Genomic DNA, 109,640 nt, shown 5'->3' on the forward strand with positions numbered 1-109,640 from the left:
TCAATTCTTTTTCCCATACATCCACTGAATGAATGATTATGAAGCCCTATTAAATGCGCACAGACACTGTAAAGCCCCGATGAACAGATTAAAGAGCTTCCCTCTGCCAGTCACATACACATGCTTATGTTTCTAAACAGATGCACGTCTCAAATTTAGTTTGTTCATTTATCCATTTTTATTTTTAATATAATTTCGAAACTTGGGCAACTTTGAAACATCTAAGATGAGCAAAACAAAATTGTGTAAAATATGCAGCATGCAACAGGTCAAATATTACGAAATTCTGGTATTATGTCATTCATTGTGGACTTTCACCACGTTTCATTGTATTAATTCCAGTCCTGTATCACTATAATATTCCTATAATTGTCCTATAGGAAATTATATTTGTCATGTTATTTCTTTTTACATGTATCCATTCAAGGCGCATTAAAGGATTATATAATTCACATCACAGTTGTTTGAGAACTTTAAAATGTCTGTGCAATACTTAATGATTGTGCTACAAGCCCACATATTTTGTATTATGAATGGCACATTCTGTGCGCACATGCTGCCAGTCAAGAGATGTCCATTGTTGGGGTGAAAGTGGTCATTTTCACATCATTGTAACGCTCTCAGACACGTTAAAGCGATGGACTGCAGTGTCCCGGCCGCCCTGAGGGGACCACCCACTTGGCAGAGTTTGGTCACTTTTGGTCAACATCTCTTCATCCTTCTGAAGCGATTCAGTCTCACTTGGGTTTGGTTGGATGCTACGGAATATCAGTAGAAACCATTTCCTGAGCTGCGTTTCACTGAATCGGTCTGTACTGTACTGTATGTACTGAAAGACAGGACGGCTATTCCAGTCCTCCCTGTTTAAACCAGCTTTGGGCTGACGATATTATCGGACATGGTGACGCACAGTGTTGCTACAGTCAGATGGGCAGATGGGAACTTGAGTGCCCCCTACAGTATTTAATGGTTACATACAGTCTATGGACATAAATCATAATAAACAAACACACACACATCTTCCTCTCTGCTTTCCCTTCAGAAATTCATCAAGTACAATATACAGTCAGGAGCGCAATAGAAATAAGTATGATGTGTGTGTTAACTTTCAGTGTTGTGTATGTAAAATTTCAGTTTTATAAATAAAATCTTGATTTTCTTTCATCCATTTTGTACCTCTACTCTGTTAAACCTGTGTTCTTTGTATTATGTATATATGTAAAAACAAATCAACCAGCTTTTAAAAAGTTAAGATTAATTTGAATATTTTGTCTGTGCAATTTGCAATCTTGTTGAACATAGCTGTAACCTATACTATCCAGTCAGTTTTATCTTTTTACATGCATCCAACTAATTATTCAGTTTTACAGAAACTGAGCCAGACCAGACAATCATTCATTACATGTTAAATGGACTGTAACAAAACATGACAAAATACTTATGAGAATAAGCTTCACAACGGACCAAAGCACAAGCTTGAACTTGCATCTGTGGAAACGTTTCCCCTTATTTTCAGCACTCTTGCCCTTTCTTGTTGAGTTTCTGGGTGTAGTGCTGGTTAAGGCTTAAATGTCATTAAGCTCACCATTGTATGGTATAATGACTCTGAACATTTATGGTAGTAGGCAAAAGGGAGATAACCTGCAGTAGAGTATTCTGAGTAACAGTTTAGTCAACGATGTGCAGATAGTTTCCACAGATGAACTCTTAGTGTACATAATTTTACTGTTTTATTTATGTGCGCATGTGCATTCAGATTTATTCACTCGCAGATGCAAGTGAAGTTGAAGGAATTAATAAACAGGATGTTTTTTACTTTAATATTGTTCTTTTATATAAATACAGTACACAGAATTGAAACTGAAACACCTTCCTTTTCATTGACTGAAATTCAGTTGATGAAAAGAAAGGTAGGGCCTGGTCATTTGATTGGACTGGCTGTTTTTACTGGACACATTTTTTATCCAGCAACACTTAAATAAGTTAAATATCAGAAATGACCTATCCAGATAAAGTATCAGTTTTTTTCCTCTCTAATCACCTTATGCCCATTGGTTTAGAAGTGACATCGATATCCCTCCTCAAATAACCACAGTGGACATCTTTTGTCCTTTATATTAGAGAATCTCTTTGCACACAACTCGCCAAAGGACTTCTGCTGCTACAGGCATCATCATACACCAAAGCTGAGCATATTTTCTCTCTTTGTGTCTGTTCTCAGTTTTAGTGTAAGATAGCAAGGAGATGATGCATGACTCTACATGGCAGTGAGACACCACAGTCACATTATTGTTTACACCCCTTTGTTCAAACACTCAAGAATGTATGCATGCATAGAACCAGAAACCTGCAGTTAAACCAAAAAAAAAAAGTTCCATCACAGATAGGAGCCTGACTCTTCAAATGAGCTTGGGCTTCCTCCACCTCTTGGAGCAAGTCCTAGCAGGCTGACTGAGGGGCAAAACCAGACATGCTGGTGTAGGAGGGGCAACTGAACTGACATCAATAATGCCTGCATCATTTTTTTCCTTGATTCACCTATTTCTTGGCAAGGGAGATAGATAAACATTTAATAAATAAATAATAAATTAACAATAACTAAAATCAAATAAAAATAGGCTTTAGTCTACTGATGTTACTCTAATTTAAGGACATTATTAAATGAAATAGGACCTAAAGCAAGAGTAAAGTACAGGGTAGATGCAATTGCAACAGAAGGCTGAAAGCCCTCTGGCAGAGGCTCACCTTGTAGAGCCAGTAGGTTGAGTCTACTGCACAAGACATAATCATCCTTTCTAAAGCCATCAAAGAAAGACAAACACACCTTCAACGTTGCGATTCTCTACAAACCATTTCCGGTCCTCAGTCCATTTATTGACTGTGTTATGCATCGTTGAGGAAATACTAACACTGCCAAACACACTGCACCCAGTGAGTTTATCAGTGTGTTGACAGCAAGCTTTATTCAGTTCACCGCCAATATGGTCCCAAAATAGTTTCCATCAAATTATAGTTTTACTATATAAAATAAATACAGAATGAGACAGCTTTGAAAATAAAAACTAATCTTATACACAGTGTATATTTTGCAGTTGTTTCTGGTCATGTGTCCATTATAAGAAGGGCTGTTTTTCATTTGTGAAATAAAAACAAATAGAAGTCAGTATCAATTTCATAGGCACTTAGAATTTGATTGCTTAATAGCAAGTGGCTCAACAAAAGCTAAAATAAGTTTTTTGTGACAATGTGTTCTTGTCCAAGCAGATGGCGAAAATACAAAACTAATTTCAACTCACCAACTTAAAAATTCAGTTTGGTCTAATTGTCTCCACAGTCCATTGCTGTTGATCTCTTAGATCTTGGAGTTACTCCAGTGGGCTTATTTAGTTTTAAAGGAGATTAAACCCATTTTACAGGGTAATAAAGTGATTGATTATACAGTATGACGCAGGACAGGGATAATGCACTGATGGGAGAGAAGACCACTGTGGACCACACATGCTTCAGTCAGAATTTCTTCTGGTATCGAGAGGGGTTGTTAGCTGAGGATGCACGGTGCTTGTGATGGTTCGAGACTTTCACTTCACTTGTCTGAAAACAGTGGAAGAAGGTAAGTAATAAAACATGTTTCACAAAGTCACCTTATCTGTTGAGGCAAGCAATGAATCCCGTAGAAATTCATACTTACAGAGGGTGCATCACTAAGTACGAGGCCACGTGTGCCAGTATAACCCCTCACATGTTCCCGCACACCTACAAATAGTAACAGGCAGGATTGGTTATCCTGCATTGAAATTACAACCTATTAATACTTTCCTGTTATATGCAGATCACAACAATCTAGTCGATCAGTTCTGGCCTAATGCAAGCAGCCTTTTGTTTGTGGAAAAGTGCTCACAGTACAGCTGGTGGTTGAGTCTGTCCAGAGAGAGGAGGATTTTCTGCTCTTCCAAGGAAATGGTAGTGAGTCCCTGCTGTTGGCTGCGCTGCTGCACCGTTCCAGACCTCTGTGTTTGGGCTGTTTCCATGGCAGCCACAATATTCCTTTCTTCCAGTAGGCCTTCAGCATGTTCTTCAGCCTGGTGTAACTGTGCCGTACTCTCCAAACCTGAGAGCACAGGCAAAGTCACATCAAAGGCATGCATTCTCACCTGCTCGCACTTTAGTTGTTTTTTATGCATTTATGTGTAAAATACAGCTGTGCTGTTGTCTGTCAAAATTCATGATGTTGTACTGCTAAAATTATTGAGAACGGTATTACTCCTAAGAACGTTTTAGTTCTTTTTGGTTATACATTAAATAATATAGATGCAGGAGAGAAGTCTTATGAAATGTTTGACTTGATAGAAGACAAACATTTTTGTAATACTGCTGATTATAGAAGTTAAAAGTTTGTTTTGTCTTATAGAAACCTAAACACAGACACAAAGTAAACACAATACCTTCATAGGGTCTGACTGGCTCTGTGGTCTTTTTGGTTGGCTATACAAAACAAAAAAAAACACATGTTAAGTCACTTAAGTCTTAGATTAACCTTAAATAATATTTATGTAGCCAACAGTACACTGCAAAAATAGTAGGTGATAGGCATAAAGCACAATAACAGGTAGAACAAGTTGTAAACAAAAACATTATGCATCAATGCTTATTTTTTGCCAAACACTGACAACTCAAGTCCATCCGGAAAGTCTCGCCTTGAGAAGCATAAATCGTGGCGTCAAGTCAGTTTTACCAACACTAAGGACATCCTGAAAGGGACTTCAAAACTGATTCAACAAGTTTAAACACACACCCATTTACTGATCTTTAGCAATTATTCTCACTCTTCCTCCCCACAGGGCAGCTGCATGCATGTACCTGAGAGGGCTGAGGAAACCTTCTGTTCCCTGAGCCAGGAGGCTGTCTGCTCTGCTCCACGCAGGGTTTCCTCACAACACGCCTACTCTCCAGGGCCTGTCTTCTAAGCATGTTTTTTGCTGAAAGAAGATGTATTAGCTGAAATCAGTAAAATAACATAAAAAACATAACTACATTAACATAAATGATAATGTTAACTAGTATGTGGTGAGCCCAGGCCCCTGTGGTCCTCTAAAGAGGATATATAACAAAATAGTTTCCATCTTTTGCCTGCAATAAAGATGACTGAAAATCACAACAGATAATGTTAAGCTTATGAATAATAAATGCATATGTGTAGCATTTTTCCAAAGTGTTATAGAATAAATGGAGCAAAACAAACACATTAAAAGATGGCTGTAATATTGATGAGACACACTGCTGATGAGGTTAGTGAAATTGAGAAAGCAGACTTGAAAGTTGTGAAAACAAGGTAGATTAGTTTGTGACCTAATCTAATATTCATGCAAATAATGAAAAATAGCTTGTCGTCTCTTGGAAATCTTATACAACTTTGCAAGTTGGCAGCACACAAACATCATGCAGCTCATTCACTGCATTTTCATTTCAATGTGATTAAATGTGAGGACAGTTACAGATACTGTAAAAGGACAGATTCAAAGAGTCACTTGTAATTGTGTGTTAAGGATAACGCATAAAAGGGCTCAGTATACAGTACTGCAGCCAGAACTCCCATTCTTTACTTGAAATTTGAAGTTTGATAGCAAATGGGCTTGAGAGAAACTGCATGGAAATCTAAATGACACATCTCTGCACACGCAAACCAAGCCAAAAATATACATTACCATCCTTGGTGGCTAAGGCACTGCGGACACCATGCCAGAGCTGTGAGATCTCCTGATCTGTGGGAGTGCAATCTAAACAGAGGCCTTTTTCATTGTACACCATCCCTCTTCTTCTACTGCAGCCCTGAGTTTCCTGATGACCTGAGCTGGGCGTGCCATTCGTGTTGCCCTCAGACACGGGGCAGGTATACGAGGGTGGCAGTGGTGTGTACATAACAGAACCATCTGTTCTGATTACATGATGTGTGTAAGGTGAGAAAAAGCCTTCTGAGTTGTCCTTGTGCAGGGCCTGCTCTACAGCCAGAGCTTGTTTACAGGTGACACTTGCATGATCCGCGCTATATGGAGTCTTAGTGATGTACGGCGTCTTTTCTTCTGATTCCATCCTAGGAGGTGGGCGGGGCACCATGATCTTCCCTTGAGCTTTGGCAATCTGACTCACCTCGATGGCAGATTGAGGTCGTATGACAGTGCCCTTTCTAGTCCGCGAGGAAACAGGACCTGCTTCAGCTCTGGTAGAGCGCTCTCTCCAAGGGACCTTGGGGCCACCGGTCCTAGTGCTGCTCCACGGCACCTTGACCTCATCTGTTCTTTCCTGGGGCAAGCTGACTTGAACCCCAACATCTGCCCACGCTTGCTTTGTAAAGTGATAACCAGTGGAGGCTGGAGGGGTCATGCTGGGTCCAGGCTTGGAAGCCCCTGAGACTGTAGTGAGACTTAGCTGGTGGTCCTCTGAGTTGTAATTTGACTGAGAAATATTGGAAGATTTGCTTTTCATCTGTTTCATTATGTTTTGTTCTTTGTACTCTTTTTCCACATGTACCTCATCAAACCAACGCAGCTTCTTTTTGACGGTGTTGTTGCCCTCCACATCCTTAGTTTTTGCCCTAGTCAGTTCAACACTATCTCTGATCGCTAAAGCTACTTGTTTTGCAAAAACCCAATGTCCTGAGCCATACACACATGTGGTATCTCCTGACATATATTTGGACTGCTTTTTAAGGATTCCTTTAATGAATCTGACTTCACATACTGAATGAGATGTCCCCACTGAAACAGGCAATTTGTGTACTTCCTCCTCAGGACACTTAAGGCACTTAAGAGTGTCTGATTGAATGTTAGACAAGCATGCGTGTTGCAGCAATGCTGTATTAATGGGCTTCTCAGTTTTGGGCTCTGAGTTTGAAACCTTATCGAGGTTGTTTATGGAAGCACTAGGCTCTTTCTGGGATGACAGATAGTGGTTTTCTTTTCCTGTTTGCTGAAGAGTTCCTTCTTGGGAGGCATTATCTGTTGTGCTATCGTTCAAGAAAATATTTGACTTTGGGGGAGCCCCAAACAAAATATCTTTGCTGTTGCCATTTTTGTCAGGAAAAAGAATTTCTGTAGCTGATGGATGTTTTAATTGTCTGTCATTATGGACCCTCTGTTGCCTGAGATCCAACAGAGCCTCTTGTTTAGGACATGAAGACTGAAGTGCTGTGTTGCCGGGAGCAACTCTATTTGTAACAATGATGTTATGATTGGGACTGTTTTGTGGGGTGTGTACCTCAAAGTGCTCTGGGTCTGCACTAATAATTTCACAAAGAGTTAATCGGTTGCAGTTGTGCAGATCAGGCTGGGTCTCTGTTTTAGGCATTTGCTCAACAGATGTGATCCCCCAAGAAGCTTTAGAAACATGCATCTTATTGTTAGGCACTTCAGAGTCCTCTTGTTTTTTCTGCTTAAGTTCAAGCAGTTTTTTTGACTGGGGTAAGTTATCACCATGAAACATCATCGCTGAGAAAGAAGTTAGGTCTGATGTCGGACACAAATCATTTTGATTTCTCAGGTCTGGATGGGGCTTCTCTGAGTCAAGCAAGAATGATGAATAGGAACACTGTAGATTTTTTGTGCTGTGGTTGGGGTCCTCGTTCTCCAAACTGTCCTTACTTGAAAGGCTTTCAGAATTACAGCAATCAGACAGGTAGCTGTCCTGAAATATGGAAGAAAAAGAGATGTGATAAATAGAAAATAATAATATGATTTACATTTTCCATATACAGTATATCTAAAGGTGGAACACAGATCTAAAATAAAAGTTGTTTGTGTCTAAGGGAGAGAGCGGAAAAGAGAAACTGAGGGCTAGAAAGTGAACTTGTTTGCTCTGGTGATGCTAAGGTACATCTTAGTAATTCTCAGAAATACTCCTCGTATTTCTGCGCAAAAAAAATAAAAAAGAATTTTCATTGATGGTAAGCACACCTAAACTGTGCAACATCATTTAAGCTCATGATGAAAATCTTATCATCTGAAACAAAAAAGCGATTAAAAGTGATTATGTAGGTGTTTTGTACATTTCCTGGGCTGTATTTCATGTGTAAACAAATTGTTGTTGTAAAACCTAGGTAAATAGACCTGGAAAACCACTCCGGTCAATTGCAAGGTTCAGATTCTGGACTACTTGGTGGCCATGACATCCCACTTCACTTTCTTGGGTCATTTTAAATTAGGTGTCTGACACAAAAGGTGCACTTTATGCAAGAGTTTGTTAAAAAAGCTGAGATAGTACAGCAGTGACAAGAGAGTAGTTTTACTGTAAAAAGTAACACCTTGTTTGCATGTTGAACATGAAATGTAAACATATCTGCTTTTGCTAACATAAAAAACAGCCCACAGTGAATGATAAATAAGGCAGTACAATTGCATAAATTGGACATATCTGTAAACAAGATTTGGTGTGAATTTCCTCCACTTAAGAGTGGTAGTGGATCAGTATGCGTGTAATATGCACAGGTCAGGTGTGAGAGGGGCATTATACCAATATTCCAATAAGAAATTTGATATTTCATGCAGATATCAGTACTTTTTTTGAGAGAATAGACTAGATAAGTCCCACACAATCAAGCATCTGCCCTGTGCTGTCTCTGTCGTTGATGGAGGCAGACATTTTTCACAAAAGCAAATCAAGAATCTCTGTTACAAATAACTTTTATAAAATAAAATAAATATTTTTTTAATCAACTATTCGCACACATTTCACCAGAGGGTGCTGAGGCTTGTGGCAGCCAAGAAGGGTATTCCTGGTACAGGAAAGGGCTCATGTCACACTGCTGCCTCCTAGGGGTCTACTTGTGTAGGATGCGATACAAAAACAGGCATTTGAACTGCCTAATATCTTAATCACTATAGGAAATAAACTAGTTATGCTAATATGATTTTATATTTAATTGATTATGCTAATCAATGCACTCATTCTATTAACATACTTTTCCTCACACACCATATTGGAGGTATTAATATTTGAACCCCAGTTTTTAAGTGTCCTGGTTATGATCTGGTTTTTGGAGTATCCCGTGTGTATGTGTTGCACATAAACACCACATCCTTCTGAAAAACCTGGATATGCAACCTGGAATACTTCAATATAAACCAGGATACTGTGGCATGTAAACACCTTATCCAGGTTTCTGAACATTCTCTGCAGTTACAGAACATATTGACTAGTGAGAATTGTGAGAAATCAAGACACAACTGCACACAGATTATCAGAAATGTTCCATGTAAACATCATATCCTGAATATGATCAAAACCAGGATACTAGTGCACATGTGAACGCACTCACTGTTTAGCTGTCCGGCCTGCAACTTTACTGTTTAGGTTCACTCTCATCCCTCTCATTGCTCATTTTCAGCCACAGCAGGCAACTGTTTTCATAAGAAAAGCTCCAAAAACCTACTGTACACTACCTGCTCAGCACCAAACGGCAGACAGACACAGTTAGCAACTAGCTGGTGAACATAGTGCAGCATTTAGCAACTAAAGAGCCACACATTTCCCTCAGGAGTTGGTAGAGGCCAATAACAGAGCTAAAAGAGGGTGAATATTGGACTTACATTTGCCCGGAGGCCAGAAACATGACTCAAAATGAATGATAATGTTGCTCCACAACTGCTGGATGTGTGAATAATCAACTTAAAAGGCTGAAGGATGACTTCAAAACTTCTTTCCGCTGCCCCCAAGTGGCCCAAAAAATCAGTTATTTATCAGTTATATAGTAAATTGCAGGTTTAAACTTGGGTGTGGAGAGGTTTTTAGAAGTATTATTATTTGACTGTGCATATTACACATGCAGAAGTAAGATTACATATTGAAATCTTTTCAAGTAAAGCTTTCAAAATAGGTAATTAAATTTCAGCTGATGCTTGATTATGCAATACTCTGCATCACTGATGCAGTTCATTTTTGATCAGCAGATGCATTTTTGATTAGTTAATTAGAGTGAAAGTGAAATTTCTCACTGTAGAGTATTTCACATGGTACGTGGCACAAGTACATGAAAAGCTAATCAAAAACAGAAACAAGAGTACTAGTAGTTAGTGTGACAGTGTGTCTACATGCTACAAACAGACACGACTGACTGATCACAAAAATACGGCTTGCTTAAAATTTCAAATAACAGAAAATTAAGTGCCAGCCCGAGATTGCATTTCAGCTACTTCTTCAACTTGCCATCTATGTCAGTTCAGATAAACTGCTGTCTCTCATCTGACCATGTTCATGGTTATTTTAAGACAGGAACAGTCAGACTTCTCTTCAAAAAGCTCCAAGTAGACTCACTCTGCTCTCATCCTTAAAAACTTTTGGTCAATTTATAAACTTCTAAACTTTAAGAAGATGGTAGCCAAGCTAGCACTTAACATCATCAATAATAAAACCTGCTTGATAAATTGCAGTCTTGTTTTAGAACAGGTCATAGCACAGAGACTCTTCTAAATAATCTTTTAGCAGCAGTCTGCAATGGTCACTCCATTTACATACAGTATTAGTGGGGTTTGTATATATGTGTGTGTGAGAGACAAAGCAGCATCTTACAACATAAAGCACCCCTATACAACAATGGGGAGGGATGAAATTACATAAATAACATTTTATGAAATACAAATTGTAATACCTTAAAAAACTAACCAGGGGTGAAATAACACCTCTTTGTGAGAATACCAGCAAAACTTTTAGTTTCCTGCACATTCAAATGTCATAACCAATATACCTGTGGATTGTGATATTGTTGCTTCTCTTGTGTTTTTTCAGTTTGTTGACTGTTCTTGAAGCAAGTCATGCTCTGCTCCTGAAGCAGTTTAGTGTAGGCCTCTACAGCAGAGAGTGCTTGGCGGTGGGAGGTTTTAGAAACTGTGGGAGGCTTAGGAGAGGGAGTGCAGCTTCTTTAAGAGAAGAAACAGAAAATATAAATAAAATGTATCACTTCTCCAGCCATTAAAAAAAGATTATGCATAAAATATATTACAAATCAAAATTTATGAACATAAATATCACCAAATTCTGAGTAACAGTATGAGGTTTTAATTCAACAGCAGTAACAGGGCTATTTTTAGTATGTAGGACACATGAGCATGATATAATTATTATTCAGAATTTTTTACCTGCTAACATTAGAGTTTCTGGACAAGAAAGAGGACTGCCGCGTGTGTGAACTTAAGGTGCCTTGAATTTGATTGAGTGCATCTTCAATATTTGGGACATTTCTTCTAAAACCTAAAACACCAAGAAAACGTACAACAAACTGAAATGTGTCAAGACTGTTGTGTGTTATTTTTCAGTTCTAAAAGGTATATATGTAAGATACATCACTAACATTGTCTGCGTCTCTGAGAAGAAGGTAAATGGGCTCTTTGGAAGCGCTCAGTTGCATTCTGTACTCGCTGCCTGCGTTGCTGTAGGATGTTCTCTCTCAGCCGTTGCTCCTGCACGTCCCACTGCTTCCGTCTTTCCTCCAGAGCCCTGGGCCATGAAAAGAGCAGAGCATGAACCTGAGGCACATTTTAACTGATTAAATGTAGACTGGCCATGTTTTAGATACAGAAACCTGAGTCCGTTCCTCGAGATATGTTTTCAACACAGTCATTAATAAATTAAAGCTACCACTTACTTACAGAGGAAGCCAATAATAACATCAACAGGTCAATCAAGTTCAGCATTAATGTTTTTCTTAATAAGTTAAAATTGTATAGGAACCAATGTCAACAAGAGCAGTGTACATTCATTTTTTAACAGTGTTTACAGCGACACAGGCTACAAAAGCAGGAGAACATCCATCATGTGTGAGGCCACTTTACCAGATGAGCTAAACACATTTTATGCTTGTTTTGATATCCCCAACAAAGAATCAGCTGTAAAGCCTCCAGAAGACCGGCCACTGTCAGTATCCACAGCGGATGTGAGAAGAATCCTGCTGAGAGTGAATATGAGTAAAGCTGCTGGGCCTGATAACATCCCTGGCCATGTACTAAGAACATGTGCCAATCAGCTAGTTGATGTTATTACTGACATTTTTAAACTATCACTGTCACAGGAGATCCTGTTCCCACCTGCTTCAAGACAACCACCATCGTCCCTGTACCTAAAAAGTCTACAGTGTCTAGTCTAAGTGACTACCGCCCTGTGGCTCTCACCCCCATTCTGATGAAGTGCTTTGAGAAACTGGTTCTCCAGCACATAAAGAACAACATCCCAGCCAGCCTGGACCCTCACCAGTTTACTTTCAGAACCAACAGAACCGCAAAGGATGCCTTCTCCACTGCCCTCCACTCAGTCTTCACACCTTGAGAACAACAACACCTACATCCAAATGTTGTTTGTTGATTTCAGCTCAGCATTCAACACAATCTCCCCCATGAAACTGATTGGAAAACTCTGGGCTTGAGTACCACACTCTGTAATTGGATATTGGACTTCCTTATAAACAGACCCCAGACACTTCGGATTGGCGGTCACACCTCCTCCACTCTAGTGCTCAACACTGGAGCCCCCCAGGGCTGTGTGCTCAGCCCCCTCCTGTTTATGGTGTACACCCATGATTGCAGCCCCCTACATGGAGACAACTCTCATCTCCCGGATTACAAACAACGATGAGACTTCATATCGGGAGGAAATCAACCATCTCGCAGAGTGATGCACAGAGAACAACCTACTGCTCAACGTCAGCAAAACCAAGGAGCTGATCGTTTATTAATCTAATCTTATTATTCTAATCTTAATCTGGATTATTAGAGTGGTGTGTGTCTTTGCCTCGTTTTTCCTAAATTAAACGATTATTAAAACTGACTTCCTGCGTCGGTTGGTTTCCAGGGAGAACTTGCGAGCTCGGACTCTGCATAACTTCTGCTCTTCAACCAAAAGTTGTCTCTCATCTTCGAGGCGTCCACCAGCTCCCAACCTCGAATTTCTGGAAGTGGACTGTTAAGGAGAATAGTTTTATGACAGTGTGTAAGTTAAAAAAAAAAGTCATTTAAATGTAACCTTTGACTTCAGTGAATAAAAAATGACTAACGCTATTATACAGGGTGGTTATATACAGGTTTTGTCATTATAGTGATTCACAGTGCCAATGGTTAATTGAACATTTAGCCTACTTTAACGGAAGTGTAGACGTGTAATACACATTTCTATAATAATTACAGGATAAATATATGTAAGCTATACATATATCCTATATATGTATAGGATACGAGTGGTAAAAGAAGTTGTCCTGAAGAACTTGCATGCTCCGAGGCTGCGGATCCTTGCTGACACCGGGCAGACATTCAGGTTCAGCTCCCAGCAAAGCTGCTAGCTGCTAACGTGGCTGGTTGGGTCCTTTTTAGCTAACGTCAGCCGTACTCGGTTCTAAGTCATTCAACCATTTTCAGGGCGAAGATAAACTTGCAAAGGAAATGTTCGAATCCACATCGCAGCAAACTCTTTGGTCGTTTAAGAAAGTAAGAAATAATCCGGATCTCTTTTCTAGGTGAGTTTGTCTGTGTACAGTCCCTCCATGCTAGCAACCGAGGACGCAGTTCCTTGACAACGGGGACCGTGGTGGTGATACCCGCCATGTCCAGCAGAGGGCGCAGAGCTCAATACATGCATGAAGCCTTCAAGTACACCTGGAAGTATCGTAATATATAATTATCAAGAACACTGTATTTGGTTAGATGAAAACAAAGAGCTAAATAAAACACAACGAAAACAAAAATAAATTGATTAAGTGAAAGAACTAAGAGGATAGATACAAAGAGTAATAATATTAGGTTCAGACGATGTATGATATAGTTTTAATTTTACGGTTAAAGTAAAGATTAGGAAAAGGCTGCTTGTGTGAAAGCACCTTTTAACCCAACATTGTTTTCAGTCGTATAGAGAGATAATAATCATTCGTCAGTGTATGAATTTCTTATTTGGTTGGTGACCAATGACGAACATGATTAAAACAGTTATCTGTCCTCTTACATGTAAATCGGCATATAAAGACATCAAATCTACTGTAAATATAAAGATATACAATATATAAAAATAAACCTAAGGAAAATTATATATAAATCAAACCTGGAAGACTTAGGCTTCAGCTTAAACATATTTCCAGACATGAGCTACATGTACCATATAGTGCGTATCAATGAAATTTTAAATATATATTACATATATTATATTACTATATCTACACCTTCATTTTAAACAGATTGCATAGCTTATATCTGCTCGGGGATGACGCCTCTCATAAAATATAAAGGTGTGTTGTTATTATCACATTGTCACATTTGATGGCACCGTAAGTTAAGAGGATTTAGGAAAATCGGCTTTTTCCAGATTGTTTATGCTCTCCTATGGACAGGGGCCACTGCATCAAATAATCTATTTTCAGTATGTCAAACATCATACAGAGTATTTGTGGTGCTATTGCCTGTAGCCTGCACACGGACAATAAACCCTCAGCCTTCTGCGTCAGTTTATGGCACAACCAGGTCAGTGCAGTTATGCTGTGCTTACATCCTCTATTAGTGTGACAAAGTGCTTTAATAACTTGCTTTTGGGGCTTACCAGTCACAGTTAGGGAAAATCAAGGAAATTAAATTGAGATATAAACAGTTAAAACAGGACCCAAATGTATTCATCAAATGCCAGTATCCTGTTATAAAACACACCTTTTCTAAAAGCTGCTCTAAAACCGCCCACTGGGCGTGCAGAGGCAGCACCGTCAGCATCAAGACCCAAGGTGGCACGCAGGGTGAGAGTCAGTCTGACAGGTGGTCAAGAGGCTGACATGAGTCGGGTATACATGAGTTGCAGCTGGTCGCCTTTGGACGAAGTTTTGAGTCGTAGCGACTAGTGAAGTTGTTTGGGACATCAATCATCTGTGAGGTGAGTGGACCATCCTGTTAGACTTTTTAATATTGCTGTGAAAATATTTAAGATATACAGGCTATTGAAGAATAATGACATTACGTGCCTTATTTCCAAAAAACAATTGAAAAATGTCGGTGTTTGGTAAGGCTTCTAAGGAAAAAGGCCCATAATATTCCTAAAAGAAGCAACAGTATGAGACTAGTAGCTAATCAGTGATCTCATCCTGCAGTATCCCGTTTTACGAATCTCCTATTGTGCCTCTCCTTTCTATGTACACTGATGTCTTCTACTCTGCACGGAGAACATGTTTTTTTCATATTATTGACATGCACACAGCTCATCTAATGACGTTAATTGCAAAATAATCTTATCTATCATACAGTGCATCATTAAAGTAGTGATGTTACTGCCAGTTTTGTAATATATCATGCCACAGCAATGTTATTATTATTATTATTTTTTTTTTTGCTTTATCATCTCCTATAAGAACAGTTGCCTGTAATGATGAAGAAGAGCAGCAAAACCAAAACAACAAGTTATTCTCAGAAATCCAGGCAGGTACATCCACATGGAGCAGCTGTCTATGCCATTTTAAAGACAAAATAGCTAATTCAGTTTTTTTTTATTCATATTCATGATCATACCAATTCCATTTTAGCTGGGATTTTCGCACCTTCCCTGGCTAAACAGCATGACACCATTTTCATTTTATCTTGTCCCAGCTGATATAGACTAGATGCTAAAGATGAATAATTTGGCAGTCTGTATTACAACAAATTCTGTATATACTGCATATGCTCATCAGATTGTTCAGTTATGTAAAATCTTATTAACACTAATTATGATCGAATGAAGGGAAGTTGTCATCATCTATCATCATCGGTGCTGAAGCAATTACCTCCTGAGATAACCATGTTATTCAAATGAAATTACTGAACAGAAAGTAGATTTACTCGTTTGACAATGACACAAAATACAATATGGTATGGTAATATGGTAGTATGGTCATAGTCTAATGAATGGAGTTAACATCATGCTTGAATCAGTAAATAAAAGTTTACCACTGGAAACACTTGATGACATTGTTGTATGATATTCCAGAAATGTTTAATACATTCAACCAACTATCAGGCAGAGGCTGAGTGGATGGACAGTGCCAGGCCATGAAATGACGGAGAGCAGATGATGAGTCTGTGGGTGGTGTCACACATGTAGTGCCAGTTATAATTCAGCTGAGACCAGCTGTCCATTGCACACTGTTGTCCATTCATTTCTTAGGTCATTGCTGTCTCATTCCCAAGGCCTTTTTTAGAAAAATAGATGGAGTTGATGTTCATTTACCTAAACCAGTAGACTAATTAAAGTACTGTGTTTGCTTAGTAAGAAATTAACAATAAATCTTACTTATCCTGACATTTGTGTGATTTGGATTTGAGAGTGAAATTTGAGTATTTTGGCATAAAATAATACATTTAGACAGATAAGATCTTCAGCCATATGATAATTATATTATTCAAAATATGTTTACCTGTGTTTAGGTGGAGCAATGAAGGGAGAACCATGATGCTGCGGCAGGTCGTGGCCAAACCCCGGAGACAAGCTTTACGGGGAGCTGGTTATCTGTGTCATGCTCAATCCTCCTCCTGCCTTTCCATGACAGAGGAACTTTTCTTAGGTGCTGCAGAATATGGCAACATTCCTGAAGTGAGGCGGATGCTAGAGGAGCTGCCAGACCTCAACGTCAACTGTGTGAACTACATGGGCCAGAATGCATTGCAGCTGGCAGTTGCCAATGAGCATTTAGAGGTGACTAAGCTCCTACTTAGGAAGAAAGACCTCGCTAGAAAAGGAGATGCTTTGTTGTTAGCTATCAGTAAAGGCTACACCCGTATAGTGGAGGCCATACTGAGCCATGAGGCCTTTGCAGATGGCCAGAGGCTGACTAACAGTCCCAGCCAGGCGGAGACACATGATGACTTCTTTGCTTATGACGAGGATGGGACACGTTTCTCTCACGACATCACTCCCATCATCCTAGCTTCCCAGTGCCATGAGTATGAAATTGTGCATATACTTCTTACGAAGGGGGCCCGTATAGAGCGGCCCCATGACTACTTCTGCCAGTGCAGGATCTGCAGCGAGCAGCAGAGGCATGACTCGTTTAGTCATTCACAATCCCGCATCAATGCATATAAAGGTCTGGCCAGTCCAGCGTATCTGTCCCTCTCCAATGAAGACCCTGTGATGGCAGCTCTGGAGCTGGGCAATGAGCTTGCAGTTCTAGCCAACATTGAGAAGGAGTTCAAGGTATTTAAGTTAAATGTACCTGATTTTTTACTAAAATTTCACAGACAATAGCTGTACATCATGTTGATTAAAAGATTGCAGACTACAAATAGGTTTGTTTTTGTGCTATTAGTGACTCATAAAAGTATAGGAATAAAGCGCTATAGATGTTGCCTTTGTCTGTTACAGAATGATTACAAGAAACTGTCCATGCAGTGTAAAGACTTTGTGGTGGGACTCCTGGATTTGTGTCGAAACACAGAGGAAGTGAAGGCCATCTTAAATGGGGACAGTAAATCATGTCAAAGCTCTGAAACCTTTGGCAGACAAAACCTTATCAGGTTAAAACTTGCAATAAAATACGAAGTTAAAAAGGTAAGCACTTTAATGTTTAGGATTAGAATTGATGCACTTGTTTTCATATTCAACTTTGTCTTTTTCTTGCACTGTTGTTTCCCCTAATAATTCTTCTCCCTTACTCTCCCTCTCTCTCACACACGCCTCCAATGGAGCAGTTTGTGGCACATCCAAACTGCCAACAGCAACTCCTCTCCATCTGGTACGAGAACATGTCTGGACTACGTCAGCAAACTACAGCAGTTAAAATCCTTCTTGTCCTTGGTGTAGCTGTTGGGTTACCTGTCCTGGCCTTTACGTACTGGATAGCACCATCAAGTAAGGTTAGTTACAAAAAAGTCATACATTGTTTTAACTTAATAATTAGATTGTACATTCATTGTCTTGATTTTCTTTTAGGAAACATTTTAAACACTTTTAACAAAGCTAAAAGGAGAGTGAACGTTGCACTTACATATGACATGACTCCAATGTTGCTCCATGTCTGCTGGACATTTAAATAGGCCAATGTTGCTAACACACTGCTGCCTACTGCTATATAGAAGACAGTTTAGTGTTTTGGTATTAAGTTTTGATTATTCTGTTACTGTGTGCAAAGATGATATTTTGTAACAAGTTGTACCCATAATATTTCTGAGATTAATTTGGGAAGCCTGGTGCAGCTCAAAATAATGTTTAACTTTGTTCTGTTTGCCATTCCCTGACTTGTGTCAGTTAGGGAAACTCATGTGTGGACCTTTCCTGAAGTTTGTGGCCCATGCAGCTTCCTTTATGATATTTCTTTGCCTACTGGTCCTGAACGCGGCAGACCGATTTGATGGAACATCGCTGCTGCCTAACATGACCACCCACGATCACCCCTCACAACTGTTTCGTATGAAAACCACCCCCTTCACCTGGATGGAGATTCTCATCATATCCTGGGTCATAGGTAATGAGTGTATACAGTCACAACTAGCTGTCAAATCTTCTTCTATTACGTTATTATATCTTTTCATTATGTTAATTTATTCCTCTCCCATCTTTCTGACTCATTCTTGTCTACTTCTCATAGTTTAAGTCAAGCTCGCACACTTTTACAATTACATCACTCTGCTGTGCATGCAGGGTCAAGGATATTACAAGTCATTCAGGAGTTATAAATCCCCAAACATCTATCATGCTAGGAAGTTGCCCACATAGGTAATTATGTATTCTTACCTCATGTACCATAATAAATCAGACTGGTAATGACTTTCCAAAGACAGAAAAGGCAAGGTGACACTTTCACTTAGCTCTACAGACGAGACTTTAGCCATATCACGCATGCTATGTGATTTTACTATCATTTCAAGACTTATTTATCATATTTATACATGTTCAAATCATATCAGCCATTATTTCATTTTAGAGAGAAACGGTGTGACTGTCAAAGAAATATGTGATTTTTTTTTCTACAGGGAAGATCTGGGAAGAATGTAAAAATATCTGGTCACAGGACATCCGGGAATACATTTCAGAACCCTGGAACCTCCTTGACTTCAGTATTTTGGCCATTTTTATGACCTCTTTCATTGCCAGATTAATGGCTTTCTGGCATGCATATTCTGCCCAGTGTTATGTTGACAAGCACTATACTGACCTGTCCAACATGACCTTGCCCTTTGAGATACAGTATTTCCAGCTGGGTAAGTGTGGACCAATGAATTCAAGCATTATAAGTAATGATTTAATAAATAGTTTTTTTATACATGTAAAATTAACCTAATATTGTTATTAAAGAGGATTGCCTGGTTCAGACTTAAAGTTTAGGTCGCATTAGTGTCACACTGGATATATATTTTAAAGAAAATATTGATCTGATAGGTGTTTATTTAAAGATAATTTTTTCTCCTTGATAAATTGGAGACTCAGAACAGGAAATCCATGAAAATAAAGGGATATTTTTTCCTTGTATGAGTTCTATACACAGGCAGTCATCTAAATGGAATTCAAGTTTACTGAATTCAGCATTTGTTTGCTTTCAGCTCGAATCAACTGGATGCCCTCAGACCCACAGCTTATTTCTGAAGGCCTCTATGCAATTGCAGTTGTTCTGAGTTTCTCTCGCATTGCATACATCCTGCCAGCCAACGAGAGCTTTGGGCCTTTGCAGATCTCTCTGGGAAGAACAGTAAAAGACATCTTTAAGTTCATGGTGATTTTCATAACAGTTTTTGTGGCTTTCATGGTGGGAATGTTCAATCTGTACTCATACTACCTCGGAGCCAAGCACAACGATGCCTTTACAACGTGAGTGGTGACTATTACTGTTGCAATAACGCAGTTTGCCTGAAAAAGCTTGGACAATGCCTTAATATTGTCCAACTGTGCCTTTGGATACAATCTGTGTTGAATTAATATGATGTAAGACTAACACATTGGTTGCACTACACTAATTTAATTCCCATCTCCATTCCTGCAGGCTCGAAGAGAGTTTTAAAACGTTATTTTGGGCCATCTTTGGCTTGTCAGAGGTGAAATCAGTGGTCATTAACATCAACCATAAGTTCATTGAGAATACTGGCTATGTTCTGTACGGGGTATACAACATCATCATGGTGATTGTCTTGCTGAATATGCTCATTGCCATGTTCAACAGCTCCTTCCAAGAAATTGAGGTACGTCTTAACCATCCACATTTCTAAATTAGTATTCCCTTTTGTATCTCGTATACTATCAGTAATGATAATGACCATTTTGTTGTAAGATGATAATTGTTTTGGAATAATTTAATTTGACAAAAATTTCAATAGAGGTTATGATTTACTGCTGATTTATGCCAAAGTTGACAAGTTTCAGTCCAGTTTTGTATACCTGCTGTATATTTGGTATAATACTGCAGATTTATTGAAGAAATGTAGATAAGTAGGTGGGAGTTACAAATTAGAAATGCAGATTAACCAACTAAATATTCACCTGTTGCTCTTACCCCTTCTTACCGTTTCTTTTCTGTTGGTGCAGGATGATGCTGACGTTGAGTGGAAGTTTGCCAGAACTAAGCTCTGGTTCTCGTACTTTGAGCATGGTGGCACACTTCCTGTGCCCTTCAACCTCATACCCAGCCCCATGTCTGTTGTTTCCATCTTGCTTTGGATAAGGGAATTTCTCTGGGCTGTATCTCAAGGCAAAAACAAAGAAAATTCAAATGATGAGATGGGGCATAACAAGGTCAGGCATCAGCTGCTGACACAAATGATATTTCAAGCAAGCAAATGACCAGATTTATTTGCTGAATGTAAATTAATGGCTAGACAGATTTATAATACTTCTGGTGAAGTTTACCTATATTCTTTGATACAGGTCTACAGGGCCCTCTTGTGTCACATTTATAAGTTGCAGGAGTAAGTGTCCCTTAAAGGCACGTTTTAGAATAAGTATTAACAGTGCTTCTCCTCTTTTTTGTTGTTGTTTCTAATCGTAGTTGAGGCAACAGGAAGATCTGAGTGTGGAAGCATCGCTTTGTCCAACCCGTCACCAAGTAAAGCTGTTTTCATTTCCTAATTCTGATTAACTTGTTAATAACTGAGCTGTTGACAGGAATTTGTCTTTCCTGAGTAAAGTTGTATACACATAGACATGTGAACACAAATAATGCAATGTTTGTAACTTATTCTAGTACCACACATTAAGGTACTCAAAAGGATACTTGCTGTATATACATGTAAGCGCCAATTTAATGTGTCAGTCAAAACCAGAGACTGTAAAATTAAACATGCTCACTGAAACAAGTTGGCAGCTGCTCTTCTTTTTCCTTAACTAACTCTGAATTTTTAGGAACAATTAGCTGATCAGTTTCAGACTCAAATCTTCTATTCTTTATTACAGAAGACAATGAATCGCCTCATCAAAAGATACATCTTAAAAGCACAAAGAGATAAAGACAATGATGAAGTGAATGAAGGTGAGTTCAGCAGGTTTTCTGGATACAGTGTTTTTCATGTCTGGATCACTGAATTACGAAACATAATTTGATGTTGTTTCACTTACTGTCTCATAGGTGAACTGAAAGAGATCAAACAGGACATCTCCAGTCTCCGCTATGAGCTGCTGGAAAGGGGGAACCACGACATGGAGACACTAGCAAAGCTCATCAAGCAACTGGGAGAAGTCATGCATGTTCAGCAGAAAGAAGAGCAGAAGAACAAGCAGGCTATACTTTCTTCAAAAATGTAAATAGGGATGTATTTACTGGACACACTACACTCTTCTCATTAATGAGGCATTCAGTCAGGGTCAAAGGGCCCTTAGGATGTAAAACACATTTTTGGACAAAAACTTGACTGAAAATATTTACATATTTTGTATTAATAAATATAAAAAATGGTTAACATTTTTGATTTTTTTTTAAGTGTAAATGTAAAAAATAAGCAGTTTTTTGGATGTATCACTGGCAGGTTCATAAGTCAGACATAACATAAAAATAAATGAAAACTTGTTGGTAATAACTGCCCTCATGGCTTTCTGTGAATCCGGTTTAAATTTTCATACAAAACATTAACTTTTTCATTTTGTTATGTTGTGTTTTATTAAAATGTTGATCACTTAAGCATAATGTTTAATGAATATAATTAAAATCAATGTTGATTATCTTTACCTCATGGACTTCAGAGGGTTTATGGGTTTTTAAAATTGCTGCAGCAGATGCTGTTGTGCTCTCTGAAGCTTGCTGTGAAGCAGGACAAATGTCTGAGAACAGTCTGACCTGTCAGGTAGACAAAGAGCTCACCTCCATCTACAGTCAGGCCAGCAGAGTAAATGCTACCACCAGACTTTAGCTGTCAAGTCCCTGAACAGAGCTACTGTGAAGCATTTATATCAAGGAAAACCAATGGACGGACATTGCAGTTATTACAAAAAATAACCACAATAAATGTTACGAAAAAGATGAACATCAAAGGCCCAGTGAAATATTGTGTCTACAATATTAGACATTTGATTTAAAAAGTACCAGAAGATGGGATTACACAAGAATTGAAGGCTGTTGGTGGTCACCATGAAACATTAGTGTCACATTTACAGATTACAGCCTTGTCTGAAAACTAGGTCATTACACCATTTGAAAAACACATCATGTAGATATGAATGTTTAACTGTTATCTGAGAATTATGTAGGCCACAGCATGAGAATCCCCTCTGATATCAAACAGATGACGCAGGAGACAGGGCCAAGGCCTGTGTGTGCATCATAACTCCTCAACAACCAGACTCGACTGATTAACTTGAATAGTAAAATCCTTTCTGTTATCTAACTAGCGTAACAGAAATGTAAATTAGAGTACAAAGGAGGTGAGGGTGCTGTCATGACGCAATGTCCTTAAGAAATATAGTGAACCACCATACAGAAGATGCATAGATAAATATTCTTGACTTTAACAAAGGCTGTTCATGTGCATTTGGTCAAATATAGCAAAAACATGTTTCAGTTGAGCTTGAACTTTAGTTTTTAACAGCCTTAAATATATGCAAATGTGCAAAAATGGAGAAGATCTGAAAATGAAACAAACAAACATTAAGAATTTGCAGAAAACAAAACAAAAAGAAAAATGTATAACTACTTTGATTTAATTACAGCTCACTGCCACTTAGATTGGATGATGTGTAAAGTGCTAAAAGTTCAAAGCACAAAAAGTGATTTTGTCCTCTGACTCTCCCGCATGTCCCCTGGTTACAAACACCATGCAACCCTGTTCTCATGGCTGAAAGAGATACAACTCATTCATAATTAATATATATATAAATAATGACAACATAATATTGGGTCTTGACCTTCTGTTGAACTCAGCAGGGCTGGTAAAGATGACTATGGATGGGTTTTGGGATAATTATTCACTTAGTAAAAGCATTGTAGTATTTTTGTCTCATCTTCCAAAGGGACCTAGTTTCCAATATTTTTTCATTTGGCCAAAGCTGTCGCCATGTTGTACCTCACTCATGGACAGTATAGGGTGGAGACTAATGGCACTTGACATTGAAGTGATCCATCGTCGATTCTCCTCATTGGCTGGCTATTTTGCTGTCTGCTGTAAATGTAGTGGTACTCCATACATTTCTCTAGCGTGGCTCTGCATTGATTCTTCCCCTGCATCCTTTGGAAGACTGGCCATTTAGTCTGAATGAGGAAAGCTATTAGAAATCTGTGAAAAAGGAAAATATCTTCAGCGTTGAAACATGACACCCACAGCCAGAACAAGCAACTATACTTGTACTTTACTTAAATATGCCAGGTTTATTTTCTGAAATAGCTCATAATTGCGCACTAGTAATACCTCATCATCAACAAAACAAAAAATGGTTTTCTTTTCTAAACAGCTGTTATATTGTATGGAATAGACTCTTATGTGAAAGAAAGGCGAAGTCACAGCCTTCCTCGACGGGGAGGAGGATTACAGGAAAGTCTCTGAGTTATCACACACCGCCCAGCTTCCAGGCGCACTCCAGTCTCTGCTGTGCGCTTCGCGGTTCAGAAAATGGAAAATAAAATAAACGGAAGGATGAGCACCATCAGTACTTCGATCGCTGATTCCGCCGATACAACAGTAAGTGACTTGATTGAAGCTGGGTACAGTAATACCAAAATATCTAACGAACAGTCTCTAACTTGCATGTCCTCCTCCGTGCGTAATTTTGGAATCGCAGGCACACTGATCCACGTTCCAAATTCAAGCGGCGACGGCGCAGCTTTCAAAGACTGTAACATACTCGATGGTTCACTTACTGCAAAACATTTTTATGACCGTGGCAGTGAATATCTGAAATGTGACAGTGTGCCGTGGGACGAATTTGTGAATGTTCAGAGGACGAATGTGGCTTCATCCGAAAGTTTGCCAGGCGCAAGTTTAAGCCTCTCCTCGACAACCGGTGCGTGTAAATTCATCAAAGATGAAAAGGAACCATCCGTGATTATGGACACCCCTTGTCCCAACTTTGATCCATCATCGGAGATACCTGCGCTTGACACCTGCTGTGACACCGACAGGAAGCAGCGGCTGGGGCTTATTGACGGGGAGTCGACAAGCTTCACGCCGGCCGCGGCGGGTCCTCGACCGGGGCTAGAGGGACCTCCGAACTTTCTGATCGACCTGAACCAGTCAGAGCATCTACCGGCACTGAGCCAAGTGAGGGCAGACTCCAGGTGTGGTGTGTCCGGGAAGGCTGTCATCAACTTTGATGTCAACAGGCAACTGACGATGTACAAGAACGAGGTTCCCCGTTGGCAGATTCAGACGTCTCCGGCTGAGCCTCAGTACTGGTGCCAGTCCGCCGGGGTGACCGAGGACCCGTTCACACACAGCGGCTATGATGGGATCCAGAACCAGGCCCTGTCTCAGAGGAACCCATCACCTTTCTCCGCATTCCCTGGGTAATTAGACAATAAGGAGTCACTTCCGCTCACTGCTCTTGTCATCTGTCTCTCATGGAAACGTTATGAAACAATTACGTTCATTTGTATTAGAAACAAGTACGAGTGTGAGAACATCTTATCCCATTTGGTCTGGTTTTGTCACTTTGGGGAAAGCCGCTAAAATGTTGTAACCATCTCTTTCTCGACGTAGGCCTACATCTTAATATGAACTCGGGGTCTTTCAGTCTTATCTTACCTTGCGAAAATAGAAGATGCCTCTTAAATAAGCTCTTACATTCACTCAAGGTTTAAACAAGCAAATCATTAATGTAAGAGCAGACTGCTTAATTAAAGCAATATTTAGTTCTTGCCTTTGGTCGATACCTCTTAATGTTTTAAGTAGCCTATATTTCATGGACTGTACATTTCACACGTGTAAACCTGTCTGCGTTTTTATATGAATTTAGTTTCATAGATGAGTTCATCAATGTATATTTTTTCTTTACTCAGTATGCCACCTCAGAGAATGTGTGTGATCTGTGGTGATGAGGCATCTGGTTGCCACTATGGAGTCTTAACCTGCGGGAGCTGTAAAGTCTTTTTTAAAAGAGCAGTTGAAGGTGAGCAAAGAAATCATTTTACCTACTTCTGGAAATATTTAGGATAACACTTTATTTGGAGAGTCCTCATACAGATAGTTTGTAACATTTCAACTGTTTTGCTTTGTCTGTAGATGTTTAACATATTATCAATAGAGTATATGTGACAATTCATGAACACACCCTAACCAAGATGTTTTTGTGCCTAAACCTGAATAATGACAAATAAACCAAAAGATGAAAAATGTGATAAAAAACACTAAAGTTACAGGCTGTAACCAAATATGAATCTCTAATATCAGCTCACAGGTTTACAATGAATGCTGTGGTACATTGAAGGGGAGTTACTACATCAAATTTGACCTTCTATGGTAGTTGTTAAAGGTATCGGTAAGGAAGGTAACAGTATCACATTGACCGCTGTTCACCATGTTCTTCTTCTTGGACTTGTTTTTCTTGTTATCTTGCAACGCAAGATATATAAGAGCCACTATGTCTCACCATGGCCGTGTCACTCTGTCCTCAGCCTTGCCTCTGTCTAATTTTCTTCTTTAGATCTCTCCTCAGAACGCTGTCTCAGTGTGGATGGAGTAGACACGTTAATAGTCAAGAGCCCTTCAACACCTTTTCTCCTCATTATGTGCCTCTCCTCTTCCCTACATATTTGAAAATCAAGCGCTGTTAAAATTGTGTGCATTGTCTGTACCCTTTCACTGAACAGGCCATCATAGCTATCTCTGTGCTGGGCGAAATGACTGCATTGTGGACAAAATCCGGAGGAAAAATTGCCCTGCATGTCGCCTCCGAAAGTGCTATCAAGCGGGAATGATGCTCGGAGGTACCAATTGGTTGGAATTTTTTTTTGCACAGAGCTAATACACCCATATGAAAACTGATTGGTTATATAGCAACAAGTCACACTTTGAAATCATGATTAGCATAGCTCAGATCAAAAAGACAATAATGAATTCAAATTTAACAGGATCCTTTTGCAAGCAGAGGTATTGAACTCCTTTTTCAAATGTAGATTTTAGCAATTTCACCACTCAAATTGTGAATTTACTAGACATAGAAAGAAAAACACTGAAGCTCTGTGATGTGTTATGGGCACAAATTGTGCTTTTTGTCATCAAATCTAACCAGGCCTTGTATTCATGTCACAGGCAGGAAGCTGAAGCGTTTTGGGGCCTTGAAAGCTTTGGGTTTGGCCCCGTCCTTGATGTTCCAGTCCCACTTGGCCATGTCCAGTGACAATCCGGCCTTGACCTCCATGTCTTGCATACCAGGCATCCGTGAGGTGCAACTCTCCCAACAGATCATCAATATCCTGGAAAACATCGAACCAGAGGTCATGTACTCTGGTTATGACAACACCCAGACCGATGTTGCCCATCTTCTGCTCAACAGTCTCAACCGGCTGTGTGAGAAACAGCTGCTGTGGATCGTCAAGTGGTCCAAGTCTCTGCCAGGTAACGGCTCTCTGCAGCTCAGGGTCACCACCGTTGTCACCATGGGGATCCAATGGCAGGCCTCACCGAAGGTCTCAGCCTGAGAAACACTGATTGAGATAGAAGGCTTTGTAATGTCACGGATATTGGATATGAGAGAAGTTGAAATTATTTGAAAGAGGATTTTGTAAAATCAGCTGTAAGCTGAGCCAAAATATCACTGGAAAACGAATGTGCTGCACGACTGGGTATGATGGTATATTAGTGAACAGCTGTGGTGACACAGGTTGCATCTACTATGAAAAAGAACACAAGAGAGCAAGAAGCTGACAAATGAGATGTTCTCTAATATAGGATTTTATTTTCTTTCTAAGGGTTTCGTAATCTTCAGATCACTGATCAGATGACCCTCATTCAGTACTCGTGGATGAACCTCATGGTGTTCTCTCTTGGGTGGCGCTCCTTTCAGAATGTCACCAGTGAATATTTGTACTTTGCACCTGATCTGGTTCTTAGTCAGTAAGTAACCATCATCACGCAGGCAATTTGAGTTAGCTTTTGATTCACGATGATTTATAATTAAGAGTTATAGACATGACATTGATGCATTTATTCACAAGGCAATGATTTTGGAAGAAAAAGAGGCTCTCAATTGTTCAGAAACATTAACCATTTTATGTTTTTGTCTGTCAGGGAGCAAATGAGGAGATCTCCAATTTATGACCTCTGCCTGGCGATACAGTTCATCCCTCAGGAGTTTGCAAATCTTCAAGTTACCCGCGAGGAGTTTCTCTGCATGAAAGCCATAATATTACTCAACACAGGTAAAAGACAGAAGATTTCCTGAATCACTTTTTACCTTATGCTGACCTTCTTATTTGAATTAACCGCACTCAGTATACAGTGTTGCAAACAGAGACGTGAAGCTTTGATGATCATCTACTGTAGAGCCAAACAATAAAGGGAGTGTTGTATCGGGTGACTGGACCTTGACAAGATTTATGTAGCAGCTGCTATCAAGTCCTAGTTTTATACTAACTGAAAAATGTTGTTTTTAATAGCAGTTACTTTGAAAACAACCATTGTTGACTGGCAATTCTGGCAATTTCCTTAGAGTTTGTTTAGCTTTTAATTATTTGTCTACATTTAAAAGTGTACAATGTTCAGAATTTTATATTTTTAAGTGTCATGTCTTCTCTCAGTGCCTCTTGAGGGACTCAAAAGTCAGGCAGTATTTGAAGAGATGAGACAAAACTACATCCGGGAGCTGACCAAGGCTATCCACATGAGGGAAAAGGGCTTGGTGGCCAGCTCACAGCGATTCTACCACCTCACCAAACTGATGGACGCCATGCATGATGTAGGCTCCCTCTTAGATCTGAGTACAACAGCATTAATTCTGTTCATCTAGCTGCTACTTTAATGAGCACCAAGACAAACATGAATGTCTCTTTTGTGACAGATAGTGAAGAAGGTCAACCTGTTCTGCCTGAGCACCTTCATCCAGGCAGACGCCATGAAAGTGGAGTTTCCAGAGATGATGACAGAGGTCATTGCCTCCCAGCTTCCCAAGGTCCTGGCAGGCATGGTGAGGCCCCTCTTATTCCACACCAAGTGATGTGCAGATATCACAACTCTGCAGAAACATCTTGTGACTGGATTATTGACCCTTCAATTACTGGATTCTTTATAGCCTTCACTATTGTAGTCAGTTATCTATACTTTGCCAAATTGCCTCTAATGGTCTTTAGCCCTTTTACTTTATGAGGTGAAACAGAATGAACATGTTCCTTCAAAATATGTTTTTTTTTTATTACTACACAACTGTCTTGAATATTATGAATTCAGAGGCATCAATCAATGAAGCTTCTCTATATAATTCTGGTGTATCCACCCTTTCCCATCCTACAAATTGTGTACAGATGGTATTTACTAGCTGATATACACTGAGTTTTGAGAACCACCAGAGATACTAATATTTTTGTACCGAAGCTGCAAACAAGAAAATATACAAACAGAAATTCACAGTGTTTCTCACCAACATTTTATTCTTAGTAGAGGAGAAATGCAGGAGACACTTAAACCTGCCACTTAAACTAATGAAATTCTTTTAGGGTTAGCAGCAGAGTGACTCACTGCACCTACTTCAGGGAGGAGACAGTGGAAAGATAACTATCTTTAAAATATTTGGGCCAAGGCCGCACATGTGTTATTTTCATAATAGAACATATTTCTAAAAATCTGCAAAATGGATCTGCATCAAAATACACACAATGACAGACTTTAATGGGATGCATGTGACAGGTTTAATGAGTGCAGTAGTATAAAAAAATAGAAAATCTTTTCAAAAAAGCTCAACTTCACAATGTACAGAAATCCTTTAAAATTGCTGGATCAGCATACAGATCTGTAAAACCAATTAATCCCTTTCTCCTTGATACATGGTCTAACTCTACATCAAATTGAACTGAAATCTGTTACTATGTTTTTGAGCTGGACAGTTAACAACCAAAGAAATCTGACAAAAATATAACTTCCCTGGCAGAGGTAATAAAAACGTGCAATAACAACACATTATCATTTTAGCTATGGCTAGGAAGGAACCTACATCATACTAGAAGACTATATTATTTGTCTGTCAGTCTAATCGTAGCTTTTTTGAGTGAAAAACACAACCGTGTCTAAGAGACAACTGTATTTTACTCTCCATACATTTACAATACATTCTCACTATTCAGCCTGTTTTACATGTTGAATTTAGAGTTTCTCGCTGCAGTGAGCACAAGTTAAACTCACTAACTGTGACAAAGAATTTGGACCACATGTGTAATAAATCACCGTGTTTATTTATAGACATGTTATGCACCTTTAAGACACAGTAGATGATTGCAAGGAAACAAGCTTGCCAAATAAAAAAAAGGATGTCAAATGTTACATATTCAGGATATGGATATCATTTCCGTGATATGCCCCTACAAATTCAGACTGTAAGGGAGTATTATTCTAGAATCAGTGTTCAAGGGCACCATGCATTCTTAAAGATGTAAATGGAAAAGAACATCCTGATCTTGGCAAGTGCAAATCTCAAATACCTTCCCAAATACATTTTCGGACACCAGAGAAAGTCTTACTTTAGAGTGATTTTTCAGTTTGTAATAACTGAAGAGCAAAAGAGTTGTTGATTGTTTTCTTTCTTCTATCTTTCTCTGATATAGTATCACTGAAGTTTACTTTTTAGATAATTATGGACTTTGTACTTTATTATTTTTAATTATGTACTTTGGAAATGTTGTAACAGTAATAAAAATTTAAATATTAAATGAAATCTTTCACATAACATAATCTAATACATGTCTAGTTGTCATTCCTAGTACACCAGTGTACCAGTGAATACAGTACCACAACAGGCATTAAGAGTGAAGGCTCCATCTCATGAACATAGCATTCATGACATTATAAAAAACACATTTTACATACGGCATATATTTGATGTGATAATTTATCGTAATAAACAGTTACAAGAAGTAAATATTTTTGATTAGCAACTACAGAAGAAGTCATGAGCATTAATGTACAGTACAGTACCGTGTAGCTAACCAGAAAGTGCACTGCAGCAGTGAGCAGGTTCAGTGGATGAACAATGATCACAGGCCATAAACATGAAAGTTAAGGTGCAAACCCATTATGGTTTTTCTATTAGATTCTAATAGATTAGATTATTATCCATATTTTTAATCAGTTTGTTCAATTACAGTTAATACAAAATGTTTATGAAACTACAGATTTCCATGAACAACTTGATGAATGTGTTATGTTGATATAATGGGAAGTTAAAAGATAATATATTTCTGAAAATAAATCTTGTTAAATGGGATGTGATGTGTTTTGCGATTCTGCTAATACTGGGACTAAAAACATCAGTGCAGTCGATGGGTAATATATTTACATCTAACAATAATGTCATACCTATATCTTTTTAATTTCTGAATCTCTGCAGGTTCCCCAAATATTTCACAGTGAAGTCATTACAGAAAGGGTGGTACATTTTTGGACTTCAAACTTCTAGAACTGTTAAAGCAATTACTGCCCTGCTTGATATCTGCTAAGACTGCATATAAAATGCAGAAATGTTAGTTACCAGCAATAATAGGAACTCCTTGCAACAATCAACCATAGTTTTTTTCCTTTTCCATGGATACCATGAAAAAGATGCAATGTTTACCAGATTGTTAGAGGAAGACAACATAATTTTCAGGGATTAAACCTGTTTTTCCCTCATATGTTGCTTGCAGCCAGCCTGGTTCAACAGAGGGGTAGACTACAGGACAAAAAGAGAGAAACAAATACTTAAGTCAAAGAGAAGAAAGAAGCAGACTCTAGTGTAACCTGATTAGAATCACTGAGCCTGTATTTGGTTACATTATTTCTCAGACTGGGAAATAATGTAATAATAAATTCAGTCCCTATGGAGTATTTTAGCAGGCTTGGATTATCTTGCTTAATCACACACAGTATAAACCAGAAAAACAAGGTTATTCATTGCCGAGATTAACCAAAATTAGGAGGAACAGGTTAAAAATGATCAGTTAAAGCAATGATCCTCATCCAGATATGCTGGATAAAAAATAGAAAAAATGGCCTGTTAATATAGAGAGCAATAAAAGTACTCTGGTACTGCTGGTAAATGGTAGGGAGAGTTTGTTGATGTTTTTGCATTTGGCTGCTGGCTTTGCTGGCTGTGTTAACAGGGAACAGGCGCTGGTGCCTTCCATCACTAGGTTAAAGTGACCTGCCTGTACTGGTTGTGGGCCAAGTCATCTCTTCATGGAAAAGGCAAAAGGCAATAAAAAAATCCTGGGGCTGTTTGGATTTTAGCAATGCACATGGGGGTGTCACACTAAGAGCAAAGTTATTTCATGTCTCCACATTATACTGAGAATTAGCAAAGTCCTTGCTGTGTGCTGCCAGTACACAACAGACTGTCTGTGTACACTGTTCAAATGTCCAATCAGTCTACGCGAGGAGTCATGTGTGCTATTGTGAGCACTTCTGCAGCAAAGTAACTGTCAGCTGAAGCTTACAATGTTTGCCTTGTATTGGCTCTGCTCACCGTTTGAGAAGTGCGCCCCCTGGGGGAAGCTGAGCTCGTGGCTGTGCTCTGCCTCACAGGAATACATTGCCTTGGCATCTCTATAAAGACAATAAAAAGAGGCAATGTCATGGTAGATTTGAGGAGATGAGAGTGTGATTAATTAGGTAAAAGTGTTGTAGATGGTGTCATGTTTTTACAGCACCTTCCGACTGGAACAGACTGTGACAAAGAGGCATTTTCAAAAAGCAGTGCTCTGGCAGCGACCCTGAAACAATATGAAAGACATTATAGTTTACTTCACTTGACTGTATAAAGGACAAAATAAACAGCTGAAAGTGTTTGGTAGATGATGTCATCCAAAGAAAAATATGTCCTTTGATCAGATGATCAGAGTAATTAAAATACTATTTGTATACTATATTTTAATACTAATACTATTTTGATATCATTGTCTATAAAATCAACAGTGCTGCCTCAGGACAAATTCAAACCTAATCCAAAACAAGTCTGTCCCCTTTCTCTTGGCTCTGCCACTGTTCCTCATTGTTTAGAACGAGGTGAAAGGCGTAACAACACAATAAGGGAGGTTTCCTTCCTCCAGGGCGGACTCAGCATCAGCACAGTGCTGAATTGAGTTAAACTATATAACAAGGCTGTACTTGACCCTGTGTCCAACAACCTCGGAGTAAAGGGGACAACAGAGCCTAGGGCAAGCTGGGTGGGTGCTATACAAGGGAACTACTTGAGAGACCGTGTGACTGGCTTCTCAGACATGACTCGAGAGAACGAGTGCAGACTGCTACTGGGTCACATCAACCCCAGAGCAGGCAGAGCGTAATTAAAGCCATCTCTCCCACCAGAGAGGAAAAGACATAAATCTCCTAACACATACTCATCTTATCTTAGAGACCACAATAGACGAAGGAGGAGGCTGACGACTCAGAGGGGAGAGACAGAGAGAGGGAGAAAGACAATAAAATGTTGCTGAACTACTGTGCCCAAGTCTTATTGACTTGTAGTTATTTTGTGGGGACACATGAAACTGCACATATACATATATATATAGACATATACATATATATGTGTGTATATATATAGACATATACATATATGTGTGTGTATACATACATATGTACACACACATATATGTATAGAATATGTATATATGTATAATATATATATACACACACACGTATATATATATATATATATATATATATATATATATATATATATATATATATATATATATATATATATTTACAACGATATAAACAAACCAGTAAATCCTCAGATTTGACAGCTTGGGACCTTTAAATGGAATTTCTTCTTTATAGATACATACTATTAATGAATTATTAGCACTGGGTTTTAGGTGAGTAATAATGAATAAATTGGCATTACACTGCAGCTGATATCGTCATAAGTATTAGAAGTGGTAGGTTATAATTAGCGAAATTATTAGCTTTTTAAAACTCATTACACTGAGCCAGGTCTTTGGTAGCCGTTGCTGACTGAGGTGTCCATCCTGCGGCGGATCACTTGTTTTGGTGGAAGGTCTGGGTGCTCTTTGGGCTCCAGTGTTGACAGACTTTGGACAGATCCAGAGCAGCTCCTGCGGCCTTGAGGGAGACATACAAGACACAGAATTTTGATACTAAAACAGCTCCCACTCTGTACCAAGTAACTCAGGAAATGAGCTATGTAAATCATATTTTAACACTGTCTTTCGAAGTATCAAGTCCTGGAAGACTACGTTATGACAATAAAAATCATAAATTCTGTCCTGATGATTATCCTACCTTCAGATATATGCAGTGATTTCAGAGAGGGAGCAGCTGAGCGGTTCAACAGTGCTGGCCTGAGGTCAATGCGGCAGTGGGGGGCTTTTTTGGGGGCAGGAGACAGCCTGGGTGCGGTGCTGACTGAGGACAGGCTGAGAGCATCCTCTGACTCTCCATCTGTATGCCCTGCATCCTCCCTGAAGCTGGACTCTGGGCTGCTGACACATACAGCACTCCTGGGGCCATTAGAAAGCTGTGATGGTGTTCGGCGGAGGTCCAGGAGTGACTTGTCCTTGACCTGTGCAGAGGAAGCTGTTTTGAAGGAGCTATTCTGCTCAGAGGAGTGGGAGGACAAAGACTCCATGCTGCCCATGGGGGTGCTGCTTGGACTGCTGCTGAAAGTGTCACCTATACAGGGACCAAAGAAGAGGCATACAAGGCCCTCATTAAAACCTGCTGAGCGAGGAAGTGATTGTGGTTACTTTATGGCTTGAAGAAAAGACTTTTCTCTTTAGAGATAATATTCATTTGGAGGTTATACTGGCTTACCATTTAAAAACACTTGAAAGAAACAGCTAATATGAGGTTGAATCTTTTGGAAATGTAGTGACACAGTGCGTGTAGATGTCTGATATTAAAGGCCACTGACTTGTTTTGGGAATTGTGGTGTGATGACCTGTGGTGGTAACTACTACTTTGATACTCACTTTCTGCATCTGCCAGGCACAGTGTTGGGGTGTAGAGGCTGCGTGGCTTCCTGGGCCCAGTGGACAGACAGATGGCCCTGCTCCTGCGAGAGCCAGGCCGGCTCTGGGGTTGGGGCAGGGGGACATTGGGGTCTGGAGGCTGGTGAAAGATCTGGAGGTCCAGAGAGGAACACTGATTACTCAACACAACTACACAATCTGTGTATTCCTTACCGATACAGACAGATATTTAAATGGGTTTTTGAAGTTTGTTACCAATATTTTAAGACTCTCGCTTCCCAGTGTAGAGATGAAATGGCGATCTATACCGCGAGACTCAAGAATTTTGTCAACCATCAGAGATTTAGCCAAACATTTTATATTTTTATTTTACTTTGTATTTCTGGTTGCATTAAACCCACTGCAAGGTATAATACCACCACAGGTATCTACATTCAAACTGGATTATTTGATCTATAAATCTATATAAGCATACTGTACGTACAAAGCCAAATAATGACTTACCTTGATGAAGTTCTCGATAAGTATTTCCACCACAATGTTCTGGAACTTGATGTTCATCATGGCGGCCACAGTTTCCTCTTGTGACCGCATTAGGGTGGGCCCAAAGATGACACCCAGGTTGGACACCGTCATCAGGTTGAACTGGCTTTGTGTGGAAACTCTGCAAGTAGAGGACATGGACGATACAGAAGTGTAAGATGTTGTTCTCTGCTGATACACCCATAATGCAAACTCTTAACCATGTGGTGACAGTTTTGTTCTTTACCAGATACCGACAGTTTTAGAACCTACAAATGCATTAAAATTTCCACGAACTGTGAAGACAATTTAATCAGTCTAAATAATTTGTATGTCCTCTCAAGAGGGTTGTTCTTCTTTTAGGACTGCAGTGTAACTGATTCATTACAGGAACACATACGTGACAAGGTGTTTTATTAGTAGCTCCAGCATTTCCTTGTTCTTCTCGGGCAGCTTATGAACCAAAGCATGGACAGCACACACCCTATAGTTCTGGTCATCTGACTCTGAAGAAAGGCAAATTGATATAAAATTATCAAGAGTATCATTCAGAATGGTAATATTTTAGTTCTGTCCAAGTATTACAGTGACTGTGATCAGAGTAACAGAAAATTCTATTGCAATTACTATATTGACATGGTAATGTATGACTAATATGAATGCAGTTATACATCAACTTTTAACATTAGATTAGATAGATGTGAAATTCAGTTCCTCAAATTCCAATTCAACTTGAGACACTATATCCCGAGGTGTAGAAATAAGCAAATAAACCAATTTAACTTAACAATTTGAAATGACATGAGAGCTATGGGATACACATGGCATGTATGCATTTTCTGAGATGGAAACTGTTTAACATTTAACTTTCCCACTGTCAGGGCCTGGATGTAGTGCCCACAAAGCTATCTCATTTTAAATGAATACATTTGAAATGCAGTTCAGTTCAAACTCAATTAAAAATTAACTCAAAAGGTTAGATACAAATTCACATGTTTCATGTTAGATAAATTGTATATTTAAAAATATACAATGTTCACATTCAAATGTGCTATCTTAAAAATACAATTTACCCATAGACATTCTTGATTAAAAACAACATTTTCTACAGTAAACAGATGGCATGCTTCATTAGTGGTGTATGTTTTGAATTTGACCATGCTCTGCCAACTTAAGAATCTCTCTTTCATGTATAATAATAAAAGGAAATAGAGCAGTAGGGAAATATCTATTATATTATAGGTGTTAGTAACTTTTCATAACTTACTGACAGCCATGATAAAATCTTTATGGAGCTTGAAAGTCATTAGAGGCTCAGAGAGACACCTGGTGAATAAAGAGAACAATTAGTCATTTATTTCTTGAGTGACGTGGGTCTTCTGAATGCACCCACCTTCCTTTGTGAGTCATTGGCAGTGCTGAATGCATGACTAACACCAGAGAGGTTTCAAAGAGGCATTATGGAGGTAATGATGATTTTTGACAGCTAAGGACAGCTGGTGGGGCGAGCTGACCTGAGATAATTCTTCAGACCGCTGGTAATAGTTTTGTTGTCCCACGTCTCCGGATCCAGGTCCATATCCACAGGTGCCTTGGATGCTATTGGGAACACATTATATTTTTATACCACAACAAGCTCTAAACTGTTTGAAGAAACCAATACAACCTGACACGACCTGACACGACCTGACAGGATGCTTAAATGAGCATTAGAAATACAGATTGTTTTCTTGTGTACAAAGACTCAAGAGAAGAATCTGAAATAAATGTAAGTGCACAAGAGTACATGTATGGTGCTTCACAGAGATGGTGATCAGGCTTTAGAGAGACTATAATAAACCATTTAGACATTTCCTGTTCAAATGTATGAAATGTATGCAAACAGGATTTCCCTGGGTCATCTAATACGGTAATGACAAAGTAATATGAGGCCAGATGCCTGTTACACGGTCACACCACAAGGAGGACCTCTTTCCTCACTCTACAGGGTCACATTAAGTCTGCTAAAGCAATAGATTCAACTTGAGATGGTTGTCAAAATGAGCTGTTCATACGCTAGAGCTCTAAAAAGCTATAAAAAGATAAAATGCTCATTCAGGCATTTGGAAATTACAGAATTATCTGTTTATGTTTGCTACATGGCATGTGAGAATGTCATTAAATATTGTTTATACAGTACAAAGAAAATACTAAAGGACAGAAAAAAGCATTATAATTCCAAGCTTGATAAACATTGATAATACTTTCTTTTTTTAAATACATTTTGGCACCAGTCCATTTGTACACAGATCCCATTAGTAGTTTCTATTCTACTGAGCTATGAGCGGGAAAATATATATTATCTGTTTCTGATTTTAAGAATACTTACAAAAGACTGTGTTCATCAGCTTCTGCACTTTGGAGTTGACCCCTCCAATTCTGTACAGTCCCATTGTATTTATGCCTGCATGGCAATGAAAAAGGAAATTAAAGAACTGGAACAAGGAACAAAGATTTTCTGTTCAGTTGAGACTTATGCCAATGCAATGTGTTGTCATGTCCACTAATGAATGTAGCACATTGTTATTCACAATCACAGCCAGGCTGCACTCAAGTCATTTGACAGATGAAAGAAGAGAGATTTAAATGCCTCACCTCTCACCTCCACCAGGTCAATGCATCTCCTTACAAAGTTAAAGCCTGCCTCGTTAAGAAATGCTGTAATACAACATGAGAATAGGGTTGACATGTCAATTACTGTTTGGGTTAACCACGCGTCATGCAGGAATAATAAGCTCTCCCCTATGCTTGTGCTCCAATTAATTAGATACAAACCCTGTGCTGGAAGGCTCCACTATGTTAGCTGAGTGGGTGTATGTCAAGTAATTGTGTTCATGAACAGAGATAGCTACAAGTAACAAAGTGTTTAATATGTGTGCGTCAGGGATTTTATTTCAAATTTTAGAAAACTGAATTTATGTATTACAATGATGAAAGGGGTTTGGAAAGATTAAAAAAACACACTTACTCTCTTCCTTTTTGCTTAATATGGCTGGCAGGTTGTAAATCTAGAGAAAGTTTACAAAAATCATCATTAAGTTTAGGAACCCTTTGGTTAAAATTGAACAAAATAACAGAAAGAAGAGAATTATGTCACACATTATGTTTTTCCCAGAGTTCCTATGCTTTAAGATGACTGTCCTATTATTTGCACAAGTGGATGGTGAGGTCATGGTTTTAAAAAAAAAGACTTAACTTGAACCCACCAGAAGAGGGTGCCAGTGACAAATAATTCAGTGTTGGTAATGTTTTGTTGTCAAACAAACAACTAAGAAACATTCTGGCCAAACAGCAGCCAGCACAAAATGAATATTTCAAGACAAACAGAGTTCCTCACCGGCTCCTTGCCATCCATGGCCTCTAGCCACAGTCTTCTGTTGGACTCTGACAGTGCCTGCAGTGTCATAACGCCATGCCTGGAAAGATTTCAGAGAAAAGCTGGTCTCAGTCTGATTTCATTGCCTTGGGGCCCTGGACAGACCTTGTTTACACTGGCTGAGATAACTATAAAAGGACTAGTGTGACTAAAATAGCTCATGTGCAAATGCTTGACTTTAAACTGTGCCCTCGGTTGGCTTGGTGCTTCACATTCCACTCCCAATTAAATGCTACATGTGCTTAATATTAGAGTGAATAATTTTTTTGCACCCAACATGCATACACCTTCATCATCAGTGTTCTACAGCACAGAAGTTCCGCATGTCTCACGTCGCACCTCGCTGTGTGCTTGAAACTGGTCTGAGCATTATCTGCAGTTGATACACAGGATATAGTAACCTAATGATAACATTATGAGATGATACTGGCAAACAAAAACAAACCCCACCCAGTAGTGATAGTTAGTACTAGCATGGAGCCACGTCAAGTTGCATGTGTTGCGATTAAGAGCTAATATCACCCAAATTACAAAAAACAATTTTTTAATGTTACCTCTGGGGATATGTCGCCACATAGATAATTTTGGATTTATTTGGACAGGTTTTGAGATACCGGTCTCTGATTAATGCCTCCACCCCAATACAGTGGAGGTAGAAGGAATTTCATTAGTGATGCTCACAACATTGAAAACATTTTAAAGATTCAACAGCAACATTTCTGTCCAGAAACAGTGAACCTGTTACTCTACTCCACAGACACACCATTGTCAGTTTTCTTTGGAAGTCCCGATGAAAACTGTTGACACTGAGGTCTGTGGATTATCCAGAGTACCAAGAACACTCTTTCAAGAAAAACATGTTGCTATATAACATTTTTCATTGCTTTGAGCACCACAAATTAAATTCTATTCATGATATCTCAAAATCTGGGCAAATAAAATAAAGCTATTTGCATGGCTGAATACCCCTTTAGTAATTAGGGTGAACCAACCCTTTAAAATTGAGGTTCTGAGATGGTTGCCCAGGTTCTGGCTGGGCTATAGATGTAACAGCATGTTTATTATAATGAGGATGAATGGATGAGCTTGAAGCTGACTGGAGCTTGGCCCACATTGTCCTTGTGGTTGGAACAAGCACCTTGGGGCATTGGCGTTTATGATAAATGAGTTGTCCTGCAAATAAACTGCAGTTATTGTCCATGCTCAGCAACACTCACCAAGGGTGAGCAGTGCTGGCCCTGCTGGTGCTGTGCAACAATAATGCACAGTGATGAGCTAACTCTATATTCTGATATACACATCACAGTAACGAGCACATATCAAGCTCTCCTAACGTACGCCTTGATCAATTCAGCCACTGGGCAGCCAACTTGAAGGTGTTTGATCTTTGGCCAATCCCTTACCCTATTCCCCAGAAATACATTAAATACAAATCCATTCTGAACATTCCCATACAGCTAAAAGATTTCAAACTTCTGAAGAGAGGCAAAATGAAGAATAGAATAACATACATTAATGTATTGTTTGAGTAATTGCAGACAAGTAGAAATAATTTAAGGATATATCTGTGTCTTTAAGCCCATACTGACCAAGAGATAATTTTGTGAAGTGGTAAGAAGGCAACAGTATTTCATTAGAAGGCTTGGATTTGAGACTGAGTGAATGATACGATTAGCAGCACACATGCAGCACATGCAACTGCTCTGAAAGGGCAGCAGTGGTCAGTTCACATACCGGACTTTACAGAAAAACTGAAGCGGTCTGAAAAGAGTTCCACGACAGATGTCATTTCTACATTGACATGAACACAGAGAAAAGACGGAATGGGTTCAAAAATAGAGTAAATATCGATGTTGTGGACATATAACAAAAAAGAGCTTGGGAGGGAGAGGACTTGAGGAACATGCAGGACACAAACAGAGCTGAAAACAACTAACACTGGTAAACAGGGAGTCTTTGAAGATGTTAATCTAACCAGAACAGCTCTTGCAATGCTGAGTACTCCCATGATAATCTGGGTTAATTGCCAGTATCAATTGGGTTCAATAAAAGACAAAATGCATGAGAACAAAACATTCCACATGCGCTTCATCAATGTTAAAATATGTTAGTTGTAAAAACATTCTGTTTAACCATTGTGTGTCTTACATGATTTTACCACTGATTCCATGTGGGTGACTTGTGCTTTGATAGACAGCTAATATCTATTAATATATTCATTAATTTACTGCAAAATTAAACATGTTAAATTACTAAAGTAATGCTAACTATGCTAACTATTATTATTTACACATTTTTTTCCAGAAGCCGATATAGTATATTGTACAGTATATTAAGAACAAATGGAACAAACAGCAGCATGCCGATTTGTGGATACTGAATTTGGTGATGTGTAATGTTTTTCCTAATTGTTTTCTTCAAATGCTCTGTCCTAACTAGTGATGGAAAACAAATGTCGACATGCTAGAGGTGGTGGTAATAGTATTAAATATAACATGTTGTGTGTTTTCAGTCCATGTAAGAGATGAGACATTTTTGGGAACATGTATATGATTCAGACGGTCACAGACCTCTCCACCACTTCGATATCAAAGCAGAAACGCTTGTCGATGGAGTCCGTTTTCCTCCGAATGCAGGACTTGAGCTTGAACATCTCCGCCTGGTTCAGGACAAGACCATTCTAAAAATAAACACACCATGCATTAATAAATATAAATTGAAATAAGAAACGACAGAAATTTGAATGCACTTGTGAAGCCTTCATCTTTACTTCTTCCCTCGTTTATACAAGTCTAAAAACAGTAATATGATCATCTTATCAGTAAATGCATAAACACAAAGTATAAAGTAATTATAACTTGATTATTTGATCTGTATGAAGTCTCATGAAGTTTTCACTCATTTGTAAGCAGAAATGCTTGTAAATGAAGTGAATCTGCCTAGTTGATCGTGTACAAAACAAGACACCATAACTTTCTCTGTTAAAAGGTTATTTTCATTCCTTGAGTTCCTCTTTCTTGTTATTTATGGATTTTGTTATCTTTGAACCATTTTTGTCCGCCCTGAGTTAACAAGTCTTTCGTTTTCTGTGCCCAATTCGCATTTCTGTCATCTTGACTTTTCTCTCTTTTTTCCCTCTGGGGTGAGACATTCTTATAAGCCTCAAGGGTTCTTTGTTTCACCCACACAGATTATATCTGCTCAGTCTTTTCTCAGTTTTTATTTTGTATATGCAACTAAATTGAACTAACAAAAAAACACCAAAATCAACTAAACTAAACTACCTGTTTCCCGGCCGACTTATTTTCAGTGTTGCTCATGGTGAAGGTCTTGCTGCCTTTCTCATATGTGCAGTAGTGACGTGTCCAAGTGCATCCCAGAGGACCTAGGACAGAAGAATAAAGAAGAAAATAGTGGTTGAGTCAAAATATTTTTCTCTGAATCACAGGCTTCTGGAAGGACTTCTAAAAATCAATGTGCAATTAAAGTGTGATAAATCAAAAGTTGTTTATCACTGCTGATAAAAATCTACCATTTGGGTATCTCCCCCCTTGTTTGAGAGCACATCAAAGTGAATTGGTAAACAGGATGAATTATGAGGTCTGTGTGAGAGGATCTCTTCTCCAGAGGCCTGGGAGAACTCAAGACATGTTTATGGTGATGGATGTAAAACCATGCAATTATGGGGGGGGGTGAGAGGGCCTGGCTGGCTGGGAGCCCAGCTAGAAAGACTCACGTTTCTCCTGGACGTACAGGAAGCCTTCCATTGTCCACTGGCCTGGGGGTTTATAGTCCTGATCTGCAGACCTTATCCTCTTCATCAGCTTCTCCACTTCCTGCTTGGTGCTCACAAAGTTGTTTCGTGTCTGCGCAGAAAATGCAGGATTGGATTATAATTGCATTAACATAGGACGTCTTGTGTATTGGCATTTTTTTTCTGCAATTTCTTATCTCAAAAATACCCATATTTTGCCTACATCAAGGAGCAGAGTAGAGCATATAAAGGGAAAATGTCAAATGTCTGACAAATACTTCATATTTCTGTAGCTGCATGAGAACACCTGGGGAAAAAAATAACTAACACACTGGCAGATCATTCAATTTCAATTTATATTGAAAGAATGCACATGAGGTGATCCAAAATTAGGACAAAGACTCGGTTGTTAAAGAGACTCAGTTAATGTTCCCAGGAATCCTCTTTTTTGGAGTCAAAAAGGTCAGCATGAGGCGGTTTCATATCCACTACTAAGAGAGATGCTGAGACAGCCTCACCTTCTCCAGCACCCTATTAGAGCTCTCTGTATCTGAAGACAAGGAGAGAGAGTTACGGAGTGGAAATTGTCACTGCAATGGTGCTGACATTTTGGGTCAGACAAAAATTTGATTCCCTCAGGCTGCAAGTGGTGAGGTCATGGTAGTGGAAGGAGGGGGCATGGCAGCAGCTGTAGTTTTTCTACCAACTCTAACTCTTTTTTGACACAGTACCATTAAATGGCCTGCAGTAACTGCCTGCAATACAACACTTCGAAAATATCGATCCTCTGTGCAGCAAAGAATCTCATTTAATCATACAGCTATCCATTTGTGAAAACTCTGCTTGTTATGCCGGGGTATGATAAGCTGCAGAATCTGATTATGTGGCTGGTTGCCATTGTGTACAACCCCTGAGGTGTTGAGACTTACATTCTGTAGGTTGAACTGGAGCTGCTGTTTATATGGCTCAAATTCATGAGCCAGCTCATATCCTTCATGGTAGAATGTAAACAAACCCTGAAGAAAGGCCAGGAGCTGGAGGGGAACAATATTTAAGGGTGATTTACTAAGTTAATACACAATATAGAGCTTAATTACTGTTTCACACAAGAGGGCACATTTTAAAAAGGTAAACTGCAACATAAAATGTCCATTTTGAACACCAGAAACAATAATCATTATTACAATCACACAATTATCATTTAGTACTCTAACACACAGGGAATCCAGTCTGTAGTGATTTTTATTTTTCAACCATGGATTTAAATATAATACTGTCGCCTAAAAAGTACATAATTTTCTTTAATGCTATATATATATATATATATATATATATGTTGTGCTTGTTGTCCTAGTTTTTAGCTGTATTTATATTATTTATATTATATTATGTATTTTATGAATACACATACCTGGCCAAAAAAGCTGATTCAGATCTTGATTAATTCTCATTTTGTCAAAGTAAATGTCACACTCACTATGGATATCTACTTTTGGAGTAAAAATGTAATTATAATGTACATTTTGCATTATCACTTCAAACCTAATTACCTTCTCATTAAACAGGATTGTACTTCTGATGAAATTGAATATTTTCATTTTGATGCACTAAATACTGCACATATGAAGGCCAAAAAATGAAAGGTTCAGAAAGTTGTAGTTCTTTATGGCTGACAGATATCAATCTTATTTTGTGTATAACAGCCAAACATCCTTAACAAAAAAGTATTGGTAGTGTTGTTGGAGAAAAAAACGGATCCCATCTCTACGATGGAGGATCCCGCGAACTTAGTGCTGCTCTCAGTCAAATCCTCAGACACAACCACTGATTTTATTTCTAGGATGAGGCTTGGTATATCAAATGTTCAAGGATGAACCATCTTATCTGTGCCCAGATTCATCACATGCAAGGTTGAGCCTTGTCATTTTTCCCACCACTACCTGGGGCCTGGAGATTTACATTTCTGGCCTGGGTGAGCTGCTGGTGGAGGTAAACAAATGGGAGTGGGGGCTTTTAAAACAGTCACTTTGCTCCCATCTCACGTTCCTAGACATTTAACACCTAGAGAACTTAATGTTTCCTGGTAACTTCTCCACTAAAGATGTTAGAATTGACTCCACATATCTGTATGGAGGGGGCTTTTATTTGCAAATGCACTTTGTCTTGTTTTGTTTGACAACAACCACTTTATCTAATTTTACCGACTGCAAATGGATCGACTACATTACAGAGAATTTGTGATGCAGATGACAAATGTGTGGAATATACAAACGTAGATATATACCTGTGAGAGATGTATAATTGTGCCTGTCTTCACTCAGGAGAAGAGACAAGAGACATTTAAAAAGCCACTTCCATCAGCAGTAAGTAAAAAGATTCTGTGCTGTTTTGACTATATGCCACTTAAACTAATCTTTTGATTACATAGATAGTAAAAAGGCAAAGCAATAGCTGCATCTTCAATATACATTCAGCACTAATAGAGCACAGAAATATGTAAAACTGATACTTCTCTTACCGGCTCAACAAACTCAAATTTCTTTTTTTCTTGCACTTCTTGTATTTTGAAAACATACTCAAGGGATGCATCATAAAAGAGTTGTCTCTCCTTATCAATCTGCGTGTCAGCCTGAGAATGAGCAAACAAACCAGAGTTAGTACCATAACAAAGACAGCACTGTGTGGACAGAGAGTTAATACTTACATCACCACCTGGAAATGGTATGTGCTCAAAGATGTAATGAGCAATGAATAGTGCACAAACAATAGTTTTATTTTTAGAAGACACTCGGCCGACCATGAAACAGTATTATTCAAATACATGTTGGGGATCAGAAAATTTGTTTTGGTTTTACCTCCTGCAGATATGCTTCCTTCTTTTTGGATGACAAGTTGAGGTGTCTCTCTAGCGTGGAGTAGTATTTCTCTGTTTCCTTATCGAATTTCTTCTTCCCCTCCTAAAAAGGTCCACAATACAGATGAAAGGCTTAAAACATTACCAAAAATGTGTCATGGATTCCTGATGTGGGTGTGTGTGATTGAACTGCCACTAGGTGGAGGTCTATCTACATGTTCATGTCATTTGCCACATATCATTTAAAATTCCTGTCGATAGATCATTACAGGTCATAAAAGTGGCATATATGTAATGACGAGAAGACAATGTCGACATGGTCAGTAAGGACTATGCATTATCAGTAGGGATTCTGAGAAATATACGCTACTACTGTCACAGTGCTCCAACTGGGGACATAAGTTCATAGCAAAATACATAACACTGTAAATTATCAATAGCACTGTCACAGACAGGACTGGCTGGATGCTGTTTGCATTTTCCTTCCCTGTTATGCTCCACCTGCAAAGACAAGTCAAGCTCTACAGTCACGAGGCCCAGGATTCAGACAGAGTGTCCCAGAAGGCTCTGAGGAAGGAACAGGAAATGGGCTTTTCATGCCAGATGCCCATCTATAAAGCATATGGACTAAGAGATTGAACATTTCACCCCAAAAAGATCCACTTCGCAGGCCTTAATCAAACTCTGCCCAGGCAGAGAGAACCTGTCTGTGTGAGGGCACTCAAGTGTCTCATCTGCAAGTCTGACCTCTAAACCAAGCTTTGCCCACTTAATGCCCATCTCACTATGCAAACATTCATAAAGGGGCTAGTGGAGAGACAGAACGGGGGGGGTGGGGGACGGCCAATGTAACCAGATTCTGCTTGTTTGTTTTCATTCCCATGGCCCTGAAATTTAGCAAGTCTAATCTACTAGCTACTGATATGACTGAGAACAGTGTTCTGCCTCAGCAACCCCCACAGCAGTTAAACACACTGGAGGAATTCACTACAAGACACTGTAACCCTCCTACATAACTATTACAAGTACAGCACAAAAAATCAATTGATAATTTTATGTAGTAGCATCTTATTTCCATCTTTCTTGTCATGTCTGACCCAGGAATGATCTTTTCAGGAGTGGGAAAAAAATCAATTGTGTATATGCCCACTATTCAGAAACAAAGGGGAAAATAAACAGGTGGATAGCAAAATAATCATATGATTAAAAATGATATCACGCTTAGAGGAAATACATTTCCCTTAAGGATTGAGTGTTTTTTGTTAGAGAACAAAGGGGAGCTGACTGTCTGGCATTGTGACTACTGTTGATGTGACATTATTTTGTGAGCACGCATTAAACTGAAGCCCTGAGGAAAATGCCAACACACACACACTAAGGATCACATTAAGTTAACAGCTTTCGGTTTAGCTGAGCCCCGCAGTCACAGCAGGAATCTCCCAGTACTGCTGACCAGTGTGAGCATGAAAGAAAACTCCTCCGTACGTCTGGACTAACTCTTTCACACTTACAAGGAGTGGGGAATGACTCAGAGCTGCAGTAAGTCTGTGAGGCAGAGTCAGCCTGATTAAGTCACCTAAAGTGTCCTGCTTTGTTTTGATCCAGGCAGGACATGTATAAACTGGTGCTACCATAATGATACCCTAGCAGAACATCAGGTGTTTGTTGGTTTGTCATGTGGTGTGCGCAACTCCCGCCCCCCACCCCCGGATATGTTTGTGCAATCAGAGTGGAATATGAGTGATTTAAATTGCAGACTCTCCTAAAGAAGAGGGGGAGCAGTGCAGGCAAAAGGATTTGAAGCCCACCACGTGGTGGCAGAGGACATAGATGTGGACAGATATATACCCTGAAGCACACATGAGAAGGGAGTTTCTGACACAAACTAATGCCAGCGCCCCAGAGTAATCAGCTGGCTGAGAATGGATAAAGCCAAAACACTTCCCAACACTCTCTGGTGCACAAAACTCACATGAACCTACCAGTTGGGAGAGTTCCTCATCTGATTGCTTTGTTCGCCCTCATGAATAAATCAGTTGCAGGAATATTATATTCCTGCATCTGATTTAGCGGATTTATTCGGCTTCAGACTCCTCTGTAGTGGAATTTCTAACTGGCAAGCCTCATGTTGCTGTTAAGAGCACGTTGATGGCAGCTGTAGAATGGGTGAGTTTGCTAATTACTAATATAACGTTGAAGGGAGGAAAATGATGAGAAAGACTGCAGGCAGCTTCTTCTGGTTATCAGGTGTTGTCAGTTTGCTAAAGAAAGTAGGCTGAGAATAGGCATGAAGACGACAGGAGAAATATTTGGACGCTAGCCGTACATCGCCAGTTTTGACACTGGCCCTAACGAGCCTCAAGGCCAACATTTCTAAGCCTCACATCACCATGGTAACAGATGTAAGCGGCAAGGGAGGTCGAATGTGTCAGTGTGTGTGTATATAGAGGAAAAACCCCCAGATATCACACACCATCACATTACACTTCCTCACTTCTGTCCAACACCCTGAAATACAAATATCAATGGCTAGCGTCATGTGCAGCATATTTCACCACACGTTAATTTTGAATGGATTCTTTGAGCAGTGACATGAAAGGGAGAACTTTGCAAGCTATCTCTATGAGCTCCTTAGTGAAAGCTAATTGGAGCAGAGGTCCAGAATGGCGATTAAATAGAAATAGCCGGGTTATTTTGATGCTCCACCACACATGAGCTGGTATCGCTTCCATAGGGGAGGCAGAGAGAACACAAGACTTCAGCTTGAGTTCAGTTACTTTGCTGCAAAGAAAAAAAATGTCTCCCTCTTTACCTGAAATCCCACTTCCTGAGGAGACATCACAGACCGCGAGAAGTTGGCCAATTAACACGAAATAATTACAAACATCTGCTTCTGAAGAGTAGAAAAACAAATATCCAGACTTCTAAATATACCATATTTATTGTGTGTGTGAGGCAAACTGCAAAGCTTTAGTCTAAAAAATAAACATTTATCAGTGCCTCTGCTCTCTTTGACACATGATTTAATAAATCTAAAGTAATAAAAATAGTACAAAAGCTCCATATACTATGCACATTTTGCTGGTAAACAGTGATATTTCCTTTGTATCTGATCTGAGACTAACTCTTAAGATCTGCAAAGCTGCAAGGAGAAAAAAGCTGGTATCTTCATAAGATCAATCTTCAAAGGCTTCTTTATTATTATGTTGTGAAAAAGTCTTTTGACAAGCTGCATGAATATAGGTCTATACTGTATTCTATAGAGATCCCTTAGACTTCTCCCTGCCAAGATCAACCTAAACCCTGCTCTTACCACCTAACCGGAGAGATAATGAGTGGGAAAAGACAACTTGAATCATGGGGAAGTTTGGAAATCCTGTTAAGATGACACATCTGATGATTATTTGTTTTGGACTACGTCACTGGTCAGTGTTGACTTTGACTAAGTCCATGACTAAAGAGCTCCCTCAGACTACCCTAATTATGTTTGAGGTAACAGGAAGTTATTTAATGTCAGCATTGAGGCTATCTTCTAATAGATCCAGATATTTATAATAAGGGTCAGTTATTGTTTTGTTTTGTTTTGTAATGCTTTTCATTCCAGTGTCCATTCTAATGGTTGCTATGGCCATCTTGAAGAATAAAAATTACATTAGTTATTGAACTTTAACTGCCTGCCAGTCTTGGGTATATTTATGAAGATCATTTTCACGACAATTCTGCTTTATTAAACCCAAAGACAGTGAAGACTGACAGGAAAGGTTCAGTGTCACTTTTGGCTCCAGAAAAGAGTGAATACACTGGAAAAAATACAATAAAACTACAAGCCATTATGTCAGTTCATCCTTCAAAATGATTCCATTAAAGGGGACCTATTATGCTCATTACCAGCTCTATATTTTATTCTGGGATTCCTCTAGAGTAGCTTTGCATGATTCACAGTTCAAAAAGTTCTTATACTGGCCCTTTATGCTGCTCCTCAGTTCATCCTCTGACTGAAACAAGCGTTTTAGCTCTTGTCTCTTTAAGGCCCCCTCTCCCTAAAAGTCCACTGTCTTCTGATTGGCCAACTTCCCGGAAGCCTGCTGAGTGGCAGTGAGCAGCTGTAACAAGTTTCCTTTTTGCACCCAGTGCTGTGAGCCTGCACCACTGCATTATTGTCTTGCTGGTGAGCTGGACGGCATATGACAGCTACAGTTAATTAGCTTGGAAAATAGTGATTTGGGGCACTGAATTGGATGAATTTACTGTTTAACAGACCGCAAATGAGACAAGAATTAGGTTGGAAAAACGATAGACGCCGCCCGAGCTGAGTGTTTCTAAGGGCCTGGCCTCAGAATCAGAAATACTAAATTGATCCCCACGGGGAAACTCTTTTGTTACTGATTACTGTACAAAAACACAACTTTTATAACTTTATTTTACTGATTTTGGTGAAACTGAAACATATTTTATAGAGAAAAGATTTTCTGGTTTTCTCTCTGATGTCCTTCAGCTGTTCTGCCTAAACTCTGTGATTTACGGAGTCTCCTGATGGACAGATAGCTTTAAAGTAGCCGCTGCTAACTGTAACGTTAGCTGCTGTTAGCCGTGCAGCTAGTGGTCCTTTCAGCTTAGCTGACTCTGCCCGAACCTGTTAGGAGTGTTGTTGTTTACACCGCTAGCACGGGAGCTTTGGACTGCCAGGAGGAGGAGTTTTTCAGACCAAGTCTCCCAGCTCCAAGCTCCCAGCTCCCAGTCCAGGCAGTTTCAGCTAGCCAATAGCGCTAGCTGCACGGCTAACAGAGCTAACGGTAGCTACTACGGTGAGCAGTAGTTAGCGGTTACTTTAGCGGTTAAGTAAAGCCACCTTCAAAACTAACTAACTTTCCTTCACAACCAAAAAAGCACTTTCTGCAAGACATACTGAACAACCTCCAACAACTTGGAGAGTAGTCCTGAGCAGAGTAGTGTTGCATTGCCAGACCCATCTCCACACTTTTTAGTGCCATGAGCAGAGCGGTCAAACAACGACAGACTGAGCTAGCGGAGGGATGGGCGCGTCCTTGTACTTCGTGGGCGATTCTTTATTGTTATTCTTTATGTCAGAAAATAAGTATTATAGGTTCCCTTTAAGTCATTGTTCAATTGCAGTGCATAGCAGATGCTGTCAGTTAGGTAATAGGTTATTAGAATAAAACTGTCCTTCAAAAAATGTATGACAAACAGAAACCTCTGGTTAAAAACTGCCATGATTACCGGAATAAAACAACAGTAATATTAGTTGTGCTTAAGAATCAATCATCTGTTTTATGTTTTATGTAAAAGGATGTAAACAGCTATAACAGTAAATAAAGAGTTAAATGTTTTGCTTATTTTTCATTTCATTGTGCATTAATTACTTCAAAATAATACATGATAACAATAATGCATAATACTCCTGACTTACCATACTTTCAGGCCATTTTCCTTTAATTCAATTCTGTATGATGCCACTGTTTGTATATAAACTAATTTAATACATATTGCTTTTGCAAAAGGCAAGAAGCTGATATATTTACAGTGGATGGCTGCAGCCTTCAAACAGGTAAAGACCGACCTCTCAAGGTCTACTTTGACTGCCTTGTGAAATTCTGGTGATCAGGAGAAAAAGTAATTATTTTGTTTTAATGGTGTTTATGCTTTATTGGGCAGGGCACAGTGGAAAGTGATGGGACAGACATGAGAATAATGGAAAGAAATATATTTAATTTGCATCATCTTATTCATGCATTTTGTTGTTTTGCTGCATGAAGTTTTAGTCTGAGAGTCATCTGCAGTGCTGTCATCTTAATTTCTTTTTTCTCACTGATAGTGTTTCCAAAGCCTATTACAGTTTTCTCGTCTTATTGCTGTGTGCATTTCTTTGATTAATCAATAATATATTAACTGTCAATCCCTAAAGTTTATTATGCATTATGATTGGTATTGCCAGGATATAAATTCCATCTTCAATCAGCTGGTGTTTTAAGTGGCTGGACTTCAATACAGCTGGGATAACTGTGCTGTGCAGTGGGCACAGCCTATGATACATAAACAGTGTGAATAGTCTAGTGCTCAAGACTAGTGCTCAAACGATTAGTTGATTAAGGTTAGGTTAGTTGATGGACAAAATATTAATCCACTACAATTTGGATATTCAATTAAAGTCCCTATGTAAGATTTGAAGGTTTCTTGCTTTGGCACCATCTGGTGGTATTATCAAGACTAAACCTGTGGCCATTAAAATCCCCCTAAATTTTGTAAAACGTCAACACAATACAATCATAACATCACAATTAAATTGCTCTGAAAATATGTTTAACGATCGCTTTTGCCCAGCCCTAATTTCCAGTGTTTTTTGCAACACAATTCAACGAGAAGAAAAGGCTTTCAGTCGTGCATGAAATAGGTATTTACCTAGGTCTACTGACTTATCACAACATCCCAAGGTTAATCTAAGTATAAAAATGTTCTGTACATATTTGTATGATTGAAAAGTTTTAACGTAGCAGCTGGCGAGCATATCCCCAAACCATTTTACCTTTACTCCACAGCGTCTTGGTTAGCATATTTTGGTATTTCATAGCATGGATGCAAATGTCATTTCTGCCTCTGGAGACGATAACTAGCCAAGAATCATCTGATGTCTGTGCACTCTTTGTAGGACGAGGACAGCTCAAATTATCGGTGGCCATCTGACTCCCATCTGGGTCTGTTTGCACTAATTCTTCACACTCAGCTAGTGGAGGACCCCTATGGTGCCCCTAATGTTGAAGACCCTTGAAGGGAATATAATATTGTCAAAATTTCAGAGAGCAGGAATGCCACCCACCAGTTAGACACCCCCTGGTATTTTCTTGAGAAAGTGTCCCTGGGGTCTGTTTAAATTTCAAGGCCTTAAAAAATCTGACAACCAACAAACACACACAAATAGTGTGGACCCAGCTTTAGGCATTTTACCTCCAATGGTTCTCAGTTTGTGGAAAAAAATCTACACCACAGCCCTTAGAACAGCAGGTCTATGTGAGGGTTCAGGCCCAAGGTTGAGGTCTAAGTTGTAGGAGATCAGTTAAAAATTTAGTGGATGAACAGAAGACCTGACTGTGTTGACACAGTGACAGTGAATAGTAGATATACACTGAAACCAGGACAGTTTTAATTCTTTATTTCGGTTCTGAGAGTATTGTTCTTTGCCAGGGAAGTTATCTACTTTCAGCTCACAGAAATGAAAAAAAGTGTAACAATAATTTCAGTTCTACATCTCGGTTTGGCAGCCAGCACATATGGTAAATCCATGTTCCAGTGAAAATACATGATTGTTTGAATTCTCATGGCTTTCTTGATGTGTATTTGTTATACGATGTGCAAAGTTTGAGGGTTTTATTCCAAAACATTTGGTTCAGCCTTGTGTGAAGCAGACTGTGCTTAATATGTCCTGTAGTGCTGCAGTCAATCTGCTGGTGTGTTATGGCCATGGAAGTGTTGTGCTTGTGCCTAAGAAGCTGATACACTGGTACGTAACCTCAGTGGGATTACTTGCAGTATACCCAAATAAGGCAAGAGCTCCCCGTTTGTCCATCTGACGTTCTCAGACATGAAGCGCAGTAACTGAAAGGGTCAGACAGCCTGCAGATCTCTCCAGATTCTCAGAACAGTGGAAAGTTGCTCAGCCACTCGTGATGTCTGCCTTTTATCTCACTCTAGTTGGGCTAATGTTTAGAGGGGGATGGGTTGTAGGAGGAGAGAGCCATTAGGAGGAAGTGGTCAGAGGAAATAAGAGGTAGTGGGAGTGACGGGGGCTGTGGCTTTTAAGAAACCATTTTATAAACAAAGATTCGGTGCAATAACACTAAGCACTGTTATGGGGGGAGAGTGAGAGAAAGACATGGCAGCAAAATGTGCTATTTCATTACAGTAGATACATGTGATGGTTGAGACATGAAGCGACAATGGTTATTTAGTCTGGCCAGTAAAAAGGAGAGTGATTGATGTTCACACCTCAGCATTGAGAAGAGATGTTGCAGGTTGGTTTGTGAAGACACCAATGAAGTACAGTAAAATGACTACTTTTGCAGACCAGTGGCTGTCAAGTCATGTAAAATAAATCAAGATGGGTGTGAGTCTGACTTTGAGGCTAGAATGTCCCTCACAGGTGTTAGGGCTATGTAAAGGTGTCCAAATGATTCACAGAGTCAAGGGCAGAGTTAGCAGTGGACTCTGAACCTCAGTAGGAGATCTGTGTAAAGGCTTGAGTTCTACCAGCTTGTCCATGTGTGATCTCACCAAGGGAATGACCACAAACAAGCTGCTGTACTTTCATTTTATGCCTTTGCGTTGGCCAGGAATGAAAGCATGGCTTGTAGCAACAAGCCCACACTGTTCTTTGCAGTCAACTCCAGCTTCAATAACATATCCACTGTGGAACCAGGATGCCTTCAAGCAACACTCTGCAGAACCCTTACTGATATCAATCCTCTGTATCCAATAGGTTAGAGAGGAATGCATTACATGTAACAGGATTACAGTAATTACAAAAATGGTGAAAGCAATATATTAGATACTGTAAATTTACAGTAATCAGATTATAAATGCATTAAAAAAGTCCTTGCTGCTTGATCATGCAGACATATCTTTGAAGGGAGAACAGCACTTAGACTATGATACTGAAGACTGTGACATAGTCATGTTCATGTTTGCTATTTGCATAGAAATACAAGAAATGGAATACAGTGTGAAGTATAGTAATCTATTCGTTAATGTGGTTTTCAAAATCTAATATGTAATTTGTAAAATATAATTTGTGTTGAAAATAATACACACAGCTCGATTTGTGAATAGGATGCCTGCCAAAGATAGATAATTGTTTAGTTCAATATGGCCACCTTAGAAAACTGATGCTCTTTTAAAGTCACAAATCTTAAAGTGGTCATATAATGCTTTTTGGCTTTTTCCCTTTCCTTTATTGCGTTATATGTCTTTTTTGTGCTTGTAATAGGTTTGCAAAGTGAAAAAGCCCAAAGTCCACCCCAAAAGGAATTACCCTCTCCCACAGGAATACTGCTCCTGAACTGCCTGAAAACAGTTCGACTGTAGTCCAACCTTTACTTCCATAACTTATCTACGTCACTATGTAATACACGCCATAATGCACACCTAAAAGTACATCTACACGGCTGTTTAAGTTGCTTTATTACGTGGAGGCCGTTGTCATAACCAACAGTGTATTTGGTCCCTAGTTACACAACCAGGGCTGTATTTGTCTAGCAAAAGGATATTATGTACAGTATGTAGTGTGTACATTTGTTTACATGCTACATGTGTTGTCTGGTGATTTCACTGGGGATAACAATGTTAGCATTGCAGATACTGAGTCTTTTCATGATTATGATTTAAAAGTTGTTTTAATTTCTTGATATGTCTAGTTAGTTGTGAACAGGCTTTGTTTTGGATCACACTACCTTGCTCGTCAGGACACGCCCTACTCTGCTTCTGATTACCTAGGTACTGCGCATGTGCAACTCCCAACAAAGATCAAATAGAAGTGAGATGTCTCACTTGGTAGCTAAAACGGAGCGTTCAAGACACAGGGTGAAAAGAGGTGCAGCAGCCATGTGCAGTATGACAAAAAATATGGCATTTTTTGAAAATTAAACCATGTAAACCTATTCTGGTACAACCCCAAAATAAAATTACGAACCTGGAAATGGGCATAATATGACCACTTTAATATCTTCTAATATCACACTTGCAAACTGACGTATTTGTTTATACCCCCTATCAGTCTGGTTAAGCCACTTCTCTTAGCAGTATTTTACTTTTAATTAATGATTTACATACTGTAGGGCAGATGAGGGGGGTGAGGACGAGAGGCACTGTTTATTTGCTAATTGGGCATGTAGGTGGTCTCTTACCTTCGCAGCACCGATTTGCTCCTTCCGAAATTTTTCCAAGGGAGTAATCAACACATCATCTGCATTCTGAATCTGAAATGAAAAATAAAGAAAAATACAGACACAGACAGATGTCAGACTGAAAGATGTGATCTGACTTACTGTAACCTTCAGAATAATTCAAAATGACTATTAGAAGGAAAAATATCACAAAGAACTTTAATCTAGTAGTTATTCAGTTTTATTACAATGGTCTTGCTTTACAAATGTGCCAGAAAGTGTATGACACACAGGAAATTATAGCACAGAAAAATTATCCAGCTCAAGTCAAATACAGATGCATTGAGTCCAAACACAATTGGAGGATAAAGCAATCACATTCATTAATATCTCTTAAGCCAGTGACACTGAACAATGTGTTAGTGTGAGGTACCCAAAATGAGTACAGCAGAGATGAGAGATAGAGCACTCAACAATGGTTCTGCTAGATAGAAGAAAATGGAGCCTTTTTATGTGAGCTGTGAAGCACCAGCATTGTCAAACCTCGCTGAAATATGACGCAGCACAGCAGATGAGGAAGCTTTACAACTGCAGCCTGCAATGCATTTAAATGTTTGAGGTATGTCTCCACATATTGGTGACCTCTCCTGCGTCATGACCGAAGTAAAAGGTCTCTCCTGAAGCCTCTTCTTCTCATTCCAGACAGAAAACAGATAAGGTGAGATATATTGTGCCAATTACAGTCTATGCTCAATCGTTGCGAGTGAGCATTTCGGAAAGGTGCCATTAAGGTGCTTCTGAATTTCCTGTGGATGGGCTTTCATCCACTGAGATCAGATGACATCAGACTGGTGGGGCCGCTCTACGGGAGACACTGTCACAAATGACATGGCTCTTAGGTTGATTTAAGGTGTTATTCTGTGTAGTGAGTGTATGTGATAAAGTAAGGGCTGAGCTCTATAATACATCTATGATACCAGCACAAATTTAGAGGTGTCGGCTCAGATGGACTATCAGCTCCACAGCTACAGTCCTCTGAACACACACCGGCTCAGGACAGAGTTTTTGTTTTGAACCATTAATCACAGCGCATTTTCATTGTCCCAAAATAACCCTGTCAGCTCCATCACCCAACCAGAACGAGTGACTTCAAAAGGAAGCTACAATCTCTCTGAGCCCGCAATGTTTCCTTCTCCTTTTATATGCAGTGCGGTGGGATGTTGTAAACTGTAGCTGTATGCTGTAAGCTTTGTTGTAATAATGTACTTTAATTACACCATGATATTTGTGGTCCTTCAAATACAGACTGACGTTTCACTCTCAAAACCATAATTAACCAGCAATTATTTGCTGTCTAATACTGTGTCTGCAATCACTGTTCCCTACATAATGAACATTCAATAGAATACTCTAAAGTGAGCAGACATGATGAATCATAAATCATAATTTTTGGCCATTGCTGACAAGTGCAATGTTGTATTATTGTATAATCTTCTGCACATATATAGGCAAAGTATTGTATTGATTGAGCAAAAAGTAGTGTACATGCCATGAACACTACAGTTTCTGCTCCATTTTGGTCATTCTGATTGCACTATAAAGTGCAAAGATTTTAGATTATAGAATCTGCATGCCATAAAACAAATAAACAAAAAACAAAAGTTAAGTGAAAGCAAAACGAGGTGAGTAAAATCGTGCTGAAAAGATTCTATAATTAGTTTAATTTCGATAACTTTCATTCATACAGGAAAAATACCAAATATTTTTTTGCAAATGCAAAGATTATCTCACATGCTTATTTCATATCACTGTAAATGTATTCATGGATTTATTGTTCATGGATTTATTCACTTATTTATTGTTAGTCACACTTAATATTTTTGGTTTGACAATTATAGACTACAAAATTGTGGGACTAATGGAAAAAATAATCAATAATGAGCCCTTAATTGCAGCTCTACAGTACAAAGTGTTGAAACAAACATCTGCAGACTGTGGGCTTTTGATGACACATACAGTAGGTTGACGCTCTACTCTCTACTCACACTGTCGAATTATAATTTTAGATAATGTCATCACTTTCCTCATATGTGTACTGCAAGATGACACTCAATTTCACAAAAGAGGATGTATACTGTCAGGGCTCCAGAATGACTTTTTACATTGGTGGCACTGGTGCGCCTAACTTGTTCATTTAGGTGCACCAGCACATAATTTAGGTACACCTAGGGCTGGGCGGTATGGCCTAAAATTTATATCACGGTATAAAATTTATATCACTGTATACATAAAGTCTCATCCCCCCAAAATGCACCACAGAGCGTCACAGGAAGTCATTCCTGCCTGTGGCCATCAAACACTTTAACTCCTCCCTCTAAGTGTCAGTCTATATGACCCTAAGTCACTAAAATGGACATTGGACCATTAACATCAATGCAATACTTGAAATAATTGCGCAATATTCTCTGTTTAATACACTGACACTTAGTACTTCTATTCCTGTGAGCAGCTGTAGCAAAAGAGTTTACCCTCGGGGATCAATAAAGTATTTCTGATTCTGTTTCTGAAGCACGGTATATATCACAGTATATTTGCTTTTCTTAAAATTTCAATATAAATGCTTCTGAAGGGGGTCTTTATAGGTTTGTAGCTTTTAGATGCAAATGCACGGCGCTCTGCAATCCGGAGTTAGCATGTCGTCTGTGCTGATAAAGTCTTTTGTGAAGTGGCTGTTTAGTCTCACCTATGTACCGTTCTTTGCAGTTTTCCTCACTGCATTGAATTGAATAAACTACATTGCTCTGTTTTTGTGTGGGCATCTTGTCCTTAGGATGAACGAGTTTCTGTCTTAAAGTGTTGCCTGGTTTAAAGAAAACAGGAACTGCTAGTTAGTGCTGTCTAAAGATCCTTTGTAGTTTTTCAGACAGTCCAGATACATAAGGGATGGAGACACCGTTCCTTCTTGGTTCTGTTTCCCTTTTGTCCTGTTTTTTGGCTCTTTTAACTTTGTTGAGAGCCCAAGTAGGATAACCACAGGCTGAGAGAGCTTTCTGGACATGCCTTTCCTCCGTCTTCTTACCCTCTGAGCCGGTGGGCACTTCTTGGCTTCCGGATGGGAGCCGAAACGTCTTGATTCTGAAAACAGTGTCCAGATGACTACGACTGAAACCTTTTCTACGATGGAACACTCCTGGACGAATGAGGGACTACACCGTCTTAATTAGAGGTTATGTTTAAATTAGGAAGCTACCAAGTGTACCAATGAACTTAGTATCTTTAACCTTTATTTACAATCAGTTGCTTGTTATACATTTGAATGTACGACATAACCTCTCAAAACCTGTATTATAGGCTGTCACTAGATGAGGTTGAAAAGCACTGAAAAAGCATAAGGAGTACTTCTGTAAGATAAACCAAGGCAATTTGGTTACAAGTGACACTCTATTAGTAGCGTAGAGGACATTTGGCGGTCATCAAATCTAGCTGTTATAATCCTCCTTTCATATGGAAGTCATCGTGTTATCTACTGTGTCAACAGTGAGAATTATACTACTCTGCCAGTGTGATAATGTAATTTCCTCTGTCTTATCTCCCATGCTTTCAGTCTAATTGAGCCTGCAATACTACCATGCTTTAAATGTAGGTTTCTAATACCATTAGTTTTTTTCACTTTCAGTTAAATAGACAGGACAATTAAATATACAGCACTATAAGCTTTTGAGATTATTGTCTAATATTCAGAATTGAATGAAAGCAAGAAGAAAAATCATTTGTGTACTTTTATGGATTTCTATAGGGTTTGTTGTTGAGCTACATTATTTCAGAATATTACAGGTACCTGAAACCTGACTGTCAAGATTTGGATGACCACAATCAGACTTAAATTTACACTTTGATATAGAATGAGAACAAATCTATTATCAATTGTTCATTTCAAAAGAATTACCAGTGGAGTACTGGTAGTGGCAATTAGTGTATATTATATCCATACCACTGCAGAATATAGACAAAAGAGACTGTAATCAGCATGACAAGATTCTGAATCTGAAATCTTGGTTTTGATTGCTAATTTCCAATAAGCGGATTCAGATATTTATACCTGAAAGAGGCCAACTTATTTAAGATTCAATGGATTACTTTCAAACTGGCATTGTGCCGAATGCCCTCAGCAACAGCCTCTCTAAACAGGATTAAATCCATATGAGCAAGCACAGTGTGATGCTTGAAAGGATGCAATAGCGCTAAGCAATTTCATTACCAGACAGGGGGAGGAATGTCAATGTGCTGTATTTCCCTTCCTCCTGCTTTTACCAGTCCAAATATCATGTGGATCAAAAGTCTTGCTCTGAGGTTAATTTGCAGAGACAGATCAGAATGTCACCAAGGCCAGACCAAATTGAATAGTGCAAAAGTCTACCAATTGAAATTTGCCTTTGACACCTGTCAGAAAATATCTTTAGAATTTGTTTTAATGTGAATATCTACTCTAAATAGTTTGGAAACACAAGTAGTCCTCTCTGCCTTATTCATCTATCTACCCACAAAAAATGCCCCCATGGATATTACACCTTTTTTCATAGCTTTTCCTACACATACAGTGTATTCTGTCTGACAGTTTCTCTTCACTGTGCATGCGTAAGCATAACTCGAAGAGAAGCCTACAGATAACCATCTCCCAGGTAAGCTCTTGTTAGTATAGCACTCATCAGATGTACTTCATTGGCTTACAAAACACATAGTTTTGGATAAAACCATGTTGTTTGTTCTGAAAATGTTTACATATACAGTATATTGTGTTTCCAATCTATTGGAATGGCTATCAGTGCATATATTATAGGTTATATATGTCACGTTCATTCCTGGGGATCTGTTTGTGTATTTCTGTTCTTATATGCCTATAGGTTATAACCATCATAGCATTTAACAGTGAATTGCTCTGTCTCACTGGTTATAGTATGTAAGTAAGTCTATAACTGGGTAGTAAATAACGTTTATAGGATTTTTCCCTGTTCCGTTTTGACAATGTCCTCACAATAAAAAGCCAGCTTAATACACCCAAAGCCTTGCTTCTTTACTGCAAATCAACTGAATCTCTATGTATATGAATATACACAAAGACACACACATACATACACACCAGTCCTGCCATTTGTTTGCTGGTTGAAGAGGCGTCATAAAAGCTTGCTCGGTCACCATGCTGCACTATCATTCAAATGAAAAAGCATATTTTTTTGTTGTTGTTTAGCAATTTCACTCTCACATACAATATCCAAGCAAACGTGGATCCAGGAAGAGAAGAGAGTTCTGGTAAAAAGCAACTGGGCTTTGACAAGTGGGTGTTTAATCAGTCTGTGCTTGCCAGTTAAATCTGCCAACTATGACAATTTAGTAAAAGCCTCTGTCAGACACAGGTCAAAATCAAAATCCACTGACATTTTTACATCTGAAGAAAAAAATATTAAGATACCTCAATTGTGATTTACATAAACCAACGGCATTATGATTTCAGTATATCCATTGTTCCATTATTTTGTCCAGTATTGATTTGTTTTAGTGTCTGTAGGTTTGTACAAGTAGGCTGAGTAAATGAAGTGATGAGGACTCTAGAGGTGGCAAAACACCAATAATTAGACTCTGCAGAGACAAATCTAGAATTTCTGTCTGTTAACAAGTTACTGATCTCAGAACAGTAGAAAAACCATAAGTAAAATATACTATAAGTTTACTTTAAGGGTAAAAGTCATGTAATTCTGTTCATCTGTTTAAAATTAATCAAGAATATTCTCACAAAAGGTTGTCTTTCTACCTTGAGACCATGAAGAGTTCTCCAGGTGACAAATTTATTGATTTAACTATGCATACTGAAAGTGGCCTTCGTTCTTGGAAGTGATTACATTTTCCCATTAGGTCCTCACCTAAGTTTAGCTGTTGTGTGTGAATGATCAACTAAGGCCTTTGAAACTGAAATCCAGCTGATTTGAAGGTACAATTGTGCCAATTTATTAAGTGTAAAATCCAGCAGTGAGACATTGACACGTGAAGCCGAGGAATGCTAATAAGTAATGCTGGTAGAGCTTCTGAGTGAGATAACATTGGTGTGTTTTCCTTACGTGAAAAAGACTGTATGAGACTGTCGGACATCTGCACTTCTTTGTCTTGAGTCATATTACAGCTAATGATAGCCAGCAGCATCAAATGAAAATATCAGCAACACTCACACCAATAACCACAATGTCAGCAGCAGCAACCAAAAGGAATTAGCCTAACTTATTAAAGCAGGTGTAAGCAAAGCCCCCACAACCTAATTAATGTGTTAAATGCATAATAAACATTATTGCCCTCATCATCATGACAGAATAAAACGTCCCATTTCATGCTGATGGTGTGATATGACCTTTATCAAAAGAGGGAGTGCAGTAGCTGTGTGTTTCAGTCACTTCTGTCTGCAGATTCTTTTGGAGGGAGGTGTGTGTGTGGCGGGGGTAGCAATCTCATTGCAGAGCTAAATCTTTATCTGGTGCAGCACTGGCACCTGCAGCAAGCTGAAAAGTTATCCTCCTTAACTTTTATGAGCTATGAAATAAAAACAAACCTTCTGCAGACAGAGTCACAGTGTAAATAGAAGATGTGACACATTTGCCCTACACATTTCATCGGAGAGTAAGCTGTTAAGCAAGGATATGAAGCAGCCGCTGAAATGGAGACAGTAGCTGGTGTGTGGGTCCCATGAGGATTTTCTGTTGTTTGTTTTAAGTACAGTTTGGTTGTTTGTGATATATTGTAATGCTTGTTGATACCAGAGTTTGAGGCTGCTGTAGAGTAGTTGTCTATGTGTGTTTATCCTTGTGTATTAAACTACTTTCTTCAAATGAAAAGCCATGTACTCAAACAGCCGATCTCTATTTTTTGCAACACAGATTTGAGGTACATTTACAGTACATAAAAGTTTGAGTCTCGAAAATCATCATTTTGTGTTTGTCAACTGATCATAGCTAAAAAATACAAAGCTGACTTTCCCTGACCAGCATCAGGAAACTATTATTAACATGTTTTTGATTATTATTTATTTAATTAGAATTAGCTGATGTCTAATGTTAGTCCCTGTATTATAAGACCTGTCAATCAATTTAGGAGCGATAACAAGTTCCAATTCTGTGGTTTTTAATTTTTGGTGATATGGTGACTTTGTTTAAATTTGGATCACAAAACACCACACTTCTATAGCACTTGTAAAAACATTTTTTGACCTGACAAAATCATGAATTTTTGTTATCTAATAGTGAAACTTTTGTTATTCTGAACAGATAAGCTTGAAACACATTAAACATGAACTCAGCAGGGGGGAAATGACAGCAACTTAAAAATTGCATTTAATTTTACTCACGATACCTGTGTGTCAAAACAGGAAGCTTTGCTGTCCATCAGGTGTGTGAGTGGGCCAGACTATGTGGAGAGAGCCATTGCAAAAATACAGCTGTCCCCACACTGCAGTCCCAATGCACTGAAACTAAACATTTATAACACCAACCCAACTGTCATCATAAAAAATTCAATTGGATCCTTAAAAATGTAGCTAGCTGTCAGTAAGTTAGTAAAGCTGGCAGGCGGAGTTTACTGAGAAGCCTGAGTGAGTGAGATAATTTGTCTGCTGAAGTAACATAGATATTTAAGTACCATATTTCATGTATTAATTAATGTATGCCTGGTGAACCTTCAGGTTGATATATTGGAACATAAAAATTCTCGCTTCAGAGAGGTATTTCAGCACGCCTGGCTCTTTGGGATCCAGTCCCTCCTTAGCACAGACGAGTGACAGGAAATACATTATGTCAGCAAACAGCTCTTCTACTAACTGTCTAAATGCCTTTTTTGCTTTCCACACTTTCCAAGAAACAGCTGTCGCCAGACTGACTGATGGAAAGCATTTTCTCTTCTGGTGTGAACAGAGGATTCTGTGACCTTGCTATACTGAAGTGACACATAACAAGCAGAAAGCATAAAGACAATGAGAGTCACAAGAAGAAAAGGAATCACTGCAGTGCAGCATGAACGTGCTTTAAAAAAGTGACATTCATCAGCTCCTATGAGGTTTGTTTTCCTGGTTTGTCTCAGCCAACTCGTAATCTAGAGATACACCTGGAATGCACCAAGTCAATGTGGCTTGCTTTGTTGAAATAACTTGGGATTGCCAAAAAATCTGTAGGATAGAAGGTTTTGTTCTTTGCCAGAGGTGCTTATGATTTTTAACAGATTCTTTGTTGCGTGAAAATAAAGTGAGAGGTACACATGAATTTGACTGAGATACACTGAGATAGGATAAATAGATAAAACAGTTTTCTTTACCCTTCGCTAAGTTGCTATTGAAAGAAACCCAGAGCCTAAATGTAATTTCTTGAATCTCATTACATGTAAAGAAAACATCTATACATAATTTTGTATAACAACATAAAGGTTACATTTATTTATGTAATATAAGACTGAATTTCAGTTTAAATCTTGCATGCCAGCCTTTTCTTAAAAACAATACTGTAATCGTTTATATACAGTATGAAAAAGCAGTCTCTGGTTAAGTTAATATTTTGACTATCAGTATAGGTATATCTATGATTTAGGCGAATAATGATATACACAGTGACATATTGGCTCATGCTAAGTGTGGTTAATTTTAGCTGTGGGGTGGACTGCACAAAGATTTGATGCTGTCCGTTTCAAATACTATTCAGACTTTCATCAAACAAACCACCATGGATGTTGCAAAGAACAATGACTGCCTTTATTTCACACTGTTGTTTCAGGGTCAACGGGACATTCCTCAGTTCACAGGCCAGCACACAAATTACCCACAGAGCGGAGTTACTGTACTGTTAAATCCTGAGAAAACAGCAGCAGTATATGCCTCACTCCAGACAGAGACACACTTTATACCATTTGGTTTCAGTTCTGTGGCATAGACAAATTTTGTGTAATTGTAAGTGTTTAAAGTCTGTTGAAGAAAATGTAAACCAAAGGAAACCTCTCAACAAGGGAAATAAATGCAACGCAGTGCAGAAAATCAGTACTTAAGGGACTGTTGTTGTTCATTTCATAGAAGAGCAGGAAAAGGAGAACAGAATTACAAGATGCATCTTGCACATATTACTGAGAGAAAAATAAGGATGCTCCAGCTTGTTGAATATTGCCAAGCTGTCTAAGATTTGAGAGATAGCTCTAAAGAACAGAGAGCTTGTTTTTCTAATTCAAAACTTAAATGAGGAAAAATTAGACCCTAAATAGTGACTTCATGTCATTCATATTTATTCGATTCATTAATGAACTAAGAGTGAAGTGAACACAAAATATGTCTTTACTTTTTTCTCCATTTATCGCACATGACCAGGATCCTTTAGCAATTTAAAGAGTTGTGTTCATATTTACAAATCATTTTTAAACGTGCAATAAGGACTTCTTTGTGTGAAAATCCTCTCAACACATCCTGGCTAAAAATAACATGGTAACACTCACTGAAACAAGATCACATTACAATAATAGCAGAGGGTATAGCAAAGGCACACACCCCTTCTCACCATTTAAACATACCTATTAAAACCATTTAAAAATTGACACTATACATGGGATTTCTGCCCATTTTCTTTAAAACTGAATTTTGAAAATAGTTTCCCCATAAATGTTCATGCTTTCACATGTATATTTATCTTTTTTATTTTATTTGAATACAGCTTTATTTTTAAGAACATGATCACTAATTAAAATAAATGAGATTTAATGTAATTGTACACAAGTCATGGATTTACACTACATGTATTATATGAGTTGGAATATAAAAAAGCAACACCTGATTTTTTTTGTTCCCTTTCAATGGAAAAAAACCCCCAACAACAACAACAGGAAAACACAATCTGTTTTCCAACGCAGCCATAAAAGGCTCCTTCCCTGGGGGTTATGATCATCACTCCAAAAGCCACAACATCAGGGCACTGCCCTTCCACTCCTAAATGCCATCCACGCTCAGCAGTCCTGAACCTTCTCAATCCATGCAGAACTTGAACCACTTTCACTCTTTTTATGCTGCTGAAAGGGATATCAGGGGAATTATAGCAGAAATCTTTTTTAAAATATAGTATTTGGGAAGTCTTCCAGTGGAATAACACACTTGGTAAGCCAATCACAAAGTGCACAAGCAAAAAGATTTCAGGCCTGGCCACCCGCCAAACCAACAGACAATAAAATGCTTCATGCTTGACAAGGCCTGCAGAAATTGGGCTACTGGTAAGAGTCTGTCCCATGCAGCAGGGACACCTCTGATATACAGTACGGTATGCTAGTTGACATTCCACAAAGGACAGGGGGCTTGATTTGAAACATACAGGTTTCCTCTCCATCAGCTTTGACATGTCTGGGTTTTAGTGACTCTTATCAGCCTGTGTCCTTTTATTTGTAGTTAACAGATTCAGTCCAGATGTGAAATGGGAGTAAGGAGGATGGGGGGAATCTGGGTTTTATTTTCAGGATCTGCTGCTGAAAGCTTACACCCACTCAGTGTTAATGTATTAAGTTTCTTTTTACCAATGCGTGGCTATGACTGCCACATCTGTCTGCTGTAATATATTAGCAGTAACAAACCTTGCAAATAGAAACACCATCTGGCAGCCATTGTGGTTTAAGTGTAGCAGAGAGTCAAGTCTCAACTGGTATAATTCACAATATTTCATGTTTTGAGGATAGTATACTTCCCTTGTTAAGAAAGATTTCATACATTTGGTGAACATGTGTTGGTTTGAGATGCGCTAATTGAGTTCTGCAGACCAACTGCTTTCAAATTACACAAAGATCAGAATGAAACCTTCTGGTCATCTGCACTTTCCTGTCTTTCTCACCCAACCAGATGCACACACTATGACAGCACTGATCTGGAAAACATTTAATGAATTTCCTCTTTGTGCTCTCTCATGTGACAGTTAGTGAACGGTTTATTATAAAAAAAAAAAACGGTATTCAGTGCAAATATCTCTGACAAATACGCTTATCGTCTTTCATAACTTGACACTGAACAATATTTGAGCCAGTGACAGACAGCTGAATATGCGTGCTTGGCACCTCTCTCCCTGACAATCACACATACCTCATCTCTACATTGTAGTTTGTATGCTGTCATCCCTGATTTTGTATCTTTGTAGCACAATATGAGATACACCGTCTGCTTGGGAATGCCATAATATGTTAGACTGATACAGTTGTCATAAACCAGCATACAAAGCAGGTACAAATCTGAACTTCACTGTAGAACTAACTCTACTCACTTTAAAAATGAATGTCAGACGGTAAAGAAAGAACATATGTGCCTCCACAAAAGTTCCTTTGTCACTTCTCTATTCTCTGTTGTGACTTTGCTAAGCTTGACTGCATCGTTATCAAATCTAATGAATACTGTGCGGACATGACTCGCTGTGTGAAATACATGAATGCAAGTCATGAAAGAGAAAGTTATCTCCAAATATCACTCTATATTCTTTTATTCCTCATGGGATCTAAACAATTAGTTGGTTGCCACCAACATGTCTTTTATAGTAAAACAATGAATTATTTAATAGTGTTAGAAAAATACATCAGTTATATGTTTTGTAGCATCAAATCAGCTATTATCCTGGCCTTTACACTTTAGAAGAGGTTGAATTTTTGGTTGGTGCAACAGTGATTTAATGAGGGTGGGCAGAATATAATATGTTCAAAATGGGTTTATGACTACTTTATGACAACTATTCTATTTCCTTAGCCATTATTCTACAAAGAGGGCATTATTAAAAGACAAATCTGATATGACTTACTTTATCAGAGCATTTACAAACTCTCCTGAATTGCTGCTGGTCACACCAACTGGCGCCATTTCAGTGTGAGACTTTATGATGAATTAATTACTTTACTTTTGCATGGAGAAAAAGAAAAACCATTGCAGAACACCTGACACCACTGGATCTTACTTGACAAACATGATTTATACAAGCTGTTTATCATAGTTCTTGCATATCTGAAAATTATAGGGTGCGAAGACTGTAGCTAGGAAGGTTACTGCTGAGTGTTTGCAAAGCTCAGTGGATGTATTTGTAATAACGCAGCACATTGTATAACTCAATAGGAATATGTGGGCTACTTTTAGAATATGAATTAAGTAAATGCTCTGGATGTTTCTATCTTGAGGCATATGAAGCCTGTATTTCCAATATATTACATCTGAATGACTGCATAACTTGATGTTCAATATGTTTCCAACAACTAGAAGCTATTACAATATTTCAAAACTGCTAACTGAGCATATTCCCATTAAGGAAATGTCATACATGGGGTGAGGAATTCCAAAAGAATAGTAGCAGGCCTGGGAAACAAACTATATAATGGAAAGAAGACCACGGAACAAAAAAGGAAGTTAGCTAGCTACCTTAGCTAGAATCTGGAAATCAGCTGTAGAATATATATATATTCTGGAAATCTATTTCTTCTTTGTTTTTAGGAGTGAAATGATAAAGGTTTATCCAATTTCTAAACTCTGTCCAATGTTCATCTTGATTCACCATGATTGATTGGCCTAGACATAAAAGAGCATTTTTAATTATTTATGATGGAGCTCAATTTATGCCAAGGTGGCACTGTTGTGAAAACTGTGAATGAGAGAAACTGGAAATTGAGACATAGAAAAATGATGGTGTAAGTCATGGTCCTGGCAACGTGCCTAATAATCACTGAACTTGGTATACACGGCCTGTTTCTTGAAAGGTGTCAATCAGTTTTACACCCCCAAGTGAGGTGAGTCATTAGCAGTTCACAGTTCATTTATAGGAGCAACAAAGAAAAAAAGGTTAGTTTCACTTCAAAGCAAGCACCACCTCAGTATAATCTTCTTGGAAAAAGATGGGGATTTTAAAAATAGTACGTTTACATATGACATTAGTTACATTGCTGTCACTTGTCTCCCAAGAGATTTAAAATATGTGCAAGTGGATAATAACCTTTTTTTCCTGCATCAACATTACAATCAACCAACAGCTCCAAGTGCAGAGATCCGAGCTGCGTTTCTTGCATATTCCTGTGATCTGATGAGACAGAAGACTGCTAGGTGAAGAGAAAAGAGATGATGCAAAGAGGAAGCTTTTCAAGCAAGTAGAGAGGGATACAGTATATGAGGGAGGGTGTGTGCCCTATGAATAGGTTTTTACTTACTTTTTTTTTTACTTCAGCTGTGATTAAATCTATCACAGCTGAATGAAGTATTGCATCCTATAGCCTCTGTGACTAGTCATAGCAGCTTTGATTTAATAAGTGTATTTCCATTACTTTGCAATCGTGCATTTTGTTGTCGTCTTCCTCCTACTCAGATGTTGTGTCATTTAATTTCTGTTATCCAGTTCAGCCGTGTCTCTGCTTGTCATCTTGATTTATTTTTGCTTCTTTGCACCCTTTGAAATTAGGTGTTTTTTTTTAAATAAACCTGCAAACACATACATTAATATGTATTTGTCTTCTTTCTGTGTTTCTATTATTTGTGCATACAAATGCAATAAACACATCAAGCTGTAGAGCAGTGTTCCCTCTTTGTGCTATCCAGATTTCTGACCCCAAAATATGAACTGCATGCATTCTCCTTTGTGGCATGCACTCAAAAAACCCAAAAACAAGGCTGTTTTAAGTTCCATGTAACTCGGTGTGCCCAAATCTGCCCTGATCATCCTCGACAGGCATCAAATGACCAGCACTACACCAAAAAGACAGTCACAACCATATGCCAGAGCCTAGTTTGAGGCACCAAGGACAGTGAGAGCCAACCAGCCCTGCGTCACACTGAGTTTATTGGCGAGTATGTCACATCCTGTTTTTGCATCCAGGATGATCTGATAAATGATAAATATCTGAAATGTATGTTCCTTTGCTACTCTCTACTATACTATACGATACTATAACAGTGACTCAACATACGGTATACCTTGTTAATGAAATTCCTTGTGAATCTAATATATAATATATAATTTATATTTTCAATACTTCTCTACTTGTATGCTCAGTGCATCCAAAACACATTTGCTTACTGTAAGATAATATTGCTAAATACTGTAAACTACTTTCACAAAATCCTTTCATACCCACCTCTGGTTCGATCATAGGCCAGGAATCCTTCAGGCTATCCTGATGCTTCATATCCATAAGGCAACTTGCATTGTTTGTGTGCATAGCCTGCAGCATGAAATCCAGCAAAGACCAGGATTGACTAAAGGTTTGTTGCAAATGAAGCTATATGCAAACAAACAGGCAATTTGGACTAATCATGGTTATAAGCATTTTGATTGCTTAAGACACAGATTGCACATTCTACACTGCATTACTATTTTGCATTTTCAGGTGTGTTGATTAGGAATCAAAAAAGAATGATTTTGTTGAAAATTGTTAATTGAATTAAAAGCAAATGCCATTATCGTCCTGGAGAAAATATTTTCAAGCTCTGCATTATTGCTAAATTATCCACATATTACTAGCTCAGACTGGGTGTTACAGGCCATGCATCATCTACAGCAATTTAATCATTTACAAGGATCAGAGCTTTGAAAAAAAACAAAACACGCTCTACAGGCAATATGACTTTATGTGAACGGTCCCTTTATGCTTGTCAAATTGATTAGAATGACACAATATTCCATAAAGCTACATGGTCTGCACAGAGGTGACCCACATCTTCAAAGGGCAACTCTTTCCATCATAAAATTTTGCTGCACTTTGAATGTCAGGAGGAAAATGCTCACATTGAGTCACATAAATTTGAGCCTTTATATTAACATCTATATGATGAGCCTGTGTTTAAGCAGCTACTACTGTAACACCTAGTCAATACAATGCATAGTCAAGCAGAGGTACAATATATCTGTGCATCCATTTGGAAATGATACACTGCTTTAGTAGTTTAATTACTTTATTCTCATATTCTTAGAATGACCTTAAACTTCAGTGTTTGTCCTAAAAGTGTTATTCCAAATTAAATACTTTCAGTACCAAACACTTAGAATGAAAAAATCTGCTGTAAAATGTTTGTAGTCTGCTCTCGTTCACGGAGAGCAGAGTCCTAATGAAAATGTCTCAGGTAGTTGCAGCTGATCTAATTTGCATATCAGACTTGGTAAATCAGACACACAGCTGAAGTATGTGGACTAAAGTAAGTCCTGCCTTGAGGCACCTCTCAGGACCACCCTCTAAAATGTCTACTTTTACAGAACAAATGTTAAGTGCAGACCCAGGTTTTTTCTGCACAAACAGAGCAACACAGTGATAAAGCTAAGAAAGTTCTGCAGTTAACTATAAAGCTGATAAGCATAAAAAGTAAAAAAAAAAGTCAAAAAGTAATGCAATGCAAATGCAAAAGTATTTTTTGAAATTTTCAAAACTCTTCAAAGGCATTGTCTGCAGACATTTTCACAGAGGTGAAAAATAAATTAAATTATTATATATTATTATATACTCTGAACCTGTTTTTCTCTTTCAGTTTCTACTGACTGATGTGACTTTGAGGAGTTTTGGGGTATCTCCAACCTCATTGTATTTCAACAGAGCACATGTCTTTCCACAGCTGAATAAGGTGACTGACTGGTTTACAGACAAAGTGGCAGAATCCACGGGTCCCATCGACAACTCAACAACAACTGTTTGGTTTAGAGGGAAAATGGGATGCTAGAAACCTGCAGATCCCATTGTTTTCACATTGTGTCTACTCCATACCAGTCCAAATTAATACAAATTTGACAGCAAATCCCAATTTCGGTCAGAATGGTTATCCTCACAGAGTGTTAAAGGCAGGCAAGCATATGTTCTTCCTCTCTTTTGTTTTATACATTTACAAAATCATCTATAACAAAAAAAAATCAAAATATCTAAATTGCTTACCAAGCGTCTTCTTTCTTCTTCAACAGTGTTCAACAGCTGAGAGAACTCTTTGAATGACTGGGCTGAAATACAGAGAAAGCAAATTTATTTCAAAACCATATTAAAGGTGAAATACTGTATGGTTGGTCAATAAATGCATCAACATGTATGATACATCATGCACAATATGTTCACCATTGAGCAAGTACACAGTGATCCACTGTGTTGTTATATGCAGATGAAAGATAAAAAAAGATATTTTAACACAGTGGCTCAGTCGTTAAACGTCAGATGTTCCTGGCACCCCACAAGCACTGTAGCATGGTGCTAAAATGTTTATTTGCACAGCAGCTTCAGAGCTTTCAGTGCAGCACATTTTAGAACCTAATAAAATCATGCAGCTGTCCAATTTAAAACCAAGACTAGCAGTAAAAAACAATACTTCAATTGAATGGAACCCACTGATTGCTTCCCTTTATTTTCTTCCCCTGCTAGGCTTTACAATATACTGTCACAATGTAGGAGAGACTGATGTGGTAGAGATATGTTCATGCCATCTGGGCTATACTTTAGTAGCTTACATTACATTCTGCAGGGCCAGATGAATTCAGCATGCAATACGTTACATTCTGCAGGCCAGATGAATTCAGCATACAATACATTGAATCTTATCTGCCAGAGAATTGTTCCTTGATAGCTTCACAGCATCATTAAATAGAGGGCCAGATACAGAGTGGCCTCTGTTGGTCAGCCCCTGTGTCACCCCATGTCCAGCCATTTAGCAGCGGTCGAGCTGCTCTGCTTGCCAATACAGTAACATCATTATCAGCCGCGACGGCCTGGCATGGGGACCCATGCATCATCTTAGACACTTTGGTCCATTTACACACCAAAGCTTTTAAAGACCAGGGAGCAATGATTTTGTGCCAGCGATCCTGCAGGCAGGCTGGTCTCCTATTAATGCCACTAGCTCCTTTATCAAGAGCACAAACCTCTCAGGGGGTAAAGGGCACAGCTGGAGCCGTTGACGGGACAAGATTAGACTCTAAAGAAAGGAAATGGGAGTCAAAGTGAGGTTACAGCTTGCATATCATTCACTGGTAAATGGAGGAAAGGCAATAGACCTGATGAATCACTGAATGAAATAAAAATTCTACCTCAAGAGTGGACGGATAAGGAAGATGAGCTTATACGAAAATAAAGAGACATTTACCGTACATGTAAATTTTTTCTGCATACTATAAGAAGATTTTTATATTTCGGATGAATTTTATGGGTTTAAATGTTGCCTTTCTGCTAAATATTTAACTTTTTAGATCTAGATCTGTTCCTCATCTGACTTGTTCCACCCCAGAAGGCTCTGAACAGCTCATAGAGACTAAAGGATTGACCTTCTGAGAGAAGGGCATCTAACTTTTCTAAAAATTTTAATTTCTATAGCCACATCAATCTTTTGGCCCCACTGATTTCTAGAAAACTGGTGTGCAATGTGAATGTCACTGCAGGAAGTCATAGAGTGAAATCAATAAAAGGTCAGGTGAACCCGTCTGGCGGCACATACAGGATGCCGATGTTATGTGGGGATGTCGGGAGCATCAAAGTGAACTATAACAGTACTGCATCAAGATCGTGGCTGGCATTCACGCAAGGGTCTAGCTATGTCAGTCAGAAATCTCAGTTTCATTGATGACTAGATTGATTCCAACAGACTGTTTCATTTTTTCCTCAAATAGTAATCATGGCCTTTTCTCTCTGTTATGGTGAGTAAACACAGTAGCATAGCTTAGAGTATGAGGAAATCATTTCTCTTTAAGAAGATAGTGAATAGTTAAACTCAATGCTTATACGCAAAATAACACATTTAGTCCAATTATGGGGCAAGAAATTGTGTGTTGTGAATGCAAGGAATTTAAAACCTTGCAGTATTACATTGTGTTAAGTTATTTCATATTTTAAATTCCATTATTTTATGTTAAATGAATTTACCATTGCCTGTATTACATAGTCAATAAAATGCTTCCAAACAGATGCACATGGCCACGGGTACGGTGATGCTACTGGCTTCTACTATGCCAGGGGTTTGCACTGTAAATACTGAGCAGGTCCAGCTACATAACAGGTGGGCAGCTAAAATATCCATTGTTTAGTCCGAGATCAACACTGCTCTTGATTGAAGGCCAGGGAATGGGCGCATTGCCTCAAATTAAAGCATGCTTGATTCTAATCAGGCTTGGATTTGGGTGTGGATTTCTCCAATAAGCATAATTGGTCTCCTGCACCCCTGCCTATCATACAGCCGCTGCAGTTTTGAGAGAAAAAAGGGAAGAATGACTATTCATTACGCATTCAGATGAACATTACAGCCTCATGTAGAGGAGGTCGATATCCAGTCTAGCCCTCACAGATGGACAGTAATTCAGCAGTCTCCAGCTCCATGGAGTGAAGGACTCAAGCTGGGGATAATGAGCAGTGGAAAAAAGCAGAGGCCAGACTGGGAGTCCTGCCCATTAGAGCCAGAGAGGCTCACTGCACAGCTGCTTTCATATTCCTGTTGGAGGCTTGGAGGTTCACACCTCCATTAATCTCTGACACTGATCACAATTAGTCCCTTTGATCTCTTATAGGTTTGAAAAGATACAGGGGAAGCATCATAAGCAAATCAATAGCATTAATTATACATGCATCGCAGACAACTTTAAGAGCTATACTCAAAGCCAAATTCCATTCCAAGAATTTGCAGAGTATGCTTAATTTTGTCTAAAAAACAGTTCCTAGTGACTCTGATGAGCTTTTCTCTTTTCTATGAACTATTTTCACTGATGTAAAATTGCTCAAATATAATAATTATAATAATAGTTTGGAGCACTTAGTCCTTAGCCAGAGGACATTGGGTCTTATGATACATGTAAGCACTGCAGCTAATTGTGTTCTAGTATCTCCCAAGATAATCCTTACGGAAATGTCAGAAAAGGTCCCGATTGAGGTGACAATCTGACTAATTGTGAAGAGCAGAGCAGAGAAGAAAGAAGATGAAAGACTGGAAAGAGAGGGATCTGCCCTCCTCGGCTCGGCCAAACTTAACTTACCAATGTTCACCTCGTCATCTGTCTCTGCATCACCTATGCACTCAAACTGGAACTCCTGCAGGGACTGGGAGAACTTCTGGACAGCAGCAGAAAGATCTGGAAAATCAGAGGGTGTGAGCATCAGAACAAAACAATGCACAAAGGAATCAGACATTGAAGTCAAATGGATACAATTCAACATGTACAGTAGACAGCAAACTTAATGTAACCTCCTTGCTCTTTGCACTTACAGTATAGCCATCCATGAACTACGTATTATAAGTAACAACAGACTGATGCATGGGTTATCTAATGACTCAGAAGTCATATGGTTATGCCAGCATGTGGATGTACCCTTTGCATCATAACATCCCTTTGATTATTGACAAGTTGACAGCAGGGTAATTAGAAAGAGAAAGTAGACAATCCAAGCTCAGTCAAATTACAGTTTATCATATTGACCAGTGTACATGTAGATTTGGATCAGTTCTCCCTATGTGGATAAAGTGGTACTTTTAGTATACGTATACACATAACCCCTGGCAGTTCTAGTGTTAAGTTTGCTATTTGATATAATCACAACTACAGCAACAAAATAGTGGAACTTGAGAAGAACATTGCTTGACAACTTCTGGGAGCAGAAGAGCGAAAGAATGCATTTTTATGACCTGCTGACTGTCCAATTCCATACCCACTGACATTCATACAATAGCAGTTCTGTGAGTGACTGCAATATCTGCTATATTTACTTTATCACTTGTCCATTGATCATAATACTGAGATCTGTCCAGAAAAATTAAGCCCAGCTGAGCTGCCTAACCTTTGTGTCAAAAATGATATAGTACACATAGAAAGTTAAAAACCTTAGAAAAATTCCACCTTTGGATACTCCCACACTGCTAGATATACATTTCTGATGTTTATTGCATTCCAGGAGTTCACTTGTGATAAAATGCTGTCCTAATTTTGTCAGAGTGACATTTGACTGTAGGCTTTAGGCTTTTTGTATCCAGCTTTCCAGCTGAGAAAAAGTGAGTCCTGCCTTTTATACAAACATTCACTGGTGATGTCAGTGGAAAAAATTGGTATCTCTACGGTCTCAGAGGTATTTTTCCGATTGTAAATTTTCATTTGGCAATTAACTTTTAATGCCTTTAAATAACACAAGATACTTTAACAATAGTACAGAACTATGCTATAGCCATGTGTTACAAATATTTCAACTTTGTTCAGGAGAAATTTTTTTTTTTGGTCCATCATTTTGGTATGCTGAATGGCTCTAAATACTACAGTACCCATGAGCCCTAGAGAAGAAGAAGAAGCCAGCTGCCATCCTGCTTTTAAATCCTTGGGAGTTGTAGTTGACTTTTCTCATTAAGTTTTGCTGTTTACAGTCTTGTACCTTTGATTTATCAGCCAAGAGCAATTGCTCATTGTGATGAGTCAACCAGAGTGTTACATGTCCATTCAAGAATTAGAGGTGCTTTAAGAGCCTCTCACCTAATGCTGTCTATGGAAAAAAAGGGGGAAAAAGTCTAGGTTTTCATTTCCTGAACCCTGCCCACCCCAACATAAACCCTCCTACTTCACTTCTCTATTATCCACAGAATAAAGAAAAACAACAAACAACAAAATGGGCCCATAAATGTCGGGTACCTCACCATGACCTGTTCTTACCAGTATTTACCCTTTTCTCTCAGCTTAAAAATCTTAGTGTGTTTGTTGTTTTTTATATAGTTGTAACGGTAACTGTCTCAGTGTGAACATTTTTCAAAAGTTTATGTGGAGCACCAAAAGCTAAAACTCTCCAATTAGGCAGCATAAAGGCATAACTGCTCAACCGCTGATTTTTAGAGTTTAGAACATGTGTTCCGCTCTGAAATGACAGCATGTATAAGCTTATCAAAAACCTCTCCGTATTTTGAGGTAGAAAAGGCTGATTCCCTTTTTTAATTTTTGAACACATTTGTCATGCATTTTGAGTTATCATGGGGAAATAAGTTCCAACAACTACTGTACAAGACAAAACAAAAATAAACACTCAATCAGAGAATAAAATGGGTCTGGATTGTATATTTAATATGGCTCATAAATGCATGAAAACGTAGAACTAGAGTATATGTATCAAATGATCTGCATGCTAGAAATCAGGCACATGAGTGGTGAGTGGATTTTGTTTCAGTCAGATTCACAAGAAAATCAAACATGTTGGGAGAAAAAGCAATTAAGCTGCTTTTTAACACAAGGGGCAACGTAACTGCAGTTTTGACCTGCGAATAGTGCATGAATCACTTGTAATTTTATTTTATCTTTTATTATGCAACTGATTTCAATTTGTTTCATACCTCAGTTACATAAAGGTTAGTGTGTGGGTCTGCTGTATTAGCACTGTGAGTATATTCTTGCTGAAATGAAAGTAACCTATGTTTACAAGTACTTTAAAGAGTGGGATGAAGCTTTAACACATAATGGAGGCTTTTAACATTTCATAATTTTAGCTGAATTTATAATTAAAAGCAAAACAAGATGGAGATTCTAAAATACTCTGACATTTTAGCCCACACAGTTTGAAATGTCCATATTTTTCTCATATCCATTGTTGATTCTCTCCTTTCTTCTCTCACCAATAGTCAAGTCTTTACTTCAGAGAACTGCGTGAACTTAACATACTAGATCCCATACATAACCGTATTTACTACAGCAACAACAGAATGAAAAGTATAAAGTGGGACATTCTGTCAAAATAAAAGCCGTAATGTTATTGGTTATACTCAACCAAACAGGTTTTAATGTATAAAAAGCCAACTATGATTTAACTGATATTTAATTGATTATTTTTATCAGCTATAATAATAATGCCTGAAAGTTTTAAGCTGTTAGTTATAAAACTACAAACCTTCAAATTTCCAGTGTTTGCTAGAACTTGTCACTTTGAGGTAATGTTGTGTTGAGACCTATACAGCTCCTACTGTGACAACAATAGTTTATCTAACAGGCATCGCAAAGTACAAACCAGCCTTAAAAGCCCAGAAAAATCAATGCTCTCATCTCCACAGGAATATAAATTGTGTAGAAATCCTGATAAAAAAAAGAGTCATGTGATATTTGTCAGTATCTTTTTCTTTACATAACAGCAAGCATTGTTATATCTCAATGTATTTGAGTTATCGGTAGGAACACACGACTTTCACTCAATGAGACCACAGACTGAAAGGCTCTTAAAGACATCTACACTATCTTGACCACTTGTAAATGTTGCTGAGGCTGCCCTGAGTGCCACTGAGTGGAACCTTTCCAGAAGATGTATTGTGCCAGTGATATGGTCCTGTCATTCCTGCTTTGACTCTAAAGCTGCTGATATGAGATCAATACCTAGCTGCAGTTGTCTGGGTGTGCTCGCAGGACCATCAATAATGGATGATCTTTTACTTTCAGACAGGCCCCAACCTCACAAAACTAAAAAATGCTGCTGTCAACTGAATGCATTGTTTCCTTATAGCCATCAAAAACCAAGGAAATGAGTACACCTTAAAAAACTATAACAAAATCAACATGATCCTCTGATCTTTGCTTTCTTTGTAATATTTTGTGAGTAACAGCATTCAATATAATGTCTGGCTACTCACCACGTGTCTGTAGCACAAAGTATCTAAACCTGTCGATTACCAAGTTCATATGTCCGATTTGGTCTTGCTTACTTATTCTGTTATCAGAATGGTCCTGATTTAAATACATTTTTTGCAAATGTTACACATTTAGACAATAATTATCAATAATTTATCTTGTGTGGCTGCTTGTGATAAGACAACATTTAATATTTGAGAAGCTTGGCTCCTTTTGTCAAATGACAAGCATAGAGTATTGTAGAAAAACATTAATATTTCTGAAAGTTAGGTTCCAAAAAAGAATAACTTTGGTATTGGTACCGAAGCTCAGGTATTGACACTATAGCAATAACAGTAACTAACTGCAATGTGAGTATTTATTTCAAAATGTTCAGAGGCTTCTGGATTTGTTTATCTCTTAAAAAGGTTTAAAATGGTCAGGTCAGTAAAACCTGCTAAAAACATAATGGTATAAACCATAGGTTTGATTGTAACTGTTCCTCTAAATGTCAGTTTCACTCATTTCACCTGATAAGTATTAATGGCTGCCACAGCTACAGGGGAGGCACCGTGAGCACCGTATCATTGTAACAAAGGAAAACTTGTGATCATTTCAGTATTTATCATTAGCATTTCACAGCTACAGCTCTCATTAGGCTTTGACAGCACTTATGCGTAAGAGCTCATGGGAGATGTGGTTGAGACAGCAGCTGGAGCAGAAGCTAGCCCAGAAGTGGGACAGTAATTTGGTTCTCTATTCCTCAGTAACAAAATGCTACACTAGCCACAAGCATTGGCTAGTTACTCACTCACCTCACTTGGACTAGCAAGGGAATTGATGACTAGCAGTTAACGCCCTCTAAAATAATATGTTTTATTATCACTATTGGAGCGGTCAATCTCACTGTTTATTCTCTGCAGCTGCATCCTGTGCATACATCTATTTATGCACACCTGCTGTTTGCTTTTACTGGCTTGAAATTATGCTTCATAGGAAGAGAAAGAAAACAGCCTTGAGGGCAACAAAAATCAACATTTATATGCATTGTCAATAGATTCTTTTTATACTTTTGGACACTTTTTTTATAGATGATTGATTTATTTCAAAACAAATTTATTAGTATTTTCTTAAATATCAATGGGTGGGAATGTACCTCCTGGACCAGTGCATTTTGATAATAATATACATTTGGCATTTGTAATTAATAACATTTTGCATTTGAGGTGCCTTTTGAATTTATACAGTAATAGGCTCAAAGCTATGTTTGCTACGGTAACAGTTATCTAGTAAGTATCAAAATATTCATTTTTCCTCAGCAGAAAAGATTAGAAAGCTGATTGCTACAGACTTACTAATTTTTGCATCTCCACTCTAAATTAACACACCTTAGTAGTCTAAGTCTGGTGTATGATTTCTGTCATAGCATACACTAGCAGAGCTTAAGGAAACAGGTTGCCTACATGATGAGGTTTGCTAGTAACACCCTGTTAGTGTTATACCTCGATGTGAACATATGCATGAATACCATAAATATGTACCATATTTTAATTAGGGCAAAGCACAAGAAAGACATGGCACAACAACTTTGTGTTTATTTTCTATTCATTATTTACTAAGTTTGGGAATCGCCACAAATGATTTTGGCCCTTGCCTCATTAGTGGGTACTGCAGAAAATACTGCTCAAGCAGTGCTCAAGAAACCAACTCACTTAAAGTGATCACAAGACTGAGTAGCAAAGATAAATGGAAAGAGAATCAGTATAAAGGATGATAAATTAACAGATTTTTTAAAGCTTAGGCAAGCAGTTAAGGCATAGTCAGTGTAACACATTCTAGGTTGTACATTTAAAAGTTTTAGTGGAAACAATGTAGGCAAAGATCCTCTGCTTTCATGGTGTTTTATCAGTTTAAATGTCAATGCATACTGTTGGCATTCTGCAACCAAATACTTAAGTCTACTGAAGAATTAAGTTTAAGTTTAAGCAGCAATTTGGTCTGAATCTAAAGATGTTATTTACCACATGAAGTGTAACACTGAAATTAGAAAAGAAAGAGCTATTGCAGCATGAGTAACAGAGGTAAAAAAAAAAAAGAAAGAAAGAAAACTACCTATTTTTGAAATTTTGACTCATTAATACACTATTTATACCACTACCTAAAAATAGTGCCTTCTGATTTTATTTCACTCAGCAAACATTTTATCCTACCCTGCATGCAATTTTCCTAACACCGTATTTGACCTGCAGTAATGATTCTTCACACAGCGGGCATGCGAAAAGGGGTAACAGAATGAAAAATAGTTATGGTGTACCATTCTCCTGTGTTTTAATCAAAGAGTAGAGCTCTGACCACCCAGCCAAGACATGACTGGATGGAGCAGCTACCCCAGTGAGTGCCCAATGTGTGAGATGTGAGAGAGGACTATGGCTGTCAGTCACCACACAGCAGAGCCCCCTGGGTATATCCTTTATCCCATCTCCAGGGCAACCACATACTACCAAATTCCATCTGCTGACAACCCCTGACAAAACACAGGGAAGTCTGCAGTAAGTGCATGCTTACTTCAGTAGCTATTAGGACATAAATTATAATTTAAGAACATGCATAAATTCTGCAACAGCAATTTAGATTTTCACAGTTTTGGGGCTATGACTTCCACATTCCATTTACGTGTAGTTCTGAGGTTTCATATCTGTGTCATACAGGCAAAATATCGAGATTTTTCTTTCATTTCCCAGGTATACTGGTATATAAGGATATTTGGCTGTTTTGGCTAAAATTACACTAATGCTTTACAACACAATTTCTTTACTCTTGTCTCAATGTATAATCATGTAACAAATGAATACATTTATACTATCAAATTTGGTATTACATATAAAAATGCAATGGTATTACAAAAATATCAGCATACCTAGTATCACAGAACATTGCCTAACCCTAAACTGACTTAACCACATAATCATAAGTGTGTCACTTTATGCTTGTGTGGTATTATTCATTAGCTAAGAATAACACCTTGTGGGTTTAAATATTTAAAACGATAGAATATACACACATTTTTGCTCAGTAAGACATCAAATATTCAATTCAATTATATTTATATAGTGCCAATTCACAACAGAAGTTATCTCATTGCACTTTTCAATTAGAGCAGGTCTAGACCGTACTCTTTATAATATTATTTATTACAAACATACTTGTATGCAGCAACAGTAACTCCAAAGTCCTTTCTCACAAAGTCTTCATGTTATTTTGTCAACCCCTTACAGATAATTATAGCTGCAAGCTTATAAATTACAAAGAAAGTATTTTAAAAATGTCCTGTTGAGATTGCACATGTTGAAGCATGCTAGAACATCAGTGTACTGCATTTCCAGCACTCTATTATGTGACTGACATACTCATCACAACACTAATTACTAAGCAGCATCCTTGTTGTACTTTCACACCTCCAAATGTTCTTAAGGATTTTAATTAAGTGCTTTAACACAAATTAGCACAGAAAAGCTTTTAAAACAGTTTTTAAAACAAAAATCTGCACAATAAAGAATTCATCTTCAGCTTTTGATAAACAGCTACAAATTTACACATCCCTTCAAATGACCCAGAAGACACTCATGGTATTTTCTGTTTAACATTTACAAGGAACATTCCCAGACTTTATTATACATTTTAGTTTTTTATTGAGGCAAACAAACAAAAACAAAAGCATACTGCAACAATGCACAGTTCACTGTCTGCCTGTACATCAACATCGTAGTGAGAAGCTACTTTATCTTGTCAGTGAGACACAGCTGATTTCAGATGGGAAGGTCTTCAAAGGGGAACGCTTCTGTGCTCCCATCTTAACGAGAGACGGGGAGATCTCTTTGATGCAATAGTAAGGTGCATTGTGCCACTTTGATTCCATTTGGAGGGATTGTAACGGGGGACCCTAACCCTAACCCTTCCACCTGCTTTTTATTACGTTCGCCTGTCAGTCGCCCAGCAGGGGACAGAGAATTGCTGTGAGAGGAGAGCCAACCAGACAGGCCCTCGCACTCCTGGAGCATACTGAACGAAACCTATTGCCAACCATTGCCTGAAACAAAGCCTTATCTAATAACTCCACACTTGCTGCTGTAGCAGCAGGTATGGCTGAACAATTAATCGAAATATTATCAAAATCGCAATATGGCCAAGTGCAATGTCCAATTCGCAGGAACTGCAATTTTTTGTTAAAAGGTCAAATGTGTCACAACATACCATTCTAAAATAAGCATTGTGGTGTTCTGTACTTGGTTGGTACAGACCCCAGCAAAAATCACATCATCATCATTTTTATTTTATTTTTTTCAGTGAAAATGAAATGCAAAAATGACCATTCCCACTACAATCATGACTCATATCGCAATATCTGTCAAAATAATCACAATATGATTTTTTTGCATATCGTTCAGCCCTAGTAGCTGGCAGTAACTTTAAATGGAAGTTGGTCCACCTTGAAACTAATTCTTAAGTGACAGAGATGGCTGAATAAAACATGAACGGATGAAACTACAGAACATAGTCTCTGGGGTGCAGTGATACAGCCAGCAGTGTACTTTACAATTAAAATGCCTGTTGGTGATGCCTTGTGATGCCATTAAACAGTTTTCACACCACTTCTTTCCAAAGCAAGAAAGGAAATTTGGGGTGGTGTAGCAACATGTTAGGGATTAAGGCTTGGAATTTCAGTCATTTTTAGAGACATGAGTACTTAAGTATTGTCAATCAAACTATGTCTCTGGTATTTTGATGGAATAAGCATAACCAGTTATCTATAATGACTTGTTTACAGCAATCTGCTGTATATGTGCTGACTATTTAATTAAATCAACTAATCTAAATATGTTGTAAGGATGCACAGGTCATTGATGATCAGAATATGAAAATATATCTTTATACCCACCTATCACTGCAGAATACACATCTGCATTGTTTTCATCTATCCAAATTGTTGAAACAATTGAAGAGATGGAAGATACTGACCCCAGGTCTTTGATATGATGCCGATGCAATGCTACAGCCTATTCTTAAGCTCTGAAGAAAAAGATCAGAGTTATTAGCCCTGCAATTCTGCTGGAATGAAAAAAAGCCAGCCAGGCCAGCCTCTGTCATTTATCACTATATAGCCTATAGCCTTTAGACTGAGTTGAGATATTTTCTTTCAGAAGACACACAGACAACACATCTGACACAAGTTCTGACAGAGATTAACCTACCTCTGAAAGAAAAAGCACTCATAAAATAAGCAGATTGTGTAGTAATAGTTGGACTTTTCACAATAAGATTTTACAAAGCATCTATTCCAAGTAAAACAATTAAAAAGAAGAGGTGTGCAAAACTAATTTAAACCCCCCATTGTCCAAACACTTCTCATAAAACTTGGCAACCCATGGTGCCAGGCGCTGGAGACTTTCTAATGTGCCATCCAAAGTCTGAGTTAAGCATCTGCGTAGGCTAAGTCGATGTGCAAATTCATCGTCTTTTACCACACATCTTTTGGTTCATCACAAGTGCATATAGCACACTCATAATGTTTGCAAGCCACGTCTGCATGAGTTGTTTTTTCAACAGGTGATGTACACAAATCATGTGCATAATTGCTGCAAGACAATGTGACTAAATCCTTGTCATTCCATCTTAATATATTAACATTGCATTTTGGGAGATACAGTACTTAGCTCTTAACAGACTTTGCTTTCATCCCCTAATAGTATTAAGCTATTTGGTGACTTTAAATTGCCTGGACAACATGGCATTTCATCTACATTGTGAAAAAAAAGACAACAAAGCACATATAGTAAATAATACAACAATAAACATGTCCAGCTGAAGAGAATGAGAGAATGATTTTTAATGTTGTGGAGGACAAAACACAAATACATCACCTTATCCTTTTCAGTCTGAAGAAGCAACAAAAGCACCAGCGTGCAATGCCAGACGACTGTAAGCATGAGAATGGTGTGCTCGATGTGACAATCACTTTGACTGACAGAGTAACAACACAGTACTTCAGAACAGACCTCAATCTGGAGTCTAACACATTTCCCTGCACAGTCTGAGGGGAAGCAGCTTTTAGGAATACAACGTCTAATCCTTTTATCAAAATCTGTCCACAAAAACACCCGAGTCCCTTGCAGTGCTGCATGAGCTGTGTTTACCGCTTCGCTCAGCTTTATTGTTAAAAAAAGTCACATAATGTACTCCTGTATTTCATTTCCATTACATGAGTTCAAATTCATCAAAGTAGGTAAAGCAGCAGCAATACATTATAAATGGTATAATCCTGCAACACACAGTCACAGTCCAACACACACACACACACACACACACACACACACACACACACACACACACACACACACACACACACACACACAGACTGAAGCCAAATGCTATCTGAGGGAGGATGGGGGATGGTTATACAAGCATGTTTACAGGACATTTCCTGTGGCTGAGCCTTGGGAGCATCATCTGTCCTCAGACAAACAAACACTCAGAGTTCCCAAAGCTGAAAGCTACTGTGAAATCCCTTTTAACATAAAGCCTACACGTCATGTCTTCATTTAATAAAATAACAGTTACTAATTATAGTTATATTAAGTTGCATAAATACCTCAAAATTATGCAGGCACAGTTGGAACAAGTAAAGATGCTGTTTACAGACTTGCTAAATACTGTAATTTTTATAATAACAACACCCATGCATGTCAGCCATTCATTACTGCATGTATACCAGGGAGGAAGCGTCACTCTGCAGCTGGTGAACAGGCGTTGGCATGGGGTGGTGGCAGAGACACACAGTCAGCTTACATAATAATGGGCTGTGTCTTCTAGTTTTTAGACTGAGCTAATCTTTTAAAGATTATGAAAATTAAATACTTTGAATTCATGAATGAAAACAACATTCTTTTAAAAAGGTTGTAATGATAACATTGATACAACTTTTAAAAGCAAAATACACTTTAAATTTGAAAACTATTATAGTTTTGCAGAAGATTTAAGCTTCAGGCTCCAACAGCAGATATCTGATGGAAATGCAGTGATGCACAATTTCATAAAGTACATGCAGGAACAAGTAGTTGGCTCACTGTTTTACAAATCTGTACAAATTATGAGTGAAGGATACAAGCCATCGCCCAAAGGCTGCCCAAGCCTAAGCGGGTATCTGAAGATTCCTTAGTGCACAGTGTTTTACCATGTTTTTCATATACATTTATCAATGCCATTAAATTGTGATCCATATTGTGTATGTTCTATAGCAAAAATGTAATATACCACACAATAATAGTTTGTGGCTCGGTGGTGTACAGCTTTTAACAAAACTCAATTTCTTGCCAGCAACTCAGTTTAAATCCGTCTGTAGAAAATACGGATGGAGCAGCTATGACATTACCCGTAGCCTTCTGAAAGGATGTTGTAAAGCTTGTCCTCTGAATCAAATGACCCCATGTATAGCAGCCACACTCAGGACACAAGCTCATACTAGGGCTGAACAATTAATCGAAATATTATCAAAATTGCAATATGGCCAAGTACAATATCCAAATCGCAGGAACTGCAATTTTTTGATAAAAGGTCAAATGTGTCACAACATGCCATTATAAAAAAAGCATTGCGGTGCTCTGTACTTGCTTGGTACAGACCCCAGCAAAAATCACATTATCATTTTTAGATTTTTTTTCAGTGAAAATGAAATGCAAAAATGACTATTCCCACTAAAATTGTGACTGTACACTTCAGGCTAATTGTGAAATGACATATGCCAGGTAAACAAGTGTGGTTGAAAATGTCAAACATCTAGCGAGCTAAACAGCTGAGCGAGCTAAAGAGCTGGCCAGTCAGGATGAATATTGGACTTACAGTACATGACAGGTGGGGTGAAAGAGGACTGCAAATGGGATGCCCATGGTGGTCTGTGTGTGTTTGACTTAAGTAATAAAACATGGTGAGGTATTCTGATATACAAAAACAATAGATGAGGTGCAGGGGGAAAATCCTCTGCCATGTCCGTTATTTTGTGTATATGTAGAAAATCTCATGTGTGTTGAAATCTATTTTTTAAACTTTTTCAGTAGCACAAAGCAAATGTATTATGTCCTATTACACTATTTTAATAGATACCTGCCAGCCAATAACAAGAATTTTCTGTGGCAATGGTAATAATATAAGTAACCCAGGGCAATTATTTGCTAACATGAACCATGAACACAATAATATAGAGTATAAAGTTTTCATGCTATAAGTTGTTGTTTTTTTTTTAGTTTTTCTGGCTGTGACTTGTTAAAAAAAATGCTTAAATAACTTAGATAAACAAAAATATAAATAAGTGACTGTTAAGTGAATTAGTAATTATTTTGCAGAAGCTGTGTATCTACCAAGCTATGTATCTTAAAGCAATAGGTCCTCATTTTGGGAAATATCTTTACTTGCTTTTTTGCAGAGAGTTAGACGAGAAGTTTCATACCCCTCTCATGTCTGTACAATAAGTATGAAGCCACAGCCAGAAGCTTGTCAACTTAGCTTAGCAGACATTGCAACAAAATCCACCTACCAGCACCTCTAAAGCCCCCAAATTAACATGTTAATTTATCTCATTTGTTTAATCTGTGTAAAAATGACAAGTTGCAGTGTTACGTGGGGTTACATGTCGGACCATTTCTTATCTGGGCCTAGTCACTTCCTGGAGTCTTGTCATCACTATGAGGTTGTCAGGCAGAAATTTCAAGAAGTTACTGAGCCTGGCCAAGAAATACTGGCTCAGTGTACAGTGAGCCAGGCTTGCTGTTGCCCTGGCTCAGTCCTGGCTTTTGTTCCAGTCTTTGTGCTAAGCTAAGCTAACCAGCTGCTGGCTGTTGCTTTATTTAACGTATATGACAATGGTATCCATCTTCCGCATCCAACTCTCAACAAGAAAGAGAATAAGCATATTTCCCAGAATGTCAAACTATTCATTTAAGGCATTTCCACATTTGCTTCTTTTTGTCATTGTGACTGTTGCTTAGTCTCAGCAAAAAATATTGACATTATGGTTCATTTTTACCTAAAATTGCAAATCAGGGTGCACAGGTCAGTTAATAAAACACAAGTGTACTAACTGACATTTGGGCATCCTATGTTACCCACACTCTCTCACCGTTTGAATGTTACCACATAGATTTCAAGTATACAACATTAGCCTCCAATGATGCTTGGCTACCTGCCCAAGTGCTTTGTGGACTAACTTACCTACCACATCTAAAATGTATTATTATTTGTCTCGTATCTGTGGTTACTCCCACCCTACTCACAAAGGGATAATTAGTGTTTTTAGTGTATTCAATTACTGCAGTCAAGCGGAGGGATTAATAAAAGTCAGCAGCTGTTATCTACACCAGGTGTGAACAGTCAGTGCCAGCCACAGATAGTAAGGCAAAGCTATTTACAGCATCTGCAGACAAGTGTTACTTGCACCTGGAACAAATCATCCACACCAACAAATACCCAAGTTCAAAATGTAGTGAGATTTGGGAATGTTTAGACCACAATCCTCATCATGAGCATTAAAACTTACATTATAATGGGGATATGACTAAGACTGGAATGTTTTCCCTTATTTGTTTACATATAGAAGAGGCAAAAATGTAAAAGACATTGAGGAATTACATATATTTAGATCAAGGACAAGCCAAGTTTGATGCTACCTTTCTTTACTACTTCATTATTTCAGCAACACCAAAGAGTCAACCTTGTAAAACCTAATTACATTTGTCATTATTACATGGTTAATCCTACAAAGTAGTAACTAAAAACAAAGCACCATTTCTAACCATACCAAACTGTCTTTAAACTGACTGACTTCCCATGCACATCCCATATACATATGTACTACACACACATAAAGTACTGTAGTTACACACATATTAGAAACTGATACATGCACTTTCAGTTATGTGTAGAACCATTTCTCAGGAAATGTATTAACATGAAAGTCAACCTTGGCTCAATGGGCCTCATTTACACAGCACATGTGAAGACTGATGAATTATGGTACACTATTCAGTTTTGAAACATGAGATGATTACTATTAAAAAAAGGGTCCATTAAAGGTCTTCCAGTAATGTCACCACTGATGGTGGGCCATAAAGGGTCATAAACCTCTGTGGTGTCCTAAGTAAAAGACCATCAATAATTTACTTCCGTCTTTCGCGTCCCGCGCTCTCACTCTGCCCCTGACTGAAACTGGGCTTTCCAGTTAAAGGACTGTTCCACGAATTACTACAAAGAAAAGACAAATACAACCCAAAATCCCTTCCTACAGCTGGTTGAGTTGTGGCCACGTTTTTGGGTTAGTTACTGTAATAGTTTACACATTGAGGTTCATCACTAGTTAATTTACATTCCTCTATTTTAACTTTACATTTTTCAAGAGACTTAGCTATGCAGTTTTCCTGCATCCATAAACCAATCAAAGGCAATCAAAGTCTCAATTCACTTGCCACTTTCTTATATGCATGGTACAACCTGGAGTGTTAAGGTTATTTGGTATTAAAGTGCACAGACCTTTGACTTTCTGCTACTGAGAATCCTAACAGCCATGAATAAACCATTCAGCGGGGTATTCCTGTCCACCTGTGGCACCCTGTCCACTCACAGAACAGTTGCAAAAAAGGTATGAAATAGGTTTGGCATTCAGCTGGCCTCAGAAATAGTAGATTCTTTCAAATACAGTAGTAGGGCATGATGATCTAAATGCTAAGTGCTCCTCACTGTTTTTGTTGATATCAAATGCACCCACAGCAACATGAACAGTGAAACAGTGTGAAAAAAAATTCCAGTATCTCACTATAACAAGCTATAGCCATCTTGAATGACACTTTACTGCTTTACTCTATAGTTGTCTTTGTGTACATATGTCCATCCATCTCTCCATCATGCTCAAAAGTTTAAGATGCCAGACTGGATTTTGAAGAAAAATACTGGGATATTATGAAAATCATTGTCCCATCTGATTAGTCCAGGAGAGTTGATCATCCCGAGAACCATAATTTCAGAATCAGAAATACTTTATTGATCCAAATGGAAACTCTTTGTTACAGCTGCTCACTATCACGTCACACAGGGGAAGTACTAATAGAATAGAAAGACATAATAATAAATAAGTCTGCAAGCAAATCAATCAAAATAAGTAGTGGGTATGAAGTATAAAGCTAAGTAAGTGTACAGTACAATGTAATAATATAAGTAATAGTAGTGCAATCATGTGTACTGTCAAGTTGAGTGTAGAAGATTTAACCAGCTTATTAGGCGATGGATATTGCACGGCAGTAATATAGTTTTATAAATATCAACAAACATGGAATAACTAAACTCATTTGTAAGGACAACAAGCTCATTTGCTTTTTCTAACTTTTATAACTTGCACAGTGGCTTTGCTTTATTACAACTCAGCTTAGTGCTCACTACACAATAGAGCCATACAATACAAAATGAGCCTATCTTGGCTTACACCCCCATGGCATGGTACACACTCCATCATGCCTGAATATATCTGGCACAGAAGCAATTCACATGTGCACACATAGTTACAAACACATACAGAGTAAACTAATAAAATGTATATATTTGATGCTTAAATATGAAAAAAGCTTGACATTGCAACTTTAACCCCTGTTAATATGTCTAGTCCTAGTTGGTATTTTAGCTTCAGTGACTGACTGCCTGCCTTGGGCACAAGAGCAACAAAACCATGTAGAGTACATGTACTGTGTAGGAATGATGGTGAAAAGAGTGAAAGCATGAAAAGAATGATGCTTTATCACAGTAAAGGTTGACAGGACCATGCTAGGTTGAATCGTTAAAAAATTATTATTGTGCTGAGTGATGGGTTAGTGAGTTCACTGCAACACACTGCTGTGGCCTTCCAATCCTATTCCAAGCCAGCTATTTTCCATATTTATTAGGCCTATATTTCTAATCTTTCTCCATTTCACAGGCACACTTCTGACGTTACAGACCAAACTCCCAACCCTACAGGGATACAGCAGAACAGGAAGTCCACTTTAATCCACATTGTGGAATTTGAGATTGATCATAAATTTAAGAGGACAATGACCCATGACAAAATGCTGGCATCCTCATGGAGACAGTCATACAGCTCTCATTGACTTTAGTCATTAAAGACTATCAGTCTTTAAAGTCTATGTTTTCACTCACTTCTGATAGGTGACTTGAAAGCCCTTGAGGGTGAAAGCATCTTTCACTAATAGACCTAAGTTAAACCAAATTCCGGCACTGCACTAATGCTCTCCATATGTCTGACTGTGACCTTATGATTAGGCATTAGAGCAGAGCAAAACCATAACCATCATAGACACAGTTTTGACTCTGGTATTTACTCCAGGCTCTGTTAGACAAGCCTATGCATTCATGCAGCGCAGCCAGGGAAGCAGACAAAAGGCAAACAAATGTCCTGGATGTACAACAGCCTCCGAATAATGAATTGCGTGTGGTTTTTGTACAGATTTTAAGCTTTTCACCATATATGCTTCCCAATGGGAGACCACAGAGTTATTCAGCTCCCGGTGTCTTGATTTCAATGAGGTACGGGACCATTCACACTAACACAGTCGATTTAAATAAGCTGTAATGAATGCGTCCTCTAATTACAAGTCGCCTGTGGCTTTCAGGTAGTTACAGTTCTAAAAGATTTTTTCTGGACCCGTAGGAGTGAAAAAGGCCACATTGGGCTACTTACTCTTGAGCGCAGTGATTAGCATATTCCCATCCTTGATGAGCTCTTTGATGAATTTATTTGTCCGCTCTAGCTCTATTTCATGGCATTTGAGACGCTCTCTGAAGTCCGGACTGTCCAGGAAAGAGTCACTGAACTCCAAAGTTGGGAGTCCCATTGTACCTCAACGACAAAAGTTGCCTTTCAAACTTTATAACTCGGCATATAACAGTTTTTACTTTTCATCACGTAGTTCCGATGTCATACAGCCGTCTCCAAGTTCCACAAAAAACTTTTCCTGCTCCGCTTAGTTGCTCACTTCCGCTTTGATTTTCTCCGTTTTTTCTGCTGCCTATCATATAAAATAGCTAGTGGTCGTGTGACTCCTGCTGGTTAGTTTTGGATAGTTTACAGCAGTTTCTGTAGACCAGCATTCGATCCATTTCTAACTCAGACATTCAGGGACTAGATTTTATGCATCATCCTGCCTTGTTCAAAGCGAAAATACTGTATATAGAGATGCATCTCACATAAATAAAAGACGAATAATAAAATATAGGCCTACATAGGCAAACTTTGGGCCTATTTCCAGCGTGTTTCCAATTAGTAACACAGTACTATGGATTGATTGTAGTCCCGAGTTAAAGCAGGGCTGGCTCCAGAGTTTTGGGGGTTCCTTAGCAGAATTTGACTCCCACAAAAAATCACTAAAATATACATATATGTACAGAAAGCATATACTAATCTTATGACAGAATATTGGCCATGTGCCTAAAGCACTGTTGATTATGCCTAGGGCCAGCTTTGAGTGCAACATATTTCAGCACCAATATGCTAGTGTCAATGTGTACACTGTTTTGATAAAGCTTTTTTTTTTTAAAAAAAACAAACAAACATTTTATATCTGTCAAATTGGCTATTCTTGGCAGAATTTTGTGACAAATTTGTTTCTGCTTCACATCCAAACTCAGCTATGCAAACAGATGAATTTTGTAATAGGCTTTTTCCCAAATTCACAATATTTAACTCTGTTAAGCATTACTCAGTGCTCCAATTAAACACTTATATTATTTTGGCTGTATAACACTTTTTATATTACACTCTCTGAGCACCCTCTGTGACATGTTAGGTTTTTGGTTAAATTATACCAGTGGGCTTACTTTTTAAAGTCACAAACTGTATACTGTGTAGAAATTATGGGTGACAGTGCATCATACTGGAATTAGTGAGGGTTTGAGAAGAGGGATCTGAATTAATACCTTGGTAAATGAAAGCAATTAAACTAGAGCCTAATTGGAGTCAGGGGAATTTGTCGCATTCTCTTCATGCAACAGGGAAGGAAAGTGATAATGATGTCACACGCCAAATGAGTATTTTGGTAGGCATGAAGCAGAGGCTCTCTAACCAGTGGCACTAAGTCTTTTGGATGACTCTTTGCTTTACAGCTTCAGGGGGCTGGGTAGAGGCTTTATCTTTGAGCAAAGTGTAAAAACAATCTCCACAGAGAGACGGATGTTGCAGCATTGGCCAGAACCAACACAAATGAAAGTACATTAATAATTTAATGCTTCGCTATCAAGAGCGGACCATAAGCTCTGTGGGTGGGGATAGGCTTTTGCTCACTGTCATTTGGAAGGTAGCCTTGTAACCTTCTTCCTTGATAACTAACTAGCAACCTTTGCTAATAAGATACCTGCTTTAACTGTAGATAGCAGAGAGATAAATCATCGGAGACAGATAACCTTCCTGGGCAGCATCATGTGGCTGCAGCTGAGTTGTTATTGTGCGGTAACATCATATTCAAGCAACGGCCAGTAGGCCTATGGTCAAACTGCATTTTCAACAATATATATTTTTTTTTTTTATCAATGTACTGTACTGTACTTCATCTGATCAGGTACAAATAATTAAAGCAGTATACCAGGAATATTTTGTCAGAGCTTTGACAAGCATGTCCTGCTTCACCTAGAGGACCACAGTGACCATTATGAATCTGCCAAAACAAGGGGACATAAAGGTTGCTTCCTGTGTGTCCATAACTGAATGAGACATGCCTGCAGCTTCAAAATTTTGATGTCCACCTTTAAATAGATTACATAAATATTAAGTTATTAAGTATGTGAGACAGTGCCATCAATCCACAGCTATGATGCCCTGATATAAGAGATTCTCATTGAAAACCATACAACAAAAGACTGGATCTTAAGACCACAATGGATATACACTACAATACATAGGTTCCCAATTTAAGTTCATAATGGCTCTTAGGTCTGCCTGGGTTATCTACGTTCCCTCATTAAATAACCCATAACCATCTTCTATTGCCTCTTGTTGGTTATTGTTTCACCTCTGATTTTAGTATCTGTCTATACGTTTGACACAGTATTACACTATTTCTGACTCTGTGACACACATACCCAGAATGCCTCAGGTGTGGAAGGAGTGAGCTACAGTCAAACTGCTGTGAGGACATGGAGCTGGAACTGAAATGAAGACTGGCCTCTGGCTGCACCTGAGGAATCAGCAACAATGGCTGCATCTGTTTCCTTATGCATATGCATTTACAGTGATGAAATCTCAAGTCTGCTGATGAAACCGAAAGAGACACCCTCAGTCATTCATTGGGAGGTGTAACACTCACCACTAAAATCATATTAAACTTACATGTGACAAAGCTGGCCAGGGAGCCCAGTTTGCCTGGGGATATGTGATTATTGCAGCCATAATGAAGCCGTTGCATGTATCATCCATTTGGTGGGATATGACCGTGGGAAAAGCAATGGTTCAGTGATCAGGTAATTCACTGAAAATAAAGCTAAATATGATGCTCATTCCAGCTGTATTCTGCTTTTGGAAGAATTATGCAGAAAAGTAGTCTAAAATATTGTCTCAACAACACACCAGTAGAGACTTGTGGATGAGTGGTTAGCTGTATGAAGCATGGCTAATTGCAATCTAAAATAGCTGCCTGTAGAGTCTTTGAGGGAAATTTGGTTTAATTAAGATGATACTCAATAGAGAACTGTGTCCCTGTACTCCTCTCTCATAAAGGCATTCACACATTGATATTAGTCATGCAAACATGATACTACTGAGAAGTAGTGCACGTCTTTCTTTGTGACTGTACCGAGGGAGACCAACCAAGAACCATAAAGAGACTACCTGGGAGCATGCATGCACACACAAAATACACACATGCTTGAACCACACAGGCTTTTTGCACACACTAAGTGAGTGAGACATCTTTCACATATCGTACATGTGGGGGAAGAAATTAGATATGAGACACACATCTTCCCACGTCCTCAGTCTTGTTCTCGCTGCATTAAACAGGGCCACTCTGGCCTTGTCTGATGGAGAATCAGCAGCTCAAATGGAAAAATGGCTTGGATTTCACAACAGATATCAATAATCCATGCAGAATAAGCATCGATTAGCTCTGCAATGATTTATGCACAAGTCAGGCATCTTCTGATTAGATTTCCTCTGGTATCACTGCATCACACAGTGCATGTGAGAAGATGTCTGGTCTCCTTGTGGTGGGAGAGGTGGGGGGTTGTTGGTTCCTAACATGCCCCCGTAACTTGCAGCTCTCGTGCCATCATTCTGCAGCAGCAGCCCTCAGGGGTGTAGTTTGTTACATCGACACAGTGAGCAGAGAAATGTGATACTTTAGTGGAAACCCTGTTGCTCCGAGTTAATTGCTGTGTGCACTCTGCAGTGCTGAACTGGGTTATTGGGTGAAAGATGATGACTGTGAGATGGACTACGAAAAAAAAAAGTTTCTGCTCAATGCACAGCTCTCAATTTTCCATCTGAAAGTGCAGAGATGATAGAGTTTAAGATGTCACACTTGACATGTGTATTACTGGCCGGGATGCGGCTAACAGTTCTGACTACATCAGAGGAAGACATTTCATATGCCATTCAGTTTCAGCCATAGCTGCACAGTGCAGGGCAGCTTCAGATATAAGTGAATTTAAGTGTTAATAGTGTTGTGTTAATTATGCATTTGAGACAAACAGATGCATCAGAAAAAAGACAGGATTAGATAACTAGACTTCTTGTGATGGCAATTACCTCTAAATAATATGAGCTGTTTTCCCCAATTAACAATTGACACTGCCATGCATACTCTTCATTTAAATCAGGTATTAAGATAATTGCACAATTTCCGGGTGGCACTCAGCTTAGTTCCAGAGGAGAGCTTTTGAGAACAAGACCTGTCACTGTTTTCCCAGCTCATGATTAATGACCCTAATTTAGAAGGTTTTTTTAATCCAATCATGCTCTGACATTTCCTATCAGATGAGTCCTTCCTCATTCTATCCGTTGTTTACCTCCTGACAGTGCAATCTGCCAAAGTGGCAAGTGCCGGGCTCTCGTTTATGACTCCCATGTCCAGATGACGTTTGAGCAGTTATGCGTGATTACCTCCTCTTTACACAAAGAGGCATCTCTAAAGCATGTGAGTGTCCACAGGGATTCCATTTATTGCTTTTCACTGCACAGTGAAAATTGGGATGGTAAGCTTTTTTAGCTTGAAATGCCATGGCCGCATATGGGTTGAGTCTGGTGTCAGGCAAAGGACTCATCCTCTGGAAAATGCTAGAGCTAGAAATGTACATGAAAGCCTCATCTGTGTCTCTGCATCTGTAGCTTTTGACTTACGAATATTCTCAGTGCACATAAGAAGGGTTGTCCTCAGGAGCAAAGCAGTTTTATTTTTTGCCTCATTGACCTTCATAAGGTGATACCTGTCAAGGCAGACCCCAGGCACAAATTTAAGTGTGGGTGATAAATTACAAGAGCTGCTCTACCAGCTTTGTAAGCAACAGTTTGTGTGCTTTGCTGGGACTTTGGCTTTAATTTGGAGCAGCAGAAGGCCTCTCAACCACAGCACGCTGCTGTCGAGACAAATAAACTACTCTTTGGCACCTTCATCTGTTGGCCCCACACTGTGAGGATGTTTTGGTGCATCACCAATCATTGCACTGAATGTGACAATCTGAAACTGTGAAGCAGAGAACAGTGCTTAAGAGATTTTAGAGTTACTACACTAGAGAGAAGCTTTTGTTCTTATTTTTAAAACCAGATGTAGGATACAGGTTCAAGTGCTGGCAGCTACCTTTGATTTCCTCTGAATCTCAGAAAAAGATTTTAGCTCAAAGAAGAACATTTCACATCCAATACATCATCATGAATGATTCACTTCTCTTCACGGCACAAAAAACAGATTCTTTCCACCTTGCCCTTTGACCATGAAAATTAAAATTGTGTTTGGAAGAAAGAGAAAAGCAAAATTGATAGAGAGTGATTTTTTGTGTGTGTAATTTGTGCACTAAATATAATATCAGTTTATGTTATATTTGTTTTCACCTCTTTACTCTTAAAAAAACATGAAATTACATCTTGAAATCAAATCACCTTAAAATCAAATCTTTGGAGTATTTTTTATTGTTGTCCAACCAAACAAACATGCTTGTTCATTAGTTTTAAAAATGACTATTACAAAGACCCATGGTTAAAAACCAGTCGCATGCAATAAATGGTGTAATTTATTGGACAATTAATTTTAGCCATCTGGGAGTTAATAGCAAAGGATCCAGCCGATATCCTAGTCCCAACAGAAAACAACAGATTGCATCTAAACCTGGATCATTCTCTCTTGCAGCTTTTTCTGGACACCATGCTTTTGACCAGACATCCTTTTTGAGTGCCATTTTGGTTGGAAATGATGCCATGGCTTTTCTTCAAATACTGGGCTTTAGCAGCTTTTATAAAATGATTTGATACTGAGAGAAGTTTGGTTAAGTTCAGGTATAAACCCATCCAGCATGTTATTTCAGATAAACATGAATAACATAAACTGAGAATGACTCAGTTATAAAGTAAACTGTTTTTGAGACTGGCTTTAGTAGTTACAGTTACCTAATCACACCTGTTTGTCGTTTTTTTCTGATACCGTTTGCATCAACACAGTTTATATTTAATTTTTTTGCAGGGTATGCATTTATATTAAGAGGAATATTCTTGGCTAAAACTGTCCACAAAATCTATTTTTAGCAGAGACAAAAATAGCCAACATGGCCGTCACAGTTATAAATTTTCAGTGATCAAATATTGCAGCCTCAAATGATGCTGTTTGTAAGGCCTGAGTTCTGTTCAGTTCTTCGCAGAATGAGCCATTCGTTGACGGCTTTATTAGTATTCCTCAAGCAGACCTGAGAAAGCTGTTGAGACGCTCTTGATCAGATAAATCAGTATTAAGGGTTTTCATCAGAGAGAGAATTACACAGGTCCTCGGATGCTTCAGACTCTTCCTCAGGGATGCTAAAGTATAATTTTACATTCTTCAGAAAGTTTTCCAATCATCTTCCGTTCTCATGGTTAAATTTAAAGCCCATTAGTTTTTATGTCACCTGAAGTTTCTCTATCCAATATATTTCTTCTACTGACAGAGAGAAAGGGGCCAAAGAGATTCACTTCCACAGAGCATGCTAAAGGAGAAATCAAGCAAACAATTCTCCCCAAATTCAAAATTGCACCACTGTGATACTGTGAGTTCCCAGAGGCAAAGAAGGGGTATTATGTTTCTCAGTGAAGCAATATAATCACATACAGTAAGAGAGCAGTTACATGTGGTAACACTGGGTGGCTGCTGAAACTTTGGTAAAGGCAAAATTCTTCTAAAAGATAAACTTCTACTGTAATTTTATAGAAAGACACTTCAATTTTTTCTATAAATGTGAGTGGCATATTGTAGGTATATGTCACATTCAGTAACTGACACAAAGGCAATCTTTGGCTACTGGTGATGAAATAAAAGGTACTTTGGCGCTCAGGCTGAATAACTGTTATTGGGTCTATTTCAAGTTTGAAAAAATATCTTTTGAGTTGAGGAAAGCTCCCTCAGAAGAGATCGGTTTCTCTTGCAGTGGAATGTGCTTTGCAGGAAAGGCTTAATAACTACATAGCTTTCAATTTTAAAAGCACACAAGTATATGCCTCCACTGCTAGTGATTGACTGATAAAAGCTTTGTTTGCTCTCTCTGGGATCCCTATAGCTTTGAGACAGGTAATTGAAAAGGGGGGGTGGGGGGGTGGGGTGTCTTTGTGTGGGTCATACCTACAAAAGAGCCCAAACAACTAAAAGCAGTATGTGACTGAAAGAAACACCAGTCACCACTGTTTTTCTGTTTAACGCAGATATTAATATAGACTACCCTTCTATGCTTATAGTGCATTCAAATTCATTTAAGATTTTCACAGTCTATCAGCGTGGTGCATAGAATATTATTTGACAGGTTAAATGTTGCCAAAGAGCAGAAAGAAAGGCTGAATCCTGAGAATTGGCACAGATGAGAGACAACGAATCCATAACAACATCAGCTTCATCCGCAGTTACATAATCCTGGATGGGCTCAATAGACTGATGTCTCACAGACCATATTCAATGTGCCATGCTGCATCACAGCTGTGCCTTTTACTCAAACTACTTGGATGTTTTGTAATGACACCCAGAAACAAGGAATTTAATGGCAGAAGTTACGCTTTCCAAGTGGCCAATTGTACTAATACAAAACAACAAGAACTACTGATAACAACAAGAACAACAACAACAACAACGTTGAAAGATACAGAATTGGATTTTTCAAAAATTTTCTTTAGGTAAGTTCTGTAGCTCCATGAGGCTGTAATTCTCATAACATGCCCAAAATGTAGAGATGACTTTGCTGTTCTTAGATCCTTACCAATATTGGGGCAAAAGTGAGACAATGTAACCTTAACTGAATAGCGGCCACTGTGGCCAAAAGTGGCAATTACAGGATATTGACACTGAATTTCCCTACATTCTACAAGAATTCTACATTTCCTACAAGACTCCATTGAGTCCATTGCTTTAAAGACATCATCACTGGTGATCTGAATTAGCTCAAATATAGTGTAAAAGTAGCACAAATAAAGAAGAGTCATGAAGTCAGCGAACCAACTCAGTAATGTCAGTTGCACAAATTTTAAGTTAGCTAACATTAGCTACCATAACCATTCAGTCATACCAGCTTGTAGTGCTTGAGTGTATTGAATTGAACAATGGTATGTTTTATTGATTCAAATTTTCCTTTTGCAAGAATATGATTGTGTTGTGTCTGCTTTCAAAAATTACAGTCTATCTTTAACGTACTACCTAGGCTGACAAGGATACAATGGAGGTGAAGTGGAAATTTAGACCTCCTGGTGGCACTAAAGGAACTGAGGATGAATTAGAATGATCATCCAAGTCATTGTGATTTATATCTGTACCAAATTACTGTACATGGGAATCCATCCAAGAGTTGTTGTCGCTCATGATCAAAGTTTTGGACTGACAGAGAGGCAGACCAATCATACCTAAAATTAACAACAACAATCATTAAATTGTTTCTCATGATAACTGTTGAACTATTCAAACCACAACAGAAAGACACAGAACATCCCCCAAATCAACAAGGAAAAGGCAAAATAAAACTGTGCAGCAGATGATACTCACAAATGGCAAATTATTATGTTCCCTCTCACAAAAATTACTTGAAACATTGCAAAAGAAGCCTCCCAGCCTACGTCCTAGTGCCAGGTGAGGTCAGGACTAATGACTGTCCTGAGTGTCTGTAAAGACAGCTTCAAAACTGTCATCCATCTCCTCACCACAATGTCCTTACACAAGCATAAAGCTGGTAAATAAGCAACAGGGAGTGGAGACTGCAGTTGACAGAAGCTCAATAATCCAAGGTCAGGGCATTTAACAAACAAAGACAAAAGGCTTATCTAGCCACTGTTCGTTTGCCTCACATCACCAGTAATGCCAGTCAGACCAAATGAGTGACAGCTTCCACTTTAAAGATTTATGCTAATCTAAAAAGGTAGTGTTGAGCTCGCCAAGTCGGCTGCTGTTACTGTGTCAGGTTTTATGAGCATGTCAGGACAAAAGTTAAGACAATCTTTGTGATATTTAACTGGATGTAAATATATTTTACAGAGAACAGCTTGATATACCTTGTGTTCAACATAATACTGTGTACAGACAAGGCGTCAGAGCAACCATACTATCCATACCTCACTTTCAACCCATGTGTGTCTGGATTTATCCTTTTCTTGAAAGCAGATTATACCCTTTGCTTTCATGTGTCATGTGATTTGATGCGCAGCATTGCCAAAACATCTCTCACTGTTTAATGTGAGGTATTGTAGAACGGACGGAGAAGGAACATCTGATATTCTGATGCTCAGGTGTGACAAATCCCTCTGTGAATTTGTCGTAAAACAGCAGCAGATTATAAACAGGCTGCTCAGAGAGGGATGTGACACAACAATCAAGTTATATGATTCTAAATTATTATTTGCCCCTTCTGGACATAATGATATGGGTTACTTTCAACAGATGTTGTAGAATGTCCATTTTTTGGAATTTGTTTGCAACTACGCAGTGTGTAATAGTTACATATTTTCATGGTTGATCTAACGATTTCCATAACAACTTTTATTCAGAAGTCTACATTTTAAAAGTAATATATTTAGCCATTGACCATATAGATTTTGAGACATTATTTTTTACAGAAGAAAAGGAGACTATTCTGTGGAGACAGACAGATTGACCTGCCTCCGCACTCATTAGACAGCTAACAGCACAACAACATGAAGACTGAGACAGAGAGGATGATGTAGCAAAGTTCCCAGGCCAGATTCCATCTCGGCACAGTGAAGGTTGATGGTCCGTTCCTAACCCTTAAACCAATGTACAGTATGTTCTTTGTTATAACCACAAAATTACAAAAATTATGTGACTTATGTTTTCCTCTGGAAATGGTCCAGTCAAACAGTCAAAATAAAACAATACTTTTTCAGTGTTTTTTTTCTTCTTGGGTTCCAGAACTCTACATGTTGTTGCTTTAGTTTTCTATAAACCTCTCAGCTTTTATTTGTGATCCCAGTAAAAGTTATAAATAGCTGGCGAGCGCAGGATTTGTCGGTTAGCACAGGGTTCATTAGTATGCGGCATGAATGGATGTCAACAGGGCCCAGTGGAAATGCTAAGCATGTTTAACATTATGCTAGAACTGCAAAGTTGCTGCACAGTTTCTTTCACTGCCAAGAGCTGTCAGGTATGTGTTCAGAGACTTTTGCCTGTTTCGGGGATCAAGCCACTGCAGTTAGGACTCTGGAATGACTTGTCTGAAGAGCTTAATCTGACTGAAGATGCATCATCATTTAAACAAATGAAAAAACTCACCTCTATGCATGTATGCAATGTTCATTTATGAATTTTGTCTGACCTCCGTGACATCCATGTTGCTCTCATGTTCCTGCTTTGCTTTTTCTCTTGCTTTTCATTTCTCTGTAAGACATTTGAAGTCACTCTCATTTGAAGCATGTATTATGCAAAAAAATGTACGTAGATATACTGTAGCTGTCACTGCTGTCTGTACAAAATGACTCGCAAAAATGGCACTGTTCATGCCAAAACATCAAGGCCTCAGGGGCAGTCTGGTAGGAGACCACTTGAGCTGCGGCTTACATGTACAAACTGCCGTTTCAGAAAGATTGAAACTGAAGGCTATATGTCATTGTTTTCACAAACGGTCTGATCTGAGGCTTCTAGTGGTCTGCCATTGTTTGAGTAACCACAAAGACAGCTTTTGTGTGGAAATGCTAAACTGAGATTAGCTCCAGCAGTCTAGCAGGCTACACGGAGCCTCAGAAGAGCTCGCAGTAATCACACAGTTGCTCTGATGGTGTGGAAAGCCCTGTAACTGAACCACTTAAAACAAACTGTACAGCTGCTCCAAAAGAAACCCAAAGGAAATCTCCAAAGATTATCCACCAATTGTACCAGTTAAGACAATCCAGCAGGATATTCTGAAACCCATATAACATTGATTTTGTGCCAGTGTAAAATACAGTAAACGTATCAGTGGCTCTATTGATTTCAGTAGTTCTGTTTTTGTAGGATAAATGGGCATCTTGATATTCAATTCAATTTTATTTATATAGCGCCAATTCATAACAGAAGAAGTTATCTCATTGCTCTTTTCCTATAGAACAGGTCTAGACCGTACTCTTTATTATTTACAGAGACCCAACAATGTACGTTCATGCAAAATCTCCATTTTATTCATAACCTCCAGGATCCTCAACATATGTTGAAAAATGCCACATTACAACTGCACTTTATTACAGTCATCTATCAGTACATGAGGTTGACGTTGGTGCTGACATGCAGTGCCATTACAATAATTTCAATTTCACTGCAGTACTAGATCATTTAGATTTTACTAACATAAAGAGGATATTCATAAATCACTTTTCTTTGTGCAGTCAAATTGTTTTCCCAACCCTGATAAGAATTCTCGGTTGTTAAAATGGATAAATGGTCTTTCAACAATATGTTTATCTTCTCATGTGCAGCATCAAACGTGTGCATGGCCATTTTAAAATGAGAGGCATCTCATTTACTGTGAGGAGTTTGCATGCTGTGATGTGTGAAGATGATAGCTCCGACAGCACCCACTATTATTTGATGATTTATTGTAATTCTCTCAGTATGGGCATCTGCTTTCTTTTCAGATCTTTACTTTCCAGCTCCCCATGGCTCTTTCCTGTCGTGTATTTTTGCCTACGCTTTGTCACAACCATAAAGGAGCTGTCTAACGTGCCGATTTGTCTCCAGGACAACGTTAATCAAGAAGCCCTCTTAACAGTAAAGACTTTGATGTCCAGTCCACCTGAACAGACAGAACTGCCATCTGTGGCCCATCCCAGCTGTTTGTAGCGCATTTTCAAAATTAATTTGGAAAAATCAGTCTGACTAATCTACCATCCAGGGAAACACAATCCGCACATATGACATACTGGTCTGAATGAAGGGTAAAGTGCACTGCTCTTGAGAGCAATTTCCTCATTTTCGCTCTAAGTCAATAAGGTCAAACATAGGACATTAATCACCAGAGTTTAAAAAAAGAGAAAATCTCTACGTCTGAGTACAAAGAAAAGTGGCTCTCTGCTCAACCTATGTGCGTAAACCTAGATATCCAGCCTACAGCTCATTAAATCTGAATTGAATTTCTTTTCAGTTGTCTGTGTTGCAGATCTGTATTCACCTCGGGTGATAAACCTCTTCTGGCTACCAATTAAGGCAAAACATTTACATGCACAGCCCAATTTAAATGCACCACCATCAGAGCAGACATGCTCAATCACCTCCAAGTCTGTCTCATTCATCATGGTCTTACTTTCAGCTGCAATCTCCTTGTATATTGATTCTGCAGCACGTGTGTATACCTGTTTTCACTCAACAGTCTGGGAGGACATTGTAGCTCGACTAGGACTATACCTTGGGTTGCTGTTGGGCTTTGATGGTGTGCAACTGTCATTCAGGGAAGACACACTGACAACACCTTGTGTAAGACATAAGAGGTGAATGATTTAAGCCTCGAGAGTATTGGCAGTCTGTACGGTATCGACGCTTGCATTGATTCTACAAGTATCATTGTTGTATCCACCCTTTAGATGTTGGTTGCCTGCAGGGCATTTAAGGTGTACACTGACATGACCTGCTGTAGCCAGCCAGTTCATACTGTGAAGTCTTCCTTTGGTCAAAGAGAATGAAGTTTGGCTTCAGAGCTGTAGACTAAGAGGGTTGGTTCATCCAAATAATTATTTTTTCTCACTTACCCCTGATGTAGTTTTGGTTTTATATGCAGACGTTTTGAGATTCCAGTCTTTGAATCTTCTGCTGCCATCTTAATACAATGGAGGTAATCAAATTTGTGCTCCTGTGAGCACTGAAAAATTACATTTGAATGCATCAATGTATGTAACAGATTTCATAAGGACTATTTGTTCGGTAGAAAGAAGTTCCAGTGAAACTGTTCACACTGAAGTCTGTGGATTATGCAAAGTAACAAATCCAGAGAAATAAGTAAAAGACAAATTGATGTTGAAATTTTGAATACGGTGAGCACCACAAACAAAATTTTACTAACTTCCCTTATATTGGGGTAGAAGCAGAAATCTCACAGACATGTCTCAAAACCTCTGCACATAAACCTAAAACTGTCTGCATGATCAGACAGCTGTTGACCAATTCCATTTTGAATAGACTAATTCAGTCTTGTTTTACCTTATACTAATTTATCATTTTTCTTTGCTTCATCTTACATTCTTCATTTTCCTTTTTTAACTGTTAATCTCCAGATTTTTGTCCCATGATATTTTATGTGTATTTGTGAAACACAAACAACACAAGCTACTGCATTAGTAGATGAACTGTATTTTTTGAGGTTTTTTTATTGTAAATTGAACCTTTAAAAAAATTATTTAGTAATGATAATGTACAGCTTTTATCTATGACAATGGTTAAATGTTGTGCATCATGGGTGTCTAAAGTTCAATAAGCTCTATAAGCTCATTCATCTTTTTATAATAAAGCCTAGCTCCAAAAAATTTTAGTAGCTACCTGAAATCACTGTGAATAGAGCGAAGACATTGTTATTGTTCATTCTGTTTTTTCTAACTGAGATCAGATTTAATGAGTGGTTTAATGAATGGTTTATGCTCTATACATTCCATGCAGTGTGACAGATAATACATTTTGATTCCATGCAAGAAATAAACGAGTGCTTCACTGAATGATTTGAAATGTTCTTTCAGCAACATCCTTACCAAGTATTCAATGTCAGAATGATAGACAGTTGCTATTTGAGTATGAGTATTGAAGTGACACAGCTGTTGTTACTTTGCACTTTGCTAATTCCATTTGAAAATCAGGTGCATTTCAATCAAGCTAAAATAAGAGCAGAACTGCTGTGTTGCCAGTGTGAAAGGGCTTCAACTTCATTCTATCAGTCATGGAAATTCTCAGATCTCTTCTGCTGCAGTCTGAAATGGGCAAATATCGAGCTTTCTTATAATCCAGCCAATTTAAACTTGGAGAAGAACAGCAAAAATGAGCAGGGAGATGAGGAGAGTGTGGCCTCTTTACTGTTTTATTACTTAGTTTCACTTTGAAGGAACCCTCAGATTGCCTCAACTGATCCAGGTTTTACTGTGGCCTGCCACCCGGGGAATCTTTAAATCAGGTAATATGTCAGCCCCATGAAAGGTTCGCTGCACCTGGCTTTACTGTAAAGTAGGCAATGAAGCTATAAAAGGCCAAGCGATGAACTGGATGCTCCCTTGCACAGCCGGACTCCAGACCAAGGATAAACCCAGCATTTACCTTTCTCCCCTCTCTCCGTGGAAAATGGAGGATGGGGGCTGCAGCAAGGTTTTAGCGATAGGTCAGGACAGTTCAATCCGCGAAGAAGCCAGTGCATTAAAGGAACTGATGAGACTTTGATTCATCTGAATCTAAAAGCAATGAATAAAACATTAGGTATTACCTTCAGATCCACTTGTTATTAAGATCTTAAAAAACTGAGTATACCCAAGACAAAGGAAACTGTGATACTGGACTGATTCAGTACAATTTATAGACAACAGGAAACCTCTGAAAAATGTTTGTAGTCATGTCGACATACATCACATATTCAGCTGTACAAGATCACAGGTGCATTAAAGAATGAACCAGCAAGTCATATTTTCAGTAGGAAAAAAGTTACCTTTTAAAAAAAAGAGTGGCCACTGCAGCATATTTTTATGTTTTGAGACAGTAAATCCACCAGGCAAGCTAGACACAATTAGATGTGACCATCTGCAGGCACCCTGGCATCCAGATTGGTGACAAATGTCAAAAACTCATGTATGTGACATTCTGGTGATTTACTTGTGTTTGGTCACAGATGCTGAAACTTCTCGCATTCTCTGTGTTAAAAATGGAAAGGTTATTTTTCATTTGAGAAATAACTTACATGATATCTGAGCTTTGAACTAAAACAGCAATAAAATAATAGTTGCTTGTAGGGAAAGTTAAATGTCACTCAGCTCTTAAACTTACTTAAAACAATGTTAGTCTGAGTCCCAGGATGGCAATGCTGGTCCAGACCTATTGAATGGACCACTATAAAACAGATATTAATTTTCCCCAGTGGATGAATCATTGTGACATTTCCACCGGTAGGTAAAAACTTCCACTTGTCCAGCACTCAAAGCCGCCCTGTGGAGTATTCTTATAACCAAACAAAAGTTATGTTTACGTTCACAGTTACTCACCAAAACTCACTGTGTGTATCTTTGAGGTCATACAAACATGTTGAATGCATTTCCTGTGTCATAAAATATTTGCAAAGCTTAAGTCATTTGCTTGGTCCCAGTAGTCAAGAATTTGCAATGATTAACAGAAACACACATTGAGCTAGCTTAATCAACATTTTCACACTATAAAAATGATTAAGAGTTAACCACTTCCCACCAATTAACTACCTTTGTCACGGTCAGTGTATTACTGGAGTAGTTACCTGAAGCAGCTGGTGGTTGCAGTGCAGTCAGCTCCATATGATGGACGGCCTGAATGTCTCCCTGTTTGATAGTGGTTTGGCTGGACATGATATTCAGCTCTGTAGGATGTGAAGACTACGACATGTGGACTTTGGCACTGCCAGGGGTAGTTAAACCAGCCTGATGGCTAATAGTGTCACATATTAACTGGACGTGGTGTGCCTCCTCCCAGGTGAGTAGTGTTCACAAGGCCTACTGAGCCAAACTATGGTAAATTAGTGGGTGTGTCTGAACCAAAGCAAGAGGTTCCTTAAAGTGGTAGATCCCCACATTGCTTATGCGTGAGACATTAATATGTTCATGTTGGCAAGCTAAAAATCTTAGGATTAGCATGTTATCACGCTAACACAACATCCTCAGGCCAAATGTTTCGCCCCACTACTGGTGAGCATCAAAATGTTCTTTAAATGTTTTATCTCCATTTCTTTTCTTCCTGGTATGTACTTTATAGATTTGTGAAGAACTGTGGTGTTAAATTTGTTGTTTTACCATTGTGACTGCACGCAGGAGCCTGAACCCAGCATGGACACCTCTATCTGTCTGTGTAACCAACATTAGCATAAAATTTGTCATGCACATTACTGTCCCATGGACTAGTGCCATCATCAGGTTCAAATTGTATCTACTGAAGACAGAAAATTTATTTTGCACATTTATGCAACAGAAAGTGAAATTTTGGTCAGCTTCATATAATTATTCAGTTATCTATGGTACAATACTGACTGTGAAAGTAACAGTTAACTGGGGAGATTATAAGGTCTTGGCAGAGGTCTGTACTGCTTTCTTGCTCAACCTAAATCTCCCTATAAAGCTGTCTTCCTTCTATATACATCGTACTTAGATTATCCCCAGATTTACAAATCCATCCCATTATATTTCCTCACACAATGGGCTTGGAGAAAAGTAGCTTGGATCTCCAAATTGAATCACTACCTTCACCAATCTGCCAGGAATTGGCTGAATTCCAAGATCTGTATAAACAAATCACCATAAGTGACTTTTACTTCCTGAAAGGATTTACATCTGCAGTGGAAATTCCTGGAAATTCTTGTTAAAAGTTGATTTCTTTTGAACAGCATGACACACCAAACCATTTTGGAAATATTTGCAGTTAGGTATCATGTGGTTCAGCAAGGGCCAAACATTTTGGTATACCAGGTAGTCTGATATTCCATATGAATAAAAACCGGAGCACCTTACAGCGTAATGCATTCCAATCCCATAGCAATAACTGTATGTCAGAGCACTTTCTATGAGAAAATAGAGCTGTACAATGCTTTCCATTACTATATTTCAGCATTCTATTTGGCAAATGTTTGGGAGTAGAATAACACATGGCCTGAACTACAAGGGGTGGAAAGTTTAATCAACAGGATTCGTCTTTTTTCTTCTCAGATTCTCTTTAATGAGGCCTCTCAGCAGGGCACTTTTACTTTAATTTCTTATGAAGGAGGGTTCACAGTATATCAAATTAACTGGTGTTTCTTAAGAAGTTTCTCTCTAATAGTACACCATCTGCCATCACACAGGCAAGAGTGTTTGTTTTGAAAAGTCCTACAAGTAGTGGATCTTTAGTTTAGCTTTAAATGCTGTGATGGAGACTGTGAATTTGTGGCTCTAATAAAACCATCCTTGCATGCAAATGTACTTATACTGTAGCATCTTATCAGGACTAAATGAGGTAGTTTCTTTTCTTTCAAATAAATCAAAAAGTATTGCAAACACAACAGATGTGTAAAACCATCACTAATTCCACAATATACTATCTTGCTGAGCCCATAATACAAATGTGATGTTGTAACAAACAATATACAGAATGTTGTAAGCCTCAGTAGTGCTGCTCAAATGTGAAGTTTGTCCTGAGAGTGGTGCTAGAGGAAAGGCCAGTGGGTCATTACAATCACAAGGGTTTTTCCCTGTGGGCGTATGAATGTAACCAGTAAATTTCTCTAATTTGTGCACTGTAAAGTGGACATTTTAGCCTGAGGCTGGAGCTAGAGAAAAAGGTCAGTTATGGAGTGTCTAAAATGTAACAGGTTCATCCTCTGGGGAGCAAAAAAAGGTACTCACTAAATGTAAAAAACCCAGCTTATTAGATTTCTATATTTCTTGAGTAGAACTACATTTTTTTCTTTGGGTTGATGCTACAGAAACAGTCAGGGGATTCATTACAAATACATTAGGATTTGGGACTAGAAATATCAATGCTAGTTTTTAATTTTTTCTTTTTACTTAAGTGTTGGATGGACAACCAACTGATATCATTGTCTGGCAGCTAGAGGGGAAAAACAGAAGAATACTGTAACAGTTTGATGAGTAAGTTGTTGATGGTACAATGAGGGTACTGTAAACAAACAAAAAAGGCATGATTTTTTATATGTCCCGCAAAGCTCAAGACATTGTGCACTGTGGCTTCCTGACAGTACAGCTGGTTTTAGAGGTCAAAAGACAACTTCAATTATATCTTCAATAATTACTGGACTGGTGCAATACAATGCTGGATGTTTACTCTCTCTGCAAAGCTGCTCCTTTAATCCTTCACAGTTCACAGTCTTAACAGAACACGGCACACTTCCCTAATTCTCATTCTCTGCCATCCCTGCCACTGCCGGAGGGGGACCAACAGGCCGAAAATCCAAACATCACAGAAACCTCCAACAGCAAACACAAATTAGCGAGCTGTATCAGAAGTCCCAACAGTTATATTTTTACATCTATATACCAAGAAATACAGAATTTCTTGTACCGCAGCAAAGATAGGAAATAACTCAGCTCACTCAACAGTTTCGAAATGATCTTGCCACAGAAGGTTTCACATCACACGCACGCTTTTAATTATACTATAAGACTATTAACCAGACATAAATTGGTAGAAAATTATGAATTGGGAACACTTAATTAAAGCTCATTGAGAAAAATTGCAGACAAAATTGAATTAGGGTGAAACCACAATTTTGGTTTTCAATTCAATGGAATCTGTGAGTGGTCCTAAAAAAAATACAATTCCTAAGAACACAAACGTGCACACACGACACACTGCATTATTGCATCGTACCTCAAACTTTGAGAAACATTTTTTTTCCCATTTGATACGATCCCTGTCTTCCTTATGTTGTAATCACTGGCTCCTGCCTTGACTCATCAACTTCACAATCCCTGAAACACTTTTCACATTACATTTGACCACTTTCATTTACAGTATTAGTTAGTTATTATGTTTAAAAACTTGACAATTGTATCCCAAAACTGTATGTAGCAGTTTTGGTAAATGCAATTCAGTTCTAGTGCAAACAGAAACATCAAATGAAGGATGACAGAAAATTACATGTTGCACAGAAAGTCTCTTACTGTAGGATATTACAGTTTACCTCTTACTATAGCAGCAGCATCTGTTGGAGGGCCCTACTCTTCTGGCAATTTCAGAATGAGTGTGTGACTCGCCTGAAACGTAAAGTCACAGCTCAGGTCTCAATCACAGAGCAAATCCTCCAACAACAATGCCACCTAGACAATTTAATACTTGACTTTGTAAGTTTTAGAGGGCTAAAGGACTTTTTGGCATGGATGAAGACAGAAGTAGTATAAACTGATACTTGCTGGGATATCATATTTGAAGGCTTTCTTTTGGTGCAGATAAGTCACTATGCTTGTGTATATGGTCTAGGTTTCAGAGAGAGTACTGTAAGGATGAAGAGGAAAGAGGAGAGCAACTTTACATAGCAAGCGCCAATGGTGTCCCCTGAATAGACCATCTCTGTTGAAATGTAAATTCAAAAAACAATATTTATTGCAATAGCATTAGATGATATATAAAAGTGCATATTTCCTTCAACTTGAAGTTCCTGACGTCCTAACAGCAAGTGTCTGTCCCACTGAAGTGTCCTAACAGCAAGTGTCTGTCCCACTGAAGTGTCCTACAGTAGAGATGTTGAATC

The 109,640-nt window shown here is 38.5% G+C and overlaps 4 protein-coding genes across 16 annotated transcripts; 2 read left to right on the forward strand and 2 right to left on the reverse strand.

Annotated features, from left to right (window-relative positions):
- Positions 1-2,099: 2,099 nt before the first annotated feature.
- cep126 (centrosomal protein 126) lies at positions 2,100-13,579 on the reverse strand. 4 transcript variants are annotated; one of them, XM_044203237.1, is made up of 11 exons: positions 13,242-13,579; positions 12,806-12,936; positions 11,336-11,481; positions 11,124-11,235; positions 10,733-10,901; positions 5,703-7,677; positions 4,858-4,976; positions 4,443-4,482; positions 3,899-4,108; positions 3,689-3,753; positions 2,100-3,591 (listed from the first exon to the last, which is right to left on the reverse strand). In XM_044203237.1, exons 1-11 carry the CDS (start codon positions 13,281-13,283, stop codon positions 3,508-3,510), a joined length of 3,093 nt encoding a protein of 1,030 aa, XP_044059172.1. In that variant the 5' UTR covers positions 13,284-13,579; the 3' UTR covers positions 2,100-3,507. The 4 variants fall into 4 exon arrangements, with proteins under 4 accessions (XP_044059172.1, XP_044059171.1, XP_044059173.1 ...); XM_044203236.1 differs by having other exon boundaries at positions 10,733-10,904; XM_044203238.1 differs by having other exon boundaries at positions 10,733-10,904; positions 12,806-12,925; positions 13,209-13,578.
- Positions 13,580-14,459: 880 nt separating this feature from the next.
- On the forward strand, positions 14,460-22,119 carry trpc6b (transient receptor potential cation channel, subfamily C, member 6b). The gene is made up of 12 exons (XM_044202586.1): positions 14,460-14,877; positions 16,401-17,169; positions 17,338-17,523; positions 17,664-17,828; positions 18,220-18,436; positions 18,945-19,172; positions 19,512-19,776; positions 19,949-20,144; positions 20,488-20,694; positions 20,948-21,004; positions 21,352-21,427; positions 21,524-22,119. Exons 2-12 carry the CDS (start codon positions 16,423-16,425, stop codon positions 21,697-21,699), a joined length of 2,520 nt encoding a protein of 839 aa, XP_044058521.1. The 5' UTR covers positions 14,460-14,877; positions 16,401-16,422; the 3' UTR covers positions 21,700-22,119.
- Positions 22,120-23,350: 1,231 nt separating this feature from the next.
- Positions 23,351-30,262, forward strand: pgr (progesterone receptor). Of its 3 annotated transcripts, none has more exons than XM_044202588.1 (8): positions 23,351-24,886; positions 25,379-25,488; positions 26,189-26,305; positions 26,631-26,936; positions 27,290-27,434; positions 27,609-27,739; positions 28,118-28,275; positions 28,382-28,521. In XM_044202588.1, the coding sequence occupies exons 1-8, from the start codon at positions 23,994-23,996 to the stop codon at positions 28,382-28,384; spliced, it is 1,863 nt and encodes a 620-aa protein (XP_044058523.1). In that variant the 5' UTR covers positions 23,351-23,993; the 3' UTR covers positions 28,385-28,521. The 3 variants fall into 3 exon arrangements, with proteins under 3 accessions (XP_044058523.1, XP_044058522.1, XP_044058524.1); XM_044202587.1 differs by having other exon boundaries at positions 23,356-24,886; positions 28,378-30,262; XM_044202589.1 differs by having other exon boundaries at positions 23,509-24,062; positions 28,378-30,262.
- On the reverse strand, positions 29,741-105,846 carry LOC122878992 (rho GTPase-activating protein 42). Of its 8 annotated transcripts, none has more exons than XM_044202581.1 (26): positions 105,666-105,846; positions 73,911-74,006; positions 70,846-70,907; positions 69,064-69,150; positions 54,955-55,026; positions 45,045-45,146; positions 44,708-44,818; positions 43,119-43,223; positions 42,172-42,301; positions 41,720-41,820; positions 41,006-41,115; positions 40,170-40,226; positions 38,397-38,475; positions 38,028-38,067; positions 37,655-37,717; positions 37,389-37,463; positions 36,535-36,619; positions 36,288-36,346; positions 35,421-35,526; positions 35,003-35,162; positions 34,499-34,649; positions 33,810-34,211; positions 33,491-33,629; positions 32,210-32,272; positions 32,026-32,105; positions 29,741-31,233 (listed from the first exon to the last, which is right to left on the reverse strand). In XM_044202581.1, exons 1-26 carry the CDS (start codon positions 105,751-105,753, stop codon positions 31,145-31,147), a joined length of 2,712 nt encoding a protein of 903 aa, XP_044058516.1. In that variant the 5' UTR covers positions 105,754-105,846; the 3' UTR covers positions 29,741-31,144. The 8 variants fall into 8 exon arrangements, with proteins under 8 accessions (XP_044058516.1, XP_044058514.1, XP_044058513.1 ...); XM_044202579.1 differs by lacking the exon at positions 105,666-105,846 and adding an exon at positions 90,259-90,560 and having other exon boundaries at positions 33,810-34,199; XM_044202578.1 differs by lacking the exon at positions 105,666-105,846 and adding an exon at positions 90,259-90,560.
- Between the last annotated feature and the right edge of the window lie 3,794 nt (positions 105,847-109,640).

This window comes from Siniperca chuatsi, linkage group LG7 (genome assembly GCF_020085105.1).
Source record: "Siniperca chuatsi isolate FFG_IHB_CAS linkage group LG7, ASM2008510v1, whole genome shotgun sequence".
Taxonomy (NCBI): domain Eukaryota; kingdom Metazoa; phylum Chordata; class Actinopteri; order Centrarchiformes; family Sinipercidae; genus Siniperca; species Siniperca chuatsi.

Excerpts from the sequence above, each read along its gene's own strand:
- LOC122878992 (XM_044202578.1), bottom strand. The coding sequence starts at position 90,412 with ATGGGACTCCCAACTTTGGAGTTCAGTGACTCTTTCCTGGACAGTCCG. Across the intron at positions 69,151-70,845 it reads AAGAAGAAAGAAGACGCTTG|GCTATGCACACAAACAATGC; the intron begins GTAAGCAATTTA and ends TTCATGCTGCAG. Across the intron at positions 40,227-41,005 it reads GATATCGAAGTGGTGGAGAG|AAATGACATCTGTCGTGGAA; the intron begins GTCTGTGACCGT and ends ATGTCAATGTAG.
- trpc6b (XM_044202586.1), top strand. The coding sequence starts at position 16,423 with ATGATGCTGCGGCAGGTCGTGGCCAAACCCCGGAGACAAGCTTTACGG. Across the intron at positions 17,829-18,219 it reads GGATAGCACCATCAAGTAAG|TTAGGGAAACTCATGTGTGG; the intron begins GTTAGTTACAAA and ends GACTTGTGTCAG. Across the intron at positions 19,777-19,948 it reads CACAACGATGCCTTTACAAC|GCTCGAAGAGAGTTTTAAAA; the intron begins GTGAGTGGTGAC and ends CCATTCCTGCAG.
- pgr (XM_044202587.1), top strand. The coding sequence starts at position 23,994 with ATGGAAAATAAAATAAACGGAAGGATGAGCACCATCAGTACTTCGATC. Across the intron at positions 24,887-25,378 it reads CCTTTCTCCGCATTCCCTGG|TATGCCACCTCAGAGAATGT; the intron begins GTAATTAGACAA and ends TTCTTTACTCAG. Across the intron at positions 27,435-27,608 it reads CCTGATCTGGTTCTTAGTCA|GGAGCAAATGAGGAGATCTC; the intron begins GTAAGTAACCAT and ends TTTGTCTGTCAG.
- cep126 (XM_044203236.1), bottom strand. The coding sequence starts at position 13,283 with ATGTCTGCCCGGTGTCAGCAAGGATCCGCAGCCTCGGAGCAT. Across the intron at positions 11,482-12,805 it reads GAAACCAACCGACGCAGGAA|GGCTCTGGAGGAAAGACGGA; the intron begins GTCAGTTTTAAT and ends TTCATGGCCCAG. Across the intron at positions 4,483-4,857 it reads GGTTTCCTCAGCCCTCTCAG|CCAACCAAAAAGACCACAGA; the intron begins GTACATGCATGC and ends TGTTTTGTATAG.